At 41.6% G+C, this 144,179-nt stretch overlaps 3 protein-coding genes and 1 long non-coding RNA gene across 4 annotated transcripts in view; 3 read left to right on the forward strand and 1 right to left on the reverse strand.

Annotated features, from left to right (window-relative positions):
* The window catches only part of LOC308284906 (somatostatin receptor type 5), a gene marked incomplete at both ends in the record, with an annotated part of 3,009 nt that extends 1,015 nt beyond the window's left edge, over window positions 1-1,994 (forward strand). The window contains one exon of the mRNA XM_080725631.1: window positions 1,229-1,994. Within this exon, the coding sequence (XP_080581757.1) occupies window positions 1,229-1,994 (766 nt within the window). The remainder of the gene's footprint in view (window positions 1-1,228) is intronic.
* A 20,834-nt stretch (window positions 1,995-22,828) lies between these two features.
* rem2 (RAS (RAD and GEM)-like GTP binding 2) lies at window positions 22,829-79,584 on the forward strand (the record flags this gene model as incomplete). Its single annotated transcript, XM_080726874.1, has 4 exons — window positions 22,829-23,186; window positions 29,697-29,770; window positions 56,759-56,936; window positions 79,256-79,584. 4 exons carry the CDS (start codon window positions 22,829-22,831, stop codon window positions 79,582-79,584), a joined length of 939 nt encoding a protein of 312 aa, XP_080583000.1.
* Window positions 79,585-90,674: 11,090 nt separating this feature from the next.
* nop9 (NOP9 nucleolar protein) lies at window positions 90,675-100,718 on the reverse strand (the record flags this gene model as incomplete). The annotated part of the gene is made up of 12 exons (XM_080725632.1): window positions 100,661-100,718; window positions 100,132-100,401; window positions 99,114-99,350; window positions 97,970-98,173; window positions 97,144-97,251; window positions 96,545-96,686; window positions 95,950-96,142; window positions 94,449-94,589; window positions 94,098-94,217; window positions 93,699-93,911; window positions 91,829-91,934; window positions 90,675-90,829 (listed from the first exon to the last, which is right to left on the reverse strand). The coding sequence occupies exons 2-12, from the start codon at window positions 100,349-100,351 to the stop codon at window positions 90,675-90,677; spliced, it is 1,839 nt and encodes a 612-aa protein (XP_080581758.1). The 5' UTR covers window positions 100,352-100,401; window positions 100,661-100,718.
* A 12,640-nt stretch (window positions 100,719-113,358) lies between these two features.
* On the forward strand, window positions 113,359-115,687 carry LOC308285942. Its single transcript, XR_013962096.1, has 3 exons — window positions 113,359-113,410; window positions 113,840-114,043; window positions 115,560-115,687. It is a non-coding gene; the product is annotated as an uncharacterized lncRNA (long non-coding RNA).
* The last annotated feature ends 28,492 nt before the right edge of the window (window positions 115,688-144,179 follow it).

Below are 144,179 nucleotides of genomic sequence, written 5' to 3' on the forward strand. Positions count from 1 at the left end.
GCATGTAATGCCTGACAGCCTACTTGTACGGCACGTCGCTCATCACAAATATAGTCCATTTACAAGCTCATAAATTGGCGTACTACAATGCATTCCAAGCTTATAAATCTTACAAAAGAAATCACACGACTGACAGCAGCCTGATGACCTGGCTACGGAATCAGTTAATTCTACATTTGATTCTGTGGTACGGCAGTGTACATGTCTCTGCTATAGCTTTCTACTGATACCAGGATACTCCCGATAAAAGATGCATGACCTTCAGAAACAAATCAGTCCTTGCCTATGCCTAATTTGCATATAAATAAAGTTCATGTCAACATTGGTTTTAAGCAATTTTTAGGTCACAGGTGTGATGAGCCATAGCTGAGCTGACTGACACTGGCTGTCGACTACTTGACAAGGCAATATGTGAGCGGATGGCAGCCAGTGGGCGTGTTTGTGCTCTAGGGGACTTAATTGTTTTGAGGCAAGTAGGCAACCCTTTGTGGAGCAAATAATATGATATTTAAGGCAAAGCTCTTTTGAGTAGTGCTGCATTCAAAACCAGGAGAGTTTAAAAAAAATAGACAGATCGAGGGGGTGTGAGGGTGAGTAATTCCAATCGAGTCCATGATCAAATAATTCAGTTTTTCAAAAGTAAGAATATTTACTTTCATTAATTTAAAGTGTCACTATGTCGCTTTTTCTATGAATGAAATGTAACTTTGTCCAATCTGTATAGTATGTTACAATATAACATTTCTCTCCCTGCACCTCTATTGAAACTATTTAGATCGTGTTGAAGGTCATGTCTCACCTAATCTCTCGAGACAGATTCAGATTCTGTCGGCAACTCCCTTTACAACGTGTAGAGTTAAGAATGTTAGGAATGTAAACAAAGACACGTTTGACCGGAAGTAGAGCACAAGAGGAGAGTGAACGGCCGATATCCGGTCTCTACAAGTGAAGTGAAGGCAAATTCTAAGGAATTTGCAGATGGGTTCCCATGCAGATTTTGTCTCACCTAGACACAGGATCTGACACAAATTTTGACCTAATGGTCAATATTCAATTTATCCCCTGAGCTCAAGGGTAAAAAACTTTGCATTTGCGAAAGGAAACTGGATCCAAATCCTGGGTAAAAGAGGAAAGCTACATTACCGTAAATTCACAAAATATTATATAACAGAATGCAATCATTTGAACTGAAACACATATTCTCTCTGTCCCTCTTTCTGTCTTTCAGTGCCGTCACGGTGGCTGTAATCTGGCTCGTCTCCGTGACCATGGCTTTACCTAAGGTCACCTACATCCACTTTGACGGTGGTTGCACATGGTCGGTGGACCGCGGCCAGTGGCTGGGCTTCCTGGTCCCTGCCTTCCTGGTCTACTATGTCGCCCCGCTCCTCTGTATCGCGATCAACTGTGGCCTCATTGTCACCCACCTCCGCTGCTGCAGAGGGACGCTGGCGGCCGACCGCCGTAACAAGAAGGCCACCGCTCTGCTAATTGGCTCAACGCTGGTATTCGCAATGAGCTGGCTGCCTTATTACGCGCTTGAGTTTGTTAATGTCATGTCGCCTCATGTTAGCTCGGCAGCCTCTCCCATTAGCAGGCCAGTGAGTGTGGTGTCCTCAGTCGTCAGTTCAACAGGGTCTCTGCCGTCTTCATCGCCCGCCTGCCCAGCGGCAACGGACCAGGAAGTGGAGACAGAGGTGTCGTTGCTGTGGGAGGTGGCGTCCCTGTCGGCCATTTTGCTGGTGTGCCTGGCTCCATGCTGGAACCCGCCCCTTTACTTCCTCCTATCGCGACCGGCCGTCCGTCAGCTCCGTGCCCTGCTGCCGTCCTTCTTCCACAAGCACCGGGGGAGCAAACCACCACGCGGCTGGCGCTGGCGCATAGCGCCCGCACCGCCCACGCACCTACCACCCCAACCCACACGCCTACCACATCCCCTAACCACTAAGCACTCATTTACTCACCAGACCTGCAACCATAGGTTGACTCAGTAAGATTAACAAGCAAACGCAGACATAATTAAGCAATATTACACGAGAGGGGTGTGCATTCAGCCCTGCCTGCGGAACTTGCCTTCAGCTCATTCCTGCAGCAAGGCTGGACGTGCAAATAACCACAATAAGGCAGACCCTGAGTGTAATATTGCGATTATACAACAGTTGCCCGGAAAAAAACACGCCAACTTCATTTAATTGTAATTAAGATATTCGATAGGAATTTGTACTTTTTTAATGCCACATTTAGCTACTATGTCCCTGAACTTCACAGCCTAGCCGCCTAGCATAGCGTGGGGAGAGGGAGCGCTTCAGCTCTTTCGCAACCATAGGCTGTTCACAACCATCAGCTGATATGTTTGTTTGATGAGACCGTGCAGTAGTGCTCATTATTTGCACGGGGTAGAGAGCTATTTCAACCAATCAGATTGCTTCGTCGGAACTACCTGTTGTATAATGTACAGTAGGCTTATGCATGGCAGGGGTCGGCAACCTTAGTTTTTTTACATGAAGTGCCATGTTTTATTTTGTTGAGAGTCAGCGTGCCATATATCAACAGATTTGGTTGTCCCTATACAGTACATACAAACATTTTCTTTCACCATCATCAGGACATTGTAATGATCATTAGACTCAGGGGAATCACACCCACCTATCAGCCAAACTCCTCCCACCCCATCTTATTCATCAGAGTTCAGAGGTCACATTACATACCTGGACACACAGTGTTTTATTGACTCTGCTTTGTCTGCTTGATCTTTGAAACAAAAAGAGAATCTGTTCTCTCACACCGCCAGTGATACCCTCTCCCCCGTGCTAATTTGCACCTGTGCCTATGAGGTTGCCTACCCCTGATGTTTAGTATACGTATATCGTGTCGGGTGGAAACCGTTTGTTTTGTATTTATCATTTTAAAAATGATTTAAACTAGTGAAAACAGCTGATCTACAAGCACACAACGCCTCGCGGTGCGAGGCGTTGTGTGCTTGTAGATCAGCTGTTTTCACTACTTTTGTGCGATGGCCTTGTATGATGAAGCAGTGCTTTACTTTGCGAAAAAATTTACACATTTGAAACTTGGAGATACAAGGTTTCTGCCCGACAGTGATGTATGTATAGTAATTTTGTAGACAAAATAAGCACAACAAATATACATACATCGTCATGGACAACCGTGATTCACAATATTGCACAATATACAGTATATATATCACCTAAACAGAACAGATTGTGTTTGCTTAGACACGTCGTTCAGACCACATACACACAAGCGCTCTGCTCTATAGATAGCAAACTCTCTATGGTAAGCGTGTGAGCTAGGCTTTCAGACAGATGACAGTGCGTCATAAAATTGGATGCATCATGTGCAATAAAACTGCAGCCAGGCTTATGTTTCTGATCGTCAAGCCAGAGTCTCTAAGCAACTCACATTCTTGGTGCTGTCTGGTTACAAGAGGGTGAGTTGGCTGGCTGATTATTGTGTAAGAAAGTGCGTGCCTGGAATAACAATGACATTTTACAGTAAAACCCATAAACAAAATGTCTGGGTCGCTTGGAGCATGCATGTGTCAGCATGACGCATCAGTGTAAGAACTTAAAGGAAGACCAATCTTGCTGAAATATTGCTCATGAATAATAATAATGGTGTCACTTCTCTGCGTGAGTGCACATTTAGATTTATTTTTTCCCCTTTTTTCTTTTCTGTGTCAAACCAGTCACTTGCTCTTTTTACAGCAGGGCTCTGTACGAAGGCTAGTCTGTAAGAGGGTCTGTACATCTGTCTGTTTGTCTGGAGCTAATCTCACAAACTGCTGGACTGATCAGCGCCACATTTATTGTGCATGCTTCCAGTAGGCCAACTTACTGCCTCCACACATTATGTTTTATATTTTGTAGAATATTCAGCTCTAATGTTACATTCACGATCGATCAGACTGAGACAGTGCCCAGTTTTGGAGATGACTAACAACAATACAATGTCATAGTTACGCCAGAATAAACTACAAAAGCTCATGTGTCTTTATTGGCTCTGTACAATCTAGTTTTAGCCACAACACAATGACAATTGCCTTGATACAAACTGAATCATGGATAGTACAGAAAAATAGGGCTCAGGTTCAGATAAGATTCTCAGAACCTAATTTGGGCCCTGCACGGGAGGTGTTATAATAACCCTGAGTTCTTGGAACCCAGAACTCAGAACTTTAGGACAACACTTTAAAAGAAAAGCAAAAAGAGCAGATCTACTTGCTCACAATGTGCTGCATCGCGATACATAGTGGGCTTGTAGAGCTGCTATGCTCGGTTGCTCGCTTTTTTAACAAGTTTGTTTTAATGACGTATGACCTCCTCCTCCATCACAGAACTTCACGGGTTCTGGTAGGTTTCAGCTTATGGAAGGTTCATGGGTTACCCTTTATAGTCAAAAAGAGCCAAAGTGTGCTTTAAAACAGTGGTTCTCAAACTTTTCAGGCCGCGACCCCCAAAATAATCATATTTGAACTGGGAACCCCCCCCACCCTGATGAGCTGAGGCATTACATTTTGTATAACGGTTCTATTGGTGCTCACAACACTCACAACGCCACAATTTCTGCCTCTAATATTTGACAATTTGGCCAATGTTTCATTTGTCATTTTAGATAAAAAGTCCTTAAATTGTCACTTAAGAAATGTGCAGCTACCCTCTATACACTTAAAGGGGCACTCCACCACTTTTCAACCTATGTTCATATAATTGGTCCTCACTCAAAAATAGCTTTTTTTTTTTTTTTTTTTCTCTCAGAGGAGGGCTGTGGGCTGGTCAGAAACCCATAGTCTTGTGACATCATCGATTACCAATCCAGCTTATAGAAACTGCAGGCTTTCTATTCCTGAAAAGTTGCAATTTTAAAGTGGAAGCCATTGTTCTCGCGATATTAAAAATCTAAATATTTTTTTCAAAAATATTGATTAAAATTTTTTTGGGAAAATGATGATGTCACAAGACGATGGATTCTGAACTTCCCACAGCTCTCCTAGGAGACTTGGACTGAGTAGAAAAAAATTGTGATATTTTATCATGAACATTAGTGAGGACCTATTATATGAAAACAGGTTGAAAAGTGGTGAACTACTCCTTTAAACGTTATGTTGGTTTGTTTACTGTTGAGTGAGAAAACAATGTTTCACATTAAGTTAGTCATCTGGGGACGCCCCAAAATAATTTGGGGACCCCCCTGGGGGTCCCGACCCACAGGTTGAGAGCCACTGCTTTAAAACATGTTCATCCTCCTGAGATCTGAACCCCAAACCCACAGCCCATTTCCACTTCATGTAGGAGGCTGCTGCTAAAGCCCCACAGGGACAGTCAACACCCACCCAGGCCAACACAAATCCAATTCCCCATGGAGCTTGTTTTTACACGAGAAAACCACAAGGTCTCTTAAGGGCTTTTTTATGACATGGCATCCAGTGGATTACCACAAGAAATACGAGAGACAGCGGCTCTTGCTGGAAAATACAGCCTCAAAACCCCTTTACTGGACCATATTACAGTATAGTGAATCCACATGGGGTGCAGTGCACCATCTCTCTATTTTAAAGGTCTGCAGTGTATCAATATGTCATTGTCATACTGTAGGTTTGGCCATGTCATATATAAACAAAGACCAGTTTCATGTTATTGGATTTCATTTTAAATTCGCATTTGTTCATGTTTTCTTCTAAGTCAGCACTGCTCTGCAGCTAACGTACAGTAGAAGATCTAGAATCAGATCTGCAAGCTCAATACATGGTTTTGAGCTTTTGAGTTGTGAGTTTGTAGATTGGAGACCCGGTATAGAATCCTGGTGGACCCCAGTCAACTAATGGGTTTTAGTGTTTAAAAGACTACCGAATGCATGTGAATGAATTGTCTGAAACATCACTGTGTGGTTCATTTCTTTATTTGTTCAGATTTATTTGTACAGGGACACTCCACTTTAATCAACATCACTGTGAATGCAGCTCATTTTCAAACATGATCCTTGAACAGATGTTAATTAAAATGGCCATAAACAGAAAGAAAGCCATAAAAGCATGCATGCAATTAAAAGCGAGTCAGAGCGATTAATACACAAGACATACGCATTGGCAGACACAGTTAGGCAAGTAATGAGACGGGTTAGGCAAGTAATGAGAAATGCTGTAACCAGCAGCACAATGGGATTAGAGAGACAAAGTAACACACATACTGTACAATCAAAACAAACGCATACCGGTACAGTACTTGATGACAAATCTAGTTTGTTTTAAAGTAATACTGTGTAACTTTTTCAATTAAACAAGTTATTTTTAGTCAAATAAAATAAATTCAATTTTTTAAATGCGTTTATTGACAACTTCTCTAAATACCGTACCATTAAACCTAATTTGTATTTGAGTGTCAGGGGCCGATAATTTACCTTATGTATTTTACAGTTAATAAATATATTGTGTCTGACAACATGTTGCTTTACAAAATATCCTCGGGTGAAGCATTCCTTTTTCAGCACTCCTTCTGTATAAACACTGTAATGAGTTGACAATGGAGCAACAAGGGGTGTCGCTAAAACAGACAACTTAAAACGATTGTTACACAATAAGATTATGTACAAGGAAACTTTAGGTGGTATCATGCTGTATTGTGCGTTTCAGGTCAGGGAATCTATTACTGAAAGAGCTCCTTGAGAAAATAATGTTATCTTGTTGATCTGGTTAACCTGTCATTAGGAGTTGTCTGCAGTGGTACTTAAGTACTGTACTTAAGTATAACATTTTGAGGTATTTGTATTTTACTGGAGTATTTCCAATTTCCAATACTTTTACTTCTACTCCACTACATCTCGTATCCAAATATAGTACTTTCTGCAATGCATTGTGAGCTTGTAGATCTGCTATTTTCAAAAGATTTTCATACATTTGAAAACCTGTGAAATGGGACATTCTGCACAATGGGTACTTCTACTTTTGACCTTACCAACCTCATGGTGGCACTAGAAGAGGGGCATGTGAGAAATCAGGGACTTAGGTTGTGGTTTTCCATCCAAAGAGTGTGTGTGTGCAAAGTTTGGCATGGATAGGGGCAACGGTGCCAGAGATAAGAGTCGGGCCAAAAGTGTGACGTGCTGAAATGAACGGAATCCAATTTCTTCCTCAAAAGTCTAACAAACCATGGTAAGCTTTAGAAAATCAGCAGTAATACTGTGTACCGTGAGTCATAGTCATGAAATAAACATGCCAGACTACTGGTATCTAAATTCATGATTGTACCACTAACCTTGAACAGAAAGGCTTATTAAATGTATCTCTGACAAAGGGAATACATCACCCGGTGAATGGGGTAATTGCATCTTAACAAGTGCAGCCCATCTGTATCCGGGCTGGTTTAATATGACAGAGTAAAGGGCATGCCATGTATTTACAGTGACCAAGGACCTTCTTTGACAAATTGACTTTCAACAAGTAATTGGGTTTTTTGTTGTTCTTGAACTTTTCATATTGAAGCTTTGGCAAAGCAGGGATTGACATTCATTGGGAGCTTTTGTTTGAAGTGAATTGGAAGATTAGATAATGGGTTTGTTTTGTATGGCGTAAATGCCTCGTGTGTACGCACGCACGCACACACACACGCACACACACAGTTATCAGCTCTATTATAGCAAGCCATGACCTACAGTGTACACAGATAATTACAATTCTGTCAACAGGCCCTCACCCGCAGAACGTTTTGTGAATTCTGATCAATCTGAAGCACTCTGGGATAAACTAAAGGAAATAATCATGCATACATTTCGTTGAGGAATATTGTACATTTTTAAAGTGATTTTCAAGTGGGATTAACTGGAGTTCTATATTATTTATTTGATAAAGGGTGGGTGCCAGCCCCAAATTGAATCCTAAACAGTTCTGGTGAGCATAATCCCCAGGAAACTAATGCTGCACATGCATAAAATGACAACATTTGCAATTTCTGAAGTGCCTTAGAAGCAATATGTCAAAGTGTCTGATTTTATTAGAATGTCATTCTGTCCCCATTCTCACCATAATGATCATGTACATGTTGCCAATGTGGCCTGGACTCCTGCCAAACTGAAACTGCTGAGGAGCTGCTACAGTATGATATGAGTCCATGCATGTACACATTGGGAGCAAATGAGGGCGAGTCGAGACAAACAGTATGTGAGAGCAGTGCTCTTGTCTTCAGACTAAATATCACCCATAATCTTCAGATGTAGGCCTACTGTAATACCACATCACCCATAATCCTGGTATAATCAGCATAATCTATGTTTCACACTTTCCTGAATAATATCTGGGAAAGGAAATTTAAGAAATGTAATTCCCATGCTTAAAGGTGTTTTCAGTGATAATGAAAGTGGCTGGGGGTCATCTTGTTCCTTACTGGCCTTACATCGTGTAAATGTTTCGTTTTTTATAGATTTTTTACACCATTATAATGTTCTCGCTTTGATTATTAGACCCAATCACTGAATATCGGTAGATATCGCCTACGTCTCCAGCTTCAGGATATGTATGATCATGATTTACTATGGGACTGTGGCATTTTATGAGTTCAGTAGTTTATAATCTAGGCATTTAGCAGACGTTCTTAATTCAGAGCGACTGTGGTTCTCAAAACTTTTATTTTGACCATCATAACTAAACATCATAACATACCGGTAACTACGGCCATACTCTACCCTGATTGGTCGAGGACTGGCTGGCCACCTCTGAAAACCAAATCTAGCTATGCTCGTAACACGGACCATGGTGGACGTCCTTATATGGTCAGCACACATTCTAGTGAGGAGAATGAATGGAAAATGGACCAACTATATTTTAATTTTAATTAAATACAATCACTGAATATACCTTTAAGTCCCCTAGGCAGACCCCGCCCCCCCTTGCGACGCCAATGTACGACAGTACTATTAACCATTCTATTGATAGACCGACGCGTTCCTTCCTTGTACTGCGCGGAGCATGCAGCGTTCAGTCGACACCGGCTTTTGTGGCTAATGAGCGCACTTATCTATGTCATTGAGCCAGGCTACGATCCTTTCACACGGCATTAGTCGCCAGCTAGCTCAGATGTCCTGACGAGACGTAATTAAGTCTGCAGATTATGCTCCACGCACGGTCACTTTGAGAGCTGCCTTCCGTTCTCATTCTGTTTTCTAAAGCTGCCAACCGTAATTGGCAGTGAGTTTACATTGTATTTCCTCAGAACATACTAGTTTCCATGCGGCGCAATTTCCTCAGAAACACTACTCAACTCATGTGCCACAGAGTTAACAGTACAGCCTGTGTCGCTCAATGGCGTTGGTGACCTTTCGTGGTCATCCTAGGATGAGGTTATGCTACTCATTGACTTCCTTAGCTCAATTACCAACAAGTTTGGTTGCTGTTTGCATAAGTGGGTGTTGTCCCCAGAGATGTACAGGCTTTCTCTCAAATGGCTTTCCAGAGAACTGTGCAGTGTACATGTGTACTGTAGCTCATTAGTGATTGATTAAATTATAGATACTTTGAATGTCACAACATGAGAACTGGACGACGTTTGTGCTTTTCGAAATCCTACCAAAGGTACAGAATAAGCCATGACTTTGTGGGGAAAACACACACGAATGCGCACGCAGACACGCACGCACACGCGCGCACGCACACACACACGCACATACATACATACACACACACACACACACACACACACACACACACACACACACACACACACACACACACACACACACACACACACACACCACACCACACCACACCACACACACACACACACACACACACACACACACACACACACACACACACACACACACAAATGTTATTTGGTTGCATCTGTTGAATCTATTAATATACTGTTCGTTTCAAAAGGCGGAACCTTGTTGGAGCACCAGTTCTCTGCCAGCAACTCATTGTCAGTCTAGAGGGGGCTTCGGGAGATCACCCACTACAAGACCAAAACCCCCCACATTATGGATGACCTTCAGTTTAGGCTTGACATTGAACGGGCCACCCACACAGGAGCTCCACCCCAACACACACACGGTCTGTCAACTCCCCAGCCCGAGCAGAGACAACACACCCCAGCCACCCCTATACCCACCCCTTCCATCACCCCTCACTCTCCATCTCAGAGAGATGCAGACATCATTCAAAGCCATCATCAGATTTGTCTGCATTTGTGGCCGTTAATTCTTACATGGCACTCCAAGCCCACTTGGAGTGCCATGACCTTAAAAAGCAGAATCCCTGCAAGGCCCTCTACGCTGACCACCTGACAACTGACATATGTAATGCCTCTCTGGTTGAATGCAAGGTAGTAAGTAGCAAGGTACTCTATCCACCAACAGTGATTTCACTGTCCTTAATGACTACAGACAAGTCACCTTGACCTCTGTGGTCACCCATGCTTCGTGACATATAGTCCATCACCCACCCGCCTCTATACCTCCTACAGGCCTTACAGGTCTCTGTAGATGACGCAGTCAACAGGGAACGGTACGCCAACCTCTGTATGTGTCCTCAGCTCTTGAGATATTATGTTCTTGTGCCGTTGTTCTGCTTTTCCCCATGTCCTTGTTCACCATGTACCTTTCTTTACACTATGTGACCCTCCCCGCATGCGTTACACACCGGTGTTGATTGTGCATTGTGTTCACCCTTATCTTGTTAGCCTGTGTGTGTGTGTGTGTGTGTGTGTGTGTGTGTGTGTGTGTGTGTGTGTGTGTGTGTGTGTGTGTGTGTGTGTGTGTGTGTGTGTGTGTGTGTGTGTGTGTGTGTGTGTGTGTGTGTGCGTGCGTGTGTGTGTGCGTGTGCGTTGTGTGTGTGCTGTATAAGTCTGGCTCTCTGTTTGGTCTGTGTTTGATCAACCGGTTATGTTAGACTGAACAACCCTGTGTACGCTGCCTGTACCCTGTCTCTGAGATTATCCTGTGTGTTCTATAGAATTAAAACCTGCTTTATCCTCCTGCATTCTGCCTACTTTGTCCTGCATTTTGGCCCTGCTTGAAACTCCTCTGACAGCTGGAGGTGTCAGAGGCTGTAGCTTAGTGGACAGAAGTAATCAGAAGCAAGTAGCAATGTAGATCAGGAGCAAGACAAGTTTAGCAGTGACCTCCCCTAAGTAACAAGAAATCTTGTGAAATAAAATGTCACCAACCAATCATCAAGGACGATGATACACGAAAGAAGAAGAAGAAGCAGCAATTAGACTGCTGAATAAGAGCTAAGCCTGTTGCCAATGCACAAACTGAACTGATATATGTTTTAAATGGACTCTCCTTTCAGACTCTTAATTTATTGCTACCTACATAATAGGATGCAGTCCCTTAATATGCAGATTAGTTATATTTCATGTACTTTATCTCCTCTATGCTTTAATTCTCTATATCTTTTAATTGCATTGATGGGCCTGCACAGCTAAGAATTTCACCCATGTTACTTGCAATGCAATCTGGGAACTCATCTGCAAAAAGGAGTCAGAGAATTCTGACTGGCTCGCCTCCAGGCCCTGGTCTCTGTGTCGAGGTATTGTATTGTATTGTAATGCAAGAACAATGTCTGATATTTCAGCATGACTTTCCAGGAAGAAAGGCTGGAATCTTGGAATCCCCATCGATGATGTCTCTGGTGGGCAGAGACATCATCGACAGAAATTGTGCCATCTCATAATGAGCATTAGTGAGGATCAATTATGTGAAGAGAGACAGAGAAGTAAAACATTAGTGAAGTGCTCCTTTATTAAGCTCAACTTCAGAAAGAGCCCTGTGTGACTCCAGTTAAAGGAGTAGTTCACCCCCAAAATGACTTTTTCTCTATTGATTAGTCACGCCACGGAGACTTGGGGACCCAAATGCATTTACTGCCCATCTGGGTCCCCATTCGGAAACAATGGGGGTACATTTACCGTAATCAATTTGTTTGTCTCAGGAACAAATACGAAAACATATTATTGAACCTCCATGGGGTGAGTAATCAATAGAGAAAAAAAGTCATTTTGGGGGTGAACTACTCCTTTAATCCTGTGGAGTGCTTCTAATTCCTGGGAACAATCATTTCACAGCACCACACGTGGGAGGAGAACATCAGCTCCATCACCAGGAGGGCCCAGCGGAGGACGGTCTTCCTGCGGCAGCGGAAGAAATCCCAGCTGCCACGGAGAATGATGTTGCAGTTCTACATGGCCAACATCCAGTCCCCGCCTCACATCCATCACAAGCTGCTTCACCGCCTCCACTGTCAAGGACAGATACGGACCAGGGGTCATTTGGGGTCCCACCCCACCCACCCCTGAGTGTTGCATATCGTCGTTGTCCGGTGGAAACCCTGTATCTCCAAAACCGTTCGTTTTGTATTTATCATTTTAAAAATGATCTAAACTATAGTGAAGGCATCAGATCTACAAGCACACAACGCCTTGCGCCGCGAGGCGTTGTGTGCTTTTTTAGAGACTGCTCATTAAGTGGTTCAACATTTGCACACGTGTGCGCGCGCACGCACGCACGCACGCACGCACACACACACACACACACACACACACACACACACACACACACACACACACACACACACACACACATTTTATTTATATATATATATATATATATATATATATATATTTTAGAGCTTCTGGGGAAAAATGAAATAAAATGGAAGAAGTCATTCTAAAGTGAGTGCTGGCATCTCAGCCTGGCACTGCTCTGAAACTGCCTAAAAGCACTGTCCATGGTCCTGAAATGGCCACACACAGCCTACAAGCGCTGTCCATGGTCCTAAAAGAGATGGCAGCGCTAGCCATTGTTCTGAAACAACTATGCAAGAAGTCACATGTATCTCTGCCAATAATGATGTTGTTTTGTGATTTATCAAAAGATACATACATCTTAAAAGTACTCAGACCATGCAGCCAAAATAGACCAAAGTGGTCTTGTTTTCAGCATGTCTTTAGTTTGAAAACCATGTTGCTGTAACACTAGCAGGTCAGGTGAATGTGTCTCCATCATTAGTCAGGGGTCAGCAACCTTTTTGAAATGAAGTGCCATGTTATTATTTTGTGTCAGTGTGCCATGTCAACATACAATTTTATGACAAATATTTTGACATATTTTAATTGGCAGGACATTGATATAACGATCATTAGACCCAGAGCAGTAATCCACCTATCTCCCTGACTCCCTCCCTAGTCAGAGTTCAGAGTTTTAATGAATGTAGAATTTTGTGCAAGATGTAATTTGCTATAAATGAGCTAACTTCATTTAATTGGCCACGTTTAAAAAAAGATTTGTTTTTAAAATAAAGATCCTCTCTCTCACACTTCTGCCAGTGTGCTGGTGATCACCCTCCCCTGTGCCAATGTTGGCACCCATGCCTAAGGTTGCCTTACTTGCCTACCCCTGGTCTAGAGGCAGAGCTAGCAATAGCATCCTCTGTAGCAACAAAGATAGTGCTAGAAACTCTGTAGTACCAGGTGAATTTGAGTTGTCTGTTGTTTTTTAGTGTGGTTACTATAGGCAACACACTATTGTTCTTGGTTTCTTCTTTGTTGTGAAACCACATGTGCCAGGCTTGTAGAACCCGGCAGCAATGGCCTTTTTCCAGCGGTATGGTACAGTACCTAGCAGTATGATACTTTCTAACTACTGTATTACCAAGAAGATAATGTTGACACAAGGGCTTGACACATTTAGTGGTTTCTCTTCCACGTTATCTTATGTTTGCTATGTTTCTACTCACTGTCTTTCAACAGGCATAACCTAGTTTGCACAAAATACTACTGTATTCTCACACAATACTCTCCTCTCTTCCCTCCCCTGATACTGCTTATTTTTCAAACTGGCCTCATAGTGCCGCGTTACTTAATCCTCTTCATCCCAAGTTGGACATAAGGCTTTATATGGGCGGCATAGCTCAGGGGTAGAGAAACCGTCATTAGAGCAAGAAGGCTTCCCAGTTCGAATCCGGGCTCCCCCTGAGTTAATGTCGAAGAGTCTTTGAGCAAGACTCTGAACCCCTAGTTGCTCCCAGTGAGCAGCGCCTTGGATAAAAGCACTATATAAATGCACCCTTTGACATTTATAGTGCTGCATAATAGGTAATACATTGAAAATGTATTGTCCACTAGATTCCTTGATTCATGAAGTAACTCTCTATATAAAGTGTAGGGAATTGCATATTTCAGCCTAAAAGTTAGCAATTTCTTCAAAACACACCCTTTGCCACTCCTAAAGATTGTGTCCTCCTAAACTCACACAAATTGCTACACATGAATGCATTGTTTAAACTACGCCCAATTTGAATCATATACAGTTTGGGTGAGAGCCTCTACACAGACCCCAAAGCGATTTCACTTTGACCCATTGGGTCGACCACAAACGGTTGGAATTATTTCGCCACTCTTTCCCTTAAACAATGCCGTTATCATAGGCCGACAGCTTCACGGTCTAATGACACTGTATAACACTGTCAACATACAGTATACAGTAGGGCATTCACGAATAGTGATTTTTAGTATTTGAATTATTCGACCTCAAAGTATTCGAATAGTCGAATATTCGACAGGACTGGCCAAACTGTCAAATATTAAGTAAGCAAGAGGCAAACATTGTGAAAATAGCCGATCTACATGCTCACAACGCCTCGCGTTGCGAGGCGTTGTGAGCATGTAGATCTGCTATTTTCACAATATTTATCTGTGGAACCGAGTCACATTAATACCTACAATTCCAAATGCTTGTCAGGGTGGGGGTCCCCAGTTCAAATATGTTTATTTTGGGGGTCACCGCCTAAAAAGGTTTGAGAACCCCTGGTATTAGAGCATTAACAAATTCATCCACCAGGGGCATTGACAACTCATTCTTATGACTTCCTATCTAGCCAAGCTTTATAAACTATACATTTTTTAAAGAGAAAACAAAAAAATAAAACTAAGGGAATATTCGATTTCGGTGAACAACGTTGAATAGTGACTTTGATACTCGAATATTCGAGTATTTGGTGAATGCCCTAGTATACAGGTGTATACTGTGTCTATGCTTAGTAAAGTACAGTTACTTGATTCCATGCCGCACATCATCCATGCAAAGTCACACCATGCCTCTTACACAGCTCTGGGTAGGCCAGCAGGCCAGGCAGAGATATGCTCTCCGTGGGGCACCCCTTGTCATGTTTCTCTTTCCTCGTTTGAATTTCACGCTGTCTCAGTTTCACAACCTGTGCCTCTTTCCATCGTTGTGCTCTATACTCTCGTCTCCCAGGCCCACTTGAGTATTTCCTTCAGTGGTGGAAAAATTGCCTTCTCAATTTCTTTGCTTAAGTATCAATATGGCATTGTACTGTAGAAACACTCCGGTAATCAACATTGACTTGAGTAAAAGTACAAATGTATTGGCAACGAGGGCTGAAGCAGTTAATGTATGTTTGTAATAATTAAAATCTACAAAGTAAACAGTAACTAAAGTTTTCAAATAATTGGGGTAAAAAGTACAATATTTGTCTATGAGATGATGTGGAGCAGAAGAGAATGTATAGGCCTATTGAAAATTGGAAATACTCCAGTAAAGTAAAAGTACCTCAAAAATGTACTTGAGTAAATGTACTTAGTTGCTTTCCACCACTTGAGCTTCTTCCCGGAAGATGGCAGTCAGATGGCAATTCTATTAAGAGGCTTCATCCTATGTGTTGACAGCTATCTTCATGTTACTTGTTTTCTGTCCTCATTCAACCTCTGCTCATCTCCTTACACACTGGTAATGTATTGGACTTAGCGTGGCCCTGTGTATGCATGTATCCGTCCGTGTATGCGCACACACACACACACACACACACACACACACACACACACACACACACACACACACACACACACACACACACACACAGCCCACTATTATAAGAATTGCAACAACCTGAATCTGGGCTGGCCGAAATAGCTGCGATATTGCAACACAGTTTCAAGTGAATGACTACACACACAGCCTAGCACTGAAACTGCCTACAAGCGCTGTCCATGGTCCTGAAACAATTGGAGCGCTATCCATTGTTCTGAAACAACAATGCAAGTCATCTCTGCCAATAATGTTGTTTTGTGATTTATCAACAGATACATACATCTTAAAAGTACTTATACCATCAGACAATGCAGACAAAATAGACCAAAGTGGTCTTCTTTTCAGCCTGCCTTTAGTTTGAAACCATATGTTGCTGTAACTAGTAAATTTACTTAGTTAGTACTTAGTTAGGCTATACTTCCCCCACCTCTTACCTTAGCCCCACCCCCTTGTTTCCCCGATCCTGTACATATAGTGTTTTTATAACTGTGATATTATTTAATGTTTTCTTTGCTTGCTATTTATTATGTCCATGAATTAAATACAGAGGGCTTTCAAAGTAAACTAGACCAGGTCAACCTGGTTGTGCCAGACCCCGGTTCTGCCAACCCTCTGGGCCTATAAATTTAATGGTACATTTATAGGCTGTCTGTCCCTTTATAGGCTGTCTGTCCCTCCCTCATGTCATCTATGGAGAAAAACAGGACAGACAAAGCCTTATGTAGGCCGACCCTCTGGGTCTGGTAATGACTGTTCTTAAAAAAAGGTATTTAAATAAAAGTTCTTATATTTGTATTTTCTTATGAGATTGACATTGTGACATTCTGCCTTTTGTAGGCATGTCATCATCATGTCATCATCATGACCATCTATGGAGAAAAACAGGACAGACAGACAAAGCCTTATGTAGGCCGACCCTCTGGGTCTGGCGGTCAACCTGGTTGTGCCAGACCCCGGTTCTGCCAACCCCCTGTCTGTCATCATCATTTATGACATCATGCCTTTTGTAGGCATGTCATCATCATGTCATCATCATATATACCCTTTATATAGAAAACCCGGACAGACCGACATTTGCTTATGTAGGCCTACCCATTTCATGGGTCTGGCAAAAAGACCGTAAAAGCTCTTATTTGAGATGTTCCTTTTAGGTAGGGTGTTTAACTGTACTTGTTCTGTACTACAAGGTATTGACAATACTTGTACTGTTCTCGATTTTTGTCTAATAAAATAATCAATCAATCAATCAATCAATCAATCAATCAAACTGATATCCTTGAGCTCCTTCCCGGAAGCTTCCCAGGAAGATGGCACTCAGATGGCACTTCATCCTATGCACACACAGGTATTCATGTTACTTGTTTTCTGTCCTCATTCAACCTCTCCTGATCTCCTCACACACTGGTAATGTATTGGACTTGGTGTTGTCTAGATCAGTGGTTCTTAAAGTTGGGGCTGGGGACCCCCAGGGGACCTTGAGGGGGTTCCAGAGGATAAAAATAGCAAATCTACAAGCTCACAGTGCGTCATGGTATTGTGAGCTTGTATCTGATATTTTCGAAAGTTGTTGACAAATCTTATGGGGGTCCCCTGGCACAAAGTCTTTCCAGATTGGGTAAGACATCTTCTGGGAACCCAGATTAGGTAAAACAATACCCAATCTATCCTCTCCTCTCCTAGCCTCGGAAACCCAGACTTTTATTTCCTCCTGATTCCTTTCAGTCCACAACAATGAGTGGAACCTCAGTCTGAGCCATGCAATTGCCTAGTAATTCAAGCAATAATTTGCCGCCCTCTAGCGGTCAGTTCACGTCCAGACTCCAGAATCGACAACATCGATTTACTTTCCCCGTAAAAAAAAACAAAAGATGCACCGGCAAAATCAACCGTTTTCAAAAAGGTGTCCGAGGAAGAAGTGTTGCATCGCTGTGAAGCTCTATCTATGCGTGCAGCACAACCGACAGACATTCTCTTGGACTCACACACACATCACAGCCTGCAATTATGATCCGGTTGTCGAGAGCATATCCAGTCTATGTTCGAGACAGACACAGTACTCCAAGGCATTCTTCTTCACATACAGGACGCGCCCACACGATGCACACTTTATGAGAGCGCGAGAGGGGGAGAGAGATCACACACACACACACACACACACACACACACACACACACACACACACACACACACACACACACACACAGAAGATGGTAGAGTGGAGAGCAAGAGCAGGAGAGCAAGAGCAGGTATGCGAGAAGAGGTTGCAACAAGAAGAAGGGGGTGATGAGAGAGAACATGCTGATGATGATATGGCTATAGATTTTTATACCTTCTGAAGGAGTAGCGTATATTATTCACAACAGAGAGCAGGTGTGGCCTATATATGCCTACCTATTTCCCCTCGCACGGCTCGCGCCTCGCAGTAGACGCTTAAAGTCTCAGGGGGGATTTACGCACCGCGGGGCTATACTATAGGATAACACCATGTTAAATGATATTGTGCACGTTTCTTTTGTCCACCGTCCGCCGCCGCTCTTCTTCTTCGTCGCGTAGTGAAAGTCTACACCGGAGACAACTATATTCCATCACAGATGACCTGAAGATGATGGCTGGTCGTTTTTTTTGACTGAGCACTTGGTTCTGTGAAGCGAGGGAATAACAATAACCATGACGGACCAGGTAAGACCGCTCGATCATTTTAGCTCATGTGTCCGTGTTTGTTTGCTCATAGTGTGTAGAAGAGTTTACCTCGCCGGTGCACCGTGCGCCGCTTGCAGGTACACACCCTATACAATGTAGCCGCGTGAGAATAGCGAGCACTTTGCTTTCAGGCGCACACTTTTTGTTTTTGTCAACCCTGCCACATTCATACAATTCTACCGGTGCCGCTTTTAGCACGTGGAATTTTAGTTGTATTTCAATATAGGCGTGGCGATAAATGTGTGCCCTGCCAGTTCCTTAATTGCCTTGGAATATGATCATTTCCCATGTCGTTTTAGAATATTTTCATATTTCTTATGTTGTGTAAACGCCTTTTTGGAGAAGTGCTGAAGGTTCAGTTGGGTGCCCAGCTAGGGGAGCTTTACGCGTGGCATGACCGTACCTACTGTAACAACCTACTACCTAGTAGTGGGTTTTCAACCCATTTCATATCAAGGACCATTTATTCAGCATTTGAGCCACGGACCACCATTTGATGAGAAGATAGCCTCTCAGACCCAAAACTTAGAATATTTTGTCATCATTGTTGGATATGATAAGATCCAAGGTCCACAATTCCATGCTGTAGCCTATTGATTTTGGTACCAATACCATAGGAGAGATAACAGGCAAAACGTTCATCAAAATATAGGCTATATAAATGATATTTTCCTACCTTCTCTTGGTTTGGTTTCATTTTACACTCTTAAGAGTTAAAGATATATGCCTAAGGGTCCATTAGGTTAGCAACGCTCCATTATTTAGCTTTGGGGACCACCTGGAACCCCCTCAAGGACCACTGGTGGTCCCCGACTCCCCGGACCACTGGTTGAAAACCACTGACCTAGAGTAAAAACATTGCTAGCAGTAGTATCAGGCTATTTTGCCTTGTGCTGTTTTTCGCAAGCCATGCAGCTTTAACCCCATGACACGCTCCCCTCTGCCCTGTGAGAGCATCTGCCTCTCCGTATACAGCTCTCCCCGCGCCACTGACAATAAAAGCCATGATTAATTGATTAGGTTCCTTTAATTAGCGTAATTGGTGCTGGCCTCCTTCGTGGTATAGCTGTAGTTACTCAAGTGTGTGAATGAATGGCCGAACGAACGTGCCGCAAATTAAGCCACTGGCAAAACCACCTGCTTCCAGGCCACAGACCGCTCCTACTACCAGATTAAGTGATGTATTAATATTGATAGGGGTTGTTCCCGACTTGACCCGCTGTACTCACACTAATGACAGACACACACACACACGCACGCACGCACGCACACACACACACACACACTCACACGTGCACACGCACACACATGCGCACACACACACACACACACACACACACACACACACACACACACACACACACACACACACACACACACACACACACACACACACACACACACACACACACACACACCAGGTTGTTCCAGGGAAAATAACAGTAGCTAATAGGTATATATTCCAATGCCACTTTTTGCAGTAGGGCTACAAGAAAAACACAACGATCAATCGATTCTATCAAACTCCAGAAGACCTGTGAAATCTGAGCAAATAATAAATAAATAAATAACCATCACAATCAGAGGCAGAGCATAACTTCCAGCTTACATGAGAGAGAGAGAGAGAGAGAGAGAGAGAGAGAGAGAGAGAGAGAGAGAGAGAGAGAGAGGGGTCCCATCACTCTCATGGCTTTAGGCTTTATGTGTGTGTGTGGTCCCATGGCTTACACACTTGTGACTTGACCGTTGACATCAACATGATAAAAGACCCTATGTGTGCAGAGCGACTTACAGATAGGGTGTTTTTGTGCGGCAGGGGACAGAAGAGGCTGGGGGGTCAGTGGCAGGAGGACTAGAATGTTTTTGACCCAATTCCATCCTAATGCATTCTGCAGCCCTGGTATCCGTCACTGTAGACTAGAGTATAGGCTACCACAAACAGGGGCGTCACAAGGGGGGAAAAAGTAGGACTGAGTTACTAGGGCCCAAGGTGGAGGGACCTTCATTATTTTATACTTTAGCTATTGAAAAATAGCTGATATACAAGCTCACAGCACGGCACTGAGTGCCGCGCTGTGAGCTTGTAGATCTGCTATTTTTTGAAACGTAGTGAAAATGTGTGCAAATCAAATCTTTGAATATATGTATTTTTTAAGCAAACATTTGTAACTCAAATTCTGCTTCCGGGGGGTCCCTGGAACTAAATATTTTGAGATGTGGGTCCATGGCCAAATACATATAATTTTGGGTGTCCTTCACATGAAAAAGTTTGAGCACCACTGACATAGAAACATAGACATAGAAGGATTTGAAATATTCAAAGACATGCACACATTTTCAAGATTTTTCAAAAATAGAGCTCGCAGCGCGGCACCGTGAGCTTTTATATTAAAGTACCCAGGGCCCAGAATTTGGTGCGACACCCCTGACCACAAACTCACCACACGGGTCATATGCACTCTTGGCTCTTTCTTCTCTGTTTTTCATCTTTTTCTGCCCTGACGTCGCCGTTATAGAGTAACTCCATTGACTTGAATGGGAAAGTGTAAAAACGGCAACCACACTCGCAATTTCCCAAACGCAATTTCCCAAAATTGCTTTCCGCACGTCTGCTAAATGCCTCAATTGTAAAATTCTTTCACCCTTCCTTCTTGTCATTTCTCATTGTGAACATCACTCCTCTGGTGTCCTAGCTTCAGTCATTTAGCCTGCTGTTTAGCATCTCTGCCTCCTGCATGTTTTATCTCTACCTCTGTCGCTCACTGCCTCTTCTCGTTTTATCTGTATCCCTCTGGTCTCCATTTATATTACCTTCCCCTAGACACACGCACACACATACTGTGCGTGCGCGCATCCCTGCCCCCAACTCATAGTATACATCCACCATGCCTCCCACAGTGAATAACATATAGCAGGGGTCTTCAACAGGGGGTCCTTCAAATCTTTGTGTGATAGAAACCTCTTTTCTCCTTTTTTATATTAACCACTTGAACCCTAACGTCCATATTCTGAGAACTTTGGCCAAAAATAGCAGATCTACAAGCTCACAACGCCTCGCGCTGCAAGGCGTTGTGAGCTTGTAGATCGGCTATTTCCGGCAAAGAGGTTTAGTGTAGAGGGGAAAAAGAGCAGACAGAGTGAAATGTCAAGTTCATTAAGTATTGACGGTTCAAGTGGTTAAATATCTGAAAACACAAATTGACATGAATCCAAAATACCCTGATGACTGTGCTGTCAAACGATGAAACGGAATCTGGGGGTCCCTGCTTCATCTCTCTCTCAAGCCTTGGCCTGAAAACGTTGAAGACCCCTGACATATAGTGTGTGCCAGCGGCTACGTCATTGTAGTCCTTAGCGGCCATTTCTTGGGTCAAAACACAGGTGTTTCAATTGTTTGATTGCATAGAACTAATGTTATAGTCTAATCAGAACACCTGTTTAAGGCTGTATTTACCCAAGAAATGGCCGCTCTTAGAACTACATTTGGCACACCCCATAGTCTACTTGAACAGTCTGTATTACTGGCACACTGGCAACCTGTTTTGCTCCTGTTGTATACGTACTTAGTTGCACATGGGCGAAGCGCATCAAAGATAGCCAATCTACAAGCTCACATCGCATGGCAGTGCGATGCGTTGAAGGGCTCGTAGATCTGCTATTTTCGGTGTGAGACAACTGGCGGGCGCCCAAGTATAAATCAGGCTTTGCCACCATTCCGTTTTGAGCCAGGCACGAGGAGGAACACTGGATAAACAGTGGCATTTGGGTCATGGCAAATGGGCCGTGTAGCCTTACATACTGTATATCCAGGGGTGTCGCACCAAATTCTGGGACCCTGGGTACAAGGATCCGCTCACATTTTGTGCTTTATCTATTGAAAAATAGCAGATATACAAGCTCACAGCGCGGCACCGAGTGCCGCGCTGCGAGCTTGTAGATCTGCTATTTTTGAAAAATCGTGAACTTTTGTGACTTTTTTCTTGAATATTTCAAATCCTTTAAGGTTTTTTGAAAAACCTATGTTTCTAACTTTCTATGTCAGTGGTGCTCAAACGTTTTCACCTGAAGGACCCCCAAAATGATATGTATTCGGCCACGGACCCCCATCTCAAAATATTTAGTTCCAGGGACCCCCCCAGAAGCAACATTTGAGTTACAAAAGTTCGCTTAAAAAATACATTATATTCAAATATATTCACCTTGGGCCCTAGTAACTCAGTCCCACCTTTCCCCCCCCCCCTTGTGACGCCTCTGCATATGTCTCTTGTTTTCCTCCATCCAGTACAGCATGTTTCTCACCACGGCGCCCCCTCTACGCCGGGGGAGCACGCCTCTGCCCATCAAGCACCAGCTGAGGCGGGAAGAGGCGGTGTCGGACGACTGCGATTGGATCCCGGGGCTGGACGAGCCCGCCGTCCTGCCCATCAGCGACACGGGGCTCATCCCCAGAGACGAGTCGTTCGGTCAGCTGGCGGCAACGGCCTCCAGTGCCACCTCCACCACCACACCGTCGTGTTACCAAAGCCATGGAGGGGCGCTCAGGATGGTGCTCCTGGGACAGAACGGCGTGGGGAAGTCGTCGCTGGCTCTGTCCCTGGCTGGCCAGTCGGACAGGTCGCTGTCTGTAGACTCTGAGACGCAATGCGGTAATGGCCTGCAGCGGGACTGTGGTTGTGTGTTTGTGTGTATATTATAAGCCACACACACACACATATAAATATATCGTCGTTGTCGAGCGAAAACCTCGTATCTCCATCTCCAAATTTGTACGTTCTTTCGTAAAGTAAAGCCCTGCTTCACCATACAATGCGGTCGCACAAAAGTAGTGAAAACAGCAGAGCATGGGCGTTGTGTGCTTGTAGATCGTCTGTTTTCACTAGCTTAAATCACTTTTAAAATCATACAAATACAAACAAACGGTTTTGGACATACAGTACAAGGTTTCCACCCGACAACGACGATATATGTATGTATGTGTGTGTGTGTGTGTGTGTGTGTGTGTGTGTGTGTGTGTGTCTCCATTTCCACCCACCCTTGCAGAGAAACAATCACATAATCTAATCTGTGGGTCAAAGTGATTCTGACCAGCCAATGAATTGTATGAATGAATCGTGTAAGTGTACGTGTACGTGTACGTGTACGTGTACGTGTACGTGTACAAGTAGACTGAATGAGGCCTTCTTGACATAGTTCAGAGAACCTGCCACAGCCAAGGCCATAAATCGTTTAAATTGATCTGCCCTTCCTCAACCTTTACAGTTTCAACGGGAAGATCTACTCCAAAATATAAGTCACATCATGTCATTGATCTGATCCTAGACAGTTGTGTCAATAACTGAAGTGTTCAGGGTCAAAATTCTGATGTCTATTCATTGTCATCAACAAATTACTACACGCATGAAAGTACAGTACATTAAGGAGGTTGCTTTACTGTATATAACTAAGACCTTTCTGGGATGTAATGTTATAGTTAAAAACTTAAAATATTGTATAGTTAAAAATGTTAACTATACAATATTTTAGGTTTTTAACTATAACATTAAAATATTGACTAGACTTTTTAATATCAGCCGGACCAAACGGATCCTTAGTTTAAAGGACCATATTGGTGGTCTGGAAGCCACTGGATTCCATCAATTTCAATACAGTATGAAAATCAATTTAAGCCCATATATGGAGCTCCCTGATGTCATCAATATTAAGCCCATATCTTGGAATGCCCATATATCGACATACTGTGTCAATCTCATGTGGTCTATGACGTCAGACATCTATGATGTCAGTCATCTCCATATTTGGGAAAAGTTACATTTTTGGATTTTCCCATTCAAGTCAATGGAGAAAGTTAATTCACACATAAAGTACCTCTCAGTCTCGATGAAGCCGGTCGATTTGACATATTGACGATTTGCCCGAAGTGCGTGCCACCAAAACTGTGGGAGGAGTAGCGCAGGAAAATAAGTTTATCCGGAAAGATGGAAAGAAGGAAAGTAAGAAACAAAAAGTAGGACAAGTACTATGGCGTCGTTGTCGGGTGAAAACCTTGTATGTCCAAAACCGTTTGTTTTGCATTTATCATTTTTAAAATGATTTAAACTAGTGAAAACAGCCGATCTACAAGCACACAACGCCTCGCACCGCGAGGCGTTGTGTGCTTGTTGATCTGCTGTTTTCACTACTTTTGTGCGACGGCCTTGTCTGATGAAGCAGGACTTTACTTCGTACACAAACATGCGAAACAAGGAGATACAAGGTTTTGGCCCGACAGTGACGATAGTCTGGTTGCTCTAGCTGTTAGGGCAACCACACTAAGGGGCTTTTAAGCCGTGACATCATTTTGTAGTCAGACCTCCAAGCAGATTTATTGTCAATATGTGCCCCTCGCTATTTCAACAGATCCGAGACAAAAATAACGACTAAAGTATAATTCTACCACTTTCCTGTCAACAAGAAAGAGAAGACAAATTAGTAAATAGTAAAAATAGTATTTTGTAGTCAGACCTCCAAGCAGATTTATTGTCAATTTGTGCCCCTCGCTATTTCAACAGATCCGAGACAAAAAATAACTTTCCTGTCAACAAGAAAGAGAAGACAAATTAGTAAATAGTAAAAATAGTAAAAAGATTCACAGGCGCTGGGGCCTTTTGGCCCCAAAAGTTCTCATCTGCCTACAAAATGATGTCAGACTTAACAGCCCCATAGAAATGAGCTGTGAACTGATAATGACATGTATTGAAGCAGGTGTGACCTTTAACGCTGTGACGGACATGCAGCATTAAACCCGTGTAAAACAAAAATGCCTTTGACCCGATGACCCCCTGATTCCTGATTATGACATATAAGAGCGGAATGGCCTCCGTGTGAATATTGTCAATTGTTGATTCGGCTCCGGGGGAGGGGGAGGGGGAGAGGAGTCCTCTCAGCTCACCCCTGACCTTTCTCAATCAATGATGTCTGACAGCAGTGGAACAGCGGGGATAATCAGTGCCAGTCCTCTGCCGTCCGACTGACCAGCCGATCAGTCAATCAATCACTGTCACTGAGTGACGGGGCGTTCTCTCCCCAGCCCCCCCCCCCCCCCCCTCTTTAAAGCTGCCTCGCTACTAGGGCTGTCACAATTATTACATAATCGTCTAATCTGTAATTATTTTGCATAATCGTCATAATCGTTTCCAAGTTGAGAAATGTTAATATAGTTTCAAACACTTTCAAAAAGTAGTGGAAATAGCAGATCTACAAGGTCACAACGCGTCGCATCGCGACACGTTGTGAGTTTGTAGATATACACAGTACGTGCGCGCATCCCTGCCCCCAACTCATAGTATACATCCACCATGCCTCCCACAGTGAATAACATATAGTCTACTTGAGCAGTCTGTATTACAGGCACATTGGAAACCTGTTTTGTTCCTGTTTTATACTTAGTTGTTGCACATGGGCGAAGCGCATCAAAGATAGCCATTATCTACAAGCTCACATCGCATGGCAGTGCAATGCATTGAAGAGCTTGTAGATCTGCTATTTTCGGTGCGAGACAACCGGCGGGCGCCCAAGTATAAATCGGTCTTTGCCACCATTCCATTTTGAGCCAGGCACGAGGAGGAACACTGGATAAACAGTGGCATTTGGGTCATGGCAAATGGGCCGTGTAGCCTAACATATATACAGGGGATCGTCTATTTCCACTATCAATGTTATTTTTTTAAGTACTACTTTTCTAGTCGGCGACCTGGCCAACTCGGAACAATGTAAATAGGGAATGAATGCCCCGCCCTTTAATGCAAACCCCATTATACCTGTTTTCATAGGACCCGTTTTGACCATTTGTCTGCCTGTGTCCATTTATGCCCATATATGGAGATATCTGTATCTGTCTGTCTGTCGGTGTCCATTTTATGTCCATATATGGAGATCACTGCAGTTATAGTTCTGGGTCCATTTTATGCCCATATATGCCCATATATGTAGATATCTGTCTATCTGCGTCCATTTTATGCCCATATATGGAGATCTCTGTATCTGTCTGTCTGTGTCCCTTTTATGCCCGTATATGGAGATCTTTGTGATTCTGCATCCATTGTATGCCCATATATGCCATATATGGAGATATCTGTTTATCTGCGTCCATTTTATGCCCATATATGAGATTTCTGTCGCTTTTTCAAACAGATGGTCAAAACGGGTCCTATGACAACAGGTATAATGGGGTTTGCATTAAAGGGGGAACCGGCACTGTGTCTGCAACACAGTCGGAGGCACAGACAGATACAGAGATCTCCATAATGGGAATAAAGGGACACAGACAAACAGATGGAGGAGGAGACAAACTTAATGCAAACCCCATTATACCTGTTGTCATAGGACCCGTTTTGACCATCTGTTTGCCTGTGTCCATTTATGCCCATATATGGAGATATCTGTATCTGTCTGTCTGCGTCCACTTTATGCCCATATATGGAGATCTTTGACCATCTGTTTGCCTGTGTCCATTTATGCCCATATATGGAGATATCTGTATTTGTCTGTCTGCATCCATTTTATGCCCATATATGGAGATCTATGCAGACACAGTGCCAGTTCCGGAAAATCCTGATGTCAGACATCAGAATCCGAACCTTTCGTGCTGGTTCCAGAAAATCGTGTATCGGGTCGGGTCGGGTCGAGGCCGAGCACTGCACTACCTGCTGCGGTGGGGAACGCACGTGCCGAATTTGAAATAGGGAATGAATGCCCCACCCTTTAATGCAAACCCCATGAATGCCCCACCCTTTAATGCAAACCCAACCCCATGAATGCCCCACCCTTTAATGCAAACCCCAATATACCTGTCATAGGACCCGTTTTGACCATCTGTTTGTCTTTGTCCACTTATGCCCATATATGAAGATCTCTGCACACACAGTACCGGTTGCAGAAAACTCTGATGTCAGACTTTATGCCCATATCTGGAGAACGCGCGTGCCGGTGGGAAGAAGGGTTCTCGAGATACGCGGATTACATACATACATACACATTCACAGAGATTTTGTGTTGACTCATGTGGCGTACGTGATGTCAGAGCCTTTTATGAAGTGATGTCACAATGACTCAGCGCTTGCGCCGATTTCCTCCGGAACAGCCTGATGTCAACAATCAGCTCCGCATAAGGAGATTCCGAACGTTTCGCGCCGGTTTCGGGTCGAGGCCCGGCACTGCACTCCGCGCGGCGGCGGGGAACGCGCGTGCCGAATCTGAAGCCGGTGGGACGAACGGTTCTCGAGATACGCGGATTACAAACAAACAAACAGACAGACAGACAGAGATTTGTCGCATTTATAGATAGATAACGTTGTCAAATATGTCAGTAATTTCTTTGTATATTTAGGTTATGTGTCATAATTGCCATGAGCAACTTCAAAGCTTAAAAGCCAAACAGAAATGTACTAAATGTACAAAAACACAATTAAATTGAGCAATTATTTGAGAGACAATTAATCGTCATGTAAAATGTCATAATCGTGACAGCCCTACTCGCTGCGCTGACTCACACCATGCACTTACCATTACCGGCTGTGTAGTACATGCAGAGAATTCACGCATCATAATTGGGAAGATATAAAGCCGCCCCCAATCTGAAGGAACCTGTACTTATCTTTACGGTGGGGTGTGCAGTATGTTATCAGGGAATTGTACCCGCGGCCCACACTCAATCAGCTTAGAGTGCAGCGATGTCTCCCATCTGCTGATGACATGGGGTGACATTGAATATTCTATTGGCTGCATACCTTACACTTACAATGTATCTCGGCATGCATGTCATAAAACTACATGGGGGAGGGGTTACATTTAGGGATGGGACCATAAGCGATATTGTTGTTTATCGTGATAAAAAACGCTCACGATAATCGCATCGTGGATATTTAATTTATCGTGATATCGTCCTCCGTCATGCACTGGGATCAATTCACCTTTTATTTGCCGAGCTGCATATCTGGTACCACTTAAACCCTCTAGAATTGGTAAAAGGTACTTATAATATTCGTACTTGATAGTCTTACGCACCAGGATAATGGATTTTTATTATCGCGATAATATTATAAATCACGATTTCGTTTGTCACAATAATCGTGATATGACATTTTCATATCGTCCCATCCCTAGTTACAGTACGTTGTAGCCTTTTGCTGGATGTGCCTGCATCTGCAAGTGCATGTTCTTCATATATAATTATATGTAATATAAGGCTTTCCCCCAAAAAGCAGCACAGCCATAGTTTGTGAAAAAAACTAAACAAAAACTAAAAATGTTGGGACCCAAAATTGCCCAGTCAAATATTTCAAGAGCAGATTATTGCTACCGTAGGTCGCATTTACTAGGAAAACCTGCAGCTCATGTGTGTGTGTCAGTCAGTCACGCTCCATATTTGCTTCACGGCAACCACACTTGCAAATTAATTATTTCCTTGTCCCTTTTAAGCCCATATATATGGAGATCCCTGATGTCATCAATATTCAGCCCATATCTGGGAATGCCCATATGGATTGTGTCAGTCTCTGTTGTTTCAGCGCGACCTCGCCCTAAAGTACAGAATAGATTTTTTTCACTGACGAAAACTAAATAAAAACGTAATAAAAACTAAGCTGTGATGACTAAAACTAAGACTAAATATATTGACAGTTCCGTCAACAAAATAAAAACTAGACTAAAACGTTAAAAAGACTAAAAGGGAGAGACTAGTGGAGAAGAGAGTCATTTTATGTTTGGTTGCTCTCAGGTGTTGAGTGCTGAAAATAGCTGATCTACAAGCTCACAACACGTTGTGAGCTTGTAGATCAGCTATTTTCAGCACACAACCAAGTGTAAAATCAGTCATTACGATGCCATCAAGGCCTGCCAAAATACATTTCAGTTGACTAAATCAACTGTAGATTTAATCGCCTAAAAATGTATGATATTTACTTAGTCAACTAAAATTAGACTAAAACTAAAACTTTTCAGGTGACTAAATTATGACTAAAACTAAATCAAAACTTGCTGTCAAAAACAACATTGATAGAGGAGGCATATTGGAGTCATACAATCCATGAGCTTTGATGCTCTGGCCAGTTTGTCTGCATTTGTTGTGTATGTGGTGTGCGTGTATAGTCCTTTGTGTGACACCCAGTGTTTGTTCCCAGGAGAAGGCTACGAGCGAAGTGTGACAGTTGACGATGAGGACAGCAAAATCGTCGTCTATGACAACTGGAAACAGGTGAGTTGATGTTGACGCATTCCATCTAAAGCTTTGTTTTTTGGGGCTTTTTATGCCTTTATTTGATAGGATAGTAGACTGACAGGAAATGGGGAGCGAGATGGGGAATGACTTGCGGCAAAGGTCGTCCTGATCAGGAATCGAACCGGCGACGCCAGCAGTCATCATAGCCTAATATGTGGTATGCGCCTTGACCACTAGGCCAGCAGGCGCCCGATGCATTCCATCTAGACCTGTTGCAAGTATTGCCTAATCGTCCAATCACAGTTATTTGACTCTTTGTCAGCTTTCTGATTGGCTTCTGACCGACCAACCAACAGGCTCCTACCGCCTAGCTTGTTCCTCCCTGGTTGTTTATACTGAGTTTGCTCAAAATTAGAAAAATATACAGTTTAAAAAAAGTATCTTATGCCCAGTCACCCGAGGTGTTCCCTGTTACTGAGGCCAAGTTTTAATAGAGGCTATGCGCGTGACATCATCATACCCGGAAGTTACAGTAAGTGGGAACGCCTACTGAGTGGCGAAAAACTACTTTCTGGCCTTGACAGCCCATACTGTACATCCAAACAGAAATTTGCCATTCACTTTATGCATGCGCATGTACCCTCTATTGAATACATTAAATATCATTACGAGGCAAAAAGAAAATCACTTTTTCAACGGTAGTAGTTGGAGATAGGGTATTTTTGTCAAAACAAGCAACAGCAACCAATGGGTGCGAAGAGGGGCGGTACCATGTGCGGTACCGGGACGTGACAATGGGTCAAATGTCATTCAAATAATTGCGATAAACTATTTAATTGAGTTGTATACATAGTGTATACAAAGAAATTACTGACAATGACTGGTACCAATAATCAAAATAAATGTATACTATGGCCAAAATAGGCGATATTTAATGTTTGTTTAAAATGTGTATAAAGAAATAGTGGAAATAGGCAATTTACACATCACAACGCGTTGTCTGAGCTTGTAGATCGTCTCAAATAACTGGGATTAATTGTGACAGGCCTATAGCGCACACAGTACACGTCACTCTGCCTTCTATGTGAAAAGTGATTGAGCTTCCTGTTGACTCTACCCTTCCTCAGAGCTTTCATGATGATCTATGTCTGGTGTGGCACGTATGCAATTCTTTTCTCTTATCAACTTTGCGTTTAGAAATGGAGAAAAGGCTATTTTCTCTTATCGACTGAACGTTTAGAAATGGGGGAAAAGGCTATTTGTTTTTTCCTCAAAAGCTATTTGTTTTTTTCTCACACACGCACGCACACACGCACACATAGTACACGTGTGTGTGTGTGTGTGTGTGCGTGCCGTGCATGTTGTGGTGCGTGGTTTAATTTGCTTAGAGGAACCCCTCAGGACATTCATTTATATGGCTGGTGGTGATATATGTTATCCCTGCTTCTGGTCATACTGAGTACATGCATTTCCATTTTGCGAAATGCATCTGAATTATTTTGAGAATAGCAGATCTACAAGCTCACATGTCATGAGCATGTCGTACGATATATATATATATATATATATATATATATATATATATATATATATATATATATATATATATATATATCGTCGTTGTCGGGTGGAAACCTTGTATGTCCAAAAGCGTTCGTTTTGTATTTATCATTTTAAAAAATGAACAAAACAGCAGATCTACGAGCAGATCTACAAGCAGATCTACGAGCAGATCTACGAGCAGATCTACGAGCAGATCTACAAGCACACAACGCCTCGCACCGCGAGGCGTTGTGTGCTCGTAGATCTGCTGTTTTCACTAATTTTGTGCGATGGCCTTGTATGATGTAGCAGGGCTTTACATACACATTTGAAACTTGGAGATACGAGGTTTCCCCTACAACGACGATATAAATGATATACTGTATATATATATATTTTACAAATCAAACCCTGTTCATGTGTGTGTAACACAGAAGGAAAGCGTATGCGGGAGTGAGTTGCAGGAAACAAGGCTACATCTGCTTGTACAGTATGTTCACTTTTATGCTTGAATGTCTGAAGCAACAACAATGACCCTTGAGGCTGCAGCTGAGCTTTTTGTTTCAATCGCATGTGTTTTTCGCTCATGTGGAAAATCTTGACTTTACTGTGTCCAGTAATACCTGTGGCGGGGTAGGAACTTGGGGCAAGGCGCCAAGATTTAACCATCCATCGCCACATTCATTAAAATGCCGCAAACCATGTGAATGAATGTCTCTGCATTGGTGATGGCAAGGATTTATCGGCACCAGGCAGCAGAGGAGATGCAGAGCAGCTGGTGAAAACTTTACGGCAAAATCAAGAGAAGCGTACAGTCATAATCGCTAATGTGGCGAGCTCTCTCATTAGCACGCTCTTTGAACAAGGCATCAGGGATGCTTATTTTCCACATTCCAGATGTCCACTCAGCCTTCAGGAGCCCCCCCCCCCCCCCCCCCCCCCCAACCCCTGAAGGATAAATTATTTACACAAGAGCCACATTGAGCTCAGGGAACTCCACTAAAGGCTTGCGCCAGGCTTCATTTCTTCAATTGACTGCAGTTCTTTGGTTCTCGCTTTTTATGATCCTTTCCACCTAATTGCATGTCCTGCAACTCTAATCTTCTCCGCATCATGTTGTGCGTTAATATCGATACAATATTGATGCTGCGATATGAGGCGAGATATCATCGGGGATTTTGGTTAGCTTAACATTTTGAAACAGCTTAGCTTTTAACCACATTAGGGATGGGATGATACGAAAATGTAGATCGGCTGTTTTTTGGCAAAGAGATTTGGTAGAGAGTGGAAAAAGACTATATCAAGTACGTTATTTCCAGGTACATTTTTTACCAATTAAAGAGGGCTTAATTTGGTTCCGAATATGCAACTCGGCAAATAAAAGGTGAATTGATCCCAGTGCATGACATAGGATAATTTCCCGATAAATTTAGATCTCCACGATACGATTATTGTGAGTGTCTTTTAATCACGATAAACGATTATACCGATGATCGTCCCATCCCTAAACCACATAGCATACCTATTCTTCGCATGTCATCATAGGAGAATGTTTGGCAAAAGAAATAGCAGGCCTACAATCAATCTGCTATTTCAACGTACTCTGTGTAGACTGAATGGGTAGAGACAGCCCGCCTGGGAGGCAGAACGTACCGGAAGCAAGAAACTTAGGAACGATATATGGCCAGAGCTGTGAACAGTAGGCTACTGAAGCAGGTATTGTATGATCCTTCAATGCTGTGACGGACATGTAGCATTAGGGAATTAAATGCGCCTCCTCTGCGCTCTGCACTGGGAAGCACTCAGCTGGGTGAAGCTGCTGAAAAGTGTATTTCGCCTGTGGGATCAAATGGGTCTGATTATTATTTTAGAGGGTCCAAAATAGACCTCTGTCTGGGGCTCCCCGTCCCGGTCAACTGAAGTTGGGTTTAAGTGGTTAATATAGTGTGTTTTCCTTAAAGGCTTCGTTACAGTAAAGTGATACTGTTCTAGTTGAGTGAAATGAGCTGTCTGTTCATCATATCCACACATCACTAACGACTGAAGACTTTTTGTCAGTGAATATCTTTTGAAAGCAGCAATAATCATCACCAAAATGTCATCATATTATTGATATTGAGGTATTTGGTCAAAGATATTGTGAAATTGGACATGTCAATACAGCCCATGCCTACAGACAACTTGTTTGTAGCCAGGAGTCATCGCCATGCTGGCTTGTGGTGGACATTTTTGTCAGAATTTCATTTTTGTCACGGACATACAAAACGAGTGGACAATACTATTATCAGAAGCACACAAAGAGCTAGCCCTGGATGACAATAACAGGTCTGTAACTCTACCCCCACCCGTGCACTTAGATCAACCAACACAGGGATGCTGACAGAACCCTCGCTAAAAACCCCAGGGCAAAAATCCACTCGTCCGAGACAGTTTGCCCTCCTGGCCCCCAAGCTGTGGAATAAACTCCCTGTCGCACTTAGAACAACGGACTCACTCGCAAGCTTTCGCCGTGGACTGAAGACTCACCTTTTCAGACTCCACCGAAACCCTTAGCACTACTGGAAAAATCAATGACCATACATGAAGCTAGTTAGCATTTGTTTTAGGTTTTTTAGAAACCTTTTTTTCTTTACGGATTGATTATATAGTTTTTTCTATATAGATATTCATTTGCATTTGTTATATTGCTGTTGATGTACTGACATTTAACCTTGTTTATTATTGTGATGTTTTATCTGCTTATTGTAAGTCGCTTTGGATTAAAAGCGTCTGCTAAATGCCTAAACTGTAAACTGTAAACTGTAAGATGGAAATGGAACCAAAATCAAAACCAAGTGGTTCTAATTGTTCACTCTCAGAGTTAGGGGGGGGGGGGGTCCTTGTAAATAATAATGGATTGCATTTAAAAAGCAAATAAAACATTTTGAGAACCACTAGTACTAGTTAGACTGTGCCATAGATAGAGTCGTAGTAAGTAAGTGTCATACATATTCTGAAGAAACCTAGAGACTTGACATTCAGTAATTGGGTCTTATGATCAACAGTAAGAACATTATAATGGTGTGTAAAAAAAAAAGACAAAATCTAAAATTTGCCACTCCTTGCCACGGACACATCTGTCCGTGTACGGATATATTGATGACCCCTGTTTGAACCACTTTAACCATTATTTTATGCTTTAACTATTGAAAAAATAGCAGATCTACAAGCTCACAGTGCGGCACTCTGTGCCGCACTGTGAGCTTGTAGATCTGCTATTTTTTTTTAATCGTGAACATTTGTGCAAGTCTTTGGATATTTTTGACCCGATTCTATAAATGTCTTCTAAATCCTTCTTCTAAATCAGTGGTTCTCAAACCTTTTCATGTGAAGGACCCCCAAAATTACATGTATTTGGCCGCAGACCCCATCTCAAAATGTTGTTCCAGGGACATCCCAGAAGCAAATATTAGATTTTTCAAAAATAGCAGATCTACAAGCTCGCAGTGTGGCACTCTCTTGTATTATATCAATAGTTAAAGCATTAAATAATTCTAGGCCTAAATGGGTTAAATTGTGGCTTATACCAGAAACTCTCTCTCTCTCACTTTACACTCTCACTGTGCGTCCAGCCTACTTACTGCTTTTCTGGTCTGTGTGTTGTTTCTTCACCATCCCGACCTCCGAGCTCTTTTCAGTTGTGGTTGTTGAATCTTTCAGAGTTAATTACATCATTATTCTGTATGTGTTAATACCAGGCAGGGTATTATCTGCTGTGCCAAACACACACACACACACCAGTGTGAGGCTTGGACACAATCCACACACATGCACGCACGCACGCACGCACGCACGAACGCACGCAAGCACGCACGCACGCACGCACGCACGAACGCACGAAAGCACGCACGCACGCACGCACGCACACGCGCGCGCGCACACCCACACCCACACAAATATGCAGTATATGGAAAGTTTTCAGAACGTTTCTAGTTTTCTTTTGTTTTTAGTTATTTTTGCAGAATTTCTTTAATAATTTTCATACAGGTTTGTTAAAACAAAAAAGGAATTGGTGAACTGAGATTAATCAATTTTTTCTATTAATTGAAAAGAGGTACCGTACCATGCATGGATAATAATAATATACAACAATATACACAAATATCGATAATTCCAGGTGACTGTATGAACTCTGCAGGGACGCTATAAGACTGGTAGTCAGGATTGAGGGGAAGCTGGATGCAGAAATCCTTTTCCAAAGTGAGAGTGCGGATTAGCCGACACCAGGACTCCTGGATTTCCGCCCTGCACTCCCTTCTGTCTGGCATCAGGGTGTTGAGCTCTGCCAGGGACGTGCTGGGCCCCTGATTCAGCCCAGGAAAAAGAGTTGCAGAGGCCCTCATTGTGTGCTATGGAGAGAGATCTCTCTCTATAGTGCTGCTGCTACTCAAAGATTTGCCATTTCAGATCATGACAAGTGACAAGCCAGTGGGCCTATTACACAAGTTATATTTCGTCGTTGTCGGTTGGAAACCTTGTATGTCCAAAACCGTTTGTTTTGTATTTATCATTTAAAAAATGATTTAAACTAGTGAAAACAGCCGATCTACAAGCACACAACGCCTCGCGGTGCGAGGCGTTGTGTGCTTGTAGATCTGCTGTTGTGCGACGGCCTTGTATGATGAAGCAGGGCTTTGCTTTGCGAAAACATTTACAAATTTGAAACTTGGATAAACAAGGTTTCTGCTCGACAGTGACGATTTACTTTATTGGCCACCCAGCCCCCAAAATGGAACGAAGGCCGACGTTTTATTTTTTCCTAATGGCCGGCCTGGACGGCTGGGAATGAACCGGCCGTTCGGAGTTGTCCTGCTTTTCCCAAGGGCCAGCACGTCCCTGGCAGTGTTGCTACAGTAGCTCCGCTGTCACACTGCAGTGAGCCTACATAGGAAGAAAGTACACAAATGTTTTACTTTGGTAAAAGTATCAATACTGCAATATAGAAATACTCTGTTAGTAAAATTCCGGAATTAAAATGTAAAAGTACAAAAGTATTCGTATCAAAATGTACTTGACGTACCAAAAGTACGTCAAGCCTTACTTTGGGTTGGCCCTCACAAGTGTCAGCTTGCTTGCGGGAGCGTTTCGCTGTTACTACGTGTCATCTTTTCGACACCCAACTCTAACCCTTACCCTAAACCTAACCTCCATGGGGTGAGTCGCTAACCCTCCCGACGCTCCTTTGTCGAAATGACGGTCGTTCGAAAGAGCGAGATTTCACCCTATAGTAGTTCCTGGTGCCCTTCACCGTCCTTCTTTTCCAGACCTTGTCCGTGACTCATGAGAGGACTCCACAGAGGTCTACATTTCTTTCTGATGTGGTTCATTTCTGATGCTACATGGAGTGCCATTCTTGGCATTCTTGTGTAGACGCCATCCAGGGCCATTTCCCCGCTGTACTGTGAGCGTCCATGTCTCAGCCCTCTACACAGCAGCACTGATTCCACTGCAACCACAAACAGCCACCTCTTGAGGTCTTTCTACGTTCTCTTCATCCTATACAGGGCCTTCCAGGCATGTGCCCTCCTGGCTTTTAGATCCTGTTCTGTCGATTCGGAAGTCCAGGCACCGAGATATTTGAAATGCTTGAGCTCCCTTTCGCTGGCAGCAGCAATTTCTGTCCTTAGATTATTTTTGGGGGGTTTGGTAGCAAGTCCTTTGTGTGTAGAGCAGCTTAGGGAAAACTCTGAAAGTCTTGGAGTCTGGACCTGAAACCAAAAGAGCATCTCTGGAGGGACCTACAGTATGGGATGGTTCAGTACGGACACTCTTCCATCCAACCTGGCTGAAAGAGTCTGTCAAGAACAATGGGAGCCTGAAAGCCAAAAGGACAGAAATAACATGGCATTTAGTTGCGTCACTCGCGACGCTCGTCTCAAATCAGCGCTGAATTCACACCTGGTGTGAGTTAGAGTTGTTGAGCTTGGTTTTCTTTTTTTTTTTTACAGCTAAATTAAGGAGCGTTCCTCCCCAGGCAGTTATTCTTAACCATGGCGTTATTCTTAACTGTGGTATTAGAATCTTTTTTGCCTACAAGCGTATGTCTTACTCGGAAATAGTCATCAGTGTGTAAACTAAGGCATTTGGTGCACAGACATGTGTATACAGTACATGCTCTTTCTCTCTCTCTCTCTCTCTCTCACACACACACACACACACACACACACACACACACACACACACACACACACACACACACACACACACACACACAGTGCCAGACGCTGGAACGTAAGAGTGTCGTTGACGTCACTGAGAAAACGGTTTAAATAAATCATCCACATTCCTAAAAATAGATATGCAAGCGTTGGCCCAGACCCAGTAGGCCTAATGTCCTCTGCCATAGCGGCCATGTGCATACGGTACCATTGGCTGCTTAACCCGTACATCACCTAAAATGGCCAATCCCCGATCGGTGTATAGAAAGGACAAACAGGACGGAGTGAGGCCGCTGATGACTGGAGGGAATCTCTCACCCTCCTGTAGCATATGTGTAACCTTCATGCTCATCACACCTATGTACCGTGTTCCTGCGTGTGCAAATCTGGGTCACGGTCTATATCTGTTCAGGGTGTGTGTGTGTGTGTGTGTGTGTGTGTGTGTGTGAGTGTGTCAGCATAAATAATATGCATGTATGTTGCTATCTACTTATGTGCGCATGCAATACAAGCCTGTTTCGTGTCAGCATACACTACAAAATATGCATTCACGCATGCTGCTATCTGCAGTACATGTGCCTGTTTATATAGGCCTGTGTGTGTGTGTGTGTGTGTGTGTGTGTGTGTGTGCGTGTGTGTGTGTGTGTGTGTGTGTGTGTGTGTGTGTGTGTGTGTGTCCATTCGATGCTGCCAGGAGGTGCAATCTGTCTACACATTGTTGGTGTAAATTATTACTTGATTGCTCCCAATTAAAATACTTAAAGTCGTCAAACTGAGGTGCACACTGAGGCATGGAGAAATATTGGCCAGTTTCAGGCAGCCACGAATCAAGGTGTGTGTTTGTGTGCGCGCGTCCTGTGGGAATATGGTGTTGTATGTATGTGCAAGCCATAACACATACAGATGGTTACTGTATGGTATTCACTTGTTCAGCCATGAAGTGTGTGTGTAGGTGACAGATCTATGGCAGGCCCCTGTAAATGTTGGCAGAAAAGAATACAGTAGTATAGAGCAGTGGTTCTCAACCTGTGGGTCAGGAGGACCCCCAGGGGGGGGGGGGGGGGTGTGCATGAGGTCGTAGAGAATCATTGTTTTCTTTTTAAAAAATTAAATTGTCCGTTTTATCTGTGTGGATAAACGCGCCTGTGTGCAAAGGGCTTAATGCCGCAATGCAAATAATGTTGAATTAACACAGTGATTTATTTATCTGTAGAATTGGGCTGTTTTTGGTTGGTAAGGAAGTACCGGTAGAAGTGTTTGCACCATAGAGTTACATGAAAACTAGACGGTGTGTGTGTGTGTGTGTGTGTGTGTGTGTGTGTGTGTGTGTGTGTGTGTGTGTGTGTGTGTGTGTGTGCGTGCGCGCGTGCGTGTGCGTGTGCTGGTATGCATGTGCCAACAATATCTTTCGCAGGGCACAGCCAAGGGCATCAAACAGCATAATCAGGGCAGGGAGGAGGGAGTCATCCAACATATCAGTTGATCTTGTAGTAGCATAAAATAGCATAAAACACCCTGTAGTGGCCTCGAATCTACATTAACCCATTTAGGCCTAAAATTATTGACTGCTTTAACAATAGCAGATATACCGAGCTTGTAGATCTGCTATTTTTGAAAAAGTCGTGAAAATGTGTGCAAATCTTTGAATATATGTATTTTCAGAGCGAACGTTTGTAACTCAAATTTTGCTTCTGGGTGGTCCCCGGAACTAAATATTTTGAGATGGGGGTCCGTGGCCAAATACATATCGTTTTGGGGGACCTTGACATGAAAAAGTTTGAGAACCACTGACATAGTAGTCTCTCAAGAACAGACTAACTGAGCTCCAGTTAAGTGAGAAGGAGCTTTTCTTTGACGATGGCTATAGCCAGATTGCTGACATAGAAACATAGGTTTTTCAAAAAATCTTAGAAGGATTCAAAAGACACTTATAGAATCGGGTCAAAATTCTAATTTTCACGATTTTTCAAAAATAGCAGATCTACAAGCTCGCAGCGCGGCACTCGGTGCCGTGCTGTGAGCTTGTATATCTGCTATTTTTCAATAGTTAAAGCATAAAATAATGACACACAAAATGTGTACCCGTTCTAAATGGGTAAACAAGGGCAGTTCACAGAGGAGATGGTGTGCACATCTTATGCATGTATGTAGGCCAGGTGCTGGACATCAAGGCATCAAGGCAAGAATCAAGGAGAAGATAAAACATTCGCACAATGTTTGAAGCTTCGTCATCTTTCAAGACCTATAAAAGTTCAAAAGTGATAAAGTACGTTTTTGGAGCTTCAAATAGCGTGCGGATATTTCGTCTTCTTACTAAGATGACATTTATAAAATGCCATTTATGTAAGTCAGTTTTTTTGTTCATTTGCAGGGTGTTGTAATGTTGTGGCAGATGCATGCTGCACACAATCTTTTCTTTTCATGATGGAAAGAATACAAAGCCCCCATTTTATATAATGCCCAGTTATTGAATTCCCCCTTTTTTAATGCCCATAAAATTGCTCCTCCCGTCAGACAAAAATACTGTTCCAATCTTGGCAGAAATTGTATGATCTATTTACTGACTTGAAGCAAATCATTAGAATCAGATTACCATCAGATTATCACTGTTATTGCTAGGTATGGTATCCACATACAAAGGAATTTGTCTCAGTGAAGTCAATGTACACTACAGCAAGAGCCGCTGTAGAGAGTATTTATGTAGGTTGCAGATTTAAAATCTTCCAGGATGTAATTTGGGAAGGGTTAGGGTTAGATAATTGTGTGTTTTTCTTTCTTAGATTACAGACTGAAGTAAAAACGTTTCCCCTTTCCTTTATCACAAAAGCCCCATGGAGTAAAAGAAAATGGCTCGCTTCCTGTTGCCTGTTGTGAACATGGCTGCGCCATCTGCTAAGTGCAGCAAAAGAAATGAGAAGAGAGAGACCTAAAGATGTCAAAACCCCTGTAGTATATTGAACAACTTTATTTTTAGACCAACGCATCGGTCTAACAATAAAGGTGTTCTATATACAAGTGTTGCAGGAGTTCTGACCCCTTTAGCTTTTTTCTTTTTTTTCTCTCTCTCTCTCCATGCACCTTGGAAGAAGTTGAACTTGTCCCTGAAACTCTACTCTGCCTCTGCAAGAAGAGTAGACCTGTCTTTATTGGTGAAGATTTTCCAAAAAATGTTAAAGATGCAGTGCCATGATTTATTTCCCCCCTAAAACATGATTATCAGGTATTATGATTATACTAGGAGGAGGATTTCTTCCAAAAGAGTGTACAGAAAGAGTTAAAATTAGGTTTTTATGTGGCCACACCCACCAGTTCATTAAGTATGCCTGGTTGTCATGGTGGGTGGTGACCCAGCTGAAGTTAGCCACACCCACAGTGTTGGGTGAATGGTAAAAGGGGAGGGGAGGATTATATGATGTCATTAAATCTGTGTTTTTGGATTTGCACTTTTGACCCACAAGTTGTCAGCCTCCAGGAAGAAACCCCAAATACAAAGGGAATACAACATTGCTCATAACAACCACACCAATTATAGAGGTTTTAAGCGGTACTGGATATGCAGCTCGGCAAATAAAAGGTGAATGGATCCCAGTGCATGACGGAGAACGATATCACGATAAATTAAACCTCTGCTAGTGTTTTTTATCACGATAAACGATAATATCGCGTCTCGTCCCATCCCTATTTCTGGCACAGGATGCCATCCTCTACTACGCCAGACTCAACACAAATATAAAAACCTTTTTTATTTGATTTTTATTGCAATATTCAAATCCACATCAATTTCTATATTTCTGATCAGTGTCATACCACGTCTGTTCATTCATTGTGACCCGTGCTGGTTGCTGTAGCATTCAGGTATTGTGTGGCTGAAGCCTGCAGTCAGGGGCGTCACAAGGGGTAGGAAAGTGGGACTGAGTTACTAGAGCCCAAGGTGGTGGAGGGGCCTTAATTATTTTATACTTTAGCTATTGAAAAATAGCAGATATACAAGCTCACAGCGCGGAAAAGTCGTGAAAATGTGTGCAAATCTTTGAATATATGTATTTTTTAAGCGAACATTTGTAACTCAAATCTTGCTTCTGGGGGTCCCTGGAACTCAATATTTTGAGATGGGGTTCCGTGGCAAAATACATACCATTTTGGGTGTCCTTCACATGAAAAGGTTTGAGCTCCAACTGACATAGAAACATAGATTTTCATGATTTTTCAAAAATAGCAGATCTACAAGCTCGCAGCGCCGCACTCGGTGCCGCGCTGTGAGCTTGTATATCTGCTATTTTTCAATAGTTAAAGCACAAGGGCCCCGCAGTGAATCCTTGTACCCAGGGGGGGCCCAGAATTTGGTGCGACACCCCTGCCTGCATGTACAGGAGGGTAATAAAAATAATTAGGCCTACCTCATCCCTCGGGAGAAATTCAGTTTTTCAGCTTCACCCAGCGGAGTGTTGCTCACAGAGGAGCGGGGGTGTTGGGGTGGGGTGGTGGGGTGGGGGTCAGTCAGGGGTTAATTGTCTTGCTCAGGGACACGTCAACACATGGCCCGGGAATTGAACCTGTGATCGACCCTGTGACCCTTCATGCTACCCATTCAGCTACGGCCGGTGTTTGTCCATCTCTGTCATCTCTGGGGCGGAACATTTGCCAAAAAATAGCCGATCTACAAGCTAACAACGATCGATTATCCTGGGGCAGAACATTTGCCAAAAAAAAGCACAACGCGTCGCAACGCGACACGTTGTGAGCTTGTAGATCGGCTATTTTTTGGCAAATACATTTGATAGAGAGTGAAAAGAAGACTGTATCAAGTACGTATATTATAATATATTATATATATGCGGCTCGGCAAATAAAAGGTGAATTGATCCCAGTGCTTGACGGAGGACGATATCACCATGAATTACATCTGCACGATACGATTATCGTGAGTGTTTTTTTATCACAATATACGATAATATGGCGTATCGTCCCATCCCTAGTGGAGACAGAGTACAGACTAGACGACAGCCCGTGAATGAATGACACAGGAGGACATCGTCCAAGCAATCTGGAATGTGTGTTTGGTGTGTTTTGTTGTGAAGGCTGGATGTTAATGGAGGATTAAGGCCAGTCAACATCATCTGTGTCCGCCTGTTCCCTCCGAGGTCAGGTGTCCACAGATGTAGTCACTTGCTGTGAGGTCGACCTGCTGGTGTGTGTGTGTGTGTGTGTGTGTGTGTGTGTGTGTGTGTGTGTGTGTGTGTGGGGGGGGGGGTGGGGGTGGGGGTGTGTGTGTGTGTGTGTGTGTGTGTGTGTGCGTGCGTGCGTGCGTGCGTGTGTGTGGTGGGGTGGGGGATGTGGGCTGCCTAGTGCAAGCCAGATGGCCTCAGTAATACAGTATGCATCCTTAGGGGAGTGAGAGAGAGAGAGAGAGCAGTGGCGTCAGTTAAGCAAAAGCTAGGGTATGGCAAAGACGGGTGTCCTCACGCGCACGAAAAATCTGGTTTTGTCCGTTTTTCCCCCGGGTTTCTACGGTTTCTTGGGCTGGATATGGCAGCCTGGGACGGTTGTTCAAGTGCAGCTAAACTTGGCATGTTAGTAAATGTGCCACGATTAACCGTAATGCACTGCTCCTGTGCAGCTGACCTGTGGAACCTGGGAATATCGAATTTTGTCAAGATGGGAGAATATAATTATAATTACCTTTACATTTTGCATTTGTAGTTATTTTACTGTAATTTAACAACATAATAACCAGCAGATAGATAAACATTCATGGATTTACATTTAAAAGTAGGCCTAACTTTTATTTTCCCCCCTGGACCCAGGGTATGGCAGCTGCATACCCCTGCCATACCCAATTGACACCCCTGAGAGAGAGTAGCTAACGGCACTTTATTGAGACTGTCAGAACAGGGTGGTCTGGGCCACAGTTGCTGCACACACCAATTTTCTCTCCTTCATCTTCTGTATTTATTATTACCCTATTGATCACTCCTGGCCTGCATTCTCTGGAGTTGCTGGACTGTCCTAAAATCTACCCTTCTCCATTAGTAGAGAAAGAGAGCGGGGGAGAGGAGGCAGAGACTGAACAAGAGATAACTAACAGCAACGAAGGTGAAACACATGATGGGTGCATAACAGATAAGAGTAGAGCTGATAATGCTGCGCTGCTTTCAGCCTGGTCACTGTGTAATGTATGAGTGAGTGAGTAATGTTCTGAAGCCTGTGAACTGAAGTAACCCAGTAACACAAAAGGTGGCCGGTGTCCTCCGGGGAAGAGAGAGAGAGAGAGTGTACTGCTGTCAGTGCTGTGACTATAGGCTATATACAAGTTGTGCCATGTCAGCTGATGACCCTCCCTGCTCTTCTGGGGACAACAAGAAATATTATTGAACATGGGCACACAGAGCACTCTCTAGGCCAGGGGTCTTCAACAGGGGGTCCGGGACCCCTAGGGGGTCCTCAGAACATTTTTTCTCCTTTTTTATATTATACAATTATATATCCATATCTCCATATTCCGTGAACTTTAGCCCAAAATAGCAGATCTACAAGCTCTCAACTTGAGAGCTTGTAGATCGGCTATTTTTGGCAAAGAGGTTTGGTGTAGAGGGGAAAAAGAGCAGACTAAGTACAGAGTGAAAGGTCAAGTTTATTAAGTATTGACCGTTCAAGTGGTTACATATCTGATAACACAAATTGACATGATTCCAAAATACACTGATGATTGCGCTGTCAAACGATGAAACCATCATTGGAAAGATTGTGCATGGGGGTCCCTGCTTCATCTCTCTCTCAACTAAGGGGGTCCTTGGCCTGAAAACGTTGAACACTCCTGATTTATAGTGTCATAGAGGTGAACAGGAAACAGGGTGGGAGAGATGGAGCAAAGACCGCCAGGAACGAGACTCAAACCCGCGGTGTGCTGTAAGGCTACTTGTGAGCCTAGGTAGCCAATGGGCCAATTTAGGCACTATATTTACGAACAGCTTAGTGAATCAGGACCAGTGCAACAGCATAGGAATAAACGAACGACTCTGACCTTTATCAAGAAATCGGTTCAGGAAAGAAGATGTGTCACATGTTATGCAATCACTTGTTTTGCGATATGCACACTACATTTTAACGAGGTATCTAAACACAAACAGCACATGCGTTCCCCAAATCTATACACCAAATCTCTTCGGAGAATAATGCGACGTGTTGTGAGCTTGTTGTGGGCTCTAAGCATGAATACTTCTTTGTGCTCTGCTGTTTTCAGCTCCTCCTCAAATCGTTAATGCTGCACTGCACCTGGACCTCTCCATTTATTCAATACATTCAACAGCCTATTGCTGCGCTGAGCCGCCATAGACACACTGATTATTACTGGTGCCAGACACAGACTGGCTCTCCCTGGCCCTCTATTGTTCTGGACCCCGGGAGGAGTGAACCTCTGTCAGATCTTTGAGTCCAGGCTCTTTATGAGCCTTGTCTTGTTCCAGTGCACGCAGGCTGGGGCGTCACATGGGGGGGAGTGGGACTGAGTTACTAGGGCCCAAAGTGGAGGGGGCCTTAATTATTTTATACTTTAGCTATTGAAAAATAGCAGATCTACGAGCTCACAGCGCTGCGAGCTTGTAGATTTGCTATTTTTGCAAATCCGTAAAAATGTGTGCAAATCTTTGAATATATGTAAGTATAATATTTAAGCGAACATTTGTAACTCAATTTTTTTTTCTGGGGGGTCCCTGGAACTAAATATTTTGAGATGGGGGTTCCGTGGCAAAATACATATCATTTTGGGGATCCGTCACATGAAAAAGTTTGAGCATCACTGACATAGAAACATGATTTTTTCAAATAACCTTAGAAGGATTTGAAATATTCAAAGACTTTTGACACATTTTCACGATTTTTTTTAAATAGCAGATCTACAAGCTCACAGCGCGGCACTCGCTGTGAGCTTGTATATCTGCTATTTTTCAATAGCACAAAATAACGCGTAATAATGTGTTCCCAGTCTAAATGGGTTAAACCCCCTCCCCCTATGAAGAACATTCATGGGGGGCCCGCAGTGAATCCTTGTACCCAGGGCCCAGAATTTGGTGCGACGCCCCTGCACGCAGGTCTGACATTAACCCACAGAGCCGCCTGCCCTTACTGTGCTCGCTTGCTGCTAGGAGAGCACCAACAGCCTTTTCATTGTGAGGATGGATAGGTCAGGCGGAAGCTTTTCTCTCTCGACGAGATGCTGGATATTGTTGACCCTCCCAACAAGGGCTATGAGCCATAGTGTTATATTATCTATATGGGGTGCCTTAATTCCTCCCTGGCAAGGCAGGCACCAGAGCATACTTGCTGTTAGTTAGTACACAGTAACACAACCATTAAGTACATATTCTAAACCAGTAATTGGTATACAATGTGTTTTTTGTTTTGTTTTATTTTGACGTTGTACCAGAATACATTTACGATTTATAGACCAGCTAGCGGGCAGGGCTCTAATTATGATGATATCTCTCCATCCATTCGTCCATCTGTCTATCCAACACTTTGTTTCCTAACAAGATATCTTGAAAAGATTGCTGGTCGACCTCCCCAGGTCATGCCCACCATTGGTTTGTCTCCTCAGACTCGGCTCAAACTCGCCTTCTTTTTCGTCTACACTTTGTTTTTTATGCTGGTCACATAGAGAATACATACTTTGCTATGATATTGTTTTTGATATAAAAATACAAAACTTTGCCTTTTCCCAAAAGCAGATGTGGCAGTCTCCATGGCACCATAAGACATTGTGGATAAGCTACCTCTTTAGCTGAAGTCTGCACTTTGCTTTTAGATTAGATTAGATTAGATAAGATATCCTTGTCCCATTAGTGAGAGCGCAGGGATTTTATTCGGTCATTCAAACCACTTTGGGTACGTGTGGTGTAAGGAGCAGCATGACATATAGATGCTAGAAAACCTATAATACACACAAACTGCAAAGTATGAAGGAAAACGAAATGCCATTTTCCAGAGATGTTATCTTCAGCTTTACGTATTGCACAGGATCATCATATCCAAACTGCTATATGATCACAGAGCGTGTATTGCATTGCCACAGTGCCACTGATTCCCACACGAAAAGACCAGTGTAACCGTAGCCAAGAAGAGTGACGGGAGGCAGAGAGAGCTCCTGTCTGGAGTATCTGTTTTCTATAAGTAATTTAGACTCACAAGTCAGTCACTAAATGATTCACTCAATTTGAGACTGAGGACCATCTCCCAGTGTTCAATGTTTAAACAGTTAAACGTATCTTTGAGCAGGACACTGAACCCCAGCTGCTCCCCTGGCCCGTTTCAATAGTTGCCAACTGCTCCTAATAGCTAAGATAATAATAGTTAGGATAAATACAGGGGTGAATTCCAGGCATTTGCAAATATACTGTAACAACAAGTCAACAACTAAAAGGGACACATTTATTTATTATTACCTTGCATTTAAAAATAGTATGTGGAGAGCTCTATATTATAGAATTCTCTTGGACCAGAAGGAACATGGTTGCTTAATAGTGTTTCCATGTATTGGATATAATTTATGTGTGTGTATACGTTTGCATGTTTGGGAGGCGGGGGGACGAGGGCACATTTCCATATGAACCTTTTAAGCCGCTTTGTGCTGACCTTGCTGTATCAACCGCTGTCAAGTATTTGATTAGAGCAGGGATGGTGTTCCAGTCTTTGGGGAATAAGTTGTGCGATGTGGGATGCTCAGTGCTCACACATACAAAGGCATACTTGCATGCATGCACATGGACAAAGTAGACATTCACAGACTCAGCCTCAGAGGATGACATGCGCACAGATATACAGAGACAATGATGGAGAGAACAGGACAGCATGCTTGTGTGTGTGTGTGCATCATTCAGTGCTGGGTGTGTGGGTGTAAAATATGCATATGTGTGCATCAGTGTATACTGTATACCAGGGGTTTTCAAAGTGGGTGACGGGGCACCCTGGGGTGCCGCGACGGCAGTCCAGGGGTGCCGCAAGATCATTTGATAATATTTGGAATTTATTTGGACACTTGAAAAAATATTTTAAAAGTTATTTTCAGTCAGTTCTAACCAAAATGGCTGTTATCTCAACGTTTTCCTCGCAACATAATCACTAAGATATCGTCACTGTCGGGCAGAAACCTCGAAAATCCAAGTTTCAAATGTGTACATCTTTTGGTAAAGCAAAGCCCTGCTTCATCATACAAGACTGTCGCCCAAAACTAGTGAAAACAGCCGATCTACAAGCACACAACGCCTCACGATGCCTCGGATTAAAATAATATTTATGGGGTGCCCTGAGACAAAAAGCCCCTGCTGTATACTGTGTACCAGTGTGTACATTTTAGGGATTGGGTGGGTACACTTTAACTGTGTAACTCCAACCTCTCCCGACAAATCAAACTCGGTTTCTTCTATGCGACAGTAGAGTCTGTTCTCCTATATGGCAGTGAATTCTGGACCCTGAAGCCAACTCTGCAGATGTAAAACAAACCTTACTTTAGGGACTTCCAGGGACTTCAGCTGAATCTTCAAAGCGGAGTCTTCGACGATGAACTTGATGAGTTGGGCAAGCTTCGAAGGGGGCCTGCCATGGCTCCTGGATACGACAAACCCCTTCAGGGCCCTACGGAAAGGAAAGACTAGAGAGAAGAAGAAATGGGGAGAGTAGCAGGGTGGGAGCTGGGAGGCGCTGCAGAATTTGAGATAAAAAAGGGGCAACAGGTTTAGGTGAGCATTTATATAGGTGAATCATGTGACTTGATTGGAAGTGTTGTCCTGGCTGCTCCTGAGCTTCTACTTGGAGCTCCAATAACAGAAATGTGAAGATAGCTTAATAGCTAATTAACATTTCATCAGGATGAAAATGAGGGGAGGTATCGTTAAGGTTAAAGCATTCAAGGTTTCTTTATTGTTACATCTTGTGTACATCCAGATACTTAAGAGTAAAATAACTAGTAAGACGCCTCAGGGTCACATGCAACCTTGCCCTTTAGGGCCATCTGGCCAGTGATGTACGTATATCGGACCAGTTACCCATATAGGGAGATCCATCCATGTACTATATATGGAGATACCGGTATGCTGAGAGGCGGAGCCCACACATACTTACTCAGTTATTCGTTATGTGATGAGATGTCTATGACATCTGACATCATACCCTTTTATGCCCATACATGGAGATCCCTGTCTTTAGAACCATATGGCCGATGTGGCCTCCATAAATGGGCATTCCCATATGAAGTCCTGTTAGACATCAGGGAACTCCATATATGGGCATAAAAGGGATTCTGTTAGTGTGACATCACAGTGAAGCCAGAGCGTGATGTCGGAGCGGCAAACCCATTCTGTTAAGAGTGGTTCTCCTGACATCACAGTGACGTCAGAGCATGATGTCAGAGCGACAAAAGCGCGACAGAGACACATATCACATTATAACCATGGAAATGTTGATTTGGTCAATCAAGTATGCATGGTGGCTGACATTGGATGGTTGGGCAGGTGCCTTAGGCATCCACACGCTGATGCCAAAGGTGACCTTTTGCATCCTCCTACTGTATGCTGATGAAGTTATCAACGATCATGTGTGATTTCAAACTGGATTATAATGGATTCCCTACCTATGCAACCGAGTCTCAGGCACTCCGTCTACAGCCGTGGCCATTGCACTGCTCTGTGCAGGCACTGAGTCGGTCAAGCCTCGCACTTGTCCAGGCTTGTGGTTAGGGGTGTGCGATATGGTGATAATTATCGTGGAGACGACACAATGTCTCCACGATATGCCTTTTCAGAGATCGTATACCGGTATATCGTGATACAATTGTGGGAGCCGTGTAAAAGATCCTGTTTAATCGCTAATACAGAGATTCATTGCAGAATTCAATTTAAACCTGCATTTTGGTCTAAATCAGTAGTTCTCAAACTTTAAAATGTCAAGGTCTCCACTTAACTCTGGCAGTATACAAATAAAACCAAATGGACCCGTAAGGGTCCATTTGGTTTCATTTGTATACTGTCAGAGTTACACACTTGTAAAGTTCAATTTAGACCTCCCAAAAGGAGGGTCTAGTTTTTGTCAAGTAAATAACCATCAAAACCCACGTGAAAAAGAATCATGATAAAATAGTGTATCGTGATACAGCTTGGGAAAATATCGTGATATTGTATTTTTCCATATCGCCCACCCCTACTTGTGGTTACATTTCTTTTAACCCTGTTGAGTCGACCACGCCCACATTCCACTGTTGTCAACATACTGTACGACACAAAATGACGCTTTTGGCGTCAGCATGTCTATCGGTTATTTCATCAACCAGTGCGCTTCACAGAGAACCAAGAATGCCTGCCTGCCAGCCGGATGGCAGAAATGATCAATAAATACATGACCATTCGGTGTACCAGGCTTTAGATCTCTGAATGTCCCCTGCCTGTATACGTTATTCATGTGATGTGCACTGCAACAATTATATTTGTATCGATATGGTGCTACAGTTAACCAGTGATAACCGCCAATGTTCTGAGCATACTGTACATGTTAACAAAAGAATGCCCACCCCAAGTGCACGTTATTTGCATTTCATTGAGCTTAGATTGTCTATTTAATATATAGGTGGAAGTGTCTGTTTGTATGATACCGTAATATTGCACTGATTTGTTTATATTGTACTTGTGTGTGTGCGTGTGTGCGTGTGTGTGTGTGTGTGTGTGTGTGTGCGTGCGTGCGTGCGTGTGTGCGTGCGTGCGTGCGTGCGTGCGTGCGTGTGTGTGTGTGTGTGTGTGTGTGTGTGTGTGTGTGTGTGTGTGTGTGTGTGTGTGTGTGTGTGTGTGTGTGTGTGAGAGAGGAAAAGGGGTGGGGTGGGTGTTAACAGATGGCCTGCTCAGTGAACAGAGGGAAGCTGCCAAGAGAGAGAGAGAGAGAGAGAGAGAGAGAGAGAGAGAGAGAGAGAGAGAGAGAGAGAGAGAGAGAGAGAGAGAGTGGGGGAAGAGTGAGGGAATGGACCCCGTCTTCTTGAGTTACGGTGTCTCTACTCTCTCTAGCCTTTCTAGACACACTTTGGCTTCCGCAAATTTCCAAATGCTCACACCTACCCATTTGTACTGTAGTAGTAGTTACATGTTCGTTTAAGTGTGTTCCATTTGCACACTTCATTATCCTCTGTGCAGTCTCATGAATAACTCCCACTCAAAAAAATAATTGGCTAGTTAGCTGCTGAGCAGAAATGGAAATGCAAATTCATGGCAATATAGAGATTCAGCTGTTTTGGAACTTTGCTAAATGAAGTCTGTGACAAAATGTAAAAGACAGTGCTGTGTTAGCTGTATTTGATAAAACTCCGTAATGTTATTGCCTGTCTGTCTACATGTTATGATAAAAGCTTGTCCTATAGAGACCCAGACTCTTCGCCCTCCTGGCCCCCAAACTGTGGAATAAACTCCCTGTTGCACTTAGCCCCTCACTCGCTCCCTAGCTTCCTCTGAAGTCTCATCTCTTCAGACTCCACCTTAGACCATAGCACTTACTGTAGCACTTCCTTTCCCTCAATGACCTTATACGTAATTTAGATGTATTAGTTATTTAGTTTTTTTATAACGTCTATACTGAATAGGTGCTTGGTCTACCTACGTTTTTCTTAGATTACTATTTCTATGCATTTGATGTATTGCTGTTGATCTATTGATGTATTACCTTGCTATTGTAAATCGCTCTGGATTAAGAGCGTCTGCTAAATGCCTAAATTGTAAATTGTAATTGTTGTAGCTTAATGGGTTTAGAGGTGGTCTGGGAATCAGATTTCTGTGGAAAAATTCCATGCCAACCATGGACGAGACATCGTTTATGTTTATCTGTGTCTTTTTTAAATCGGTGTGGTCACCATATATTCCATGCTAATTATCGCCAGGTTTAAAATAGCCATGCACAGCTAGCGTTGCAATCACCTGCCGCGATTATGTTCCAGAGGGGAATACATTTTCGTGTGTCATGATTTGTTAAATATCTTCCGGTCTGAGGAGCTTAAATGTCCGGTGGAAGCCTTCCTCTTCTCAAATTTTAACGGGCTAAATTACAGACTGTCTGGAGCAAAAGTATTATGGAAGAGAGAGGCTGGCATGAGAGACTACACTGTGTCTGGGCTTGACGGAGAGCCACTTTAGTTACTTTATTACAGTTTTCCTCCCCAGAGCCCTCCATCTCAACGCCTACAATCGATGTTCCTGCTCTTCATGCCTACTCTTGTCGTTTCTCTCCCCCTCCACCTTCTACTCCTCCTCCCATCACTCGATCAGACAGTGACAGGTGGCCGAGCTCATTTCCGCGCCAGTAGCCCCTCTCCTCTTGTCTCTTCTTGGCGCTTTGTGTTTTCCCCCTGCACTCTGTCAGAGAGATAGAGTGCCAGGGGCTCATCATGCATTTCCTGCTCTCGGGGGCTGGGCCGGTCCCCGCTGGCCACCAGACAGGATATGTGTGAATTTTTTTACATGTCGAAAGCTCTCCGGAGGGTTGGGATTCACCTTGAGTGTCACGGATGTAGGACATAGGCGGGCAAACAAATGTATACGTAGACTAGTCTCAAAAGCCCTACACGTGGATACTGAAACTTATTGTGGTTGTTTATATTGCTGCCATAGTACCGTTTCTGTCAACTGTTCATTGTCGATTGTTCATTTTTTGGAGAAACTGCAGTTTTCAGTCAGTATAAATGTCTTTCATTTGGAATTCTGCCCATGAGTATTCTGTCTTTTTAGTTGGCTTCCAGAATTGAGATTTATTGTAAAGTTTGGTGATTCTGCGATTGACCTTTTCATCACACGTATAAGCTGAATGGCCACCTTGTGAATATGACCAATGGGGTTTGGGGTGTTCCGACGACAAGTTTGTGCCGTATTTAGAAGCTCTGACTTGCTTCTCTGTCTCTCTGTCTAAATGATAAAACTGCCTACAAAATAGAAATTATTACAATGGGATGTTGTTGCTGTGTTGAACACTCAAAACATTAAATCATGGGTCTTCAGCAGGGGGTCCGGGACACCTAGGGGGTCCTCAGAGTTACTACAGGGGGTCACCAAATCTTTGTGTGATAGAAACTTTTTTTCTCCTTTTTTATATTAACCACTTGAAACCTAGTATCCATATTCTGAGAACGCTGCGAGGCGTTGTGAGCTTGTAGATCGGCTATTTTCGGCAAAGAGGTTTGGTGAAGAGGGGAAATAAGAGCACACAAATACAGAGTAAAAGGTCAAGTTTATTAGCTAATGACGGTTCAAGTGTTTAAATATCTGAAAACACAAATTGACCTGGATCCAAAATACACGATGATGATTGCGCTGTCAAACGATGAATCTATATGGAATCCATGAAGAGGTTGTGGGGGTCCCTTCTTCATCTCTCTCTCAACTAAGGGGTCCTTGGCCTGAAAACGTTGAAGACCCCTGCATTAAATAAAGAGAGCAAGAACTGTAGTCTTCAAAACAAGTCTATGGTATTCTATTGGCTCTTTGATGATGCCTCATTAGGAATAACCAGAAGATTTATTGTTTGTGACTTTCAGAGGCCACGATTTAATGTTGTTGTAATGAACTGCTATCCAGTCATAGCCTCAGGTATACCCATGCGTTATTGTTATCCAGTCAGTGAATATCAGTTGTTATCCAGTCAGTGAATGTCAGTCGTCCTTATCATCTCCGCCTGGCCGAGATGATAAGGAGATTTATTTTGTGACTTTCAGGGACCACAGTTAACATTTCTTGTAGTCTACTGTTAATTGTATTGTAAATATTGTGAATGTCAGTTCAGTCAGATACCTCACTGGGGAAACAGAACCCTTAGGGATAGCAGAGCCTACTGGTGGTGCTGGGAGCAAACAATGCACACACAACATCAGTGGCAACAGTGACGTCACATAGAGCTGCACATAATATATGTAAAGTTGTAAACATCTCCAGTGTATCTTGTGCATTTGTTATACAGTCAGTGAATATCAGTTCTTTGTCCAGGTTACTCAGTCGGTAGAGCACTGGCCTTTCGACCACATGGTCATGGGTTAGATCCCGGGCCAACTTGTCGTATGAGTAGCAAGGCTTGGGTGCGGCAGGTTGTGGAGTAAGTACTGGGAGCTGATAGGTGTTGCACTCCATCTCCCAGGGGTTCAGCGCATTGTGAAATGGAGATAGACTCTGGCTGATACCGACATTAAGCCTCTCCAACTTACTTAGCCAGGGCAGTGAATGTCAGTATCCAGTCAGTTATAAGTTGTTTCTAGTCAATGAATGTCAGTTGTTATACAGTAAGCGAATATAAGTTGTTTGTTTCCAGTTATGGCAGTAAACCAAACATTCATTCATTTGTCTCGTATTTACTGTCAGACAGATAAAATGTCCTCTGACAAAATTGCTGAGTCTGCGAGTCTCGATACTTTGGTTTCTGGTATTGGGAGAGAGGTGTATCATCATGTCTGTTATTGACCGGACCTTGTGGTAGAGTCAAAATGGACATAGTTTTAAGGTATATGGGCAATATAGGATAAGAAAAAGGCGTCACAATATGAGCAGTTGTCATGTAGCACAACACAAACATCACTTGAAAAATCTAAATGTAATCCCATATTGCATACTGTATTGATATTCACCATCCACCATAGTTCCCATTGTAAATCAGAATAGACAGAGAGACGAGAAGGATGAGAGAGAAGAGAGAGAGAGAGAGAGAGAGAGAGAGAGAGAGAGAGAGAGAGAGAGAGAGAGAGAGAGAGAAAGAGAGAGAGAGAGGAAGGAAAAGGGATAACAAAGTGAGATATAGGCAACATAGCGTGCGCGTGTGCGTGCGTGCATGCGAGAGAGAGAGAGAGATACAGGTGCAGGGAGAGAGGCAGACAGAGACCGGTAGCGAGCAATACAGATAGTGAGATATTGAGAAACGGAGAGGGAGAGTGTATTACTAATAGAGAGATAAGGACTCTGCTCTTACCTCCTGGCAGACCCACACTGTCTGTGACAGCACACCCTGCCACCACGCCGGTAACCACTGTTAAAAAGGCTAATGAAGTTCAAAGCCAAGTGTTAATTTTGGAGGCCCTTTCAAAGCCTCTGGGTAGCCGCCCTGGGGTAGAATTACATTTTAGGGGTCCCACAATAAAAGCATTGTTGATTTCGTCGACTAAAACTATGACGAAAAAGGTTTGTCGACTGCGTTTCTTTCACTGATGAAAACTAAATAAAAACTAAGCTGTGATGACTAAAACTAAGACTAAATATATTGACAATTTCGTCAACAAATTAAATAAAAACTAGACTAAAATGTTAGGGAGGGACTTGTGGAGAAGAGAGTCATTTTATGTTTGGTTGCTCTCAGATGTTGCGTGCTGAAAATAGCAGATCTACAAGCTCACAATGCATCGCAGCACAACCAAGTGTAAAATCAGTTATTACGATGCCATCAAGGCATGCCAAAATACATTTTAGTCGACTAAATCAACTGTAGATTTAGTCGCATAAAATCTTAAGATATTTAGTCGACTAAAATGTGACTAAAACTAAACCTTTTCAGGTGACTAAATTATGATTAAAACTAAATTACATTTTATGCTATAACTATGACTATGACTAAAACTAAATCAAAATTTGCTGTCAAAAACAACACTGAATAAAAGGCAACTTAAGAAGACATACTGTAGAACTCAGCTTTGAAAATGTATACCGCGATAATTTGTGGACCCCATGCAGTTCCATTGTTACACAGTTAAATGGACACTCGATAGTTCAATTAACACTCAATAAAGCTGTATTTTCTACAGATTCGCCCATCGCAATGTCTGGCCCCTTGAACGCAGACTAGAGCAATGCTGGTCATGGTTAAACGTTATGCCCATGGGGTCACGTCACATGTAATAGTGATACGCGTTGACTCACCTGACGGTCTAGCAGTGGCCATTTTCAACCACATTGTTGTTTTATTTATTAGTGTGGTTGCCAGTTAAGGCCAGGGACGTGCTGGCCATTGGGAAAAGCGGGACAACTCCCAAACGGCCGGTTCATTCCCGGCCGGTCCAGGCCGGCCATTAGGAAAAAATTAAAAATTAAATGTCGGCCGTTCGTTCCATTTTGGGGACTGGGCGGCCATCAAAGTAAATCGTCACTGTCGAGCAGAAACCTTGTATCTCCAAGTTGCAAATGTGTAAAAGAAATTTTTCGTTTAATTCCTAGTTCGTAGTGCTCCTATTCTGCCTGTTTCTTTGGTTAGCAACTAAGTAGCACTAGCAGGCAACATGCTAGCCACTAGCCAGCCACATAACAACACTACGTCATCTGCTTTGCTACTGTTGTGTTGGTCAGACGGTGAACCAATCGCAGAAATCGCCTTGGACGAGAGCAAGTTCAGCCTGAATAATGGAGTGAAACGAAATGTCAATTCATAGTCAGGGACCCAGTCCCTGATAATGGGAGAGGACCTGTGATGTTCTGCCGTACTTTTTATTTCTGTTTTATCTATTAGTTTGGTCATTAAGGTCCACAGAATGAGAGGCCTGCTCTGCCGGAAACATCGTGAAAAAAGGTTATAGCAATTTGTATATTCACTGTCCCATCGACTTCACTATACAGGAAAATAATAAAAAAAATAAATGTGCTTTAAGTAGCATGTGAGGGCTCAAACTAGGGGTTCTTCATGATTCTGAATCCATTGCAAGCATTTGTTTTGCATGAAAAACATTCCTTGGGTAACATTTTGGCCCCCCAAAATTGTAAAAAGTGATGAGTCATCAAAAAATCTTCACTTTTCACAGTTTTAGGGGGCCAATATTTTGCCCTAGGAATGTTTTTTTTGGAAAACAAATGCTTGCAATGGATTCAGAATCATGAAGAACCCCTAGTTTGACCCCTCACATGCTACTTAAAGCACATTTATTTTCTTTTTTAAATATTTTTCTTTTCCTGTATAGTGAAGTCGATGGGACAGTGAATATACAAATGGCCATAACTTTTTTTCGCAATGTTTCCGGCAGAGCAGGCCTGTCATTCTGTGGACCTTAATGACCAAACTAATAGATAAAACAGAAATAAAAAGTACGGCAAGACATCACAGGTATCACCCCTATTCCTTGAGCCTTTGGGCTTGTGGGTCCTTGACTATCAGGCAATTCAGGCTGAGTGTCAGGCTAGGTTGCAACCACACTCGCAATTCCCCCCGAATTGCATCTGTTCCTGTTCTATTTGCTATAGATGCATAATGTGTCGTGGTGGTGATGCTGTTTGATTAACATGTGCACATGCTTGCGTCCCCTCCCTTCGTTCAGGACCTGACCACGATGCAGTGTGACGTGTGTATCCTGGTCTTCTCGGTGACTGACAGGCGGAGCTTCCACCGTACGGCCCAGCTCCGTCTCCTCCTCAGGGAGTCCCACCCACAGACGCCAATCATCCTGGTGGGCAACAAGAGTGACCTTGTCCGCTCCCGGGAGATCAGCACAGAGGGTGAGTCAGGGGCGTAATGTACACCTGTCATTCAGCCATATATCCTATGTCACATGGACACACAATACTTTGGGTGTACATACCGGTCGGTACCCATCAACGTGCACGCAAACACACGCATGCGCACACTCACACAGATGCACTCTCATGCAGGAACGTGCAGAGAATGTTAGAGGCAGGGGCTGAAATTCCTAAAAGGACCTTTTGGTGAAAATATCGAAAATAGCAGACCTCCAAGCTCACTGTGAGCTTGGAGGTCGGCTATTTTCGATGCTTGATTTTTACACAGATAGGGCAATTCTTTCAACATAAGACGCTGCATTCAAGTTCTCTTGAATGCTGCCTTCAGGTATGGCATGGAAAAGAGGGGCATTTGCATTTCTTTCACCGTAGTAAAAGCTGCATTCATGGCCTGGAGAGGGCACTTTTTACAGATGGATAATGTGTGCACGTGCCAGCTCTCGTGCTCGTGAAAACTCACACCGGTGTTGGGTGTAGTGCGTTACAACACTGTAATCGGATTGCTTTTTCGAGTAACGCAACATGTTAGTTTTGCAATCAAAGAGTATTCGGTTACTTAGTTGCGTGTTAAAATAAATGATCGTTTATTTTGAAAAGTGATTTCCCTGTTCCTTCTTGTTGCCACGATTTGAAAAAGAAAATCCTTCCGACACGTTTGTGTCCCCACTCGCGACCCACAGTTTGTGTACCAATGCCCTAGAGAATACCTATAGAAGGCAGGCTTTTTTCTTAAATGCTTTCTCCATTGACCGCCTCTCTGTTCAGTCTTTCCTTTCTTGTTTGGGTGTTTATCCCTTCCCCTGCTTTGTGTTTTGCCATTTGTCACCTCATAAGTCCAAATTCCATTAGAGAGCCTCTTGAGGCTTTGTCTTTGATCAGCAGAATGGATTTCTTGTTTGTGCGTGCACAGAAGTCGAGGACAAATACCCCTGCAGCACTCTCATCAGTAAAACCATTTCTCCTCCATCATCAGGGGTGTCGCACCGAATTCTGGGCCCTGGGTACTTTAATTATTGAAAAATAGCAGATATACAAGCTCACAGCATGGCACCGAGTGCCACGCTGCGAGCTTGTAGATCTGCTATTTTAGTCTTTGAATATTTCAAATCCTTCTAAGGTTTCTTTTGAAAAACCTATGTTTCTATGTCAGTGGTGCTCAAACTTTTTCTTGTGAAGGACCCCCAAAATGACATGTATTTGGCCACGGACCCCCATCTCAAAATATTTACCGTAGTAACAGGGACCCCCCAGAAGCAAAATTTGAGTTTCAAATGTTCGCTTAAAAAAAAAAACATAATTATATTCAAAGATTTGCACACATTTTCTCGACTTTTCAAGAATAGCAGATCTACAAGCTCTCAGCGTGCCGCGCTTTGAGGTTGTATATCGGGTATTTTTTAAACAGCTAAAGTATAAAATAATTCCAGGCCTCTCCACCTTGGGCCCTAGTAACTTAGTCCCACTTTTCCCCCCCTTGTGACGCCCCTGTCCATCATTATGGAAACCAGAAGAGGCATCGTGAGCGCTGTTTGGATACTAACATTCACAGAGAAATTAATGGTCCTTGTGGACTTCAGAGCTCACTTTCTCTATATCAGTGTCATCATTACTGTACAGTGGCTTATTCTTTGAGATCTGTTTACCCACAAGCTCTTTGGCAGGCCATGATACATGCAGTCGCAACACTAAAGCATGGTCTTGGCTTAAAAACTCTACTGAAAAATAATTTGTTTTGTAGGTCTGAACTTGATTAGTCCAATAGACGACTAATCGATCGAGGGAGTCTTAGTTCGACTACCAATCTCTTAGTCGAATAATGGAGAAAGAAAATGAGTTTTGATTCGACTAAGAGATTGGCCTTTTATAATTTGTTATATTAATTAACAAATGGTACAAAAAAAAAAGATCATGATTTATTGGGAGGAACCAATTAAGTATATATTAAATCAGAGATTAATGTCTATCAAAACAGAAAAAAGCTCCAGAATGAATATTAAATGGCATTGCAAATGAGTGCCATGTTTTTTGTTGTTTGTTTGGTTTCATGCAATTCCCAACTCCACTACTATGATTGCAAAAAACACGAGTATTTTAAAAGGAACCTGCTACACTTATCGATGGTTATAATTTTTATAATTAGCTTCAGCAGCTATTCAGCCAGATGGTGGGATTTGACACAATCTCCACTTTAGCGCTTTTCAGCCTGATGGATGAATAGCAGCTAATGGGTAGTTGGGTAATATTTCAAACACGGTTGGCCCACATTACAGTAGAATGCTAGTTAGAGGTAGCTGAGAAAAGGGTGGAACAGTCACAGCATACAGTATGACCTGGATTTGAACCCTGGCATGCGTTCATTAGTAATTAATGCATCTGATCCTTGTACTCACACTTACTGTATTCAGGTTGATGTGACATTTTACATCGAGTCTGGTTTGCAACAAATCCATAAAACCTGAAGGATTTAGGTCATCTTACGTCTTGATGTAACATTTTACATGGAGTCTGGTTTGCAACAAATCCATAAAACCTGAAGGATTTAGGTCATCTTACGTCTTGATGTAACATTTTACATGAAGTCTGGTTTGCAACAAATCTACGAAACCTGAAAAATGTTGCTGACAGCTAGGGCTGTCACGATTATGACATTTTACATGACGATTTGTCACTCAAATAATTGCGAATTTGCGATTAATTAATAATTGTGTTTTTGTCGTTGAAAATTACATTTCTGTTTGGCTTTTAGGCGTTTAAGTTGCACATGTTAGATATGCCACATAACCTAAATATACAAAGAAATTACTGACATATTTGACAACTTTACACTTAAAAAAGAACATTGATAGAGGAAATAGCCGATCTACAAGCTCACAACGTGTTGCGCCGCGTTGTGAGCTTGTAGATCTGCTATTTCCACTATTTTTTACTTTATTTTTTAAATATATGAACATTTTTCAACATGGAAACAATTATGAAAAATAATCACGATGATTTCAAAAAATCACGATTAGACGATTATGTAATAATTGTGACAGCCCTACTGACAGCCACTCTGCATGTTCAAGAATACCAAGTCGCTTTAAACTGGCTACAGCGTTTGATTTGAAGCGTCTGTGCCGTTGCACCGCAGGTGTTAATGAATGTGCTAAAGTGGAGATTGGGTAAAACTGGCCCCAGGAGCAATTTGGTGTTGATGTAACTGCCTTCACACCTGTCCAGCATACAAAATCACATCATCTTCCATTTGTGAACATAACAGTAAGACCATTGCTATAACCCCTCGTCCCCCGTCTAATCCCTGAACAAAATGTCTTCCGACGAGTGTGTTCCCGTGCTCTCTGGCCTCTCAAGGTTGTGTTGTCAGACAGGATGTAATGTCTCATTTCTGGATTATCTCCCTCTCACAGGGGGGTCACTATCTTTAAGTGAGGGGATTGTGCGCATAATACCAGATGTGCACAACTGCCAGCCTGGACGCGCGCACAGGCACACATCACACATCAGGGGTCTTCAACGTTTTCAGGCCAAGGACCCCTTAGTTGAGAGAGAGATGAAGCAGGGACCCCCACAACCTTTTCATAGATTCCATATAGTTTCATTGTTTGGCAGCACAATCATCAGTGTATTTTGGATTCATGTACATTTGTGTTTTCAAATATTTAACCACTTGAACCGTCAATACTTAGTAAACTTGATCTTTCACTCTGTACTTGGTCTGCCCTTTTTCCCCTCTACACCGAAACCTCTTTGCCGAAAATAGCCGATCTACAAGCTCACAACGCCTCGCGCTGTGAGGCGTTGTGAGCTTGTAGATCTGCTATTTTTGGCTAAAGTTCTCCGATTATGGACGCTAGGGTTCAGGTGATTATTATAAAAAAGGAGAGAAAAAGTTTCTATCACACAAAGATCTGGAGGACCCCCTGGCCTGTAGTAACTCTGAGGACCCCCTAGGGGTCCCGGACCCCCTGTTGAAGACCCCTGCTCTAGACAATTTCGTACTTCTTGTGTGCTGCGGGTGACACTGTTCCCCATGTGTAGAGAACTGTGATGAGAGGAATGGAGAATTAATTAGAAGGGGATGGAGGGGGGATTGAGCAGTGAAGAGGGACAGGGTTGGTGGGTTGCATCATGGGGAATCTCTCTCCAAGGACAGTATGCATAAATGTGTGTGAACGGGGGCCCCAGTTAGAGCAGTGTCTCTCACGCCCAGGGGCGTCACAAGGGGTAGGAAAGTGGGACTGAGTTACTGGGGCCCAAGGTGGAGGGGCCCTAATAACTTTATCTATTGAAAAATAGCAGATATACAAGCTCACAGCGCGGCACCGAGTGCCGCGCTGCGAGCTTGTAGATCTGCTATTTTTGAAAAGTTGTGAAAATGTGTGAAAATCTTTGAATAATAATGTATTTTTTAAGCGAACATTTCTAACTCAAATTTTGCTTCTGGGGGTCCCTGGAACTAAATATTTTGAGATCGGGGTCCGTGGCCAAATACATATCATCTTGGGGGTCCTTGACATAGGTTTCTTGCACACATTTTCACGATTTTTCAAAAATAGCAGATCTACAAGCTCGCAGCGCGGCACTCGGTGCCGCGCTGTGAGCTTGTATATCTGCTATTTTTCAATAGTTAACATTCATGGGGGGCCCGCAGTGAAGCCTTGTACCCAGGGCCCAGAATTTGGTGTGACGCCCCTGCTCACGCCCAGGGGTCCTTGAGGGGCGGGGTATTGAAGACTGATGCTACTCTACAAACATCTGTCTTTAGCACCTCAAAATCACACAAAACGTACCACTCCTCATGGAAATGCTATTCTAGGTACAGTAGGCTGTCACGATCATGACATTTTGCTTGATGGTTAATTATCACACAAATAATTGGGATTAGCGGTTTAATAGAAATGGAAATAGCCGATCTACTCTACAAGCTCTCGCCAACGACTCGTTGTGAGCTTGTAGGACTGCTAGGTCCACTATTTTTGAACGTTTGAAAAAAATGTTTTAACATGGAAAAGATTCTGACCATTATTCAGAATAATTGCGATTATCACAGATAATTCCGATTTAGGGGATTATCTAATATCTAATTGTGACAGACCTAAATGTAGGTCCATTATATACCATAATCCATAAGTAAGTCTCATATGCATATGCATATGGGACTGGGGATGGGGGATTAGCCTATGGCACGAGTAGAAGCATTTGTCCTTCAGTTGAACTTCATAGGACCTAGCGATGGGACGCGATATTATCGTTTATCGTGATTAAAAACACTCACAATAATCGTATCGTGGAGATTTAATTTATCGTGATATCGTCCTCCGTCATGCACTGGGATCAATTCACCTTTTATTTGCCGAGCTGCATATCCATCCAGTGCCATTTAAACCCCCTAAAATTGGTAAAAGGTACTTATAATAAAGTTCCCTGATCTTTTTTCACTCTATCAAATGTCTTTGCCAAAGAACAGCAGATCTAAAAGCTCAGCGACGCGTTGTGAGCTTGTAGATCGGCTATTTTTTGGCAAATGTTCCACCTCAGGATAATGGCTTTTGATTATCGCGATAATATCGTAAATCGTGATTTATTTTGTCACAATGATCGTGATATGACATTTTCATATTGATCCATCCCTAATAGGACCCAGGAGTAAACGGTCACAGACCTCTGTCTACCATTCTACCTATAAAGTATAGGCTAATATGCAGACAATTGGACTAGAGTCATGATGACTCGACTTGACTCGGACTCGAATCGCAAATTTGACGACTTGCGACTTGACTCGGACATAAGGGCAAAAACTTGAGACTCGACTTGACTTGGAAGACAATGACTCCCGACTCGACTCGACTTGAGACACGCTGACTCGGACGACTTGCTGCTACGCCACTCACCAAACCAGTTGTGAACGCCATGCTAGGTTCACACTTTTATTGATTGATTGATTTGATTGATTGGAGACAGGCATGTAAGCGAGAGCACAAGCACGGAAGCAGCCAAACACTATGATCAGATCTGCATGGTAATTTTTGACATTTACTTTAGGAAGAAAGGTTTTGCTCTTCAAGATATAAACCTGAGATATAACCTGTGACTCGACTTGAAAAGCTTGTGACTTGACTCGACTTGACAACCTTGTGACTCGACTCGACTCGACTTGACATGACAACCTTGTGACTCGACTCGACTTGACAACCTTGTGACTCGACTCGACTTGACTTGCCCACAACAGAAAAAACTTGAGACTTGCTTGAGACTTGGACCAAATGACTTGCGGCTTGGGACTCGGATCAGAGGGACTTGTACAATTGTCTGCTATGATACTCCATCAGAAACAATTCACAAAGAATTCATAATTTTGCATCAGAACAGACAAGTGTTGATTAACTGTGTATTTGTTTGTTTTTAATGCGGTGGAGAGTAAATAAAAGCCTTTAGCCTGGATTTGTTTCAGAGTTGCTGTGAGTCTCAGATCATCTGGTAGTTTGAAAACAAAATAATGAAGCTGTGTTTTATGCCACACACAGTTTGAACAAGCTGTCTCTCTCTGGAAGCCAATGCAGAGATCTGAGAATTGGTTAAATATGAGTAAATGTGAGCAAATCTATTACCAGGGAGTTTAAATGGATTTTCAGGAAAGCTTGTGTTTACCAAGTTGATTGTTAAGCACAGGAATACTACCGCACACCACGTCCTTGTGGTGGTGCAGGCTCACGACAGTGAATTCATTCAGGAGATGTCTAAAAAAGACAGAAGTGGCCGCACACACTATAGCCAAGTGCCAAAAGTTTTATTAGGACATAGAGTAACAAACCAACGTTTCGGCAGCACAGCTGCCTTCTTCAGGGTATACCAAGTTGATTGTAACATTTGGTGACATTTTCGTTTGACGTTGAATTATTGATCATATCATATCTTACATAATTGTTGTCGGGGCAGACGTCACAGAAGGTAAAATTCGATTGTTTACGTAATGGGGGAAAAGTCAAGTAGATTACTGTAGCTAGATGTAGAGACAAACTCACATGGTATTGTGATGGTAAATCTACTTTGAATGTACAATAAGACAAGACCCAAACTACCTCCTAGTTGAAGACATGTAACAAAATGAGTTAAGAAGAAAAAATTAAAAGGAGGGGTTTAATTACTTTTCCATTCCATATAGCTACACTGGTCTTTCGATAAATGTGTGTAATCTCTGGGTTCACGGCAAGGTGCAGGTTTGTCAATATACAATGTCCATGTATTTGACAGATAATCACAGTGTTTACTTATTTATATCCATAATAATACATGTATCCCTTAAAAACCTGCACTATCCACACCTTTCACACAGATTTAATGCTAAATACTATATCGATTTTAAATCATTGAATCGAATCGTATCGCCATGAATGAACCAATATCGTCCATGTATCGTATCGTCAACCATGTATCGTGATATGTATCGAATCGCTATTAAAATGTATCGTTACACCCCTAGCCCTGACAGTGTTTCCACCCGACAGTGACCACATTCTTACAGTACATGCTACAGTATACTAGGGCGACAGGAGAGAGAGGAGAGGGGTGTGCAACGGCTGTGGTCAGCACATTCTATATTATAAGAAATAAAATAAAAATAGCAGTGTGTGTGTGGTCAGCAATATGGAAAATGGTGCATCTCTGTTACGGAGACACCGCGACGACAGGGATGTTCACACGCACTCTGTCTGATATCTGAGCCTGTACACTGTACGGTAACAGTAAGTGCGGATGTGGAGGGGCTGAGCTTGCAGCGCAGCAGGTGTACATCATTGTTATGGAGGGGCCTAGTCTCATGCCCAGCTGAAATGGACTCGGGGTCATAAAGTCTATTTGTGGAGTGCACACAGTGACACTATTATTCCCCTTTATCCACCCCTCCCCCCGTGTTTTATCTACTGCCTTACTTGTTCCCCGTCTCTTTATCTCTGTGTGGCACCGCGTCTCCCTCTCATGCGCGCTCACGCATGCATGTGCACGCACGCAAACACGCCTTGTAGGCCTACTCGCATGTGTGTTATGCTCACAGACTTGAGCTCTTTTTCTCAGTCACACTCTCTCCCCCACACTTGCTCTCACATGCCTGATGCCCATATAATACAGTATCTGGCTTAAAGTCCTGTTCGCAATTTGGTGTTAGGGGAGTTTCTCACCTGAACTGAGTCAGTGGGTCCCTAGACATGAAAAATCACCGAGGTGCTCGTCCGCCATAGTGGCACGAATGGCGCAATGGCCATATCAAATATGGCTGCCATCGGCTATGATAAAAATCCAACTTTTCTGTTTCTGGGTGTATATGCACATGTAATACCTCTATTTGGACTAATTGTGGTGTGGGGAATTCATTTCTGATATTGTTTTGACCATTTTGGGTGATTTGGAGCTCAAAAGGTCATGGTCAAGGTCATTTTGCTATTCCGAAGACCGTGGGCCATAACTTGGCCATTGTTAGGAGTAAAAACAGGTGCAGTAGGTCTAAATCAACTAATGCTGACATGTAAAATTCTTTTCTGACATTGTTTTGACCATTAAGGATCATCTTGTCTTTGAAATATCAATGTCAATGCCATTTTTCAAAAACGATTTTGTTCATTACTTGCACTTTTATAGTATTTTTTGTAAGTTTGTTACTATTTTATAGTAAGTTTGTTTTGTTTATAACAAAAGACATACTAGTGAGAAATACAACAAGTGAACATCCACATTTAAAGCTATACTGTGTAAGATGCCCAACTAGTGGTCATTAGCCCTATAGCAAACCGCGGTCGCGTCCGCGTCTTTCGGCCGTTTTTCGTACCTTCAGACCCCCGCGTCTGCCTCCACCTCGCTGAGATCTATCTTTTGAGGGGTCCCTTGTTCCTGTGCGTTCAGTAATTCCAGAGATACGGACTCCTTCACCCTGCCTGGTAGGCGAAATTACCTAGAGAAGGGATGGTACAAACGGGCGACAACAAATATGGCTGCCATAGCGACCCCACTTCAAGATGCGCTGTGATTGGCCGGCAGTTGTATAACCCTCGCTGTGATTGGCCGGTAGTGTGATGACGCAATTTTGGCGCGAGATCCGGTCCCCGGCAAGGATCGCAGTTTACATATATAGAGAAGGCTTTACAGGCTGAAATTCACGGAGTGGGTGTTCTAAAACTTTAGCGATTTAACAGTTAGGACAATTTTAAGATTTGTTTTATAAAAAAAGTTACATGGTACAACTTTAACTTTAAAGGCGGGTTTAAAATGGGTGTTTAAATGAGCAAATAAGACTATTTACGAATAAAAGTGACAAATAAAAATCACACACAAACGCACACACAAAATTAAATAACAATTTCCCTCAAAGTGCACCATATTGTGATTGTGTGCATCCAAGTTAGTATGATGTGTTTTTACAGGATGTATTTGCCATTGTTCCATGGCAAAATATGATGCACCGATATTGGGGCGGCATAGCTCAGGGGTAGAGAAACCGTTATTAGAGCACGAATGGTTCCCGAAGGGTTCCCAGTTCGCATCCGGGCTCCCCCTGAGTTAATGTCGAAGGGTCCTTGGGCAAGACTCTGAACCCCACATTGCTCCCGGTGAGCTGGTTGGTGCCTTGCATGGTTTCCTCCGCCACCGGTGTATGAATGTGTGGGTGAATGTAATGCACAATTTCTGTAAAGCGCTTTGGATAAAAGCGCTATATAAATGCACCATTTACCATTTACCATTTATCCATCAGCAAGGGAGCCATATCCTCGAGAGTCGAAGTGTTCCTTGCATCCATCCATGTTCCATTGGTTCTAGTCTTTCCTCAGGTTCCTTGGCTGTTGCAAGCAGGTAGCAAGACATGCACTAGAAAGGTGCCTTGTTGGTCTCAGCAGTTGTACTTCTCTGCTACCAATGCTGTGTCTTGTTCTGTCAAGGTCTTTGCCTCTCCAAAGTTTGTTAGATATTGTATTCGGTCAGAAGCCATAGCTGCATGCTTAGTCCCCACCTGGCCCATGCAGTCATCTCCAGTTTCCAAGGCATATGTCCCCTGATCACTGTCTTGGCTAGTGGTGCTCCAAGATGAGAGACTGCTTGATGCTGTAGAAGCATGTGCCGCTGCACACCTAGTGCCATACTGCTACCAGATCTACTTAATCCCCAGTGCTTGGAAGTATCACTACGACAACTCTCTGGGGTCCACTCATAATCCTGGCGACCCATTATTCCCTCCATTAGGTTAGGGTTATGGGTAGGTTTAGTTATAATAGGGCCAGTTGACTCCACATGTACCAGCAGCTTGGTGACAGCCTCCTCAATCTAGTTCAATCTTTGGGATCTCTTCACCTCCAGCCCCTTTTGCAGGGAGCCACTCATCATCAGAGATAACAGAGTCGACAGACCCATCCCTCATCAACTTTACAAATTCTGGGTGTCTGAGGAGAACAGCTCTGTTCTCTCTCTCCAGATCTCTCCAGCTGTGTGTTCGGAATATGGTGTCCATTCAAGCTTGTGGCGATGTAGGTAGAACGGCTGCCTCCTGCTTATTTGTCGAAGTGTCCTTAAGCAAGACACTGAACCCCTAACTGCTCCCGATGAGCACCTTGCATGGTTTCATGGTGTGAATGTATGTGTGAATGTGTGTGTTAATGGGCGAATGTGAAATACATTGTACAGCGCTTTGGAGAAGAGTGCTATATACTGTAATTGCAGTCCATTTACCATTATCAGCTCTGTTGTCTCTGTTGATGATGTCGCTAGTGGAGAAGAGATCCCAGACATCTTGAATAGGATTGAGGAGGCTGACACCTGGTGCATGTACAGCCTCCATTATAACTAAGCCTATCCCTAACCTTCACTAACCTAATGGTCAGAATAATGGGATGTCGGAACTATGAGCGGACCCCAGTCTCCTTCACATTACTGCTATACTACACCCCATATTTCCAAGCACTGGGGATGAAGGAGATCTGGTAGCAGTATGGCACTGGTGAGACTCACTTCCACTGCATCAAGCAGTCTCATCTTGGAGCACCACTAGCCAAGACAGTGATCAAGGTCCATACTGTATGCCTTGGAGACAGGAGATGACTGCATGGGCCAGGTGAGGATTAAACATATAGTTATGGCTTCTGACCGAGAACAATATCTAACAAACTTTGGAGAGGCAAAGACCTTGACAGAACAAGACACAGTATTGGTAGCAGAGAAGAACAACTGCTGAGACCAACAAGGCACCTTTCTAGCGCATTTCTTGCCACCTGCTTGCAACAGCCAAGGAACCTGAGGAAAGACTAGAACCAATGGAACATGGAACGGGACATGCCATAAAGGCTTGTCCTGTTATCTGGGACAAGTGCCCATACTATGGAGTGGAGGGAGCAAGGGGGGTCATTAGCCGTCCTTTTGATATTATTTCAATGTATGACATTTTTATCCGGACAAGTGACTTTTGTCCCCAGACAAGTGAATGGGAAATATACTTGTCCAAAGGACAACTGCCTCAAAAAGTCAATGTCACTCCTGCCATGTCTGAAGCAAGACACTCGACACTGATGGAGTTCTGTGCATCATATTTTGCCATGGAACAATGACAAATCCATCCTGTAAAAACACCTCATACTATACTTGCATGCACACAATCACAATATCGTGCACTTTGAGGGAAATTGTTATTTAATTTTGTGAGTGATTTTGTTGTGTAATTGTATTTGTTACTTTTATTCGTAAATAGTCTTATTTGCTCATTTAAACACCCATTTAAAACCCCCTTTAAAGTTAAATGTTGATGTTTACTTGTTGTATTTCTCACTAGTATGTCTTTTGTTATAAACAAAACAAACTTACTATAAAATAGTAACAAACTTACAAAAGAATACTATAAAAGTGCAAGTAATGAACAAAATCGTTTTTGTAAAATGGCATTGACATTGATATTTCAAAGACAAGATGATCCTTAATGGTCAAAACAATGAAGAAATGAATTATACATGTCAGCATTAGTTGATTTAGACCTACTGCACCTGTTTTTACTCCTAACAATGGCCAAGTTATGGCCCACGGTCTTCGGAATAGCAAAATGACCTTGACCATGACCTTTTGAGGTCCAAATCACCCAAAATGGTCAAAACAATATCAGAAATGAATTCCCCACACCACAATTAGTCCAAATAGAGGTATTACATGTGCATATACACCCAGAAACAGAAAAGTTGGATTTTCATCATAGCCGATGGCAGCCATATTTGATATGGCCATTGCGCCATTCGTGCCACTATGGCGGACGAGCACCTCGGTGATTTTTCATGTCTAGGGACCCACTGACTCAGTTCAGGTGAGAAACTCCCCTAACACCAAATTGCGAGCAGGACTTTAAGCCAGGTACTGGAGTAATATATTCACGACACGCACACACAAACGCACACATACACACCCTGGCATGGACACACATGCATGCACGCACGCACGCGCACGCACACGCACACGCACACACACACACACACACACACACACACACACACACACACACACACACACACACACACTCTCTCCCTCTCTCTCTCCTATCTCTCTCTCTCGTACTCGCATGCATATCATGCTCGCAGACTTGACTTCTTGCTCTCACTTTCACGTACACTCACACGCTTGTCACTTGGTGAGAACACATTCACTGGCTAACCGGGTTAGCAACTTAGCACTGTCCCACTTTAATATGACAGCTGGTGATGAATATGTTCTCTGGTTCCTGCGCTTAGTCTGTATTCTGTCCCTCTGCTCTACACGTTCCCCTCTGTTCTCTCTGCATGCTCTCTCTTCCCTGTTTTCCCTGAGTCCTTTGATGGCCATTTATACTTTGTTGCTATCATAGGGTTGCGCTCAGGGACGTGCTGGGCCCCTGATTCAGCCCGGGAAAAAGAATTGGAGAGGCCCTCATTGCACGCTATAGAGAGAGATGCGCTGCTGCTACTCAAAGATTTGTGACAAAGTGACAACCAGTGGGCCAATTACATGAGTTATATTTCATCGTTGTCGGGTGGAAACCTTGTATGTCCAAAACCGTTTGTTTTGTATTTCATCCAATCGGAGAGATTCAGAAGAACAAACAGTGATAGTAGAACTTGGACCAAGCAGTGATGACAGGACCAAGGGATCAAGTGCAAAGGGGAAAAAAGGGGGGCCAAGTACACCCCTGGGGGACTCTGGGCAAGAGGGTATGGGATGATAGAAAATATCTTAATACAGGGGTCTTCAACAGGGGTCCGGGACCCCTAGGGGGTCCTCAGAGTTACTACAGGGGGTCCTTCAAATCTTTGTGTGATAGATTTTTTTCTCCTTTTTTATATTAACCACTTGAACCCTAACGTCCATATTCTGAGAACTTTGGCCAAAAATAGCAGATTGCGAGGCGTTGTGAGCTTGTAGATCGTCTATTCGGCAAAGAGGTTTGGTGTAGAGGGGAAAAGGTACAGAGTGAATGGTCAATTTTATTAAGTATTGACGGTTCAAGTGGTTACATAGCTGATAACACAAATTGACATGAATCCAAAATACAGTGATGATTGTGCTGTCAAACGATGAAACTATATGGAATCTGGGGGTCCCTGCTTCATCTCTCTCTCAGCCAAGGGGTCCTGGAAACGTTGAAGACCCCTGTCTTAATGAAACTGGTAGGTCTATCAGTGGGGTATAGGAGGACAACCACTTGAGTGCTTTCCCAGTTATAACCAAGGTCAGAAAGGCAGAAGTCCAGGAGAAGCTAATGCTTGACACTATCAAGTGCTGCAGATGACTCAAGAAGGATGGGGACTGAGGAGTGGGAGGCAGCCTGATCAGCTTGCTTGATCAGCCTCTGTGACTGAGGAGTGTTATTACTGTAGAGTGCATGGGCACATTTGAATCATGAATCATGATGATGTTAATTAGGATACAAGAGTGAGTTTTAATTTTGTTTTAATTTTGTTCATTCCCACCGGACGTGATAACGATAATGATATGTCAGCGTTCACATCAATTATGGCGGCTTTATCGTTGTGGTGTGGACGCTATTATCCACTTCAATTGAAAAGGATATTTTTTATTGTTATCGTGCCCAGTGGGAAAGGACCTTTATTCTGTGAGAGAGAGCGAGCTTCATTGTGCAGGAGGCCTCATGTCCCTCCTATATGTATGTTTGCACCCTGGCCACAATATGCGATGTGAATGGCATGAAACTGTAGACACCGGAAGTGGCGGAAGTGCTGCGGTTAACGGTAGTTACGTCATGCGTTGCAGTCTGTTTACATACTGTACGCCAGTGAAACAAACCTAAATAGATTGTAGCTCCTATGGGTTTTCTTTGTCAGAATCCATGTTTTCGTTTGGATATTGTTTATTACGAGCGCAACCGAAGGGTCGGGAGAAGTAGAACAGTTTTTTTTTTGCCAGTGGGGAATATCAAATATTAAGTAAGCAAGAGGCGAACATTGTGTATTTATCTGTGGAACCGAGTCAAATTAAATGTAATACCTACAATTCCAAGTGCTTGTCAGGGTGGGGGTCCCCAGTTCAAATATGTATATTTTGGGGGTCACAGCCTAAAAAGGGTTGAGAACCCCTGGTATAGAGCATTAACAAATTCATCCACCAGGGGCATTGACAACTCTTTTTATGACTTCCTATAGCAAAGTTTTATAAACTATATATTTTTTAAAGAGAGAGAGAAAAAAAAAAAAAAAAAAGAATATTCGACTTCGGTGAACAACGTCGAATAGTGACTTTGATATTCGAATATTCGTAACCAGGCTTTTCTTTTCGCAGATGACTAAGCATGGCTACGCGAGGCTAGTACGTATATTTGTATGTTCTTTTCCCTCAACCACTTTCATGTCGTGGCTGCTTGCAACTATCTTTTCAATTAATCAAATAATCGAGAAGCACTTTTTTTTCTTCTTTTCATCCATTAAATTGACTAGTTTTTATTAACTGGTGCACTCCTAATTAAATAATCTCATGTTAGTCCTGTAACTTAATCCCACCCGGGCCACGTGTATCCCCCCTTCTCTCTTCCTCCTCGACTCCTCCCCCCCCCTATCTCATCTCATCTCTCCTCTCAGCTCAATTCAATTTCCCACCACCTCTCTCTCTCTCTCTCTCTCTCTCTCTCTCTCTCTCTCTCTCTCTCCCCCTCTCTCTCTCTCTCTCTCTCTCCTCTCTCCTCCAGGGGCGTCACACCAAATTCTGGGCCCTGGGTACAAGGATTCACTCTGGGGCCCCTGTGCTTTAACAATTGAAAAATAGCAGATATACAAGCTCACAGCGCGCCACCGAGTGCCGCGCTGCAAGCTTGTAGATCTGCTATTTTTGAAAAATCTAAGGTTTAAAAAAAAAAAAAAGAAAAAAAAAATGTGTTTCTATTTCAGTGATGCTTAAACTTTTTCATGTGTATTTGGCCACGGACCCCTATTTCAAAATATTTCGTTCCAGGGACCCCCCTCCCCCCCTTTCCCCCCAGAAGCAAAATTTCAGTTACAAATGTTGGCTTAAAAAATACATATATTCAAAGATTTGCACACATTTTCACGACTTTTCAAAAATAGCAGATCTTCAAGCTCGCAGCGAGCTTGTATATCTGCTATTTTGCAATAGCTAAATAGCTATAAAATAATTAAGGCCCCTTCACCTTGGGGCCTGGTAACGATCAGTCCCACTCCCCCCCCCCCCCCCCCCCCTTGTGACACCCCTGCTCTCCTCACTTCACCTCCCCTCCTCTCTACTCCGCTCAATTCAATTTCCCACCACCCTTTAACGCGGCCGTAAAGACTCGATTCAATCACCTGTCATTGGTATTATGCTAAGCCCTGCAGATCTGGTTGGGGATTTGTCTTCTCCTCGTCCCACCTGCCCCTCACTTGATATTGAGAAGTCCTAACGGATTGACAGCTGTCGTGCGGCTGGATTATTACGCTCAGCAGAAATATGCGGGTACACATTTAGAGGCTCTATAGAATTTGACCATGCCTGCCTGCTTTTTAATCGTGTACTTTTAAGATCTTGATCTGGCTGAGGGATATAACTTTTTCACCTTACAATAGAGCAGGGGTGGGCAACTTTGATGATGGCGAGGGCCACTATATTTCCACCTTCACTCCAGAGAGCCACATTGCATATTGCTACATGCTACTTTGTCATACCTCATACAAAAAAAAAAAACATTTTGATTCAATTTCAAACGCATACTCATGTTAACTTCATGAACCTAAATAGAAATTGACATTGGACATAAAACATTTTATTTTAATACTACTATACTAGTCATTAAGCTACTAATATAGACTGACGGAATTAAAGCAGGTCTTTGTATTGTAACAGCTGAAATCAATAATATATCAGTATTCCGGTATTAACCGGAGGGCCACACTAAGTGAAGGTGGGGGCCGCATGTGGCCCCCGGGCCGCCAGTTGCCCATGTATGCAATAGTAATAGAGGGTATGCACTTGCATGAAGTGAATGGGAAATCGAGTGGAAAATCGAGTGGCAAAGTGCGTTTAACGTCGTTTAATGCAATCAGACAGGACTTTTCTGTTTGGATGCATGGGTTGTCAAGGCCAGAAAGTAGTTTTTTGCCACTCAGTAGGCGTTCCTGCATAACTTCCGGGTATGATGATGATGTCATACGAATACCCTCTATTTCTGTTGCACCTCCAAAAGCAGCTTAATGAGGAAGAACGCGCAGCACAATCGCACATCCAATACCAAGCAGATGCTGAGCAGAAACACTTAGATAAACAGCTTACATTAAGTTTGGCTCCAGTGGCAACAGATCATTGCATTTATTGCACCCACAAAGTGCCTGTGTGAAGTTCCAAGCTACATACTACAGTACATGTTTACACTAAACATGCTTTCTAATTTCTCTTTACATAAATCATGATATTTGATCAATCTGGACAGAAGTATTGATAAATATTGATATATATATATATGTTACGGTTAGTTTGGGTAACTCGGTTAGACTGTGGTAAGAGCGCTTGTTTTGTCGTTCACCACACACCAATCACCACCAGATGGCGACGACAGCCATTCACTAGTGAAGGCGCTGACGTCACTCGTTTGCGACTCTCTTTCTTTATTTACTAGCCTAGCCTAGCCTAGCCTAGCTTGCCCAGGCCTTACGGCCTGGGCATAAATATAACGATTGCATTCACCACGGCTTCGTAACTCGCGCGGCCGGCCCTGGCCCGCTCTTCGCGGCCACTCGCGCCTGCGGCGCTCGGGGGCGAAGAGCAGGACCAAGGTCCGCTGGCCTTCGCGCCGCTTGCAATGTCGTGGACAATCGAGCGGCTCCGCCTGGAGGACGTTGTTGTGGCGACCGCTTGTTCCGCCCCGTGCCGCACGGCGAGCGCTCCGTTTCTCTATCTAACCGTTTCTCTATCTAACCGTGACATATATATATACAGTATAGTACAGTATATCAGCCAGTGCATTATTTTACCCACTATTATTCGTTGTGTCTATTACACGTGACCAACTCCCGGAATGTCTATAAAACTTGGGACCGTCTGACAAAATGAGCGATTTAAACTCTTTATTTCAACACGCTGCTTTGATTTTCTTCCACGCTTGAGAAGTAAACAGATGAGAGACTGGTATCAAGAGGAAATCAAGACTTAAGGTTGCTATATGGTAGTTGTGAGCCATGGCTCGCAAAGAAACACAATAGGCTCGAACACACTGCCCGACTTTTTGAGCCGATTATGCTGTCGCCGACCAATTTTGGCAATCGCGACAAAAACGGCGATCTGCCGCAAGATCGGGCTTTGCTCAACGGAGTTTTACTCGCTGCGTGTGAAAAGCACTGCGAGAATCCTGCGTTCGCCGACAGCTTCCCGAGCGTTTCTAGATAGGCCAATTATAGTGGCTTTGATATTTGGCTCTGTCACAGCGCACCGCTCTCTCTCTCTCTGTGACAAATGGAGACGCACGGAGCGGAGTGGAGAGAGAAAGAAAGGGAGAGAGAATTTAACATGAGGAGAGCTAGAGAGCCTGGAGTGGAGAGGGCATTATTACGCAGCGGACCGTCCAGCGTATAGATCACTAGTAATATTGCTGTTTCACGACTTTCATCATAATAATATTGATGCCGTTTCATAGCAATATAAAACCAACGCATCTCACAATATGTTGATAAAACCACGCAGCAGCATGGCTGGTGTTATTAAGAACACATTGAACAGGTGCGGAGTGTGCTGTGTGTGTGTGTGTGTGTGTGTGTGTGTGTGTGTGAGTGTGTGTGTGTGCACACGCACACACGCACAGCGAGAGGAAAATCATTAGCGCCCACTCTCGTGCACAATTATAATAAAAACAAATGTAGCCTAATATTGGCTATGTCGGGGATGCATCCTGGTGAAATATCTGGCAGTGTACGACCCCTTGTCTGTGATCTGTCGGTGATCAATCTTGTCGGCGAAAACCACAACGAGCCGATTTCAAGAAAGTCACTTGTGCAGTGTGAAATACTCTAATGATCTGATGACTCGCCGACCACACAAAATCGTACAGTGTGTTCAAGCCCTAAATCAATGAATGTTATAACATATAGCTGTGTTTACCTCTCAAAATGGCTTGGGTTAGATCAGGGGTCTTCAAAAGGGGGTCCAGGACCCCTAGGGGGTCCTTAGAGTTACTACAGGGGGGCCGCCAAATCCTTATGTGATAGGATCATTCTTTAAAATTAACAAGTTAAACCCTCTTAATCCCTATTCCGAGGATAGGTTTCGGGTAGAGGTAAAAAAAAAAGAGCAGACCAAGTACAGAGTGAAAGGTCAAGTTTACAAAATATCGATTTAAGTGGTTAAATGCCTGAAAATACACATTAACATGAATCCAACACAGACTGATAGACAGTGCTGTCAAACAAGTCGAAGAAAATCTGCATAACACATTTATACAATATGTAGATCCCTGGGTCCCTGCTTCATCTCTCTCTCAGTTAAGGGGTCCATGGCCTGAAAAATGTTGAAGACCCCGGGGTTAGATGCTAATGCAGTGTTTCTCAACCACTGTACCTGGGGACCTTTGGTGTGCCCCTGAGAAGGGTCAAGTGTGCCCCTTGAAACTGCTTGAAAGCCAGTATTGTGTGTTTATCATTTTAAAAATGATTTAAACTAGTGACAACAGCCGATCTACAAGCACACAACGCCGCGCACCGCGAGTCGTTGTGTGCTTGTAGATCTGCTGTTTTCACTACTGTTGTGCAACAGCCTTGTATTATGTTCGTGTGCCCATGGATTCTTGGGACATTCTTCTTCCCAGCTAAGTCTTGCCCCATGCAAGATCTCACTATTTCCATAGATAATGCATTGGTGACTTCAGTTCCTACTGCTAGAAACCTTGGTGTGGTCCTGGACAGCCAGCTATCATTCAAGGCACACATTGCATCAGTCACCCGGTCCTGTAGGTTCACACTCTATAACATCCGTAAAGTCAGACCCTTCCTCACCCAGGAGGCAGCCCAGCTCCTCATTCAGACATCTGTCATATCGAAGCTTGACTATTGTAACTCTCTCCTCACTGGTCTCCCGGCATGTGCACTTAAACCTCTCCAACTGATCCAAAATGCCGCGGCACGACTGGTCTTCAACCAGCCTAAGTTCTCACATGTCTCTCCCCTTCTCCGCAGCCTCCACTGGCTCCCGGTTGCGGCCCGCACTGAATACAAAACACTGATGCTGACCTTCAAAGCAGCCAAGGGTATGGCTCCTCCATACCTCCAAAACCTGATCAACCCCTACACCCCCACCCGTTCACTTAGATCAGCCACCACAGGGATGCTGACAGAACCCTCGCTAAAAACTCCAGGGCAAAAATCCACTCGTCCGAGACAGTTTGCCCTCCTGGCCCCCAAGATGTGGAATAAACTCCCTGCCGCACTTAGAACAACGGACTCACTCGCTAGCTTTCGCCGTGGACTGAAGACTCACCTTTTCAGACTCCACCTAAACCCTTAGCACTACAGAAAAATCAGTGACCATACATGAAGCTAGTTAGCATTAGTTTTTTGTCTTTAGGTTTTTAGAACTTTGATTTTACTGTGTTTTTTCTAGATAGATAACCATTTGCATTTGTTATATTGTTGATGATGTTCTGACATATTATCTTGTTCATTATTGTGATGTTATTTGCTTATTGTAAGTCGCTTTGGATTAAAAGCGTCTGCTAAATGCCTAAACTGTAACTGTAACTGTAACATGAAAAGTGTGCCCATGCAGAAAAAAGGTTGAGAAACACTGTGCTATAATGGACTCTTTTTCACTATAGATTTGAGCATGGCATTAAACATAGTTTCAGCATTTAGTGCCATAGAGGGGGGTAGACTCTGGAGAGTATAAATCCAATATGCCTCTGTTTTTTTTGCCATTAGGTCAATGTCACCACCCCCAGAGGGAGCACTTAACCTGCTCAATACCATAGAACTGTTTTAAATCATTGGTAGTCACAGTCATTACAGCAAATGCTTTTGTGTTCTCTTTAAGCCTGATTTATACTTCACTGCATGCCGGTGCCCAGGGGTGTTGCACCAAATTCTGGGCCCTGGGTACAAGGATTCACTGCGGGCCCCCCCATGAATGTTCTTCATAGGGAGAGGGGCCCCTCCACCTTGGTCCCTAGTCCAACCCCCCCCCCCCCCCCCCTTGTGACGCCCCTGCCGGTGCGCTGTACCGGTGGAGCTATAACCCAACAACAGGATGGTAATGTAACATCATCCATTGATATGGATGCATTGTGAGTCTTTTGTGTATTCATAACTTCGTTATATTTGCTATCAGTTTTCAGAGGCCCCTAATTGTTAACTTTACGAACAGCACTGAAACAACCACACCAGGTGGAAAGAAGAGATATGGAGCTGACAGTGTCAGTACAATCAATACAGCTTGTTTGTTTTGCATGGATGTATATCTGTCAGCCTCCCTCTATCGCTGAACCGTTGTTTGATCAGGGAAGTGGACGGTGGACGCGTTTCGTTTCACTGAGAAACGGGGCCAGCCAGTGTCAGCAGCACATTCTGCACTCGTTTGTCTTTATCTGGGAAAGTCACATTGAGGTGGAAAACATTGTCCCATTTGAGCCGCAGCCAAGAGAGTTTGAGCACAGCGGCAGATAGTACAGCACGATCACATCTGCACTTAGATGATGGTCTCATCCTGGGCTACTTCTGTGTGAATTAACCCTCTGTCTCTTCGGCTCTCTTGTTTCTTTTATTCCCCCTTTCCCCCCTAAAACCTCTCTGCTTCAGTTTGTGTTTCTTTAAAAAAAAAACTTATTTTTTTCAAAAGAAAACAGGTAAAAAATGTTTCTCTCCCTCTGCTAGTAAGTAACAGAAAGCGAGTGAGAGATCACTCGCTTTCTGTTACTTTTATACTCTATCTCAGTGGTTCACAAACTATTTAGCTCAAGAGCCAAAAGAGAAATTAGTCGACGTTTGACCAGGACCAAAACTATTGAAAATAGCAGATCTACAATCCCACAACGTTTTTTTTTTTTTAAGAATTACACAACAACAAATCACATAGACATACAAATGTGTGAGTTTTCTCACTCAACAGTAAACAAACCAACATAAAGTTGAAGTGTAAAGAGGGTATCTGCACCATTCTAAAGTGACAATTTGAGGACTTTTTAGTACCTCTAAAATGACAAATTAAACATTGGCCAAATTGTCAAATATTAGAGGCATTAGGAGGAGATCTGACGAATAGACAGACTGACCCACACACTGCCGCTTGTCCGTTTCAGAGAATTTATTAATAATGTAGCAACGTTTCGGTCACCAGACCTTTCTCAAGCTCACCGAAACGTTGCTACATTATTCATAAATTCTCTGAAACGGACAAGCGGCAGTGTGCGGGTCAGTGTATCAGGGTAATCAAGTCAATACTGGAGATGTGGCATAACGGCATGGATTTCTACACAGAGAGGGAAATTCTTTCAATATAAGATGCTGCATTCAAGTTCACAAGTTTGGACAAGGCAATTCTCTTGAATGCTGCCTTCAGGTATGCCATGGAAAGAGGGCATTTCCAATTCTTTCACCATAGTAAAAACTGCATTTTTTAGGTTGCGACGTGTAGGTTGCGAAGCATGTACCGGTAGATCGGCTATTTTCACAATAGAACCGTGTTATACAAAACGTAATGCCTCAACTCTTAGTGCTTGTCTGGAGTGGGGGTGGGGTCCCCAGTTAAAATATGATTATTTTGGGGGTCGCAGCCTGAAAAGGTTGAGAACCACTGCTCTAACCACTCTCTCTCTCTCTCTCTCTTCTCCCTACCAGAGGCCCACTCCAGTGCCATGATGTTCGACTGCCTCTACCTGGAGCTGTCGGCCTCGCTGGAGCACGGCACCAGCGAGCTGCTGGAGGGGGCGGTGCGCGCGGCCAGGGGGGACTGCGTGGGGCCCGGCTGGACCGACGGCGACCCGGGGTCGGGCCGCCGGGAGAGCCTGACCAGCAGGGCCAAGCGCTTCCTGTCCGGCCTGGTGCCTCGCTCGTACGGCCGCGACCGGGACCGCGACCGGGGCCGCTACCGGGAGATGAGCCGGCACCGAGGCAGCAAGATCCTCCGGCAGAAGTCGCGCTCCTGCCACGACCTCAGCGCTCTGTGAACTGAACCGCGCGAACCCCGCCCATCCACCTCCAACGCACACACACGCACGCACACGCACACACACACACGCACGCACGCCAGATGGAAAATGTGGTGGAGGCATGATGGAAGCGGTAGGTAGGAGGTGGGGAGGACAGAGACACATCGATAGAAATGTCGGCTGATGCTAACAAAGGGCGTGCGGATGTTGAGGATCAGGGTCTGAAATGTCAGTTCAAAGGAGATACGGGGGAGAAAAGGGCTGAAATCGACCTGGACCTGATCAAGGCTGAGCCTTTATCATACATTCATCATAATATACCTTTTAGGTAAGATGGGGGCGGAAAAGACAGACTGGAGGAGGAAAAAAACGAGAGGAGATCCAGGGAGATACGGAGGTGAGCCTGCAAGATGTGCTCGCCTGGATGAATCAGAGCGCGTTCATTACCTTCTGTGAGAGGCAGAGAGAGAGGAGGGAGAAAACGGGAGGTAAACAAGCGAGCCACATCAAGACAGTGACTCAGTGAGAGGCCGATTTTATTGTTGAGAAATGGGGGAGATTGTGGGTGGGGTGGGGGTAGGAGTGGGTAAATCATGAACAAACACACACCCAGGAGGCACACACTGATTACGTAGAACAGGAGTCTTCAACAGGGGGTTCCGGGACCCCTAGGGGGGTCCTCAGAGTTACTACAGGGGGTCCTCCAAATCTTCCAATCCTTTTTATATTAACAACTTGAACCCTAGTGTCCATATTCTGAGAACTGTGGCCAAAAATAGCAGATCTACAAGCTCACAACGCCTCGCTCTGTGAGGCGTTGTGAGCTTGTAGGTGGGCTATTTTCGGCAAGAGTGAAAGTTTATTAGGTAATGGCGGCTCAAGTGGTTAAATATCTGAAAACACAAATTGACATGAATCCAAAATACACTGATGATTGTGCTGTCAAACAATGAAACTATATGGAATCTGAAAAGGTTGTGGGGGTCCCTGCTTCATCTCTCTCTCAACTAAGGGGTCCTTGGCCTGAAAACGTTGAAGACCCCTGACGTAGAAAATGGTAGTGATCTAAGCTATAGACTTAACGTAGACCTTGATTTATTTATTTTTTAATAGCATGCTGTTCCACGGTGAGTAGATGATCTGAGGTGAGATTATATGACCCTAGGCTCCCGCTAGGATTACACATGACAGGATTAATGATACCTCAGTGGCTAAACAACAGTCTTGCTAATATCCAACCTTGTCGTTTCGAAGGTAAGTCCCTTTATTCATAAACATCCCATCCATGGACATGGATGGACTCGTGTCATAACGAGGACCACGGTGTCTGATTTCCTGACACTGCTTAATCCCCTGGTTCCGCTGGATATTGACTCTGGACATTGTTCTCGTTGGATTAGAGAAAGTGTGACCGTAGGGGACTGCCAACGCTTTTGGCATTTACATGTATGATACTTTGAACTCAACCATTAATGTAATATCAGGGTGGAAATTGAAGCCGAAGCCATATGTCACCAAATCCATGCACAAGTGATTAATCTTCACAAATAACCCTTTACAGAGAGAGAGAGAGAGAGGGGCCATAATGGCTATCAGAGAAAGACAAACAATATTGACTGACTGAGTCCTAGCACAGAAGGTTTGCCACTGGAACACAGACCGAGAGATGGTGAAAAAAATGTGAGACTAAACTAAACTACCTGTGGCTGTTTCATATTTCCTTTGTGTTGCCGGTGTTTTGTTTATTATTTGTATTTTGTTTTATCCTCTGGCATTGTTAGCACGTGTTTTGATACAGCAGGCTACAATAATTCTACTAGACTAGTCTAGCACTGTGGGGGCTGGCCACACAGGGGAGGGGGGGGGGGGGGGAATGGCTTGAGAAACAAAAAGAACGTTCTGGAAACGTTTGGCTGTCTTGTCAGCGTGGCAGCACCACTGACACATGCTCATTGTCACTGTCTAGTCGTGTCTACTAAACACTCTGGTCTTTCCCGGGAGAATAAATGAACTTTGTCTAACATCCTTAATGATTGTTCTTGTTTCTTAACGTTATTAAATGAATGTCTCGCTTTGGCCGCTATTAGCTTGATACAGGGCACGTCATCATTGGATAGACTTGAGTTTTGTGCACTGATTCTGGGTCCTGGTTCCTGCTGTGTCAGTGGCACAGCAAAAATAAAATACGTTCGGGCATCTAGTACGGATGCCCCCCTTCCTAGGAAGGTCCTCGAAGCACGTCCCACTGGGAGGAGACCCCGTGGCAGACCAAAGACCAGATGGAAGGATTATATCTCCAAACTGGCTTGGGAACGCCTCGTTATACTCCCTGAGGGAGTGGAGGAAGTTGCTTGGGATAAGGAAATCTGGAAGTCTCCGGATAAGCGGTTGAAGATGGATGGATAGATGGATACTTCACCCACAAAATGTAAACATTTCTATCAATTACTAACTCCATGAAGCCATCAATTAATAGATAATCTTTGTGTTTCATTCCCTCACGGTGAGTGAAGAACCCAAACAAGAAGAAAATAATTAACAACAGCAAACCTATATCAAAGACTCCTGTTCTGTTTACTCCTAACACACAGCTCTGGGAGCATAATCAAAGTGTCCTGGACGTCTTTTAAGAAGTAAGGTTTGAGGGAACAATGCAGTATTTTGGAAAAATAAAGACAGACTGGATATAGGACACTTTGATTGAGAGCTGTGTTGGAGTTTATCAACAGTTTTTTTAATGTTTTGCTGTTAACCTTGGACCTGTATTTTCAACCTGTAGTATCAAGTATGTTCAATCAACGTGGAATGCCACACAAAAGAACATTCAACATGAATTTGGGGCTTCAAGGGGTGAATAATTAATAGAAAACGTAATATTGGGCTGAAGTATTACTTTAAAAAGTCTGGCTGCAATAAACTAAAATATAAGAAGCTCAACGGTCCTGAGTGACAACAAAAAACCTACCGTTGGTATATTGTTTTTTATAGACCAGATATGATGTGAAGCCTGCAGAGCTAGTTCAGGCAGACAACTCAAAGGAGCAGGCACGTGCACACGTAGACATCAAAGGGGGCTTGAGCCCCTGCCCTTTTACCCGTCTGTAAAAAGTGCTGCAGTTTTTACTATGGTGAAAGAATTGGAAATGCCCTCTCTTTCCATGGCATACCTGAAGGCAGCATTCAAGAGAATTGCCTTGTCCAGACTCTCCTGAACTTGAATGCAGCATCTTATGTTGAAAGAATTTCCCTCTCTGTGTAGAAATCCATGCCGTTACGCCACATCTGCAGTATTGACTTGATTATGCTTAGGTCAGTGACACACGATAGCCGACCTGAAAATAGCAGACCTCCAAGCTCACAACGTTGTGAGCTTTGAGGTCTGCTATTTTCGATATTTCCACCAAATGGCCCTTTTAGAAATCTCAGCCCCTGCCTCTCTAACATTCTCTGCACGTCCCTGCAAAGGAGCGCCAATTCCTGATCAGCTGATCAGTCACTTTAGTCAGGGGATATCTTAAAAAGTCCTGGAATAAATTCCTTACCAAAACAATTCTTCACCAATGTGTTTGTAAAGGTGTCTACTAGTAACACATCTCACAAAGACTGAAATTCAGTTTCCCTAGGAGAATCCTTGACAGCTGCTGGAAGTTGGGGTCCCATTAAATTAACTATACACGAGCATTTGTTTTGGATGAAAAACATTCCTTGGGGTAAAGGCAGCTCCCACAAAACTGAGAAAAGTGATGACTCATCACTAAACCATAGTTGTGTGGGGGCGTTTTTAGCCCAATGAATGGTTTTTTCGTGCAAAACAAATGCTTGCAATGGATTCAGAATGATGAATAACCCCTAGTTTGACCCCTCACATGCTACTTAAAGCATACTTATTTTGGTGTGTTTTATCCTGTATAGTTAATTTAATGGGACCCAAATTTCAGCAGCTGTCAAGGATTTTCCTAGGGAAAATGAATTTAAATCTTTGTGAGATGTGTTACTAGACACCTTTACAAACACATTGGTGAAGAAATGTTTTGGTAACAAATTTATTCCAGGATTTGACACTATATATGAAGATATCCCCTGACTACTTGCTCACTGTCTGATTAGGACGGGCTATATAGCTCACAGCTCATTCTTCTGGCTGCTGCTTTGTGCTCTGCTCTATGAGGTTCTCTGTGCTCCCACCACCACCCCAGCATCCACCTGTGGCCTCTGTTTGTACGATTCCCTTATGGGGGTCTATTTCATTCCATTCCCTGTAAAATCTAGTTGGCAAAACATTTATTATAATTCATGCTTACAGGAAATGAATGAAATGAGACAGAGCCGTGACGCCAAATATGCTTATAAATATTTATGCTCAATAAATGTATTTATTCAGTCCAAGAGTTGTCTGGCTGAACTGGCATATGATCCATGCAGACTATAATTCCCTCCGTTCGGTTGATTTTTGTAGACCACACAGTGTGAGAATGTTTGCAAACAAATAGGTATTTCCGGGTATTTCCTCAAGTCCAAAAGCCTAATATCTCCCTTGGCCAAAGGGAGATTCCCTTCAGATGCACGGTCGGATCTATAGATCATTGTTTTCCCATGCGGCAGACCCAGGTTCAAATCCAGGTGGTTGAGATACAGTAGGCTACATGGGTGGACTGTTGAAGACTGGCAAAGGGGCAGAGGGGATGAGAGACCAGGGGAAAGCAAGAGAGTGAGAGAGGGCAAGAGAGATGGAGTTGGTGGAGGGATGGTTGCTTGGAGACTGTTGTCAAGGAAACAATAGGTCCTGGAGTCCCAATTGGTATCTCAATCAACCAATATAAAAAAATATATATGTACATTCAATTTGTGCATTTTATGCTTCATTCAGATAGGATGGTAAACCGAGAGAAGTGCAGGAGAGAGAGAAGGATGACACACAGTAATGTGTAAGGCGGCAGCGGCTGCCTTTGGGAATTGGACGGTTCCTGCCTGGTTCAATCCCCACAGCTCCCCCAGGAGTGTTGAAATGTCCTTGAGCAAGAAAGACACTGAACCCCTAACTGCTCTGCTCCTCATGAGCATGTCGGTGCCTCCCATGGTTTCCCATGGTGGGAATGGGTGAATGTAACGAACAAATAAAACTATGTATGTCCCTCTTTTTCCCTCTACACCAGGGGTAGGCAACCCTTAGGCACGGGTGCCAACAGTGGCACAGGGGAGGGTGATCTCCGGCACACTGGCAGAAGTGAGAGAGAGGATTTTTATTTTAAAAACGAATCTTTTTTTAAACATGGTCAATTAAACGAAGTTAGCTAATTTATAGCAAATTACATCTTGCACAAAATTCTACATTCATTAAAACTCTGAACTCTGCCTGGGGAGGGCGTTGGGGAGATAGGTGGATTACTGCTCTGGGTCTAATGATCGTTATAACAATGTCCTGCCAATCAAAACATGCCAAATATTTGACATTACAATGTATGTTGACGCCTCGCAGCGCGAGGCGTTGTGAGCTTGTAGATCGGCTATTTTCGGCAAAGAGGTTTGGTGTAGAGAGGAAAAAGAGCAGACTAAGTACAGAATGAAATGTCAAGTTTATTAAGTACTGACCGTTCAAGTGGTTAAATATCTGAAAAGACACATTAACATGAATTCAAAATACACTGTTGATCGTGCTGTCAAACAATGAAACTATATGGATTCTATGAAAAGGTTGTGGGGGTCCCTGCTTCATCTCTCTCTCAACTAAGGGGTCCTTGGCCTGAAAACGTTGAAGACCCCTGCCCTAGAACACTAATGCCGGGGGATTTTCACCCGGACAATTATGTTTATGTGATTTTCATAATGTTGCCTGCATGTCTGAAGTTTGTGGGTCTTTGGGTACCTTCAAGATGCTCAGTGACGTCATAGAAGGTATGTGTGTTTTCCTGCCCCCATCCATGTTTTTTTTTCTACAGGCTGGTGTCTGGGTGAATTTCACCCAGCCTTAGTGATAGAGGGTAAACAAAAAAAGCTCCTTTACTTTTTTTATGAATATTTTTAAAACAATACCCATTTTTTTTCACATGATCTGTTTTTCACATGATTTCCCATGATCTGTTTTTCTTTCTTTTTTTTTCGTACCTCAAGTTGTCATGTATTGTTGTGCTTTATTTTGATGTATTCTGTATTAAATATAGTATATCGGGTAAATTAAACCCGGTGTTAGTGATAGCTTTCGTGTTCTAGGGTTAAGAGGATTTGGTCACACAAGCTACTAGAAGCAGAAATAAAATAGAGCGGCTTCAAATCTGTCCGTGTTACATGCCAAAGCTCAGACAACAAAGAGGAGAAAGAAATGAGATTTGAATCCTCTAGTCTATTACATTGAATCAGTCTCTGAAATTGTGACATAATCTCCCTCTCTCTCTCTTCCACTGACTCATTCGTGGAGTATAGGCCTACACCAAGAGACCAGGCAAAATAATATTTTTATAGGGATGTGGAGACAGACAGGTGGCCTAACAAAGGTGAAAAATCACCAGCTCGGTACCAGATGAGCCTTAAAGCTCCCCACTTTATTCAGCCGTCCTTTGCTGTCCTCGTGGATTAAAGTTCTCATTATTATAAAATGAAACCGTATTAGAATGGGCCAAACAAGCAATAGAAGGTTAAAGCCTCAATCTGAGATTTATTCGACTGGGTGGCTGTATGTGGAACAACAAGAACATATACAGTAGGTGCAGAATGAGAATACCTCATCGTACTTCTGCACTACTGTGCTCATTGTTTAGGACAGGGGTTTTCAAAGTGGGTGACGGGGCACCCTGGGGTGCCGCGACGGCAGTCCAGGGGTGCCGCGAGATCATTGATAATATTTGGAATTTATTTGGACACTTGAAAAAAATATTTAGTATCATTTTAAACTTGAAGTACAGAGTTATTTTCAGTCAGTTCTAACCAAAATGGCTATTATCTCAACATTTAACATAATCACTAAAATATTGTCACTGTCGGGCAGAAACCTCGTATCTCCAAGTTTCAAATGTGTACGTCTTTTAGTAAAGCAAAGCCCTGCTTCATCATACAAGACTGTCCCACAAAACTAGTGAAAACAGCCGATCTACAAGCACACAGCGCCTCGCATGTGTGCTTGTAGATCTGCTGTTTTCACTAGTTTAGTACATTTTATAGATGATAAATACAAACGAACGGTTTTGGACATACAAGGTCTCCACCCGATAACGACGATATGCTATAAATATAAGGTGCTGGGAGTGAAAATTATAATGTAGGGGTGCCTCGGATTAAACACATATTTATGAGGTACCCTAGCTGAGACAAAAAAGTTTGGTAACCCCTGGTTTAGGAAACACTGCTGGAGGACTGTTTCACACACTGTTTCACAAATCACAGATTGGGACAGCCTAGCAAAAGCCTAGCAAAAGCAAAAACAAGATAAATGTCAAAAAAAAGAAAACGTCTTCACCTTTGGTGTGGGTGTTGGCATTTTAGGTACTGTATAGGAGATGATATCAGAAATGGATGTGTGCACTGTGCTGTGTGTGTGTGTGTGTGTGTGTGTGTGTGTGTGTGTGTGTGTGTGTGTGTGTGTGTGTGTCTGCTCTGAACACATGGAGGCTGTATTGATGGCAGTGCAACGTGGCATCTAGACAACTGCGTGGCATTGAGAGGAGCATGACAATGTTGTTTATTTTCAAGGAGCGACGGGTCAAAGGTCACAGTTCCTCTGCTTTTGCACAAAATCTGATTATACACACACACACACACACACACACACACACACACACACACACACCCCCCCCCCCGCGCTAGGATAAACAAACAACAACGCAAGCAAGGAGAAGACAGACCTGAATACCATGCTTGTCAATTAATTAAAAACTAATTATACAGTAGGTTACATGAACACGTTCTGTCACCGGATTAAAGTTAAATTCAAGACAATATCTTCTAGCACCACAACGATATGTAACTTTTGAATAGCACATTATGTTCAATACAAATAAAACGTTGCATTTACAAGCAACAAATCCCACCATGCCTTTACTGTACACTCTTCTACAGGCTTTACTGAATTATTTCGGTAGGGTTTGACCAGTGGTGGGAGTCCCCATGGAAGATCTACGAAAAAGTTACCATGTTGATTTGTCAATTTTGTCTTTCTCCGAAATCGCAAACTAACATACTATTTGGTATGCCAAATTACGTTTTAGTATGTCCGAAAGTTTAGTAGCTACAAATAGTACAAGGGATAGGCCTACTAGTACGACCAGATGGGATAGGCTACTTAGTACTTTCCTAACACTACAGTATGTAGCATGTCCAAAGTGAAAGTATACTGTTATATAGTAGATACTAGGCTGAAAATAGCACTGTTTAGCAGATAGTAGCCTACGTACAGAATGTATGTTATTCGGATGCAACCCTGCTCTTCTCTATTCCTCTCAGACATTTATTTTCTGACATGTAGCTTAAAACCCACCACTGGTCGTACCCTACCAAATACTGAATTAAAACCTCTAGCAGGGAAGCACACCTGAGTCTACAGTCAGGTTAGGGTGGAATTTGTTGCTTATGGCCTGCATACAACTTTGTATGGGATATAATGTGCTATATAGTCAAAAGTTACAAGTGGCTCTAATATCAAGGGAAATAAATGTTGTGTTGCCCTAATTATTGTTTGAATATCACCCCACCAAAGGGCCATGTGGTCTCTTTCATTTGAAGCAGGTCAGATGGCAAAAGGAAAGCCACATGTTCTGTAAGCTCAGTTTGGCAGAAAACCAAAGAATAAATGGATGTAATGGGATTTGTGATTTCACAATGACTGAGTCATACAGTATGTAGCTTTGGACGGTATAGAATGTGTATTTCCAGTGAGCCAACGTGATCAATAACAGCACCTCGACTCTGTTTTAAACTTTTGGAACACAACCTTATATCACTGGTGAAACCTAGAAGGCACATTACACATTGTCAATATGGCTGCCATTGAAAATGTATATTCCTTAAAAAGTCTCCACTTGATTCTACTTAGTAGTTTTTTTAGATGCTGTGTGATAACTGCCTACTCTGGAGGGGTTTTGTTTTTTCTTCTCCACACTACCATCTGGTGATCAAATACTGCAAGTTTTTGCAAGGGGCACATTGCAAGTGTACCAATGTTTTATACTGTAACATACTTTACAATGCTTTTCTCCTCATGTAAATGCATCACTTGGGTGTTAAGTTAAGATAAATGGTAAAATAGTTTTTAAAAAGAGGTCCATTTGGAATTGGGCCATTTTTGCAGATCCTGTCCTCTGGCACAGAACAACAAAATGTTTTCAAATTAAAATTGCTAAAAAGAAATGTGGCTTGATGAATAAAACTGTAGGCTAGACCTTAGACACCATTAACTTCAGCATACAAATAGCATTCCTCAAATTACTGCTGCCCCAGTAAAACTGGTTTAGGAAATTATTTCAGAATGAGTCATTTTAGGAATCACACCAAGTGTGAAATGACCGATGCTATTTATAAGTTAATTTCAGTAAGCGTCCTGCGAAGATTGGCCAATATGACCCTGGGCATACAACAAACTTTGAGCGCTTTGTGCCAAGATGTAGGCCACGCTTGCCGCCCGGACAAAGCTAGATGTTGGAGCTTAGCTCCTTCCAGGAGCACTGCTCAAAACTAGAAACGTGGGAAATTGCAAGTGTGGTTGCCTATATATTGTGATGCCATGTGAAGCTTGACCAATCCTCAAATCCATTATATTGTCCAATCGGAAAAGGGACACACAGGTAGTGACGTGCTTATCTTTGTACGTCAGATCTACATTTCTGTACAGCTTGAGGAACCGAATAGGAGCCACTTCTCCATTGAACTCAATGGACTCTACTCTAGAAACAAAAGTAAAGTCGGACAAGAACTAGTCTGGTTGCCACACTAATAAAACAATATTCAGGATATCAAAAGAGTGAGACACAACACTACAGAAATCATCTTAGAGTCCCATCTCCAACCATATACTGTAGCAAAAATAGCCGATCTAGATGTTCGCAAAGCAAAACAGCCCAGGTGCCTAACCGTTCCTCCAAACTTATAGGTGGGCTATTATTATAAATAACTGAAGATTTTAGAAAATGTTTTTAAATTGTCCACCTATAATATAATAATGATGAAATAGTTTATTGGACACAATGGAAAACAAAGGGCATCTGAGCTCACAGCACATAAAAACAGAGCACATTGTGTTTGCAATTTGCATCTTTACGATTGGAGATGCATTCGCGTTTGCTTTCAAATAGGGCTGCAATTCAATCAAGGATATATTATGTCTGCTAGATTGTCAATTTGTCTTTTTACTCATGATCAGCAGGTTTAATATGCTGTTGTAAAGCTGCTTCGCCTGCTCTTCCCTGAGACAAGGTCCACCCCATGCAGAGTGTTCTTGTGGCGCATCTCGTCGCTGCGTTGCAGTCTCGCCCTGATTATGGGGGCATCTGCCAGCAAGCGCACTGCCCTCAGAGCACTTGTTCAATTAATGTTCTCTCTGTGTGACTCAGCTGGTGTTTTCAGCAACCTTCTGTGAACATTCATTTGATTCACCTCTCTGGGAGCTTTGATATGGATTTCTCTCCAGTCTCAATTTCCCGGCTGTTTCCATGAGGCGGCTTAAGGCTTCTGATGTTTGTGTGTGGGGAAGTTCAAGTCTGTAGAATAGATTCACCATTATCAAAAAAAGAAAATAAATCTAATTTGTATCCCTGGGTCGGTGTAATTAAATAGGGGGCCTGTTGTCCCATGTGCATCTTACTCAGGTAATCCAACCTTGATGACTCAGTAAGAATTTGGAATTCCAATCATAGATGATTCACCATAGTTGATTGGTTTTGGCTTGGTTTCTGTGTCATGACCAAGGTTTGGTGACCCAGGTCAGCACAAATGTAATCCCTCTAGACCTCATAATATTATATGACACTTTTGTTTTTGTCAAAGAAAAAAGATGGGCACAAAAAAACTAAACAAATTTAAATATACCAAATGAATTAGTATGATCACACAGTGATTTTTATGGATTATTTATTTTCAATTACAGAGAACCCCATTGAAGAAAAAATATAAAATCACATTTCTGCTCATCAGTCAAGAATGTCATTGAACATCTTCCTTTTCTTTGATTGGCCCGTCTGTAGTTCCTGCCACTGGGCTCGTCTGTTAACGAAGTGTGACAGGGCAAACTTTGCCCATATGTGGCGTGCAAACTGATCGGACCTCAACTGGTTTTCACTTGCCGCTGGAAATGCAACAGACAAGAGAAGAAAATACATTTTAAACTCACAACTTACAAATCTGTAAGGGTCCATTTGATTTCTATAGCTGGGGGACCCCTGTGGGCCCCCATGTTGAACATCGGTCCTTTAAATTACCATTTGGATTTCAGCACATTTGTATGATAATTCGTATGCCGTTTGATAGTGTCCATGGACACGTTTTATCTTACAGGTGATTGTTTACACAGGAGTAGTGTAAGAGTATTCCCTTCATGGAATTGAACCTCCCACCCCCTCCAAAGTAATGTAACCAAAATAACAAGTACTTTGTGTAGTACTATGTTAACAACAGGAGGAGGAAGCGCTACATGGTTTTAATGGGCCACAACTTAGATGGCTTTTAGAAGTACGGGGAGATGTATATAAAACAACATCCAGGGAGTATTGTTTGATCCATAGTCCCCAAAAACACATGAAGGCACTATTGTCTTGCTGTGAAAAAATATTTCATGGTTGTCTCGTGCAAAGAATAAATTAATAAAATATATTTTCCCACAAAGACATGTGGGAAAGTGCCATTGTGTTATTCTTTTTCCCTGGTTGTCTGAACCACTTGAGGACTATAGATCAAGAAAGACTCCACAGATTTTATAAATGCTTTAGGCGATTTAGATTAAATGTGTTGCATATTATGATGTTGATATATGGTGATGTCTAAGGAAATTATTACCAGTACCTAATATAAAAGGAAATACTAGCTTTAGGTGTCCTCTTGTACAGTTGAAAATGTTCTTGCCAGCACATTTTCTTTTCTTCCTCTTATGAATTCTGTATGATGCAGCCAGCTGCAAATCAACGTGTTGCTCTGTTCTATGGTATGTGCTCGATCACTCATCTATATTGACATTGCAAAAGATGAAATATTTACACACAATGAATGAATCTGCCACTCCTCACAACTAACCCTGGCGGAGAAATAGGCCCAATAGTAAGAGTAATCGTGTTCAGGTAATTATCTGTACCTAGTTCCTGTGCGATGCTCTGCCTCTGAGTGACCGAGGCACTGTTCCACACGGCTTCCAGGACCCGACTGCCCAGGCGAGAGCAGGCCATCTGGACATACTGGCCCTGCAAGGATAGGCGGCGAGAGGGAGGAAATTGCCCGATGAGTCATGTAGAGTTAACCACCATCCAAGCCAACGGACAATTAGACACACAAGACAGTGGCCCTGAGCACACTGCATTCATGTGTACCAAAGTGCTGCCATGTTGATTAACCCATTTAGAACGGGTACACATTATTGCAAAATAGCAGATATACAAGATCACAGCGCGGCACCGAGTGCCGCGCTGCAAGCTTGTAGATCTGCTATTTTTGAAAAATTTTGAAAATTCGAAATTCGAAAAGTGTCTTTTGAATCCTTCTAAGGTTTTTTGAAAAACCTATGTTTCTATGTCAGCAATCTTGCTAGCCATCGTCAAAGAAAAGGCCCTTTTTACTTAACTGGAGTTCAGTTAGTCTGTTCTTGAGAGACTACTATGTCAGTGGTTCTCAAACTTTTTCATGTGAAGGACCCCCAAAATGACATGAATTTGGCCACGGACCCCCATCTCAAAGTATTTAGTTCCAAGATTTGCACACATTTTCACGACTTTTTCAAAAATAGCAGATCTACAAGCTCGCAGCGCGGCACTCGGTGCCGCGCTGTGAGCTTGTATATCTGCTATTTTTCACTGGTTAAAGCATTCAATAATTCTAGGCCTAAATGGGTTAAAACCAGGGGTTAAAGACAAAAAAAAATCCCAAGACTGAAATTTAGGATGTGATTTTTGAAACATGGTGCTTGAAGCGCACACCACTATTTGGGGTGTTTCCCTGAAGTTCTGAACTGTCTTCTCTGAATGTGTGTGTGCCAAATCCATGCTTCATTTTATAGAAGTATCTTCTGAAGTTCTGTTGTATTCTATTCTAGTCTGGCCAATTCAAATACTCATATCTTGAAATCATAACTGCTTTTTAGTTTGGAGATCGCTTGACTAGCTTTTTGACGACTTTGTCATTCACGCCGCGGCCATCGTTACACCTCTCCCTTATTTTTATATTTTTTGGCGGATCTGCACTGATCTCAGAAATATGGAATCCTCAAGACTGAAAACAGTCCCCAGGACTGAAAACTTTAACCCTTGGATTAAAACATTCACTGGTTCAGTTGGCAGGTCCCATGAATTAAAAAATGTATGAATTGTCAAAGGAATATATGAATACAGATATTCTTACATTTTTCATATCATACAGTATACAGTATATGTGGATCAAAGAGATACATGAATAGAGATATTCTTTCATTTTTCATATGATGCAGACATGCAGTATAACAGTGGTTCTCAACCTTTTCAGGCCACGACCCCCAAAGTATTCATATTTTAACTGGGGAGTTGAGACATTACATTTTGTATAACACGGTTCTATAGTGAAAATAGCGGATCTACATGCTCACATTGCGAGGCGTTGTGAGCATGTAGATCAGCTATTTTCACAATTTCTGCCTCTAATATTTGACAATTTGGCCAGTGTTTAATTTGTCATTTTAGAGGTATTAAAAAGTCCTTACATTGTCACTTTATAAATGTGCTCTATTCACTTTGTTAGTTTGTTTACGGTTGAGTGAGAAAACAATGTTGCACATTAAGTTAATCATCTGGGGACCCCCCAAAATAATTTGGGGACCCCCCAGGGGGTCCCGACCCAAAGGTTCAGAACCAACGCAGTATAATACAGTATGTGGATATCCAAGAGCCTTTGGTGTAGTACTACAGTGTTTCTGGGATAGCTAGGGATTTTATCCATAGCGGTTACAACATTCTACTTCCATTCTGTTGCCTTCTTCTTACCTCAAGTCTCCTCAGTATCTTGCCCCGGCCCTTGTCGCTGGACGTAGTGATGAGAGCCTGGAGCACATGGCTGCCCGCCGGGTCGGTGGCCAGGGTCAGGAGGTCGTCTGGGGTCAGGGCACGCAAGCTGTTAAGCAGGAGTGAGCGCTCCTTGAATTTGGCCAACGCTTGGACCAGACACGAGCCATGGTAACATATGGATTTCAGAGGGACCTTGGGGACGAACATACAAAAGTCAGTTGCGGCCTATTGGGTGGGTCTCATGCTTAGTTCAAGAGTTGGTAACATAATTACATCGGACTATGTTCTTCATGGGTTTAAGTGGTTAAAACATGGTTAAAAAAAACATGGTTTATCAGTTTGCCTGAGGAGTAGACATAATAGGTGTGAACAACTTACTTCTGTCTGAATGCCGCCCTCTGCTGTGTCAGAGTGGTAATACACCTCGTAGGTGAACAGGGACATGAAGAGCGGGAGGCAGCTGGTGTGCCGGGTGCCAGGCTCCGCACAGTGGAAGGCCTGGGAAGGGGGTAAATAAACTAGCTTTACCACTGCAACTCATTTGATTATTTACTCACAGTTCATGTACTGTACAATCTACGAAGTGCACGGGTGCAGAGAGAGAGAGAGAGAGAGAGAGAGAGAGAGAGAGAGAGAGAGAGAGAGAGAGAGAGAGAGAGAGAGAGAGAGAGAGAGAGAGAGAGAGAGAGAGAGAGAGAGAGAGAGAGAGAGAGAGAGAACAGTGCTTACGTTGAGAAGGCACTGCATCATCTCTGACTGTTTCTCCCCATTTTCAGCGCAGCCCTCAGCCAGCTGGACAACCACACCCATGTGACCTGCAGCCAAGATGGCCTCCATGCCCTGGACAAGCTCATCAAACAACCTCAAGAACTACATGAAGGGGGGGATGGGGGAAAAAAGAGGGAATAGTGAGTCACGTGGAGTAATGACAATAAAGCGGTGATGTTTACACCGGGGGTCTTCAACATTTTCAGGCCAAGGACCCCTTATTTGAGAGAGAGAGAGAGGAAGCAGGGACCCCCACAACCTTTTCATAGATTCCATATCTATGACAGCACAATCATCAGCGTATTTTGGATTCATGTCAATTTGTGTTTTCAGATATTTAACCACTTGAGCCGTCATTACCTAATAAAATGTACGGTACCTTTCACTCTGTACTTAGTCTGCTCCTTTTTCCCTCTACACCAAACATCTTTGCCGATCTACAAGCTCACAAACTACAAGCTCACAATCTACAAGCTCACAACGCCTTGCGCTGCGAGGCGTTGTGAGCTTGTAAATCTGCTATTTTCAGCTACAGTTCTCAGAATATGGACACTAGGGTTCAAATTGTTGATATAAAAAGGATTGGAAGATTTGGAGGACCCCTTGTAGTAACTCTGAGGACCCCCTACGGGTCCCAGACACCCTGTTGAAGACCCATGGTATGTTATGTTTCAAACTTAATGAAAGGATTCATCTGATTCAATTATTGTCTGTTCTTCTACACACACAATATCCCACAATGGCAAAGTAAAAACCAGTTTGATTGTGGTGAAGATTTACAGACACTCCCACATCCAACCTGTTTGATCATAAGCCAAGAAGAACGGGTGAACCGTCCAAGTCATTGTGTGCCAAGCTTGTAGGATCATTCCCAAGAAGACAATGGCAGCCTCAAGCTGCCATTGTTGCCAGGGGTGCTTTAACGAAGTACTAAGTGAAGATTATGTGTATATATATACAGATATATATATATATCAAATTAAAACATTGTCATTGTGGAGTGTTGTGTGTAGATTGATGAGGGGAAAAATAAAACAATTGTATCGAATTCAACCACTTAAGCCATATGTACAGATATTTTGTCAATATAGCGAACAGCGAAAATTGCAACACGTTGCATCGCAATGCATTGAGCATTTTTTAAGAAAAAATCGAACCTCGGTTCGAAGTGGAGCGGTGAATTTGATCAGCTGTACCCTATGTGAGTGAGTGAGTGAGTGAGTGTAAACTGTGCCTGTGAGTGAGTGGTGAGTGTGCCTGGCCTGCACAAAACAGCGCCAGCCACCCAGCCACCCACATACCCACGGACATACCTGTCTATTGGGAGCGCTTTCACCGCTCCAAAAAGCTGACATGCGCTAAATAGGGTCATCAGGGTTAGCTTGCTGTGGTCCACATTGGTCTGAAACAGTGTGAAGAACTTGGAAGGGTCTGAAAACTATGCATTACAATTAGGACCTACCATTTTGTACTTGGCTGAGGCTGCGATAAGCCTCTGGATGGTGAAGTTGGCGATGGGATGGAGTGACAAGTTGACCAACTGACCCTTGAGGTGGTTCTTATAGAGGTCACGGAGAAGGGCCTTGTGGGACAGCTGGAGGACTACTTCAATGAGGCGACTGGAAGCCTGGTCCTTCAGGAAGACCAGAAGTGGACTAATAGATTTTAGAAAGAAAAAGAAGACAAAATAAGGTACAGCATATCGTCATTGTCGGGTGGAAACCTTGCATCTCCAAGTTTCAAATGTGTACGTTCTTTCGCAAAGTAAAGCCCTGCTTCATTACACAAGGCCGTCGGACAAAAGTAGAGAAAACAGCCGATCTACAAGCAGCACACAACGCTTGTAGATCGTCTGTTTTCACTAGTTTAAATAATTTTTAAAATGATAAATGCGAAACAAACGGTTTTGGAAGTACAAGGTTTTCACCCGACAACGACGACATAAATATATATTCCTCCACAACATTTGTTCACATTTGATTTTATCATCATAATACGTAGGTCATTTATTGAGAATTACAGGATTACTGTGAAGACATTGAAAGGTTTGCCCTGACCTAACTCCAGGGGCAGCGCTGCGCGTGGTCAAGTACTCGACGACACTTGTGAGGATCTTCTTGCAGAGTTTGGGTCGTTTTCTGTGGCACACGGTCAGCATGGTCTGGAAAACAGCACTAGCAGCTGCATCTGTCACACTCACTGAAAGACAGATGATGACAAGAAAATTATGCTTTCATTTAGGGATGGACATCGGTATCGGCCAATATCAGAAATCGGCAGGTGAAAGCCGTTTTTTCTTACATTTCACAGCAGATAAGTGCGTAATTGGTTCAATATAGCTCAATATAAGATTTCTTTTTTTATTTTCAAAGACAAATAGCAGATCTAAAAGCTCACAACATGTAGTGATGCAACATGTAAGCTTAAAAATCTGCTACTATCTGATACTTTAGCTAATTGTTTTTCGATGATGTATACAGCGGTTAAGTCATGGTTAAATCGCTTGTTCAATGCAAATAGTTGAAAACAGTTTCCAACAAATTTCCTCACAAGGGTGGAAATGTGTCATTATATCTTCAATGGGGTTTTCTATAAACTCTTATTTACTAGGATGAAGTTTAACGTGTTGACGCCGGTTGATGAAAGACAAACTCACCATTGACATTGTTCATCATAGCTTCAGTCAGACTTCTCAGCTCATACCAAAATGACGTGGGGACCTCAAAGTCAAACATTTGAGGGACAGAATTCCGGTGTTTTGAACCTGGTAAATGTGACGAGAACAAATATTAATTCAAGTGCAGAATTAAGATCTGCATCCGCATCAGATTTTCTACTTGAAGTAGTAAGTAAGGTTTGTGCGTGTCTGCTTAACCCATTTAGAACGGGTACACTGCATTGTGTATCATGCTTTAACTATTGAAAAATAGCAGATGTACAAGCTCACAGCGTGGCACAGAGTGCCGCACTGTGAGCTTGTAGATCTGCTATTTTTTAAAAATCGTGAAAATTAGAATTTTGACCCGATTCTATAAGTGTCTTTTGAACCCTTCAAAGACTTTTTGAAAAACCTATGTTTCTATGTCACCAATCTGGCTTGCCATCATCAAAGAAAAGGTCCTTTTCACTTAACTGGAGCTCAGTTCTTGAGAGACTACTATGTCAGTGGTTCTCAAACCTTTTCATGTGAAGGACCCCCAAAATGATATTTATTTGGCCACGGACCCCCATCTCAAAATATCTAGTTCCAGGGACCACCCAGAAGCAAAATTTGAGTTACAAAAGTTCGCTTTGAAAATACACATATTCAAAGATTTGCACACATTTTCACAACTTTTTCAAAAAATAGCAGATCTACAAGCTCGCAGCGCGGCACTCGGTGCCGCGCTGTGAGCTTGTAAATCTGCTATTTTTTTACTGGTTAAAGCATTCAATAATCCTAGGCCTAAATGGGTTAAAAGTCAGTCTTTCTGTCCTTATACCTGTGTGCGACTCCGTCCTGGGTGGTCCCAGGCAGCCTGCCAGCACATGTAGAAGAGTGCGGACCACATGCGTGCCGTGCGTGTGCTTGATGAACTCTTCAGTGTTATCTCTCACCATCTGACTTAGAGACAACACCTGAGCCTCCAGTATCCCACCGTCCTCGCCCTCCTCTTCTTCTGTGATATCTGACGACTCCTTCTCAGCTAAGGTGCACACAGAAAAACCAAATCAAATATTCTCTCTTGCTGTGCAAACAGTAACATATATCACGAATGTGAACAGGTAACCAACAAACAGCTGCATAGTATAACTAGCATGTTGTCGCTGTTGGGCAGAAATCTTGTTGTATGTCCAAAACATTTACTTTTCAGGAAATGGATCCAATGTAGTTATTATTTAGTTACAAGCTCTTGTTAATACTTTCCATTGGTTAAATATATACCATTTGACTTGATTTTCTACTTGATTCTTTTTAACACTCAAGTTGCAATCAATTAAATATCTTTGAAGGTCCAATATGCCATGGTCTCCATAGACTTCCATGTAATTCATAGTGCACGGATCGTACACGCCCATGCCTAGATCATGCAGCACGTGTGTGCACGCTGTTCACAGCTTTCAAACAAAAGAATCCGCTTAGAAATCCGTTCAGGCATTCATGATATAGCAGCCATTATGTTTTCTTCAGATGTAAACAAACATGGCTGCCATGTTTGAAAGAATGGGTTCGTATGGGGGTTAAACATGCAATTTCGCGATCGCGAAGATTCGCGATCATGCCTATTACATTTCTGGAGGTCCAAAAAAATGTTTGAAAAAAAAAAAGAAAAAAAAAAAAAATACGGCCCAAACTCGGGAAACTCAGGGTTGGCACAGGCAGGGTACCTATACAAACTCGGGAAACTCGGGGTTGGCAACAGAAGTATTAAAATTGCAAAGAAAAAGCTCATCACAAAAATAGCTCATCGACTATCGCCATTACGAGTAGCTATTTTTGCTACTTTTGCAAAAAACTATTGTACGACGATGTAGGTAGGCCATTAATATATATTTAAGTTAAAATATGGAGACACAAGGTTTCTGCCTGACAGCAACAATATTTTTTTCATTTAAATATGACAAGAGTTTAAGAGTCCAGTCTACCTGTCCACCGAGACATTTGTCTGAGTGCGCTCTCCACGATGTGACCTCCGCATCGGTCACATGCCACCGCCTTGAACTCTGAACCTGAGTCTCCTCCCAGCTCAGCCAAAACCTCCCCAACTTGTTTAGTGCTGGCAAATTCCAGCAGTCGCTGAAGAGTGATACTGCCGGTCCTGTCCATGGCAACCAGCGCAGCTTGACCTTTCACCTCTGTGAGCACGTTCTGCACGAACATCACTACAAATAAGGAAATATTAAAGAGACAAATTAACTCACAGACCGACACAATTAAATGAATGAAATAGGATCCAAAACAGCCGGTCTATTTTAGGTCATGCATTGATAAAACTATTGAGTGACCTACATTGGCACAGGGGAGGGTGATCACCGGCACACTGGCAAAAGTGTGACGGAGGATTTTATTATAAAAACATAAAAATAAAATAAAAAAAAACTTGGGTCAATTAAATTAGAGATTACATCTTGCACAAAATTCTACATTTATTAAAACTCTGAACTCTGACTGGGGAAGGAGTCTGGAAGATAGATGGGTTATTGCTCTGGGTCTAATGATCCTTATAACAATGTCCTGCCAATCAAAATATGTCAAAATATTTGTCCTTTTTTTTTTACGTGGTCAATTAAACGAAGTTAGCTAATTTATAGCAAATTGCATCTTGCACAAACGTCTACATTCATTAAAACTCTGAACTCTGACAGGGGAGGGAGTCGGGGAGATAGGTGGATTATTGCTCTGGGTCTAATGATCATTATAACAATGTCCTGACAATCAAAATATGTCAAAATATTTGTCATTAAAATGTATGTTGACATGGCACACTGACACTCTAGAAAATAAAAACATGGCACTACATTTCAAAAAGGTTGCTGACCCCTGATGTACACTTTACATTATTTTCAGACAAACTTTTATTCTTCTTTACGTTTTCACATTTTGGAGTAAAGAAATAGCCCACCCTTCCTGTATGCATCCATTCCCTAAGCCCGTAGTTCTCACCTCTCTCCTCGTCCCCTTCAAAGGCTTCAGAGAGTCGTTCTCCAACCCTGCGGAAGTATCCCACACTGGTGGCGTCCAGGTGCTTCTTGTTACTATTAGCTCCATCATCTTCATGATGTCCCTTCTTTCTGCTCTCTGCTCCTTCTCCTTCATCACCGGGATGTTTCCTCTTCTTTCCTCCATCTTTCTGTGGCTTATTCTTCTCTACTTTACCTTGCATGGCAGCAGATGATTAATGGCGTGGGTAAAGTTTTACGTTTTCAGAATAACCTTCAGTCGGGAATAAACAAAAACATTTGTGGACGTGTCAGGCAACAGAAACCCTCTTCTTCTATCGCATGGGGCTTTATGTTGCTAAAGCTAGCTAGCTAAGCAACGTTGTAAGATCTTTATAGCAGCCACGTAACACTATAACAGCATGAACATTTCACTGCAACGAGTGGGAACTTGCTATTGTTATCATTTATAGTTTTAAGCGGCAATAAATAATAAACCACACTCATGAAAATGTATTCTTATTTCTACTCACCATGGAAAGGTACTAACCATAGGTACTAACATGTGAAACTTTTGGCAGTGTGGTGTTGTGTCGCGTAATAATGACGTATCCTTTGAGTCCCACCCACTCTGTTTTGGTGCCCAGATTTCCCTAGTGCCCACTGTTCCAAAGTGCCCAGAATGCTGGGCAATGCTCTCTCACGAATAAATTATAGGGTTGGGTATCCTCCTAATAATTGGATGCTTTAAGCCTGTTAAAATAACGTGAGAAATATCCCCTAGGCTACAGCAGGTTACTAACAAAACGATAGGCAGTATCAAATGACCTCAAAGCATTTAATAACTTAAGTAGCCTAAGTTGCTATTAACACCCTGCCTGCCCGTCCCACATTGTATTGTCCCACACAAACAATACTTCTGTCCCTCGAATAACCAGTTTGGATCTGGTCACCCTAGCTGTAAGTGATATAGCCTATAGGCCTATCTTTGTCATTAAAAGTTTTTTTTTTTTTATTAAAAGAAAATTAAAGATCTATATTCTGAGAGCAATCATTGTTTGTTCAGGGGTCTCCCTCTCTACAGTCTCCAGCTCTTTTATAAACAGAAAATATTATCTGGCGGGACAACAATTTCATTTATCAGCCTAAACTTTATAGTGTTTTTTTTTAATCCTCAATTCTCTCATGATTGGATTAAGTCAAGTATGAGGCTACTGAACAATCACTATATCAGATCAGAGCTGCCAACCCTCACGCAATGAGCGTGAGACTCACGCAAATGACCCTAGCTCTTCTCACGCTCTCACGTACGCCACACATCGTATTTCTCACGCCGTCATATCACCAGCCGTCACAAAGTGGAAAACTGCGTCAACTCAAGTGTCACTGAGACATCCACTTCGGCCGCGATTTGATTAAAGGGCTTTGCCTTAAAATACTGTAGGCCTATATCTGATTCTGAAGTAGCCTAATGATTAGATGTGTCGCTGTGTGTGCGCGTGAGCGTCTGGTCTGGTGTGAGGAACGCTGCGTGCACGTTCCTGCGCACATCACTCTCTACAGTAAGATCGACAGGCGACAGGAGGATCTACAACATTAATTCAACACGTCCAAAATAAGCAGGCAGTTTAAATGAGGAGGGACTTTTGGATGGATGCGTGTGCAAAAAGAACAGATCTTCAAGCAAAGACGTGTTACTTGCAGCTTTATGTAATATTTTTCTCATCCTATAAGCCAGATAAAAGTATCAAACTCCCTGTAAAATGCAACAGAATACAGGAAATAACATCTACTCTTTTCATTTTTTTTCTGGGGGAGGACCCCCAGACCACCCAACAAAATGATCCACAGTATAGGCTATTAACTACGTTTCTGCCTCAAAATTACATATTCATCATTGAGGATTAGATTTGGAGAATTAAATAACACCCACCCAGAGCAACATAGGCCTACTGTACCTGGTTGGTGTAATAGTGACTCCAAGGGTCGATAAAATTATAATAACCAAAAATTATTGTAATATTTGTTGAACATATAGGCCTATATATCATTTTTGATATTTCTTTTGCCCCCCCCCCCCCCCCCCTCGCAAATGAAAATCTCACTCCTAGGTTTTCCTGAAAGTTGGCAGCCCTGATATCAATTATTACTAGCTGGATAGAGTAAACCAGTTGTAAAACACACACACACACACACACACACACACACGCACACACACACACATTTTTGTGGGTGTGTTTAATCTGTGTGTGTGTGTGTGTGTGTGTGTGTGTGTGTGTGTGTGTGTGTGTGTGTGTGTGTGTGTGTGTGTGTGTGTGTGTGTGTGTGTGTGTGTGTGTGTTTGTGTGTGTCACATTAGTGGAAAAACTAACAAAACATATTATTCTTCCTTGCAGATACAGTATAGGCTCAGTTGGTCTTGGACTTCCCACCCCTCTCAACACAAAGTTAAGTTTCATTTTCCTGGAAGTCCAGCTCCTCCCAGTGTCTTTCTGTTTTAAATAAGAGTTTTGCCTTTGGGGAAATCACGTGAGTCATGTCATGACCCAGTATCCCAATAGAAAGCTTAAGAACGTGTCGTGTTGTTTAGCAAGACACTCCCTTTATTGTCTAATAAAACTTGGAAACAGAAACTTATACTGCACACTTTGTGAGCAGCACATCACGATGCAAGGTTAGTTTCTTCATTGCATTGTCATATTATAAAAATATATACATGTACAGTACATTTCTGTTACCATATGATACTGTAATGTTAAAGGTGGTATATGCAAACCACCCCCTCTGGCAGCTACACAAAGTTAACAGAATTGTTTACCTTTTTTTCAGATGGCTACCATAATATACAACCTACTTGAAAAACACAGACTGGAGTCTTATTACAACCAATTTGTCCAGTTTGGTGTGAAAGATGAACGCGATTTCATTGATAGTGTAACTGAAGAAGATCTAGACAACATGGGTAAGATTATTGGATATAAATGGCCAATATCATACATATAATATTTGTAGGCCTACATTGTAAATTGTACATTATGAGTAAATTAAAAAATGTAATGACGGTAGTGAAGAAAATAAGCCCTAGCTCTTCATACGTTTTTCGGAAATTACCTTTGTGTGCATTTAAAAACAGAAACATCATAATAGTGGGATTGCTTTTACTGCAGTACTGTGCTAAACAGAAATGTTCATGTAAAAAGGTGTAAATGTAGTATATTAAATAATAATAGCCTAATTTAAAAGTCTGTCAAGTCAACCTATATCATGCAGATACCCTAGCCGAACAAAGAATTAGTTTTTTGGTGTTTGGGACAGCAAAGAGCAAAAATGTAACAGCATAACATAAAGTCAGTTTATCTAACCAGTTTGAGCTGGGAAAAGTCCAGGGTTTATGTGCCCCTTTATCTATTCCGGTACAAGTTTATTACTGCACCCAGTGGTGCAGTAATAAACAATTCAACTAGCATTTCTAACTTTTATATGAGAAGTTGAACATTATCGATCACTTCTACAGGAATCTAAAATGTCTACACCAACCCGACCACAAGTGTTTTAGTTTACAAAATAGAAGGTAGAACAGGAATTCTAACTGCTTTTACATTATTGACCTTTATATTTTAAATTCATATTTCCAGGCTTTACCCAAGTGGAGAAAAATCGTTTTTTCAGAATGAAAGACAAAATTGGAAGATTCAGAGCCCCGGAGAACCCATTGCAAATGGCTAAATCAATGCAGTCATGTTGCATCCAGTACAGATACCCCCATTGTCCTGAACCAAAATGTATCAGCGGTGAGTAAATGGTATAGTGTAAGCCTATCTTTTAAACAGTAGCTTGAGCCTAACCAACTATTGAAGTATATTTTATTGTTAGTTCCCGTCAACTATTGATTGATATATATATTTTTTTTACTTTGGTGTAACGAGTAAGAGCTTGATAGAATATAATTACTGTATGTCTATGAGTGTCTGATGTTAAAGTTATATATTGAGGTTAATTTCTTTTAGATATGGACCCTGCACAAAACACAATTGAAGACCTGATGTTAAGGATCTGCCACCTTGAAAATGTTGGCAATTCAACTGGTGTCTGCCTATACACAGTTGATGGAATGCCATTGACTGATGACCCTTTCTTCAACACATGTAAGAACTGCATGAGCTTACATTTTAATAACTTTAATATTGCTAATAATTTTGAGATTGTATGTATGTATGTATGTGCAGTATGTATGTATGTATTTCATTCATAACCTTTATTTAAACTCGGAGTATAATTGAGGGTCAGGCCCTCATTTGCAATATAGCCGAGATACAATACAATACAGCAATATTAAAATATAAATCAGAAGGCAGAATACAAGAAAAATTTAATGTTCAAGAGACTAAAACAGATATTAATTAAAGCCGTAACAATCTAAAACAAAAGTATTAGAAACCATTGTCTTGAATTGACCTAAAGAAGGCAATGATCTGTACATGTATACGTATTTACGTACGTACGTCCCACACTTGGCTCATCTGTCAGTTCATGTCCCTTTTATACCCATATATGATTATGGTATGATATGTGGCCAAAGCTATAACAAGTACTTACATGAGTAACATCATCATGTGCTAATTTCTTTCAATGAACATTTCTAATCACCAGGGTCTTTAAAAGACAGACACATTGAAAATGAAGCAGAATTGTATGCAATATTTACACCAAAGCAGAACCTAAAGCAATCCCCTGCAATGCAAAGGCATGAAGTTCCTGAAGTCTTGGGAGAAGATACTGTTCGATGCCACGTGATGCTGAGGGTGAGCTGAATGATTATTTGTGATGATGTGACTAATAAAAAAGAAAGAAAAAAATCTGTTTAACAACTACTGAACTGATACCTTCTCAGTTCACTCTGGTGGGAATGGGTGGGGGTCATTATTTAAAGAAATCAGCAAATCTGAGCTCCTTTTTATGTATGAATTGTACTCTCAAAAAGTGAGTTGTAGAAACGACAAACCCAGTGTGATGACTGAGGGTAATGGGCAGCACATTAACTGTAAACATATCAATCAATCTATCTATCTATCTATCTATCTATCTATCTATCTATCTATCTATCTATCTATCTTGATATGAATAAGGAAATGTGTATGTAGTGGGGTTCTTGTTTGTTTTTATGTAAATACACTAACAGTGAAATAATGTTCGTAGTAATTATAAGTTATTTAGGGCTGGGATGCGATTACAATTTTTAATCTAATTAATTACAGGCTCTGTGATTAATTAATCGCAATTAATCGCATTTTAATCACACATCGATATTTGACCTGAGAAGCATTTTTTTTTTTAAAGTAAAACTAATTTTGTTGTACGAGTGAATCAACGAGTGAGTTATTTAAATCTAAATTTCGCATCGACTGGGCCAAGCAAAGCACTCTGATCGGCTACTTCTCCCTTTGCGTTTGTTGTCTCTTCTTGGTTGGTGCATCACTATGATAGGTATGCCCGAAACTGAAGGTTCTGGTGCAAAAACGAAGTGCGATTAAAATGCGTTAATTATTTTAATCACGTTAATTTTCTGTAATTAATTCATCGCAATTAATCAGTTAAAGTCCCAGCCTTAGTTATTATATATAATAGTGAAATAGTGAGGTATTATAAATATGAGGTACATAATACAAAAAAATATGTATTATGTTATCATTAGTTAGTTATTAATAGTTTTTTCCTTCTGTGTAATAATCAATTATTGATGCAAAGCCAAATATGTTTCTTTTCGTTCTGTTTGTTTGTTCTGATATGTAAGACATGCAGCATTGTTTTTTTTTTTTCTTTTTCTTTTGTTTCCTTTTATCCTAGTGTGACAAGTAATTTAAATATTAATGGGGTGGGTGTAATAAGCCTTGGCTTCAGCCCATACCTTTTCTGTCAATAGTTATCTTGTTGCCTGTATTCTGTCCAACTGTTTTGTTAAATCATGACAGATAAACGAACTAACTAGCTAAATATTAACTGTGGTACAAATAGTCACTTCTTTCCCATATTTACAGTACACTCTCTCACTCACTCTCTTTGTCTCTGTGTGTGGGCTCCAACGTGGTTGGTGCCACAGCCACTGTTTAATCATCGCTCATCATGTTGATGCTCAAACAATTATTACAGTTATAGCTATCGTGCTTGGTGTGAAAAGCTCTTAACCCACCACATTTCTTCATATAGGGAAACTTTGAGATCAAAGTGGACTTGGCAAGTGATACGATCAACAACTTGAGACTCAAACTTGCAAATGAAAGTGGAATCCCAGCTCACGTTCTCCATTACAGGTACCGGTAATGTAAATCATTGCCATAGAGCATGGAAATCATAAAATAAATAGGCCTACACATACTTAATGGAAACACAGGTCATTAAATATCACTAACCAAATCTTATGACTCGTATAAACAGCAAATGTAAAAACAGTGAATGCAAAATGTCAATGTATATCATCTTTGTTTACATAAAGCTATCTACTCTCTGTGTCTCAGAGAAGGAAATGTACTGTGCTAACATGCCAGGAAGCAAGCTCAACATTAGCTTGAAACTTCTGTTGATGATGTCATCATCAATCGTCTAAGGTTTTGAGCTAGTCACATCCCACATCCATAAGAATTTTGTCTTACCTATTTATATCATGGATTGTGATGTCACTTGAAGCTTGACCAAACCTCAAATCCATTATATATCTCCAATCAGAAAAGGGAAAATTACAGACCTCTCCATTTTCTACATTCTCCATTAAATGGACACTATAGTAATGACTTATTTTTCCCCCATGGCATACATGAAAAGTCACCAATTTTCTTTATTCCATCTCTTTGTATATAATTGGCATCCAAAGTTTCCAGTAGGGCCCATTTGACAAAATATCAGAAATCATAAATGTATAGTCCAATCGACCTCAAATTACAATCACATGTTGAGAGGCCCTGATATTCAATGCTGTTTACCAGTAATTGCAAAATATAGAGACCAATTTCTTGCAAGACATAGCCTATAGCCCATCATGAACACAACATCGAATCAACTCCGAATCAGCTCCACCAAAAGCACTTTCAGGTCTGCCTATCATGGTTGTGCAGTGTGCACAAATGTAAAAGTTGAACCATATTTCGTAGAGCAGCTACAGTATTTCCTCCTGCTGCTTCCTGTGGTCCTGATGACTGCATCCCATCACTTACACAGCCTTGAAAATCCATAAAATAGGCCTAATTGGCTAAGGCTTAGCCAATCATGTAATTCGAGTTCACCTGTGTCCTGTTTTAAACCCTTTTGAATGTTCCTTGTCAGACTGTATCATGTTATCATGTGTGTCATGATGTGCGCTTAGCCGCTTACCCGCCTGATCTTGAATAGTTTTCATGAATTCAAACCCTACTCCAACCATTTTTTTTATTGCCAATATTATATGTCTCTTGGTCACAAAAAGGTAGTTTGTTGTGGCCTATTTTATGGCCAAGGAGTCATTTTTACTGATAACGAATGGTTGGAATGGATTCAGCAGCCCCAAAATACCCTAATTACACACCCCATACGCTCATATTGGCCATTTTTTATTTTTCCCCCTTTAATCCCAGGCCCTCTGGATACCCCCAACTTTGATTGGCTCCCACAAAGTTTCCGAAGGGAGTTGTGATTGAGAAAGTTCAGAGGTGATAGTAGACACCTTTATGAACACATTTGTGAAGAAAGCTATTGATTTAGATTTAGTTCCCAGATTGGTTTAATACTCTACACCCAGTCTGGTGGAGATATGCACCACGCAGAGTGTCCCATTCTGATTTTATATATAATACTACTTTATATACTTTTTTTCCCCTTCCTTTTCTTATCTTTTTTCTTTTACAGTGGTGAACATACCAGTGTGGAGACACTGCAAAGTTGTGGCATTTCTGAGGAGTCAACAGTGTACTTTACTTTGTCCACATTCTGTGAAGAGACTCCAGACACCAATGAAGTCTTCCTCAATGATGTTGTTCCATCAGTCCAACAAACACAAAAAGGACTGAGTGTGTTCTTATCCTCACTTTATGCGATTGTAAGAGTACTGCTCTCTCTCTTATATTTTGTCATTGAACTCAGGCCTTTGCTAGTGAAATTAACATTTGTAGAAAAGTAAAGCTGGATTATGGATTTAGATGTGGGCTAAATTGCAAAAAGTTAAATCTATTTTTGTGGAATTCAAATGTAAGAATTCCACAAGCATGCATGCTGTAGCATTTTCTTTTCTTTTCTTTCTTCTTATTTTTATTTTATTTTATTTTAGAAAATGAGAGATTCTGGAGAAGGATTCAAGAAAGTGGTTGCATTCATACGAAGACTAACTGGATGCAACCCTCTGGCCCAAAGTTTGTACCAGTTACTCTGCAAGAATGAGTTTCTGTCCAAGACTCAGGAGGTAAACTGGTATAATCTTGCAATATTTAATGATTCATTCTCATCTTGAATGGAATAATCATTTTACAGTGGTTCTTTACAGTTCATAATTCATAATCTTGGGGATTTTTTTTCTCCTTTAGATTGCTATTGTTGAAGGCTTGTACACTCTCTTTAGAGTACTTTTGCCTAGACTAGGGGAAAAAAGAGGTGAAAAGACCATTGAGGACCTTGATGTCTTTGAGAATTCAACACACTGCTGGGCCTATATTATCTCTGAAGCAGAGGTATGTAAATGTTTTTGCAGTATTTCTATTAAGGTAAAGTAGAATTCTTCCCCCAGAATAAACCTGTATATCAGGCAATTACAGCTGGTAATTTGAATATTGATTTTACAGGAATGTCAGATTTAATTACTTTTTCTTTAATTGTCACCGCCAGGCCGAAAGGCATGGCCGAGACTGTTTTCCCCCTGTCTGTCCGACGTCCGTCCGCGTATCCATCCGTGTGTCCGTCCATCACCAGCTAATCTCCGGCAACATTGGCCTGGTCGCTGCCAAAGTGCACACACACACCCTGGATGCCCCACATTTTTCACATAGATTTGTTCTAGCGCCGCCATGAGGTAGATTTTTGCAAAAAAAAAAAAATTGACAGTACTCCTACAGATTTTGGACAGTATGTCTACAGTCATGTGATCAACATGGATCTCATATTCATATTCCATCCTGATTGACTAAGATTGTCTTCCTAAGTTTGGTCCGTTTTGAACAAAATGCCTCAAATCATGCACACAGCATGCAATTTTGGTGAAATTGTGCACGCACATTCCGACTAGGCAGAAGAAGAAATTACACTTAAAAATGTCCAAATCAGCCTCATGGTGGCACTATAACAGGCCAATATGTGTTTTTACCTATAACTCCACAGAAAAGTTTGTATGCCCACTCCCTAGAGCAGTGATTTTCAACCTTTTCAGGCTGTGACCCCCAAAATAATCATATTTTAACTGGGGACCCCCAACCTGATGAACACTAAGAGTTGAGGCATTCCATTTTGTATAACACGGTTCTGAGCATGTTATGAGCATGTAGATCGTCTACTTTTACAATTTCTGCCTCATTGGCCTTTGACAATTTGGCCGGTGTTTAATTTGTCATTTTAGAGGTATTAAAGAGTCCTTAAATTGTCACTTTAGAAATGTGCAGATACCCTCTATCCATACACTTAAACTTTATGTTGGTTTGTCTACTGTTGAATGAGAAAACAATGTTGCAAATTAAGTTCATCTTCTGGGGACCCCCCAAAATAATTTGGGGACCCCCCTGGGGGTCCCGACCCACAGGTTGAGAACCACTGCCCTAGAGGCCAAGGAAAAACCTTTGCCCTGCATTTTTCACATCTGCCTTTTATAGCGCCACCAGGAGGTCGACTAATTGGCCATCCTAATTACCTAACATTATGGCTTCCACTGTTTGCAGGATTGTTTCATTTTAAACAAAATGCCTCAAATCATGAACACAGATTGCGATTTCTATGACATTTTGCACGCACATTCCCACTAGGTAAAGGAACTAATGCCACCCTTTTCACATTGGCATGTTATAGTGTCAACAGGAGATCGACTTTAGCAAAACACATTTTTGGAACAAAATGCCTCAAATCATGCATGCAGTGTTTGATTATCTGAAAAGCCGAAGAAGACATTATTCTATTAGCCACAAGGTGCCTATCCGGCGTATGGAATCTGCTACTAAGCTATTATAATGCTCATGTCCTTCCATCACAAGGCAGCTTCACACTCAAATGCCAACATGTCAAATTTTATAATCCGTTAAAATACATATTTTCGCAAATCTCTTAGTTACAACAGCATTATTGTGGTGAAGTAGTGTTGGTCTCATTGGATGACATTTAAGTTTATAAAGATCACTAAGTCTCTTCTCACATATCGCCTACTGACAGAGAGACAGAGACACCATCGTCCATGTCTGATTAACACCAGCATACATTTATAAACATGACTTGATTTTGCACTCATAGCAGTGATTACATTTTATGCCAATTAAAATCTTTACTCTCTTGTTCTGTCAGAAAGAAACATCAGAACATGAGAACTATGCACCAATACGTCTTAGATCACATGAAGACGTACGTTTCAGTGACCCAGTCAAAGTACCTGGAGTACCAGGTGTCTTTGAAAGATCATATGTTATCCAGAAAATCAAAGGTAAATGCAACTCTTGCACATGGCCAACACTTTGTGTTATAAATTAATGATACAATGTAGAAAGCCTGTATTTGTTGGCTTTTTGTGTCTGGCCAAAATATTCAGTAGAATAGTAAATCATCATGCCTACATTTTATACTAAGGCTAGACATGCCAAGACATTCTTGTCAGAACAATGTAAGCAGAACTCTTAAACAGATCATTTACAGTAAATTGAAATGAAAACCCAAACTTTTCTCTCTAATGTATTTTGTCATTAATATTCTTTTTAAGTTTTATTTTTGTGCATTTCTATTTTATTTTCAGACGGAGAGAAACTTCCAAACTGCAGTGAGGATTACTTGAGAGAAACCTCACTAAGGAGAGCAACGGACATTGAGAAGATTTTACTCAGTCTGCCTCCATTCATCAAAACGTATCATCTTTGGATTAACCATGACAATGTGCCAGGTCAAAGGTATGTGTATGTATGACCAGTCGTACGTACAACATAATTTTTTATCAATGGCATTACAATTACTAACATCCTTTGGCAGGGGCGCTGGAAGTGGGGTGCTGAGGGAGCTGCAGCTCCCCTAGTGGTGGGGAGAAAAAAAAAAGAAAAAAAAAACGTTTTCTTTTTTTCTTTTTTCTTTCTTTTTTTAAATAAGCCTATATATACACACTGTACACAGAGCTATATTAAAACAATAATGTATTTGACTTTGGGGAATAAAATATGTTGAAAAAAGGTATTTGATTATCACATGGTGACCTAATCACATGGTCACCTTGCCACTTCCGGTCAGAAGGGAAGTCAAATTTAAATCCCGCTTTGATGGCACACCAAAGTCTATTTATTTGAGAACTAGAAACTGTCTATAGGCTCATTGTTGCAAACTAACACCGTTGTATATGGGGAATAAAAAACAGTAGAAAACTGTTACAAAAATAATACCCGATTTTGTAGTGTGTGCGTGAGTGACTGTGTGTGTGCATGCGTGCTGTGTGTTGCACTGTGTGCTAAAATAACTACTGTAACTATATAGCTCCTTGTTACACCGTTGTGCGGGGAATAAGCACCCGAAACCGTAATAAAAATAACCCAAAACCGGATAAAAAACGTGAATTTTTCGGCGTGCGGCCTTTGGCCGCACGCATGAACTCCTCCAGGCTCAGCTCCCCTTGGGATTTGGGAGTTCCAGCGCCCCTGTCCTTTGGCACCCTTTAGCCAGGAGACATGATTTTATTGACACAAACTGACACAATAATTATTTTTTTCGACTAACTATTGATATTGAATTCTAGCTTTCAGATTGATATTAAGAAGACCTTTGGCGATATGGCAGAAGGAATAAAACCATTTCCTCATCTGATGGTAACTCCACCACTACTTTTGAAGGATGTAGGACTGGAATGGCCACGACTTGTTCTACTCAGTGAAGGTAACTATGAAGAGGTCATACACTGTATGGAATGAGCGTTTTAACGCAGTGCATCATCATCATAATACAAATGGCATATGTAATATACTGAATATGTAATAATAATTATGATACACTTGGAAACCAACCCAAGAGATGATTGCCATCAGGGACTGTTGAATACTGAGTACATGAGAAGAATAACAGTCTAAGTCCATATTTATTTATTTATTTTTAATATAGATATTTTTTAATTTATCAGACTGTAAACCACATGTAAGTCACATTTAATCTGTTAAATTATTAACGCACTGCTCCCCCCTCATTTTGTTCAATTGTCTGTATTAATGTTATCTGCTCCCTTTGTCTGCTGAATATTGCTTGTATGGACTTATACTGTTGTTCCACAAACTGTTGGAGATATACTGTTTTTCCACTTTCCATAAGTATTATGTCTTATAATTCCTATATGATTTAAGTAAAACAATCTAATTCAACAAAATGAGGGGGGAGTGCATTAAGAATTTAACAGATTAAAAACTTCTAGTTTGTGGTTTACAGTCTGGTAAATAAATTTAAAATATGGACTTTTTTTGTTGTTAAATATGGACTGTTTTTCGTCTCAGGTACTAAATTGTTTTCCTCCTTGGTAGATGAACTTGGTGTTTATGTGGGTAAAGACAAGGGAACCCCCGAGATGATCAAAGTGTTTAGTTGTCTAAGTGGCAAAGAGAAAACTGTGGATGTCAACGTGCTGGCAGCCAAGTGAGTATTTCGTTTTTTTAGTAGTGAGACATGACATCAGACTTTGGGTCTGATGTCATGCTGTCACAGTATGTTCGCCGGCTGGCCGAGCCATTAGGCAATTATAATATATGATAGGATACTGTATGCGTTTTCTTCAAAACACCCTTTTTCTACTTATACAGTTATTGTACAAAACTCGCACAAATCGGTACACATGTACCGATTTGTGTGAGTTTTGGATCATTATGTCTGGAGTCATCATGTGATCAAGATGTATCTGTCAGATTATTCCGATTCCATTCTAATTGGCTATGACTGCCTTTCAAAGTTTCGGGACCTGCAGGAAACTCTGATGTTTTTGACCATTTTTACAGATGTCTCTCAAGATCTTCTATATATTTTAATTTGTCTCTGTTTTGTTTTACATTTTTATACAAAGAACTGGAGATAGTAGAGGGGACCATACATTTGTCACAAGCAGGACTCCAAAAGAGGCAATTCTGGTAATGTTTATGATATCTGTCTTTTGCAGATTTATTTCTTCAATCTAAGGGGTCTGGGTTGGGGTCATAAAAAAAATGTCATGTGGCAGAAAAGGAGAGAAGGAAATCAGCTCCGCTCCAACACTTATGCAACACCATTAATCTTGATTCATCTTTGACATTTTGCCAGTGTTTGAGTAACTGACACTGTTAAGTATCGTTAATTGTATTGTATTGTATTAGTGACAATATTGTCTGTATAAAATAGCAATGTTGCCTGTGATATGTTTTTATGAGGATGTGGGAATCACATGGCTACAAATTGCTAACTTACAAGTAGGTTTAGTTATTCATGATTATCTTTAGTGACATGCTTCACATTTATCCTCGTGATAAAAAAGATATTTCATTGGTTCATCTCCCAGTTCTTTTTCATCTCATTTTCATTAGGTACTGGTGGACGCAAGCACCTCTATGAATAAGAACTGTTATGAAAGTGTGGATATCAAGAGGATCGATGCAGTCAAACTGCTCTTTGATAACTTTGCCACACGGACCATGGCCTATGATTTCCATCATGTAATAGGCCTTGTGAAATTTGACTCAAATGTGAAAACCCTCCACACATTTACGGAAACTCTGGAAACATTCAAGGTAATTTATATAACGTGTCACTCGTACTACTGACTTCATAAACTATTTTCTTCAAAGGATCCCTGTCTAATATGACAAATATGCCTTAATACATTATAATTGTCATCTATAACTACAATGTAAAATTAAAAACACCTAAAATATTGTATTTCTTCTAGAAATAGCTAAATCTTTCACTCAATAGGGGAAATGCCTGTCGCAAGTTGATGATGTCATAAATGTCATGCAGTGATTTATCCCTATGGAATTTATGTGAAAATAAAACGTTTGAAATATTGATTTGATAGTCATATTAACCATTGGAAGTATTACATTTGTTTTTATTTGCACAAGCATGCCATACATTCCATAGGGATAGATCACACTTGACATTTATGACATCATCAACTTGCGACAGGCATTTCCCCTATTGAGTGTAAGATTAGCTAGTTCTAGAAGAAATAAAATAATTGAGGTGTTTTTCATTTTACATTGTAGTTATAGAGGACAAGTATAATGTATTAAGGCATATTTGTCATATTAGCCAGGGATCCCTTTCATAAACATGCAAGATAAGCCTTTTCATGGCACATCCTGAGAAGTATTCTTCACTGCAAAAACATCATGTAAAACAGTATGATGTACATTAATAATAATAGGCTGCCAGCACTATTGTATTGTATTTAACATGTAATAACCTTTACTGTAAATGTAAAGGGTCATTTCTGTCAGGGGATTTTTACCTATTACCTATTACTATACTACTGGTTAATTTGCAGAGAGGGAAATTGGATAAGGTATCATGAACCTATACAGTACTATTTCTGTGAAACTTCACTGTCAAGTAAAAAATTGTGGCTGGTGACTCCATGTACTGTACTGTATATCGGAGGGTAATCTGGAACACTGGGCACCTTTTGGTGAGAACAGTGAGCACCGGAGGGGCCGAGTATTCCGGAACACTGTGAACCTTTCGTTAAGTCATAAATATTACAGAGACAGAGAATTTTGAAATTGATAAATTGGCATATTTATTGTTAGGGAAGAATTAAAGAATAGATGTGGCTACTTGGTTAACAAGCTAAGAAAAGCATGTCACAACATCATTATAGCCACCATATACAGTATAGGCTGCCTAATTGATTGTCTGTTGATGGAATTACATGTGGAAAAGTACTAAAGGCATGTTTGTGAGAGGATCCAATGGAAATAAATCCTGTGTTACGATACAATCCTTAATTGCATTTTAGAATGTTTAACCAACACGTATAATTTGTGTGGGTTTGCTTCAAGTTCATTGAGCCTATGCTTTGTATGATCACATTATTTGATGTCATGTCACTCGTATTTGTTTATTTTAAGGATGCATATAACAAGCTTAAATGTTTAAGACTTCACACAGAAAGTATTCCCTGTGACCAGTTGGTGTTGGTGACCAGGTTCCCTCTTTTGTGATTTACGAGGTACCCAGAAGGGGAATTGGCAACAATTCAAGTGGGAGAAAAGTTTCTAAAACATTTGTGGGATACATTTATAGGATCACATTCACAGTCTTCAAGCAAATGGAAACACCAAACTCTACGATGCCCTACAACATGGACTGTCTGAGTTGGAAAAGGTCAAGATGAAGTTCAGAGATTGCCGACTTCGCATCATGTGTCTTACAGATGGAAATGATGTTCGGTAAATTTACTGTCATGGCTTGTCAGTAGTTATAGTACTGTTAGTATTGAGAAAAATGGCAATGTTGCCTGTGATATGTTTTAACTGGGATGTGGGATTACGTGATCATCTGCCCATAGATCAGAGACAAAGCCAGTTGATGTTACTGCCAAGCTGATGAACGCTAACATCATTGTGGATGCAATCCTTCTTGGAGATGTGGAGAATAACATGCTGCATGGAATTAGCAATGCAACAGGTACAGAGCATTCATGCTATTTTAACAAGTATCTATATATAACTACTGGAGCCTATCTCAGATTTGAATGTATTTAGGTGGTTGCTGTTTCAAACCAAAGACAAGCATCGATGGCCTGAAGCTGTTTGAGATTGAGACGGTTCTTTCCCTGGAGATGAGGAAACCCAAAGACAAACTCGATCCATCTACCCTCACTGAAGTTTGTTAACACTACACACAATCATTATTGATGCATGCCACAATTATCACTAAACTGTATTATTTTATGTTATTTTCCCATTAAATAGGGATGTTTTACTATGTTGAGAGGGGATGGCTCTGACATCACTGTGATGTCAAGGGGAACCACACTAACAGAATCCCTTTTATGCCCTTATATGGAGATCCCTGGTGTCATCAATATTAAGCCCATATCTAACAGGACTTCATATGGGAATGCCCATATATGGAGGAAGACAGCCCATATCTGTGTGGCTGGTTCTACAGACAGGGATCTCCATATATGGGCATAAAAGGGATTGTATGTATGATATCAGATGTCATAGACGTCATAGGACTTTCACATAACGAATAACTGAGTAAGCATGTTTGGGGTCTCACAGCATATCTAAATATACAGTGCTTGGATCTCCATATATGGGTACCAGGGGTCTCCATACTGAATATGGGTAACTGGTCCGATATACATCACTGGCCTGATGGCCAAGACATGGCGCGACCTCACCCTTTAGGGTGAGGTCGCTTGTTGCCTTTAGGCGTCTTACTGGTTTTAAGTAATTTTAATTATGTTATTGTTTATCATTTACAGAGTGTTTTAACAAGCCTCTTTGCCAGTCGTGGGTATGATGAATCCCCAGAAACTTCACTGCCAAAGGAGTTGGACAACAAAGTGACAATGACAGAGAAGTAAATATAGGAAGAAATCATATTGAATATATATTTTTCAATATTACATTTTATATTACAGATATTAGAAAGATGTATTCAGTCATTCCCTCAAACAAGTCTCCTTCTACTCCCTAAACAAACGCAACCTTTACATTTTTAACAAAAGTGTACTTTTTCATGTAGTGCTCTGAAAAAGAGGATTCAGGAATGTAAGAGTCAGCGTTTCATGGAGAAGGACAAACGCATCCTGGAGGAGTTGAAGAGTCTGCATTGTGATCCCCATCCCTTTTTCTCCATCTTTCCATCAGAGTCAGACTTCAGTAAGTGGCCATTGCACTGAATAGAGACTTTGGAACCAAGTTCTGTCCATTTGAAGTTTTAAACACTGCTGTGATACTGCTGTAGTAGCCCATACTGTATATGTGCATGCTTCTTTAGTGACTAATCTCATGCCAGACCCCTGAACAGTGTTTGTGGCAAGTTTGGTGCAGATCGTGCCTGGGGGCACCTGGCGGGGCACTGGGCGCTGGGGCTGTGTATGGCCCCTGGAGTGACTATTGTCTGGAGTTTTAGCACTCCGTTGGGTTATTCAAAGCAATGCTGATATTAAAATTATCTGAAGCTAATTTAAATATTAAGCAGTCAATCCCGATTGTTCATAAACTTTTCAGCTTTCTGGAAGATCGCCATGGAAGGTCCTCCCGACACACCATATGAGAACGGAGTTTTTGAGCTCTACTGCCAGTTTGGTCCTGACTATCCAGTGAAACCTCCTCTTGTCCGCTTCGTCACACGTGTATCCTCATTAACTAATAATAATATTATATTGAAATACCATGATACATACACTTTTGATTTTAAGTTGATTATATATGACAAAAGCTTACAATATCAAAAACAATGTATCAGATCATCTCATAGCAATTCATTTTTCTCAACATAAGCAAAGATACATCACTGCAACATCAACAGTGTGGGCCGCATCTGCCACAACATATTTGACCGTAACTACAACGCTCAAATCACCATGAGAGAAATCCTGGATGCCATATATGGACTGCTCATCATCCCCGAGCCTGAAGACCCCCTGGACAGGTTGTTACTTTTATTTTAAACAAAATGTAATCAGGATCAGAAGATGTTCCTTTAAGACACATTTATTTTAGCCACTTTTCCATTACATCACCTCTAAATGTTTGTCACGTAAAGCAATTTTATTTAGCACATTTCACCCAAAAAGTCAGGCATAAAAAGGCAAATTAAAATTGGCCTTATTTTAAGGAAATGTATGCTTTTTACACATTATATTTGTAACTGTATATTCATTAATAACGCATTTAAAATGAATAATTTATCTTTCCCTTTGGAAGCATTTTGGCGGAGGACTTCTTGACCAGCCGTGACCATTATGATCAAGCAGCCAAGGAGAATACAGAAAAAAATGCAGGGACCTCAATTGATGATGTGGAGAAGGTGAACAAGTTAATCCCTTTAGTGAAATTATGATATGGTTTATAACTCGTATGCTGTTTGTGTATAGGTCATTGAACAACTTCCCTACTAATAGTAACAATTTGTTACATTTTCATTCTGTTCTTTTAATCATTGAAAGAAACTGGTGGGTCAAACTCCTGATGCTCCACCACGACATCTGATTTGTCCACTGACCAAGAAGATGTTTGTGGACCCTGTGAAAACAAGATATGGAGATGTATACGAACGGAAGGCCATTGAGAAACACCTCAAAGAGTAAGGTTAAGGCTGTTATGTCTGTCTGACTGACTGATGTTCTGTTCTGCTCTGATCCTCTGCTCTCGATTGTGCTCAATTCGATGCGCCTTGCCTGTGTTGTGATGTGCAGGGGTTTTCGGGAGCGATTTGTCAGTCTTAACGTTCTCATGTGTGTGATGTTGCATTACGCTGCTGTTCGTTGCTAAAGTTATGTAAAGTTCATTGAGAATCTCTGTGATGGCCTGATCATTCACCGACATAATACTCCCCACCCCCAAGAAATGTCTCACTTTTGTGAATTGTTCTTTTTCAGAAATGGAGCCTATGATCCCATTGTTGGCAGAAGCCGTATCCTCAGAAGAACTGAAATTAAACCAGACAAAAACATGAAGAAAATGGCAAAGGAGCACCGTTCCCACCAAATTGGAACCTATGTGTAGGCATTAAAATGTAACACTAATGTAACTTAAAGAGGTGGTGCCATAGTTTTGTACTTTTTCTGTTTTAGATGTGTCTTGGAGTTAACATTAATAGAACACTGGTTGGGGTTATAATATGCAAATTTGCCTTCCCTGTGTATTTTTGGTTACTTCCTGAAAGCTGGAAGCCTCTGAGTCAAAAGGACTGAAAAACACTGATTTAATGACATCATAAACTCAACCCCTCCCCTTTTACCATACACCCAACACTGTGGGTGTGGCTAACTTCGGCATATTTTCTATCACTCCATGAAGCCTTGAATTCATGGAGAGTTTTTTGTTTTTGTGAAATGGGTTTCAATTAAACATGAAATTATTACTACGCCATACAATATTCTGCTCTGTATAACCTTACATTTTGTACTCATACTTCTCCAATAAATCTTATTTGACAATTATTTGTATCTATCCTTAATTATTAAGACTCTCTACTTCAGAACATGTTTTTTTTAAAGATATTTGTTGGGCTTTTGCTTTATTGATTGTACAGTAGGTGGCCAAGAAACAGGGAGAGAGAGAGACGGGGAGTGACATGCAGCAAAGGCCTTCGGGATCTGGCCACAATCTCGCAACGCACTGTCAGTCATCAGAGCCTATGGTTGGCGCCTGGACCGCTAGGCCAGCAGGCACCTCTACTTTGGAACATGTTTGGTGCTTGGCAGCCTGGCCGGAATCCCATAACATATTAGGCCTTTATCTCTTTGTTTATGAAGACCCCTTTATCGGATAACCCTGACATTCCTATCCCACAGTTGACAAAATGGACCAGTAAAGGAATTGAAATCGTATAACTTCAGGATATGATCCACCTATTATATACCAACCCCTTCACACTTGACTAGTGTTACATTTACTCTGATCTTGCACTTAATAAGTTGCAGAATGTCTAAATGCCTAAAGCATAGCTTTGATTAAATAAATAATGGTGGATATCAAGAGAGACAAAAAGCTCAACTCAAGCTGTAGATAGAGTAGTAATGTTGAGTTTATCAATGTTTAATACAAGCAGATCTGATCATAGTGTTTGGCTGCTTCCGTGCTTGTGCTCTCGCTTACATGCCTGTCTCCAATCAATCAAATCAATCAATCAATAAAAGTGTGAACCTAGCGTGGCGTTCACGACTGCTTCGGTGAGTGGCGTAGCAGCAAGTCGTCCGAGTCAGCGTGTCTCAAGTCGAGTCGAGTCGGGAGTCATTGTCTTCCAAGTCAAGTCGAGTCTCAAGTTTTTGCCCTTATGTCCGAGTTAAGTCGCAAGTCGTCAAATTTGCGACTCGAGTCTGAGTCAAGTCGAGTCATCATGACTCGAGTCCAATTGTCTGCAATGAAATCTGCCATCCTATGAAGTGGGCTATAGGTTTTCAGGTGGGACACCAATTACATTTTGAGCTTCAATTTTATAGTATTCCAATTTTGTCTGCTTTTCTTTAATTTCCTCCATCACTTCACATTTTCACTTGTTTATGTGTGTGTACTTTAAGTTCTCTCTCCTGATTGGATCACATTGGTATCCTGGAACTGAAAATGTATGTTCTGTTTACTAAAGAGAGGAAGGAGGTGAAACACTAAAACAAGATTACTATGGGGTACAGAGCTATTTAAAGCATGAGCAAGTGCACGTGCACGCACACACAGACACACACACACACACACACACACACACACACACACACACACACACACACACACACACACACACACACACACACACACATATGCCACCTACTGTATAATAGCCTATAATATTATTATAAGCCCTATATAGGCCTATGAGGCAAGAAAGAGATTATTGCTCTAGAAAGATGAAAGTTTAATCAAATGAATCCATTTATATAGACCTAATTGTAATATATATGTACTGTATATTCATAGCTTAATTCCTTGCAGATCTTTTTTATCTATTGATTAAGACAATAAAAGAAAAATAAAAGAAAGTAGGGCCTACCCTGACCTTTTCCCCATCCACTGCCATCCAGGGCCATGCATCGGGGTCCCCATCCGGAATCAATGGGGGTACATTTACTATAATCACATTTTTGTCTTAGGAATTTCGACAAATACAAAAAAATATTATTGAACTCAAGTCTCCATGGTGTGAGTAATCAATAGAGGAGAAAAAGTCATTTTGGGGGTGAACTACTCCTTTAAGCTCTGATTTTATTAAATTAATTTCTTAGATAATATTACATAAATAGATACTTGACCCTGCCTAAACACATTTGAATGGAGGAGGAGTGTGTTAATTGACTTGCTGTTGCAGGCTTTGCAGAAATTATTGTTTTTTGCACTTTTTGTTTTTACATTACCCCTGACAGAATTATGTTAATTGACTACCATTTAGGACTTCATCAAAATGTTCCTGAAATGCGGAAATGCACATGATTTATTTGTTTATTAGCAAGCCACGCCCTTGCCTAAAAAGTTGCAAACTGGAATGATCAGTCAGTGATCACACACACGTGTGAGGCTGCTGTGTGAGCCTGAGCTGATGGAAGCGTTGTGGCATGGTGGTCACCGTCACCGTGCAAGGTGAGTTTCTTGATCACAATAACAGAATAAATGGTTCATGAGCATTTCTGTTGGCTAATTCAATTGAACACTGTAGCATTCAAATTAATAAGGCGGGTTATTATTGTTTACGCAAGCCGTCCCCGGCCTGCCTGGCGGCTACACAAAGCAAAGGTAACAGAAGTTTTTTACCTTTTTTTTTTTTTCTTCAGATGGCTACCATAATTTTCAACCTACTTGAAAATCACAGACTGGAGTCTTATTACAACCAATTCGTTCAGTTTGGTGTGAGAGATGAACGAGATTTCATTGATGGGGTTTCCGAAGAAGATTTAGACAACATGGGTAAGATTATTTTGGACTGCAAATTATGCATGTGAGATTTGTAGCCCTGAAACATAACTGTCATATTATGAAACCTAACTGTCATCATGTTTCGCTAGTGAATTTGTAGCCTTGGATCAAGACTAAAGGCTCTTTTATTTTCTCTGTCTGTTGTTGTGACAAACATAAGCCACATCTTTTCCTATGATTTTCAGAAATTACCTCTTTGTGTACTTTACTGCAGTGCTAAACAGATATTTAAAAGTATAAAAGCTTATCAGAAGTTAAAAGCTGTAAATGTGGTTTGGAAGGAATAGTTTTATTAATAATTTAAAAGTCTGTCAACCTACTGTGGCCTATATCAGGCATAGGCATAGCCCTAGCTAGCTTGGAGTATTTTGCAGCCTTTGGGATATAGTGGGAGCGTTTCAGGCAAAAATCGTGCACTTTATGAAAGAAGCATGAAATTTGGCACACAGTTAGAACATGCCATATGGAACATTTTTGGCTATAGGGGCATCGCAGATTTGTCTTGGGAAACTTGTGGGAGCCAATCAAAGTTGGGCTCTCATAGACTTTACTATAGAGTAAAATAATACAAAAAATAAATATGCTTTAAGTAGCATGTGAGGGGTCAAACTAGGTGTTTTTCGGGATTCTGAATCCAATGCAAGCATTTGTTTTGCACGAAAAACATTCCTTTCCGAGAAACGGCCACCACAAAACTGTTGAAAAGTGATGACTCATCACTAAACCATACTTTTATCACTTATATGGGTTCCGTTTGTAGCCCAAGGAATGGTTTTCCTGCAAAATAAATGTTTGCATTGGATTCAGAATCCCGAAAAACACCTAGTTTGACCCCTCACATGGTACTTAAAGCATATTTATTTTTTGTATTATTTTACTCTATAGTAAAGTCTACGAGAGCCCAACTTTGATTGGCTCCCACAAGTTTCCCAAGACAAATCTGCGATGCCCCTATAGCCAAAAATGTTCCATATGGCATGTTCTAACTGTGTGCCAAATTTCATGCTTCTTTCATAAAGTGCACGATTCCATCAAAATACTGCCCGAAACGCCTGCACTAATATAAAGAAAAAAATAAGGAAATATATTACCTGCAACAGAGTCACTTAATTGTTAGTCCAAGTTCAACTGTGATGGTAACTTACAAAACAAGTTTCTTGTAATTGTAAATGACAATAGTATTGACAATCTCAACTACTAGTGTTTTGTGAGAAGTTGAACATTGTCATTTAATTCAGGAATATACATATTCTCCCACTACCAACCCCACTGCACAAGAGTTTTAGTTAAACAAATGCATATCAGATAGAAACTCGAAAGGAACGGCTTTTACATAATTATGACTTGACTTGTACACTTTAAATACATATCTCCAGGCTTTACCCAAGTGGAGAAGAATCGTTTCTCTAAAATGAAAGATGAAATCGCAAGATTCAGAGCCCCGGTAAACAAATCAATGGAGTCATTTTGCATCCAGTACAGATACCCCCATTGTCCTGAACCAAAATGTATCAGAGGTGAGTAAATGAGGTGTGTGTGTTTGGTGTGTGCGCACGTGTGTGTCTGTCTGTGTTCGTGTCCTTTGCATTATGAAATTATTGAATACTATATGTGATGCCAGTGCACTTACTGTAATGTTCATATTTTTCCCACCTATATCTGTATCTTCTCTTGTAATAATGGTTTTGGCTTAGGGGCTTAAACATCATTATATGTCATTGTATGTCTCTGTGAGTGTCCGATGTTATAGTTATATATTATATTGAGGTTAATTTCTACATAGATTTGGACCCTGCACAAAACACAATTGAAGACCTGATGTTAAGGATCTGCCACCTTGAAAACGTTGGCAATTCAACTGGTGTCTGCCTATACTCAGTTGATGGAATGCCATTGACTGATGACCCTTTCTTCAACACATGTAAGAACTGCGTGACCTGACATTGCATAACTTTAATATTCCTCATGTTTTTTGTAAGGATCGGAGACGCACATCTGACCTCTTGAAGGCAGGTGCTGGCCCCAAAGTGAACTTGTATCAAAGAGTAGTAGGGCTGCACACAATAGCTAAAACTTTGGCAAAGGGAGTTACATTGTGGCTCTACTCCTCTTTGATACTATTTTTTGTAAGCCATGATGGAGTAACAGTGTCTGTAGGATAACTACTAAATCAAAAACAAACTAGATTAGAGGATAACTAGTCTGGCATGTCATAACCCATATGAGTCACTAGTGAAATACTTTGATATTACTGCTAAAGCTGAAGATCTGTAAAAATAGAGCCATGATGGGGAAACTGGTTCATGTTATGTGTGGTGAAGCTGTGAATAGACAATGATATGTACTGTATTGATGAATAAGCCTACTTGTACTCACAGCAAACATCATGTGCTGATTTCTTTCAATGAACATTTCTAATTTACAGGGTCTTTAAAAGACAGACACATTGAAAATGGAGCAGAATTGTATGCAATATTTACAGCAAAGCAGAACCTAAAGCAATCTCCTGCAATGCAAAGGCAAGAAGTTCCTGAAGTGTTGGGAGAAGATACTGTTCGATGCCACGTGATGCTGAGGGTGAGCTGAATGATTTCATGGTGATGAGATCTCTCTCTCTCTCTCTCTCTCTCTCTCTCTCTCTCTCTCTCTCTCTCTCTCTCTCTCTCTCTCTCTCTCTCTTTCACTCCCTGCCTCCGTGTGTGCTCCAAGTCCAACATGCTTGATGCCATTACTCATCAGTGTCACTCACATAGTATTATAGTATCATGCTTGGTGAGAACAGCTCATAATCCACCACATTTCTTCATAGGGAAAGTTTGAGATCAAGGTAGACTTGGCAAGTAACACAATCAACAACTTGAGACTCAAGCTTGCAAAGGAAAGTGGAATTCCAGCACATGTTCTCCATTACAGGTAATTTAAAATCATTACCGTAAATCATGGAAATGATCACACACATAGGCCTACACATTACCTAGTGGAAATGCAACCCATTAAATAAAACTACCCAAATCCTATGACTCAAGGATTTTAAAAGCAAATATGGCAATATAAAAATTATACACGTCCCATTAAAATGAATTAAAATTGTTTAATTATACAAGGATATTTAGACAATAGAGTTGATCCCGACCCCCAATCCGACAGTATTTTATAAATTGACATCAATCTCACTACTACTGTACAATTTCCCCATTTTCCCCCCCAGCGGTGATCATACCGGTGGAGACGTACTGCAAAGTTGTGGCATTTCTGAGGAGTCTACAGTGTACTTTTCTTTGTCCACGTTTTGTGAAGAGACTCCAGACGCCAATGAAGTCTTCATCAATGATGTTGTACCATCAGTCCAACAAACACAAAAAGGACTGAGTGTGTTCTTCTCCTCACTTTATGCAATTGTAAGAGTAATACCTCTTATTATATTTTACATCATATACTGTATAGTTTTTGTCCTTTCAAATAATTTCTTTAATTCTCTGCTGCTGTTTTTCTCGTCATCACCGCCAGGTCCTTAGTGAAATACTCAGTGTAGAAGTAAAACAACATTTTAAGCTGGAGTATGGATTTTGATGTGGCACAATTGCAGAAAATACGATCAAATGATCTGAGATTTAAAATGATACCCATGCATGTCCAGTCTTTTCAGCATGCTTTTGTTTTTACTGAGTCAGTGGCACTGGGATCCAGTTCACCCTCTACATCCTGTACCCTAACCTGAGCAAATGGATTCTTGAATACAGTTTAAATAACACAGTTACTGCTTTAAGTAAACTGATGTTTCTGTTGAGGGTTGCAAAGACTTGCTTGTACTTTCCCTTTGCTCTTTGTTTAATATACAATATTTTAAAGTTGGCCAGAAGAATCCAAGCGCACATTCTACCAATTCTATCACTTTCTATAAGGGTCTGTTTTCACCACAAACCATTTATCATAATATATAATGCCCATGTTCTTAATTTTAGAAAGGCAGAGACGCAGGAGAAGGATTCAAGAAAGTGATAGCATACATACGAAGACTAACGGGTTGCAACCCTTTGGCTCAAAGTTTGCACCAGTTGCTCTGCAGAAATGAAGTTGTCTCCAGGACTCAGGAGGTAAACTGTATGAGATTGTATAATCTTGTTAAATGATTTATTATACTTTTGTCTTTATATATTTTTTCTTCTCCTTTTTAGATAGCCATCGTTGAAGGCTTGTACAAACTCTTTAGAGAACTTTTGCCAAGGCTGGGGGACAAAAGAGGTGAAAAGATCATTGAGGACCTTGATGTCTTTGAGAATTCAACGTACTGCTGGGCCTATATTATCTCTGAAGCAGAGGTATGTTGATGTTTAGCAGTATTTATATTAAGGTAAAGAGAAACTGTTTCCCAAAAAGATAATTATATTGTAGCTGCATGTTGAGTATTGAAACATTTATGATGCATTTGTTTTCTTCATGGTTTCATCACAGCCTTGCGACAATAGGAGTAATGTTTGTTTAAGAGATCTCTTGCACTTCATAGTGACCAGTGGAAGTGCTGTTTAAATGTCTTGCTTTTACAGCATCATATTTCTTAATCTTGATTATTCTCTCAAATTAAGGAATGAAAAAATTGCACCTGTGACTGTGAGAAGTGAGCGGTGAAAACGCAACACATGTGCATATCTCCTTGGGTGACGGGCGTTATGTCCGTGACTTTGTGTGAAACCTCCACTCATCCCTTTCTTGTGTATTTTAGCCTGTCTGATTTGTGTATTTTGTTACTGTATATTTTAACAGGCATGTCTGGGAATATAGATTATTTATTTAGAGCAAACTCTTTACCGGTGAATGTAATCAGTCAAATCTTTATACTCTTGTTATAGCAGAGAGAAACATCAGAACATGAGAACTATGCGCCAATGAGTCTTCGCTCACATGAAGACATACGTTTCAGTGACCCAGTAAAAGTGCCTGGAGTACCAAGTGTCTTTGAAAGATCATATGTTCTCCAGAAAATCCAAGGTAAATGCAACTCTTACACATGGCTAATATTGTTTTAAAACAATGTAGAAAGCCTGTATTTGTTGGCTTTTCACGAATGGACAAAATGTTATGTAGAATTGTAGATCATCATTACAAAATTGTACCCATTAAGACTTGAGACTGATTCTACAAACCCCCCCAAATTAGACATCTGCTTTTTTGGAGAACTTTGCATAGGAAAAGGCACAGTTTGGTACAAGGTCAACAAAAAGGCAGGATGCCTCAAAAAGGTTTTTGGGGCTTGTTTCAATTTTTTTTTTTTTTACTTATAACATAGAATGAATGACAGACAAATAGAACACAGTACTATGCAGAAAAAAAAGAAGAAAATGTCCTTAAACACAATGCAAAAATTAAGGTATTTACAATCTTTTTACAGTTTTGAGTAGCAGTTCTGTTTTAAACCCCTTTTCTAAATCCTGTTTTACAGTGCTAAAAAAAATAAAGCATATAATACAAATTAGGAAATAAAATCTAGCAGGTGAGTGAAATGAGCCCCTGCATCGTGACATTCTTGCTATTAAAGGTCAGTGCATTTCTATTTTGTTTTCAGACGGAGAGAAACTTCCAAACTGCAGTGAGGATAACTTGAGAGAAACCTCACTAAGGAGAGCAACGGACATTGAGAAGATTTTACTCAGTCTGCCTCCATTCATCAGAACGTATCATCTTTGGATCAACCATAACAACGTGCCAGGTCAAAAGTGAGTGTGTGTACTGTGTGTATAACAAGTGGTACATGTCACACAGTTACTTTTTAAAAAAAAATATTTTTAACTTGATAAAAGCACCCCCAAAAGAAAACTACAAAAAAACAAACGCTTGTACAGTATAAGACTATTAGCACAGTTTATTTGAATGGAAACGTGTTACATATCAAGAGATTTCATGGAGTGTGCATCAGTGTATTAACTGCATTTCTAGTAACTATTGCTATTGTGAATTCCAGCTTTCAGATTGATATTAAGAAGACCTTTGGTGATATGGCAGAAGGAATAAAAGCGTTCCCTCATCTGATGGTGACGCCACCACTACTTTTGAAGAATGTAGGACTGGAGGGGCCACGACTTGTTCTACTTAGTGAAGGTAACCGTTTTCAAATGAAGAGTTAATTTACTGTATGTATGAGAGCATTAATATGGTGTACCGTCATTATCATGCAGATGGCATAATAAATAGGTAATATACACTTAATTAATTATTTTACCATTGAATTTGTTAAGTTAAAGGAGTTTTTGTCATAATATTGAGCCACTAATCTGATGACCTGGTCATTGGTCAATAGGAGACTTTTTGAGTTCACCAGTCATCAAATTATTGAAGCAACAAACATCTCCATGAATTCAAGGCTTTGATAGAAATAGAGATAGAAGATAGAATGGTAGAGATATAATTTATTTGGGTGAACTACTCCTAAATGAAACTATCAGATTATAAAGTTGATTTCAGATGATTGTTAGCCATAAAGGACTGTTTAAGAATACATTTGTTTCCTCCTTGGTAGATGAACTTGGCGTTTATGTGGGTAAAGACAAAGGATCCCCTGAGATGATTAAAGTGTTTAGTTGTCTAAGTGGTAAATACAAAACTGTGGATGTCAACGTGCTGGCAGCCAAGTGAGTATTTAATTTTTTACTTCTCTGCTTCGGTAGTTAGTGGGCATAACACATTGTAACTAGTTTGTTAGTAACTGCTGTTCAACAGCGTGGGACGTCTATATGCTGGTTAGACTTGGCTTGCATGCACACACACACACACACACACACACACACACACACACACACACACACAGACACTCAAACACACTCTCTCTCTCTCACTCACTCACTCACACACACACACACACACACACACACACACACACACACACACACACACACAACGGATGCTGCCTGCAAATGTTTGTATCACTCTGCAAAAGTCTGCATACCGATAGTTTTCACCCAGTTTCTGTTTGTCCAGAGCTAATCTTTCATACCCCTGGACTGATCCGCAACAAATTGATTGTGAATGCTGCTTAGGGTTAGGAAGTAGCTGGACACATTTTACTCTTATTGTATATATTTGGAAACTCATTTTGTAATCTATTTCAAATGGCAGTCAAATGAGGCTGAATTCTTGTCCAACTATTAAATCGTATGGTATGTTGTAGATGTGTCAGATGATTGCCCTTGTGGAGAATTGTCCTCCACTGAGCACATTCACCTCTAGTTACCATTTTTTTCATTTTTTTTATACAAAGAACTGGAGACGGCAGAGGGGACCATACATTTGTCACAACCAGGACTCCAAAAGAGGCGATTCTGGTAATGTTTATGATATCTTTTCAAAATAGGACTTGGGTCGAGGTGATGTTAAAAATTATATATAAAAGAAAATCATCGCAGCTCATTCACCTATGCCTGGCCATTGATTGACCTTGGACATTTTGCCAGTGGTTATTGATGTATTGAATGAAATTGCAATGTTTTTTTTTTTTATGTTTTTTTGGGGGGGTTTCTTTTTTTTTTTTTTTTAGCGGCAACGCCGCGGCAACCATGCCCGTGTTGCGGTGCCTATGTGGTATGTGCCTTGACCAGTAGGCCACCGGACGCCCCAAAAACTGAAATTGCAATGTTGCCTATTATGTGGGAATCACATCATGGCCATCTGCTCGGCTACAAATGGCTACATTTACAAGACAAGTTTTAGTTTTTAATTATTATTTTTAATGGAATGCTTCACATTTTCTTAATAATAAAGATGGACAAAGAATATTTGTCCATACTCTTCTCATCTCATTTATATTAGGTGCTAGTGGATGCAAGCTCCTCTATGGATGTGAGCTGTTACGGAAGTGTGGATATCAAGAGGATCGACGCAGTAAAAGTGCTCTTTGATAACTTTGCCACACGAACCATGGCTTATGATTTCCATCATGTAATGGGCCTTGCGAAGTTTGACTCGGAAGTGAAAACCCTCCACCCTTTTACTGAAACTCTGGAAAAGTTCAAGGTAATTTTCATATTTGCTTTCATGTAAATAAAAGACATGCAGGGTCATGTAAACAGTATGGTGTAATAGTCTGCCAGCACTAGTATTGTATTTTACATTAAATTACTATTTACTCTAGATTTAAATGGTCATTTGTGGCAGGGGATTGTGACTTTGTTAATGCACTTGAAACTAACTACTGGTTGGTTTCGAGGAGGGAAACTGGATAAGGTAGCATGAGCACAGTTGATATTAGGGCTGTTGCCTCAGAGCTAGAAGGTCCCCCGGGGGGCACTGATTCCCACTTGTCTCTATACTGCCTCCCCCTGGTCAGCCGGGGCACCTGATCAAGGGGAAAGTAACTGGTTGGAATAAGGAAGTATGAGCTCAGTACGGAACTCTCCCCAGGTTGGCACCTAGGATTACATTTTAGGTCATTGGCAAGTGGGTTACAAAGTCGTAACCCAAAAAATGTTTTGGGGAAAGAAGGTAGCATGAGCCTAGGATACAGTACTATTGCTGTGAAACTCTTTGCTATCAGGTAAAAGGTGTGGCTGGTGACTCCCATGTAGGAGGCATGTGGTTGTGTATGTACAACAACCAAGGCCAACAGTTGGGGTAGGCAATGACAGGGACTGCAGTGCACAGACGGAATCGGCAACGATTCAGTTGGGGGACTTTTTTCAGAATTAAAAAGGTTGCTAACACATTTGTGGTATACATTTTATAGGATCACATTCACAGTCTTCAAGCAACAGGAGAAACCAAACTCTACGATGCTCTGCAACATGGAGTGTCTGAGTTGAAAAATGTCAAGATGAAGTTCAGAGATTGCAGGCTTCGCATCATGTGTCTTACAGATGGAAATGATGTTGGGTAAATTTACTCATGGCATGTCAGAAGTTAATGTTGTTTGTATCGAGAGAAACTGCAATGTTAGTGTCATATGTTCATGTTCTTACTGGGATGTGGGAAAAGCGAAGCCTGATGTGAAGAGATCATCTGCCCATAGATCCAAGACAAAGCCAGTTGATGTTGCTGCCAAGCTGATAAACGCCAACATCATTGTGGATGCAATCTTTCTTGGAAATGTGGGGAATAACATGCTGCATGGAATTAGCAATGCAACAGGTATACCAAGTGTTCATGCTATTTCAACACTTGTATCTATGTATATAACTGGAGCGGAGCCTATCTCACATAGGAATGTGAATGTATGGGTTTTAGGTGGTTGCTGTTTCAAACCAAAGACAAGCATCGATGGCCTGAAGCTTTTTGAGATTGAGACTGTTCTTTCCCTGGAGATGAGGAAACCCAAAGACAAACTCGATCCATCTACCCTCACTGAAGTTTGTTACTCTACACAGGGTTGGGGGTGTGGTGGTGGGGGAAATCAATATAGATGCATGCCAGGATTGGATAACCACTGCCAGTAACCTGTAACCAGTTATTTTATTTAAACTATTATTATTATTACAGTATGTTACTTAAGAAAAAGGGTGGCTTTAGGATTATGGTCTCTAAGTGGAGGCATTGTATCATTTTGAAAGATAATTTATTTAATACATGGCGCTGGCCATGTATGATTCACTAATTACACGAATTACATTTCAGCTCGGTAGCAATCAGATTGGACTTATCTTTTGACATAATTTTTAACCTTTCAAGTGAATGTGTTCCATTAATTTGTCAGTTCAAGTGATTGAATATGGTGGCTGATCACTTTCTAATGACGCTATTGATTATCATTTTACAGAGTGTTTTAAAAAGCCTCTTTATCAGTCGTGGGTATGATGAATTCCCAGAAGCTTCACTGCCAAAGGAGTTGGACGACAAAGTGACAATGACAGAGAAGTAAATAAAGGAAGACATTAAATATTGATCTGCATATTAATTACATTTGGGCAAATATGCAATTTAGAAAAGTTTGTTTTCTTCCCACTGTGTTTTACAGATTATCAAAAGGAAACCATACATTCAGAGTTCAGACATTCCCTCAAACAAGTCTCCTCCACCTGCATGAACCATTGTATTTTTAACAGTGTCCCCCCCCCCCTTCCTTTTTTCCATGTATTGTAGTGCTCTGAAAAAGAAGATTCAGGAGTGTAAGAGTGGGCGTTTCATGGAGAAGGACAAACGCATCCTGGAGGAGTTGAAGAGTCTGCATTGTGATCCCCATCCCTTTTTTTCTGTCTTTCCATCAGAGTCGGACTTAAGTAGGTGGCCATAATATTCTGTCATGTAACTTTGATAACTTTAGTGTACAGTATGTGATATAACTTTAGTGTGTGTGTGTCACCAAAATCCATTTCCTTAGTAGTCATACAGTAAGTGGGAAAAAATATGGCGGTGAACTAATACTTGTTGAACTTAAAATGTACTTGGAATTCTTGTTCTGAAACGAAACCCTTTCCGAAGAGCACCTTTTTGCTGTTTGCCATCAGGACCCACAGAGCACTTAATCTATTCAGATATCGTTAAGTGTTCAACTTTATGTGCTCTAACTAGTTCTCGCACCCCATATAGAGAATACTAGCGATATTCATTAGTCAAACCTGAATGTTCTTTTTTAACTTTTCAGCTTTCTGGAAGATCGCCATGGAAGGTCCCCCCGACACACCGTATGAGAACGGAGTCTTTGATCTCTACTGCCAGTTTGGTCGTGACTATCCAGTGAAACCTCCTCTTGTCCGCTTCATCACACGTGTATCCTCATTATGCACCAGTTACAGACATGAATGAGTCTCACACACACACACACACACGCATATTTTAACATTTGCAGTTATTATATTGAAACTACAGTAATGCATATTAGTTTGATTTTATTTAAGTTGATACTGATAGCATTACAGTATATCAAGCTTTCAATATTGAAAATGATGTGACAGAACTCATAGAAATTCAAACGATTTTTTTCTTAACATAAGCACAGATACATCACTGCAACATCAACAGTGTGGGCCGCATCTGCCACAACATATTTGACCGTAACTACAACGCTCAAATCACCATGAGAGAAATCCTGGATGCCATATATGGACTGCTCATCGTCCCCGAGCCTGAAGATTATTGTTATTAAGGCTTTGATTTAAATCAAAATGTAATCGGAACCTTTTCCTTTAAGACACATTTATTTTAGCCACTTTACCATTGCATCGCCTCAATGTTTTGACATGGTCAATTTGGCAAGGCAAGCTTATTTGTCTACCACATTTCCTACAAAATGTACAGTGCTTTGCAATTCCAAAGGCATAAAAAGGCTTTTTTATACATTATATTGATAACTGTCATTTAAAATCAATGTGTCTTTCTTTCCCTTTGGAAGCATTTTGGCAGAGGAATTCTTGACCAGCCGTGATCAGTATGATCAAGCAGCCAAGGAGAATACAGAAAAAAATGCAGGGACCTCAATCAATGACATGGAAAAGGTGAAAAAGTTTTTCCTTTTTAGTAAAATTATGGCCTGTATGTTGTAGGTCAGTGAACAACTTCCCTACTAAAGGTAACAATTTGTTACATTTTCATTATTCTGTTCTTTTATTCATTGAAAGAAACTGGTGGGTCAAACTCCTGATGCTCCACCCCGACATCTGATTTGTCCACTGACCAAGAAGATGTTTGTGGACCCTGTGAAAATAAGATATGGAGATGTATACGAACGGAAGGCCATCGAGAAACACCTAAAAACGTGAGCCCCCCCCACTCCCTAAGAAACTTCTCTTTGGTTGGATTGTCTTACATTCTTAGTTATTGAACATTCTTTTTCAGAAATGGAGCATATGATCCCATTGCTGGCAGACGCCGCGGTATCCTCAGAAGAACTGACATTAAACCAGACAGAGCCATGAAGAGAATGGTAAAGGAGCATCGTTCCTACCAAATTGGAACCTATGTGTAGAAGAAAAGATTGATTTTGGTTGGGCCCATCACTGGACAGTGTTGGCAGTTAACCTATTACTGCACAGTGACCCTTTTCCTTCATGAGTAATGTTGTGTGATTGCTATTTCAAAGTAGTTACAATAAAGTTGTGATATTGGGCATTATTTTCCCCCACATTTTCAGTTGCAGTTCTTTTTCATAATTTCAGTGAAGAAAAAAAAAGTGAAACCTGTGTAAAACTATTTTTTTTTCTCCTTACGACAGAAGTCAAAGCTGTGTGAAACGTGCAAAAGCATTGCACTTGTAAAGCATTGCACTTGTAAATGTTGTGGGGAGCTGCACAAACATTAATTCGACGTTTTATGTATGTTTGTATTTTGTTCATACTGTAAATCCAATTGTCCAGGGACTATTTTTGGCTTTGACTTGTCAAATCAATCTGCACTTTAAATTGCATTGTGTTGGGAAATGTATCTCATGCAGGTTTGAAGTCTCTATGCAAGTTGATTTTCATACCATACTGAAATTAAAGGAATCCAATGGCTTCCTTGAAAATAAAACAAATCACGTTATGTTTTGGAAAATAGTCAGATTTCCAGAATTGTCCTTTAAGGTGACTATAATCAAAGAGTTCCTGTAATTACTGCAGCAATATTTCTTAAAGGACAACTTTTTTGTTTTTTTTTACTTTGTTCTATCGTTTTAGCAGTTAGCACGTTAAGCAATTTTGATTTCAGTAGATGCGGGCATGCGTGTAAGTGGCTAAATGTCTTTTTAGACATAAGCCAACAATTTCTTTATTATTTACAGCAACACTACTGCCCCCATAAGTCACATCTGCCCATGAAGGATCTTGGGTATGGCCTTATTCTGTGTATAAAAATATTTAGCCACTTGTACGCATGCTCCCAGCCACTGAGGAAAAAAATATATATATACAAAACATATGAACAATCATCTTTTATTTTTATTTTATTTACAATCTAAAATATGAACCCTTGCCTTGTTGTAAAAAAAAATACTTGTAAATGTTGTGGGGAGCTGCTCAAACATTAATTCGACGTTTTATGTATGTTTGCATTTTGTTCATACTGTAAATCCAATTGTCCAGGGACTATTTTTGGCTTTGACTTGTCAAATCAATCTGCACTTTAAATTGCATTGTGTTGGGAAATGTATCTCATGCAGGTTTGAAGTCTCTATGCAAGTTGATTTTCATACCATACTGAAATTAAAGGAATCCAATGGCTTCCTTGAAAATAAAACAAATCACGTTATGTTTTGGAAAATAGTCAGATTTCCAGAATTGTCCTTTAAGGTGACTATAATCAAAGAGTTCCTGTAATTACTGCAGCAATATTTCTTAAAGGACAACTTTTTAGTTTTTTTTACAAGGGTTCATATTTTAGATTTGTAATTAGAGAAGAGAAAAGATGAGTGTCAAAATGATTTTATTTACTTTGTTCTATCGTTTTAGCACGTTAAGCAATTTTGATTTCAGTAGATGCGGGCATGCGTGTAAGTGGCTAAATGTCTTTTTAGACATAAGCCAACAATTTCTTTATTATTTACAGCAACACTACTGCCCCCATAAGTCACATCTGCCCATGAAGGATCTTGGGTATGGCCTTATTCTGTGTATAAAAATATTTAGCCACTTGTACGCATGCTCCCAGCCACTGAGGAAAAAAAATATATATATACAAAACATATGAACAATCATCTTTTATTTTTATTTTATTTACAATCTAAAATATGAACCCTTGCCTTGTAAAAAAAAATCTTTTAAGATAATTTAATCACCAGTTCATGGTTATATGTTGAAATGATGTCATAATATATTATTCATTCCGTTTTATTATTTCTTTTCATCAGCATGGTATCTGTCTTCATATTTGTATTGGCATGCAAAACTAGCATTACCTAAGATATTTTATTTGATTATCGTTATTTGATTAATGTGACAATATTTTATTTTAAATGTTAATTTCTTATGTTTGGGTTCAGAAACATGGAAAAAACATTGCAACGGCATCAAAGTTTCCTCCATATTTGGGGCAAAATAAAACTGATTTTCTTGATATCTAGCATCTCTGTTCTGTCCAAAATACTGTATATAAGTATATTCTGAAATTATGTGAAATGAGTTTCAATTGAACATGAAATTACTACCCCCATTGAAAATCTCCTTAATTAGTAAGGGGCCTACTTCAGTGTAGATTAGCTGGGTGTATGGCAATCTGGCCCATACAATATTAGACCTAATATTCGTTTATGAAGACTCCTTTTTTGGGATAACCCTTAAACATTACTAACCCTTGGCTAATGAAACGGATGGAGTGGGCATGCATGATTCTTTTTAAGTATTGTTTTGGAGCGCTGCTGCGCTCATTTCAAATCATTCAACGTCCTGCTTACACCTGGTTCAAAAGTGCAGATAAGCAGGAAATTGAGTTCTTTAAAAGAGGGCACGTGGCGTTGTTCCGATGTGTCATTAGTCTGAGGCGGCCCCATTTGTCCGAGGCTGGTGAATGCTAACCTTACACAGACTAATGAGACATCAGACTATGGAGACCTTGCCAGGGTTCCCACGGTCATGAAATTCCTGAAATATTTTGAAATTTGAAAAATATTTTTCCAGTAGGCTACTGGAAAAGTTTTGGAATTGATCAGGGGTCCTGGAAGGTCTTGGAAATAATAGCTATGCATTCATTGTCTTTGGTTATTGATTTTGTTAATACCTCTGAAATGACAAATTAAACATTGGCCAAATTGTCTCATATTAGAGGCAGCAATTGTGAAAATAGCAGATCTACATGCTACATGCTCATCTGCATGTAGATCGGCTATTTTCACAATAAAACCGTGTTATACAAAATTCCTCTACTCTTAGTGCTCGTCAGGGTGCCGGGGTCCCCTGCTCAAATATGATTATTTCGGGGGTCACGGTCTGAAAAGGTTGAGAACCACTGGCATACACTACCTGTCTTTGGGCATTGCGCATAGGAGTAGGTGACTCGTTATTGAGCTGAATTATTGTTATATTGTCCTGGAAATCGGGTTAAATATTCTGGAAAAGTCTTGGAAAAGTTTTGGAAATTAATCAGTAAAGATGTGTGGGAACCCTGCCTTGCTGTCTGTATTATTGGTACATTTATCGTTGTCTAGTCTAATACAGTCAGATGGGACATTTCATTTTCAGGAATGGGGCTGTCAGTGTGTAGTGAATTGCAACTTAGGTTGGAGAGCCTCGAAGTTCCTTGTGGCTGAAGGATGGAGCATTAATCTACCAAGGAAATTGTTACAGTGGAGAGCAGACGACATCGCCCATTTTCAACCTAAAGTATCTGGTCCCCACTAATGTTCATAAGATGCCACCATTTCTGTCTACTGGTCTGTGTCTCAGAGGAGTTCTGTTGACATTTCAGGAACCTTCTTAGCAGTGATGAAGGCAGTGTCCCAGGGCAAACAAGGGTCATGGACCTGATGGGAGGACACCACAAGCCAGGTCATGAGCTGGCAAACATCTGGCGAACTCCACAACCACGACTCAGCGGTAGCATTATTATGACACCCTTCCCTGTCACTGAAACCTCTACCAGCGGTCCAGAATCAAGGCCATCATGTTCTTATATCTTTGTAGCAACTAGCAAAGACAATACGGGCCTTCGGCACGTCATGTCGCACTGGCACAGGGTTGCACAGACAGATTCTGAGGAGGCTGGCAGAGCGGGAGCATACAACTCTGCTAAAAAAATACTAACCTGGTGAATGTTAAACTGATCGGACCAACGGTGCTTAACCCAGTTGCTTTTTTGATAAACTCGGACTGAAAGACCTGCAAAAAATACTGTCCTTGGTGTACCCAGTACGCTATTATTCCAAACGTAGGAGACGGTGTTTGAAGGAGCGCTCGTTTTATGATTAGATGTCACAGTTATTGTCCACGACATTGCAAGCGGCGCGAAGGCCAGCGGACCTTGGTCCTGCTCTTCGCGCCCGAGCGCCGCAGGCGTGCCCGCAATCGTTATTACGGCCTGGGCAAGCCCACGATAAACGCATTCACACCCGCGCAGTCCAAGTGACCACAGCCGAGCGCTCCAGGCCTCCGCTCCAGCCAATCACAAGCCACGCCTTCTAATTTATGTAACCCCGTCTCCTATGGTAGGAATACTCGCACCCAGTACCCGGCAATCCAGCTTCTCTGTGCAGCTGGAATGACAGGAACAAACCTGCAGAGGGCTATCAAGGAGCTGGCATAGGAGACAGAGAAAGCAAGCTACTGGTTGTGACTATGGAGGAGAGATAGGGCCCCAGCTAGAGCACTGACTCTGATTGGCACGTACACCTTTTGGAATTTAATTGACTTTGTGTGTATGTACATCCCAGCTGTGATGTGACATCATGTATAGGCTTACATCATCATCAAAAATCATCATCATACTGTACTCGAACCCACACTGTTTCTTCAGGAACAATATTTTCTAGTGTGTGTGTGTGTGTGTGTGTGTGTGTGTGTGTGTGTGTGTGTGTGTGTGTGTGTCACATTACTGAAAAACTAACAAAACATATTATTCTTCCTTGCAGATACAGTAGGCTCAGTCTTGGTCTTGGACTTCCCACCCCTCTCAACACAAAGTTAAGTTTCATTTTCCTGGAAGTCCAACTCCTACCAGTGTCTTTCTGTGTTAAATAAGAGCTTTGGGAAAATCACATGAGTCATGACCCAGTATCCCAAAAGAAAGTTGTTTAGCAAGCCACGCCCTTATTGCCTAATAAAACTTGGAAACAGAAGCACTGCACACTTTGTGAGCAGAACATCATGATGCAAGGTTAGTTTCTTGATTGCATTGCCATATTATAAAAAAAATACATGTACAGTAGGCCTGTAGGCTACATTTCTGTTACCATGATACTGTAATGTTAAAGGTACCTATGCAGGGTTGTCAACATTGGACGGTCAGAATCCAGGAGATTCATTTTTTGGGGGGTGCGCGGAACTCCCCTACCGGGGTCTGGGGGTCCTCTCCCCAAAACCTCTTAACAGATATATATTTTCCTGTGTTCTGTTGAATTTTGTGCATGTTTGATACTTTTATCAGGCTTGCTTTACTAGCACTGGTACAATTTCAGCCTTAAAATGCCAAATGTAGGTGAATAATAATGACTTCTCATCTTTAAGTCATTACACGTATATGATCTTTCTTGCATGCATTGCCCCCAACCCTAAAGCGGGGGGTCTGGGGGTCCTCCCCCCGAAAAAATGTAACATAGTAGATGTAATTTCCTGTGTTCTGGTGAATTTTGTGCATGTTTTATATGCATGTATTGATGACTGAACCAAAGGACATCTTTAATGATGACTTCTAATTTTTAAGTCATTACTTAAGTGAATATGTGTCTGATCTTTCTTGCATTCATTGCCCCACCCCTAAAGCGGGGGGTCTGGGGGTCCTCCCCCAGAAAAAGAAATTACATAGTAGATGTAATTTCCTGTGTTCTGGTGAATTTTGGGAGTTTGATACCAAATCCAGGAGAAATCCAGGAGATTTGCCAATCCAGGAGACTCCCAGGAGAGGGGTTCAAAATCCAGGAGACTCCTGGGAAATCCAGGAGAGTTGACAAGCCTGCCTATGTAAGCCGCCCCCTCTGGTGGCGACACAAGTTTACCTTTTTTCAGATGGCTACAATAAAATAAAACCTAGTAGTGAGGAATAATGAAGGTACTAGAAAATGGGTGAAGTGCTTACACTATAAAATGTGTGAAGTGCACCTTTAACTTCTGTCCCACAGTAGCCACGCCTAAAAGCTAGCTGGGCTAGCTCTGGGTCTAATTGGTTTGATGAAGGCCACGTGTGTGGGTTTGGTGGTGGTGGTGCGGCTACTACTCAAACAAATCTGACTTCTACAGAACCCTTATCCATACAATCAAAACTATATTAATATTTCCTTCCTTGGACAGTGTCCCCTGGGCTTGGTCTCAGGCTCTCAGCACATTTTAATTTCCCTTGAGTTCAATCCCACCGAAATTAATGTGCTGTTAAACAGCTCCCAACTGAAAGTTGAAGTTCTGTCAGGATGACGGAGCTGGCTCAGAGCAAGGTGAGTTTGCGAACAATATGAACATACAATAATGTTTATTTCTCTTAAAGCTAAAAGTGGTCAAGTCAACGTTTTTTACACAATGTATTTTATCGAGTCTGACTTTTGCTTGGACTTTAGACTCGACAAAATGCATGGTTGTCTTGACTTGATCCAAGGCTAACCCAAACACAATTAGGCTAATGTATGCAATTGTTTGTCATTTTCTTCAGATGGGTACAATAATCTACAACCTACTGGAAAAGCATAGGCTGGAGCAGCGCTACTCAACCCGCGGCCCGCGGGCCGCATGCGGCCCTTTCCGCATGTCTGTGCGGCCCGTCATGATCTAATAAAAATATAGTTATTCTATCGAGTGAACGCAGCATTTCTCAGTGTGTATCGGTACAAATTGACGGCTGAAATCATGATGTATCATTCGCTGAGTGTCTGGATCGGTAAACTCCACGGCTGTATCGTTTTTTTCATGTAGTATTTCATTCTATCCTATGTTTCCGAGGCACATTGAATGCACCATCTCAGCCCCCTCCCCAAAATCTTTAACGCGAGTCGCCACAGTGACAGCACTCGGTCTCGGACATTCATTCTGCAGGCAGGCAGACAGACAGTGGAGAAGTGCACACAGACGAACTAGCTATGCAGCAGCAGCCGCACAGGTTAAAAATGCAAGATTAGCAGTACAGTAATTAGCGTTATAATAACATCCATGATTGTCCGCCGCGCTGATTGTTGTCACAGAGTAGCACAGCTGAGTGTAATCAACGGCCGTTTCTTGGCGAATCTCCGACGGTATTGATTGAGATCATTTTGTTAAAGAAAGCTTCTGCGCTGTATCTGCTCACACAAAACAACAATGTTGCTGGGTGTTGTAGGACTACTACTTGCGTTTAAAACAAAGTAGTTTTCACTGTTTTACAACTTTCCTGTTGAGTGTTGATGCAATGGTGCAACTCTCTCTTTCTCTGCTGCTGTTCTGTTCTGGGAAAGAAGCCTAATTTATACTTAGCAGTACAAGGGTGTCGCACCTAAAATAGGAGACCTACAAGCTCACAACGCGTCGTGGATGCGACGCGCTGTGAGCTTGTAGGTCTATGTTTTTAAAACATTTTTGGCTAAAATGGCATAATCTTGGATATTATTAATATAACAAACCAGGGAGTTGTTTTTCAGGTGAAGGACCCCTTAGCTGAGAGAGATATAAAGCAGGGACCCTCACTAGGCTAGGTATTATAGCCTACTGTAGGCTATTATACTGTATCACACAAATATTTGGCAGCCCCCCCTGTAATAACCTGAGGATTGGGGTCCCTAACCCCCAGTTGAAGACATGTACTAATAATGATATAGGCCTAGATTAGTAATCAAACAATTCTACAATAGCAGCAGTTGGGTTGTTGGACCCAAAATGTGGCTGTTTTCTGTGTGTTTCCTTAATTATTAGACAAATTATTAGACAAAATCATTGTAAACGTTCAAAATGGGACCGTCATTTTTAGCTTGCGGCCCTTTGACTTTTGGCATTTTGCTGAGTGGCCCCTGAGCCATCTTAAGTTGAGTAGCCCTGGGCTGGAGTCTTACTACAACCAATTTATTCTGCTCGGTGTGAAAGATGAAAGAGATTTCATTGATGGTGTAACCGATGAAGTTGTAAACAGCATGGGTAAGAGATTATTGATATAAATGGTATCTGAAAAACGAGCCTATATCAGACGCCATTAATAAGCCCAATTCATATTTGCATGACTGTGAAGTTGTCATGTTGCTGTTTGTTTGAAGTATAAAATAGCCTAGTTGTTCCTGCAATAGCCTATAGTAGTAATATAAGGCCTATCTGTCTATCATGCATAGTCTTGAACAAAATAAAGTAAGGAAAATTGGGACAAAGTGAAAAAAGAAACTGCAAGTTAACATAACTGCTAGGCAACTTGTAGCATTGGAAGACTGACAGATTCATTTGATCGAGTCTGACTTGAAAGTCAGATTTGATTTAATACATGATGATGTATAGGCTAGTCTTGGAAAGTCTACAACAGGTTTAGTGCTGCCACCAAGTGTCAAATAGTAGGCCTACTACTGCTAACAGTAATATTTTAAATAATGTGAAATAAAGTGAAATGTATTGTATTTGAGAAGTTATTAAACGTGTCACTTTTGCAGGACTCCCACTACCGGTCCCCGTGTTAAGTGAAACAAATCCATATCAAAAAAGTAATTTCCTTTTATTCACTTAAACATTTTTATCCCATTTCCAGGCCTTACCCAAGTGGAGAAAAATCGTTTTTCCCAAATGAAAGACGAAATTGAAACATTCAGAGCCCCGGTAGACAAATTGAGAAAAATGGAGTCATTTTGCATCCAGTACAGATACCCCCAGTGTCCTGAACCAAAATGTATCAGCGGTGAGTAAATCACCCATAGAAGAAGACTATCTATGTGTATACCTATTTGTCTTTGAGCACTTTATGATAAAGTGAGTACTGAGTAGCCTATGTTTGTGTAATTGTCCTCAAGTCACAGTGGTTTAATTGAGTTTAATTTCGACATAGATATGGACCCTGCACTAAACACAATTGAAGACCTGATGTTAAGGATCTCCTACCTGGAAAACATTGGGAATTCAAAAGGTGTCTGCTTGTATACAGTTGACGGAATGCCACTGACTGATGACCCTTTCTTCAACACATGTAAGAACTGCAGAATCTCACGCTGTACTGTATATTTGCTTCTGCTGTAATAAACCAAAAAGGCTTAAAAGGATACCATGGTCTGGTCTGTTAAGTCTATTGATCGGTCTGACGATGTACAGTATGAATTAGGCTTCACAAATTACTGCCAAACATTTTCAAAAGCATACCTTGGTTTGTTTTGATTTCTTTCTGAGGAAGTGATCATTTCTATTTACTGTGTTATCTACAGGGTCTTTAAGAGACCGACACATTGAAAATGGAGCAGAATTGTATGCCATATTTACACCAACGGAGAACCTGAAGCAAGTTCCTGCAATGCCAAGGCAACAAGCTCCAGATGTCTTGGGAGAAGATACGGTTGTATGTCACATTATGCTGAGGGTGAGCTGAATGATCAAAGTGATAATGTGACTATTTCTTGTATGTTAGATTCTTCAAAAGGCGTGTTATCATTCATTCGTTCACATATAGTAGTAGTATGTGGATTCAGAAATCAGCTAAACCGTTTTAAAATACTTCAAATAGCTGAAGCAATAAGGTGTGAGAACCTGGAATCTGCTGTATGGACTTTACACCCAAGTAAAGTGAGTGTAAAGTGGTATTGAGTGGTAGAAAAGTCAATCCCAGTGAGATGTTGGTTCATGGGCAGCTCATTTCCGGTATTCCTTTGCAATTCCTTATATCAATTAAATAGAATTCTAAAGAAGCTTGTGATGATGACAATCACTATACAGTTATCCTTTAAAATGTGAACCCAATCCATTTAATTACCCTTACAGTGTGATGATTCTATGTGAATATATACTAAATTATTAAAGGCTTGAATCTCTAATCCAACACATTTTCTTAACCCACCACATTTCTTCATAGGGAAACTTTGAAATCAAAGTGGACTTGGCAATTGACACAATCAACAAGTTGAGACTGAAGCTTGCAAATGAAAGTGGAATCCCTGCACATGTTCTCCATTACAGGTTATTACATCTTTATCTACTTGGGCTGTGGATAGCTTGACAATTTAACTGCCCTTCGTGTCATTAGCCGGGGTTTCAAGACAGATTTAAATTACAACTTCGTTTTAGTTTTATTGGTGCAACAAGTAACTGTGGCTAATATTTTACTCCGCTAACATGCCAAGAAGAGAGACCTGTAAAGATAACTCGAAACTTCTGTTGAAGTCAGGCGCTCCGGTGACGCAGTGGTAAAATACCTGCCCACCTCACATCCAGGTGTTTTAGTTTATGTTGGATCTCTTTCTCCATAGCAATGCTTTCCCATCAAAATCACACAAAAGTTGAACTTCCAAACCGACCAATGTCTGTAGTGAATGATGCCAGGCTGCAGCTGCAGGTTACCAGCACTGCACAAATCAGTGTGACTGGTCCTGCAAATCACTCATAGTAATACTTAATTGGCATGTATTTTCTTATTTTGATGCACAGTATTATGACTCCTGCTGTCCTGTGGCAATGAGCATCAAATAGCTTTTTGATATTCTATATTCATCTGTAATTGGCTTCCAAAATGTAACCCAAAATTAGTGGGAGGGAGTTACAAAGAACGGCATACAGTATATTATGGCTGCTCAACTCAAACTTGGAATCACATCACTTCTGCCCATAGGGTG

This window comes from Nannobrachium achirus (genome assembly GCF_963921795.1).
Source record: "Nannobrachium achirus genome assembly, chromosome: 5".
NCBI lineage: Eukaryota > Metazoa > Chordata > Actinopteri > Myctophiformes > Myctophidae > Nannobrachium > Nannobrachium achirus.